General features: G+C 42.7%; 2 protein-coding genes across 7 annotated transcripts in view; one reads left to right on the forward strand and one right to left on the reverse strand.

The window, feature by feature from the left end:
* The first annotated feature begins 2,637 nt into the window (after positions 1–2,637).
* Positions 2,638–84,035, forward strand: LOC147115756 (guanine nucleotide-binding protein subunit beta-4). 6 transcript variants are annotated; one of them, XM_085990276.1, is made up of 11 exons: positions 2,638–2,722; positions 16,309–16,353; positions 57,472–57,573; positions 61,782–61,820; positions 61,914–62,020; positions 63,327–63,390; positions 63,477–63,639; positions 65,766–65,832; positions 77,890–78,091; positions 78,497–78,713; positions 82,876–84,035. In XM_085990276.1, the coding sequence occupies exons 3-11, from the start codon at positions 57,517–57,519 to the stop codon at positions 82,980–82,982; spliced, it is 1,023 nt and encodes a 340-aa protein (XP_085846402.1). In that variant the 5' UTR covers positions 2,638–2,722; positions 16,309–16,353; positions 57,472–57,516; the 3' UTR covers positions 82,983–84,035. The 6 variants fall into 6 exon arrangements, with proteins under 6 accessions (XP_085846402.1, XP_085846404.1, XP_085846403.1 ...); XM_085990275.1 differs by having other exon boundaries at positions 2,720–2,738; XM_085990274.1 differs by lacking the exon at positions 2,638–2,722 and adding an exon at positions 2,898–3,205.
* Positions 84,036–87,431: 3,396 nt separating this feature from the next.
* LOC147115757 (mitofusin-1-like) overlaps positions 87,432–144,179 on the reverse strand; it is a 62,356-nt gene continuing 5,608 nt past the window's right edge. Inside the window, exons 4-18 of the mRNA XM_085990272.1 lie at positions 143,645–143,807; positions 140,172–140,296; positions 139,097–139,205; positions 138,505–138,612; positions 138,066–138,219; positions 137,035–137,102; positions 129,513–129,634; positions 128,297–128,423; positions 124,089–124,193; positions 123,850–123,952; positions 118,200–118,429; positions 112,589–112,744; positions 111,438–111,634; positions 101,924–102,058; positions 87,432–89,549 (exon numbers count right to left, since the gene is read on the reverse strand). Of these exons, the coding sequence (XP_085846398.1) occupies positions 89,480–89,549; positions 101,924–102,058; positions 111,438–111,634; positions 112,589–112,744; positions 118,200–118,429; positions 123,850–123,952; positions 124,089–124,193; positions 128,297–128,423; positions 129,513–129,634; positions 137,035–137,102; positions 138,066–138,219; positions 138,505–138,612; positions 139,097–139,205; positions 140,172–140,296; positions 143,645–143,807 (1,972 nt within the window). The 3' untranslated portion in view covers positions 87,432–89,479. The remainder of the gene's footprint in view (positions 89,550–101,923; positions 102,059–111,437; positions 111,635–112,588; positions 112,745–118,199; positions 118,430–123,849; positions 123,953–124,088; positions 124,194–128,296; positions 128,424–129,512; positions 129,635–137,034; positions 137,103–138,065; positions 138,220–138,504; positions 138,613–139,096; positions 139,206–140,171; positions 140,297–143,644; positions 143,808–144,179) is intronic.

Consider the following 144,179-nt stretch of genomic DNA (forward strand, 5'->3'; position numbering starts at 1 on the left):
AGATGCTAGGTATTTTGCGGGGAGTGCCTCACCTCTTAACTCCCCAAAGCCTTTCCACCATTTACATGGCACAAGTAAGGAGTGTGATAGAATACTCTCCACTTGCCTGGATGAGTGCAGCTCCAACAACACTCACGAAGCTCGATACCATCCAGGACAAAGCAGCCCGCTTGATTGGCACCCCATACACCACCTTAAACATTCACTCCCTCCACTACCAGCGTACGGTGGCTGCAGTGTGTACCATCTACAAAATGCACTGCAGCAACTCGCCAAGGCTTCTTCGGCAGCACCTCCCAAGCCCGCGACCTCTACCACCTAGAAGGACAAGGGCAGCAGGTATATGGGAGCACCACCAGCTCCAAGTTCCCCTCCAAGTCACATACCATCCTGACTTGGAAGTATATCGCCATTCCTTCATTGTCGCTGGGTCAAAATCCTGGAACCCCCCTCCCTAACAGCACTGTGGGAGTACCTTCACCACACAGACTGTAGCAGTTCATGAAGGCGGCTCACCACCACCTTCTCAAGAGCAATCAGGGATGGGCAATAAATGCCATCCTTGCCAGCGATGCCCACATCCCATGAACTAATTAAAAAAATATTTCTTTACATTGAAGGTGATCAACAGCTAAAAAATGCTGTTAATAAGGGTGTTTAGGATTCACTTAAAAAATAGCTAGATACTGTGATGGGGAGAAGGGGGGGTTGGTAGTCTGGTCCAATTTGAACCTTTCTTGCGGAATCTAATTTTTACAGCATTTAGTACAACGTGCCGGATTAGTGGATGCATATGGACATATATGCACTGAAACAGGATAGAAAATATATGTTCTATAATGGAAAGCCCATATACACGAGTGAACAAATGTGCTTTATGAAGCACATATGTCCTGGCCCACATAGGAACAGAATTTCACTCCAGATATTTATATGAAGAATTGTGTACTTACTGCGCTACCCTGGCTGCAAAATGTGGTGAACCTGCATATTGGTGCATTGGAAAATAATCGTTTACTCGAGATTACTCAATACTTAATGGCGGAGTAGTTGTACAAGAACAATCAAATTGCTCAATTGAATGCAATATTCCTGTTTTCTAATCTGCTAAAAATGATTTTCCCCGTTTGATTTTTAACTCGGACAAAATTGAAAAGTAGTCTCTGGAAAAATGATGCATCGCGAAATACAGAACAGTTTGTCACAGATCACTGATATTTGATTAATTTCAGGAAAATCTTTTCAAAGCAGATTGGCAAATTGGAAACTCCAAGCAGCAATTTTTAATAATTGTCATAGGGTTGATGAATTTAGGTCAGGGCAGTAGAACTACCTATCAATAAACAGATGGAATCTCCGTTATAAGAGATTCCTAGAAATCTGAAATAAAAACGGAAAATGGTAGTAATACATAGCAGGTCAGTTAGTATTATACAAAGACTGGTTATGTTTGAGGAGGGACTCCATCAGAATTCCAAATACAATACAACCTGCAATACAAGACCGTTTTTCAATGTCCCAAGAAATTATACATAAAGCGAGAACGACAGAGCGTCGGTAGTACTGCAAGCTTGATGGAATTTGATAAAACCTGACAACAGACTTGGCTGCACATAATCCCAACTGGTATTTTACTAGTGCTGCCAAAGGATTTTATTTAATGTTAATACTTCGACATACATTGATGTTATGACAATGTAGAAATGTTAGGTCAGTATGCTGGAAATCTATAGCTAGGCTGTCAGCGTCTTTGAGATCTGCCTGAAATATTAACCTTTCTATCTTTTCAGACCCTGCCTGACTTGCTGTGTATTGCCAGCATCGTTTTATTTCAGATTTCCAACATTAGCACTTTTTTTCATCTCTACTGTTTGGATGATGTGTATGCATTACAGTCCCATACATGTAAATAACGTCAACGACGAACAGAAGGAAATCTTGCTGTAATGCTAGCGTATATTGATGCAGCACGGATGTATTTATCTGTACGGTCAGGCATACTTCAGCCGTTCAGTCGACTTCATGGAGCTTTAAAGTGGCTCCTTGCAAAGATTGGCCGTCTACCTCCTCTGAGCGGATGCACGCAGTGATGTGTGAGTCTGAACAAGTGTTTTCTTTAAACGCATGGATGTAAGTGTCGCCTGCTGCACCCAGTGACAGTATGTGTTGGGTGCCGGACGACGCTGCTTTCTTTGGGGGGTTAAACAAGTCGGAGCACTGCAGACCCCGCCGCTCCCTACGTCAATGCCTCAATTCCCATGGCAACCGCCAATCAGCGGCGAGCTCCAATGTCCAAGGGAATCCACCTGTTTAGCAGGAAAAGCAGTTTCAAACAAAAAAAAGTTAACGTGCAAAGTATCATCAAGCCTTAATCCCGCTGATTTAAGATACCGCGGGTGCTCCTTTGGTTTTAAATCTCAGCTCCCTTCCATTTTCTGCTGATAGTCAAACCCTCCGCCGTTCGCAACTGTACCACCGTCAGGCGGGGATTGCATTCATTATGAGTAGGCACAACGAAAAATACACAAATATATTGTGATAAATTTTAGGCGCTTACATTACCAGTACCTATTTTGACTTTTAACGGCTGGTTATTTTTAATGAATCTGCCTGTCCCGCCTTCAAGCTGTTATTGAAGCAGGATTGCTTTAGGGCCGGAACACTTTCTATCCGGGGGGAGCGGCTGGCCATTACGGAGTTTGGAAAGATTTGGAAGAACTAGGTGAACGGCGGTGACGGTTTGTGCAATTTATGCGGTCATTAAGGGCGCCGAGTGCGGCTTAGCTTTCCGGCTGAGGCTGTAGCTGAGTGTTGCGTGAGCGGGGCGCGCTGACATCCCCCCCTCCCCTCTCTGCTGTTGCCAAGGTCCCGGGCTCTGGGTGTGGTCGGCAGAGGCGAGCTGAGCACCGAGCTGGGAAAGCGGCGCCGCCGGCCGCGCTGAGACACTGGACTAGTATCCGACACCGAGAGAGAGAGAGAGAGTGGGCAGGCAGACACCGGCTGGCTGTACCCCACCCCACCCCACCCCGGCATAGGCACCCAGGCTCCTGCTCCGGAGGCTGCGACATTTAATCGAGCAATATTAAGCGGAAGGCCGAGGCCATGCGTGGAGACTGAGGAGGATCTCGGGGAAAGAGCGACAGGAAATCCCGGCGACAAGGGCGAGTGTGGAGGGGTGGCCCGAGTCGCGGCCGCCACTTCTCAGGTACTGCCACGGTTTTCGGCCTGTTTAATGGGCGGCTCTCGAATCTCTCTAATGGGCGTTCAGCTGTGGGAGGGAAGAATTCCGTAAAATGGTTAGAAAGCTCAACCTGTCGGTCCGGACGTTTGCAGTATATTTAAACGATAATTGTGAAATTAGCGTCATTAAATAGAGAGTCTTTTGGGAGGAAAAATCAAGTAATTTAAGCAACCCAGACAGATAGGCAGTTTGACTAGAATATCGACCATATAGTTTTAACCATTATAGATTAATGCAAAATGTGAGCAGTAGAAGTAAAACACACATCTGTATTCGGTAACCCAATTCTTTTGTAATTTTTCTACAAATAGCAAAAAAAATCAAGACTAAAAAAAAAGCTTGAATCGAATATATAGCTTTAAAATAAAATAATACAGGACCTGCCTTGTAGGCAGTTGTTAGTTATTCTATTATCTATCATAAATAAATACTAATTATCTGTAACCTGCAGTGAAATTAAGCAATATCGTGGAATAAGGTTGTATGTACCAAATTGTTGGGGTTCAGATGGTTATTCATTGCTGGAGTTAAACTAGGATTAATTTATTGCCATCTGTATCCAAAGATGTATGTCCTTGAAATGCTCCAGCATATTTTTGTTATAATACATAGACCGGAGTAGCTGATTGGACTGTGTGATTTGACCTGAAGTACTTACCGTGTCATTTTAATTGCAGTGGTACTGTCTTTAACTACGTTCTAGAGGAGTAGCAGTCACTGTGTATATATGTTGTACCACACAGTCTAAAATGTATCAAAATTAGTTTGTGGAGTTGACATTTGTTCAGCTGCAAAACAAAATTTATTGGGGTTATTATTTAATGTAGACTGAATTCTCTTGATGTATTACTGCCTCAAACATACCTAGATATTTAACATGTACATAGAAAAATAGTGGTTTATGGATTTTGACAAGTATTACTGCTGAAGTTTCAGATACAGGGCAGGCTATTGCTAACAAACTGCGTTAGGTTACAAATGGGACTTTTACTTGCTGAAGCAGAAGATAAATGTATGTTCTATAATCAGTTGCAGGGACCTGCTGTGATGCTCTGCATTGCCCCCTGAAAAAACAAATTGGTTCCTAAACTCCATCTGTATATATTTTTCTTATGAAGAATAACAGGCTTAAGAATGTAGTGCATCTCAGGCAAGATTGATATCTGCTTGGACATCTGATTCTCCTGTGGTATTGTCTTGTCTTGTAATGTAACAACAGTCTGTTATATATTCCATCGATTTTTGTTTTTTAACATTTCTTCATTTAAATAATTGGGCATGATAGTCAAAATCCACAATGAGAAATATTGTAGAAAGAATATTAAGATAATGATGTGGATGATTTGAAAATACATTTTCTACAAAAAATTGTAACATTTGTTTTTTACGTATGGGCCCAAACTTACCTTTTACAAGTCTAAGGCATCTTGTAATCATGCAGTAAAGCAAGGCTTGTATGCTGTAAAGCATTTTTATTGAATTGGTTTTAATATATTTCAAATATTTTGCAATAGGCTTTTTTACTGGCTCCATGCAAAATATTTGAAATGAAATAATTAATTTTACTTTAGTCCACCCAGTAATAGATAAATCTCTGAAATGGATGCTTTTCCAAAAGGTTCAGCTGCTAAAGCTAATATGTAATTGTGCTATTCTGATTTGGGTGGTCTCTCATTCAATCCCTTGTCTGTGTATGTGTGCGCTGATCTCCGCTCGGGCAGCAGCTGGGCTGCTACAATTGGACTCATAACCCGGGCTAGGGAGGGAACCTTAGCCAGAGTCTCTGCTCTTGATATCCTGTCACTCCTACTTGAAAGTGTGTGTGCATATACGTTGGGTGAGATCTGTGTTGGACTTGACTGTGATGCTGTTTTCTATGGTCAAATAAGCTGATGATATTGTCTAGACTTTTAAAGATTGGCCACTTGGATGAGGTTTTGGCAGGACTGCTGGTGCCTGGGAACGGGGGGAATAAATCTGAATTAGTAGGATTAAGTGGGTAATATGTCATAGTAGTTACACCAAAGATATTTTGCTTTTGTTAACTTCATTTAAAAAGAGCATAAGAATGGAAATGCAATAGGTTCATGTCCTGTAATAACAATACTTATGATTTAATTGCAAAGTGTAAACTTTTAATGTTACATATGAATAAGGTTGAGTATATTGTGAAAACCTTTCTGTTACAGCCATATAGTTTGACCAGTTTTGCTGAATCGTGGTTGAGTGGAGTTGATTGTTGACCATTCAACCTGTTATATACAATAAAATGAACACAGTGGAGACGTACTGCAACCTGTAACATTTTGCTAACACACAGACTTTTCGGATTGCATACTATAAGCAGAATTTAAAGCAAATCAAATTTAGTTACGTATTTTATTATGCTCCAGCAAGAGGCTTTTTAGAGTGGATGAACAGAAGGGGAACAAATAGAACATAACAAATGTTTTTTCTACCTTTTTACAGGCTAAGTTTTAAAAGTTGTTAGACATTCATATTTGTAACATGTTTATCATAAGATCGCATTCATTAAAAAGCGATGCAGTTAGATAAGAAAGTAGATAAATTCCTGCAATCTTGGATCAAAAATGATGCCATGTAAATTCTTATGGGTCTGTATAGCACTGCACGCTTGTAACATGTTGATAATTATTCCAGTTTAATACTGGAATAGGAAATTTTGAGATAACTGAAGTGCTTTGTACATCATAGTCTTATGCCAGGTTGCTTTTATGGTAGAACAATTTAGTTGTAACTGCATCACAGGTATGGGGTTGCAAACTTTATAATTGAAGGATAGAGGGGTTGCCTTAGTTGCAAGTAAGGCCTTTTCCAAAGTGCTTTTTGGTTAGTATTTGTAATGATTGCAATCTTGATGCATAATGGGGCGATGAACTGTTCTCAGAAGAGTTGAGTGCATGAGTTGAAATACTTGGGTGAAATTACCCCAGCCAATATTAAAGTGTTGGTTTGGCTCAGTGGATGCACTTTGCCTCTGAGTCGAAGGCCTACTCCAGGACTTGAGTACATAATCTAGGCTCTCACCGCAGTACTAAGGGTGCATTGTTGAAGATGCCTTCTTTTGGATGAGATGTTAAAACAGTTTAAGTGGATGAAATAATCCTGTGATATTTGAGGAAGAGCAGGGAGTCTCTTGATGTCTTGTCCAACATTCATCACTCAACCAACACCACAAAAATAAATTAGCTGGTCATTTATCTCATTTGCTGTTTGTGGGACCTTGCTGTATGCAATTTGACTACCACATTTGCCTGCAAAACCTGAGTGACTACACTTAATTGGCTTTGAAATGCTTTGGGGTGTCCTGAGGAAATAAAAGGTGCTATATAAATGTAAGTTTGTTTGTCCTTAATCCAAAAGTCAGATGAATGCAAAAAGGAAAATCCTATCCTGAATTCACAACTGCTTTGGTAACATTAACGGGATCATTTTCACACCTTAAATGACGGTATAGCATGCTTGGGCAGGTCGTAGTGAAGTTTGTGTTACCAACTTATCGATTGGTCAATAATTCCCCATAATTTTGTCCTCCTTCCCTTCTCTGCACCAGAAAACAATGAATGCAGGACCGTATCTAGAATGCTTAAGTATGTACTACTCAATGACCACATTTTAGTGCAGTAGCATTATAATTGGCACAGGTGCTATAGCATAGATACAATTCGGCACTTGCTCTCTCCGCTAGAACCTCTGAAGACTCTTGTGTGACTCCTCTATTCAGTCAGGAACCGCATATGGTCTTGGAGAAGGCAACCTGCTCTGCTCGCCCTCCTTGATTTGGGAAATGTGCAGCCCAGAGGGCGGGGGGAAACAAAGTAACAGCCTAAGGCAAATGAAAATGTGAAATGTACATTAATTAGATAAATAGCAATATTAGTTGCACACAAATTAACAAACTGTTAGCAATACATTTGAATAGCAAATGTACTGTTATCATTAAACCAAAACACATCCAGCATTATAAACCCATGTTGTTGTAAACATAAGGTCAAATCACTATTTTGCTAAATCGAACAGTGGTTTTATGTTGTGTTGCATCAAGTCATAAGGTATGCATCTAAAGAATATAACTCATCACAACAGAAATTTGGCATCATTCAATTCAGTGCTGCACAAACATGTTCACTACAGCTTCGATTGCTACAAGTTTGATCATGATTGCTTGTTCCAACAAGTTTTTTTATAAAGTGTCGAAAAGGTTACAGTAAAGAACACTTCTACACAGATCAGACGCAATCCTTTACAATCCAAATTTAATTTGATTTTATTTTGATTCCATTGCATTATGTGCACACTACATTGTAAGCAGTGTTTTACTGTAATTCAATTTGTTGCTTATATTATGTACCCCAGTTGTTAGTTTAAAAGAAAATACTTCAACAATTTTTATACCGTGAAGCACTAAATGTTACTGAACACCGGAAGACTTGGCTACAACTTGCATTTATATAGCGCCTTTAACATAGTAAAATGTTCCAAGGTGTTTCACAGTGCGTTATCAAGCAAAATTTAACACTGAGCCGCATAGAGATATTGGAACAGGTCAGAGGTAGGTTTTAAGGAGCGCCTTGAAGGAAGAGAGAGAGGTTTAGGGAGGGAATTCAAGAACTTGGGTGCCTATGTAGCTGAAGGCATGGCTGCCAATGGTGGTGCAACAAAAATCAGGGATGCGCAAGAGGCCATAATTGGAGGAGTGCAGAGATCTTGGAGGGTTGTAAGGCTGGCGGATGTTACAGAAAGAGGGAGGAGCGAGACTATGGAGTTATTTGAACACAAAGATGAGATTTATAAATTCGAGTCAGCAACAACAGGGATGATGGGTGAATGGGATTTGGTGCGAGTTAGGATATGGGCAGCGTACTTGTGGGTGAGCTGAAGTTTATGGAGGGTGGGTGGCCGACCAGGAGAGCATTAGAATAGTTGAGCCTGGAGGTAACAAAGGCATGGATGAAGGTTTCAGCAGCGGAGTGGGGGTGGTGGGCGGGCGGGTGGTAATACGCAGGTAGAAGTAGATGATCTTGGTGATGGAGAGGATATGGGATCGGAAGCTCTGCTCAGAATTGAAAAGGACACTGTTGGCCTCAACAGTGCCCAAGGACGGGGATGCAGTCAGTGACTACGGAATGGAGTTTGTGGCAGGGACCAAAGACAATGGCTTTGGTCTTCCCAATATTTAATTGGAGGAAATTTCTGCTCATCCAATAATGGATGTCTGACAAAAGGAAAACAAACAGTAAATATGAAATAAAATCAAAAAACACTACAAATACACAGGTCTAGCATCATCTGAAAATAAGTTTGTTTCAACTGTAGACCCTTTGACAGAAGAGTAAACCAGTGTTCAAGGACCGTTGGGATAAAATGGTGATATCTTCATGTCGAGGCAATTGTCTAAAGATCCTCCCACTTTGACCATAATTGATAAAATTTCCATTTAAATTTTCTAATCAGTTTGCTGTGCAAGAATATTAGTTTTTGTAAGTGTATTTGCAGTGAGGAATGTTTCAATATTTGAAGAGGGTGTCCCAGGCTAAAGTTTGAAATTTATTGCTCTACATTCCTGTAACCCAGTGCTGCATTATTTTTCTTCATGTACCATTGAGATTGTTTATATACAGAACTGCAGCAAAAATAAATCACTCCATGTTTGTAGTTTGCTGGATCAGTCTCTGAAATTCTGCCCAAGTGTTAATGCTTTGTGTGGATCATACAATCATTTCAGGTGAAACTGTTTCAGTTCCTCCCTGTGGTAAAATGAATGCATTCTTTTGTCATAATACCATAACACTTTGTTGCAATCAACCCTTCTTTGACATGTGCCAAATGTCAGTCCCAACTCTTCTATCATGTCTAAATTATATTCTTACATTTTACAGCTTTCTCCTGGTTTTTACTTTTTACAGGTCAGCAATGTTTTGTGTCAAGAAATCAGAGTTTTTTTTTTGGGGGGTGCCAGTATGAAAGAAAGCATCCCAATACTCTGGACAAAGGTCATAGACTTTTGCGTAATATTTGGTTGCACATGATTTAGTATTTGGCTTCTCAAAAAGATCAAGAACACAAAATGTGGAGAGCGGGTCGAAGTGTGGGAATTAAATGAAATCAGATTGGACAAAAGGTTCCAGGAAATGCTGACAATGTAGTTAGTACATGGGTGTGCATTGTGGTTATTCACATAAATGCCTAATGAACCTGAAAAATGGAACTGAGTATATTGACTAGGTGCTTTCCCCATTAAACAAAATGTAGGTTTTTTTCATATGTGAAAATTCTTTCCTGTGTGCATTTCTAACAGTGGTACTATTCTGAAGTACTTCTGGCGGGTAGGACAGATTTGTTTGTTCTTCAGCCAACTATACGAGATACACTCCACACGGTATTGGTTAATTATTTGAGCGCATCTCAGTTACTGTACTAATGGCCTACTCAATGGTAATAAATATTTTGGATGTGATCATATCAAAATTTTGTAACGTCACTTGCATTAAACGTATTATATTAGAATTTAACTTGTCTGGTATTTGTAGAATGTGTTAAGTGACAAGTGTGAAACTGTAATGCGTATGTTTAGGTTGAGTTTTGCATTTATTACAGAAGTTAACATGCAAATATATTTTGTACCTAAAATCCAGCACAAAGATTCAGAACTTGTCAAATCTTTTAATTGTAGTGTTAATATAGATTTAATGCATTCAGCATTTTACTAAATCCTAACTTGTTTCTGGTTCAACAATAGCAGTCATTTGTGTTGCAAGCAGTTTTTTTGTCAACCAATTTATTTGCAAATAACTAGATTATGTTGTACATTGTTGTGCAGTTATATGCTGAATAGCCCTTACAAGTTTTATATTCTAAATTGTCGCTCAACTAAATTTGAGCACTCACTGGAAACAGTTCAAGAATTTATCATTGTGTATATAATGAGGTGTCATGTATATTTGAACACAAGTCTGATACCTTGTAGCCAATGAATAAAGATTTTAATAAGACCCAAATGTTTTCATTACACCATGGAAGAATGGATATAGTAGGACATCAAAAAAGCAATCCAATTGGGATCTCGGATCTTGAAAATAGAGTATGGTTTAATTGAAGTTTATAATTCCAAACTGATCTTTCCTCCGTGCAATGTCAGTGAGTGCAGATCACACATACTGTCACTTAAGTGCAAGTTAGAAGGGCATTGCTGCTTTTTCAAAGTGGTAAGCCCTGTAATTGGGAAGTGAATGTAAAGTGCTTTTTTGCTTAAGGTAAGTAACTAAGCCATATAATGCACAAAATATGAACGAATACCAAAAAATGATATTACAATTATACAGCAGCTGAGAGTTGAAGAGATGTCGAATGGTCTATTAATTATGCAGTCAAACTGTCTTTTTTAGTAGTACTTCTGCCGTCGTGCCTGCAGGTGAGCCGAGCTTTAATTTGCTTGCACAGCTTTAGTATTTGGTCCATCTTATAGTAATACAGAAGTAATTATTTGAAAGGCCTTTATTTTTATAACGCTGCTTTTATGTAGTCAGACCAAATATCAGTGTAACCTTTTTAAAAAAAAAACTCATCAAGCAGGTTCCAGGTTGACCTAGGTGTTCATGGAAAGCCGATTTGAATTTTGACAAACTGAATATGTACAATAAACTTTAGTGCTAATTTTATTAGTATCTATGCAAAGCATAGTTAACATTTGAGAATTAATTAGACTAGCTTTGTCATTGTTCCAACATAAATTTTGCTGAATTTCAGTATTTCCTTAAATGTAATAAATATAAGAATTTTACAATGTCCAATTTGAAAATTATCATTCATACTTGTATGTTTTGATGCATTGCCCAGTCTAATGAAGTGTTATAATTAGGGTTGTGCAACAATTTAAAAAAAAAAAAAAAAAAAAAAAAAAAAAAAATCTGCATTAATCTCTTGATTAAAAATGGTAATCTCAGTTAATCTGTGTTTTAATCACATTTAATATAATGACTATCTGGCTCATTCAAGTTTGTTTTATTTCCGATATTACATAGAAATGAGTTTTTCTATATAATCCATTGATTGTGGAACTCAATTTGACAGTAAATACGAGTAACCATCATTCGATCCAATGAATCTTTATAAAACAAAACCCGGAATCACGCGTTCCTCTTTCCTCCCCTCCCACCATCCCTGATTGACAGCTTCCTTATTTTTTAATTACCTATTCCTACACTTCTCACCATTTGAGATTGGATGTCTAGGAAGTAGTAGCAACAAAGGCAAGCAGCAGAAAATTCATTGTCAAGTAAACTGAAATAAGAGGAAGGTTAGGTGGTGTTTGAAAACAAGGTATTGCACATCAGAGCTCTTTCTTTGCAACCCAGTTTTTATTTCCATAACTTCCACGATTAACATGTTTAAAAAGAATGAACGCATTAATCATGGAAGTTAAATGCAATTAACTGCCAGCCCTAGCTATAATATAGGTTGGGTTGTGAAAGGTTAATGTTCTTGGCCAGCACTATTTCGACCAGCAGGATGGGTTACTCGTTGTACTGTAATTGCAACTGAGATAGTGGTGGAAAAGAATACTGGCCCTGAATTTGCAGTCGGTACGTCATACCGCCGTTGAAACTGACCAACGTCGGGATTTGGCGAAGGCGCGTGTGGAAATCCCGAAGATGCAGTCTGTCATTGATGGCTCTGAAACAGGCTGCGCTGTGCTTTTCCCCCACAGAGCCAGCAATCTGTGTGATCGCCCAAGTCATTGTAACTGACAAAGTTCTGCAGCAAGTACGCTGTTAAATTCCCTACTAAAAGTTAGACCCAAAGGAATTTGGTGTAATTGGGGTTTTCACAGGGGGTTTTAACAGCGTTGTCACTGCTAAACAAATGTTAAGGGCCTGGAAAACTAATTTTAATTTTGTGCAGTGTCAAATTTGTCCATTTTAATTAAAATTTTTAAACGTTTCAAAATTTTTGAATTTAGAAGTTCGTGCATCTTTATTTTTAGGTTTGCCTTTTCCCCATGTGAGAACCCCAACCTTTCTTTTGCTTTCTCTAACTATTTTAAAAAGTTAGAATTTTAAGGGCTTACTCACTTCCTTATTTGCGGTCTGTGAGAATTCTGCATTTTGATTGGCTGCTTAGACAGCTTGTTGACATCACAGTAGTTGGAACAAGGGGTTCCCCATTAAGTTCCGTTGATTGAATTCAAGGTCAGAAAACCCGAAGTTCTTGCCACAGGGATTGAGAGATCTCTGTGTGGTGTGTATGTCGGGGCCAGCAGCTAATGCCTTCACTTCCCTGCTGACCTCAAATTCAGGGCCACTAGTTCAGGATTTTTGATATCCTAAAGTTTCATTAGTTTTTGTAGACTTCAGTCTGGTAACTGAGTCAAACAATAACTTCTGCTCTTGTATTGGATGCCGAGAAAATATTCAATATCTGATTACTTCGAATGGGTCTGTTCTGCAATAGAGGTTAATAGTTCTACTTTTGATTATTTGTTTTTGAGATATTGGAACTGTACTTGAAACAAATTGAACACAAGAATGATTAGTATGACTATTTCAGCATCCCTTATCAGTGTACAGTATTCCTAGGAGACCCTTAATCAAAATGTAGTGACAATCTGTACAGGAAACTCTCGATTTACCGGCACCTAAATAACCGGAAATCTCGGTTAACCGGCAAAATTCAGGAGTAGGTTCAGGTAAGTTTTAATTCATATTGTACTTGCCTTCCTCGATCTGTTGCTGTGCAAGGGTGTGGCTGCAGCTGTTGCTAAGCTACAGAGACGCTTGGAACTTGTGGCCATTGTTCTGCACCTGTTGCTAAGCAACAGGGTTTGTTGCTTTATACGGAGCTCTCAGCTCCTATCTTTTAACTATAGCTCTGTTATCCGGAATTTTTGATGAACCGGCACCGCGTCTGTGCCGGATAAAAAAAAAAAAAAAGTTTCCTGTATCTTGGGAAAGTGGTGTATATTTTGTGTATAATTTATGCTTGGGGTGGTGGGGGAATACTCTTGGTGGGTGCTGCTGTATGCTGATTGACATCAAGATTTTCAGACTACTGTACTTCTTCCTTATCTTAGTAAAAAATTCAGCTTAAAATGTTGACATTGTTTAGTAGAAGTGAATGATGCTTTATTTGAGTGTAGGTGATATTCTGTTTGCAGATAAATTGGGAAATTGCAATTTTTTGAAATTCTTATGAACTTTTACCACAATTTTTAGAATTTTTAAACTCATTATAGAAGTACCTTTTTTGAAAATTGTTAACAATTGAGTATTAACTCTTTATTAAAGTATTGCATTGTTAGTATTGACGTGCAGAAAGCTGAGTGTAAATTGAAATTGAAGTACAATGTGCTGTTTGTCACCAGCAGTGAGATTCGCTGCACAATCACTTTTTTTATATTCACGCAAGCAAGTATGATTCAGATTAGGTTTTGAGTGCTTTTGATTGAGGCTTGGTGGCAATAGTTGTGATGTCTTCCACAGTACCTGGGTAAAATTTAGTAGTGGGTTAATAGTGTTGTTTTGGCAAAAGGTTTGACTATGTTAGTGTTAAGTTTATTGCTGATATTTTGGGTGTAACAGCCAACTAAATAGACAAAGTAAGCTTAGCAGTGATCGCTTGTATATTATGACATTTGGCTTGGCAGCAGAGCTCACTCGTGCTGGTTCCAATTCTAATGATTCCAAGAAATTACTTGAATGTATATTCAGTGGCATAAAACATTTGGAATCCAAACTAGATAACCTAGTGTTTTGTCTGCTATTGGATTGAATGCTATGTATTCAAGCATCACTTATCCATTTTGATAGCTTTTGGCAACATGGTAGTGCCTGGGAGCAGGTCACCTGTATGTATTGAATGGTCTGCAAAGAACAAAAATCTAGATACTAAATAATTTTTGTAATGAAAAACACCCACATGCCACTTGTGGGAATACAAAATAGTTTCATATTTGGAAATAATTCTCTCATCTTGATAAACGGTGCCCAACGGAAAACAGTGCCGTCATTTTAGAAAATATTTTCTGTTCATTTACAGCAACAGAAATAACATGCTAGAGAATCAACAAATACAGGAAAAATGTAGAATACAGAAATCAAGACATTTCTCTTGGCATGCAGTATCCCCAATCTGACCCCTCAGACTCCCTGGGATTTTCTTGCAGTCCCCTAGAATCTGGGACCCACTTTGAAAACCTATGTTCGATAGAAGATTTATCCTTGCTCTTGTGGTGCCCCTACTGTGGTCCTGGCTGATATCATCTACCTTGGAACCTAACACTAAATATTCTCACTATTAACCAACAGAGCCGTCGGGGGAGCCCAGTCACACCTATTCTTAAATTTTCATAACAGGAGCTTTGCGTGTATAAATCCCACCCTCCTTTCCTTCCCCCATCCCACCCCCTAACTTCCAACGTTACCATTTGTGTGAGTGGATAGGTAATCTATCAAGCTACTGTTAATTCTCAACTATACTGTTATCAGGAGATGTGTAAAAATGGTGCAAGTTGTTTCTTTTTCTCCTCCTCATCTTTGAAGAAGTCTTACCCCTCCCAGTGGTCGTCTCTATATTTGAAATGTATTACAACATTGTGGAAGGTATTGAATTAAAGGAGTTATTAAAGCTTATTTGTACAGTTGACTTTACGCAAATACCCATGTGATCCAAGCATAGAATTTCATTTTGCCAGATCACTTTGCTACCATTATATTGAATTCTTGATCTGCATGTACCAAATTCTATTAAGTTTCACTTAATCTTTTGTATCTATTTTTAATCAGGAAGGTAGTGCTGGGAAAGGATATCTGTAAAGTTTTAGTTTATATGTACTTGACTACTTGTGTGGGTTGTCCTTTGTCACCTTCAGTGGTTTACATCAGAAATTTGAGTTTTTTTCGTTCTCTGGATGATTGATTCCAAAACATTTCCAATCTCTATTTAATGCACAGTAGTATTGATTTTAGAACAGTAACATTTTAAGAACATGGAAAAATAGGAGCAGGAGTTGGCCGCACTCCTCCGCCATTCAATAAGGTCACGGCTAAACTTCTCCATCAACTCCACTTTCCTGCCTTATCCCCATAATCCCTTGATTCCCTTAGTGCCCAAAAATATGTCGCTCTTGATCTTGAATATACTCACCGACTGAGCATTCACCTCTATGGTAGAGAAAGTCCAAAGATTCACAACCCTCTGAGTGAAGACATTTTCCCTCATCTCAGTCCTAAATGGCTGACCCTTTATCCTAAGATGATGATCCCTAGCTCTAGACTCTCCTGCCAGGGGAAACAGCCTCTCACATCTACCCTGTCAAGCCCCCTCAGAATTTTATGTTTCAATGAGATCACCTCTCGTTCTTCTAAACGCTAGAGAATATAGGCCCATTCTACTCAATCTCTCCTCATCCCAGGAATCAATCTAGTGAACTTTTGTTGCACCCCCTCCAAGGCAAGTATATCCTTCCTTAGTTAAGGAGATCAAAACTGTGCACAGTATTCCCAGGTGTGTTCTGATATTCAAGCAGCAGTTTGTAGGATTTGACCAATTGTGTGACTAAGGAGTTCTAGAACTTTAGTTTTCATCTTATAGCTTTAATGATTTGAAATGTCAGGCCTTTGATTGAAGTGTCTCCTTTCATCAGCCTCTTTTGAGAAATGATATAACTGGAAAAGTGCGGTGTGCCCATGAACACTAACTTATCCAGTATTTATTTTTAATTGGCTCTATAAGTCTAATGGAGGTAAACCATAATTCTGGTTCACAAAGATTGGCTTCACTCAGCTACATCTTTCAGCCCATTTAGTTTATCCTCAAGAAATCTATGGTTGCTTCCACTTGCATCTTGAATGATTCAAGATTTTGCTTAAGTAGAAGACAATTTATAATATTAGTCACTCTTTGTGATCAGGAGTGCCTCCTGACACCATCCAGAACTTGCCTTTTACTGGTTTGTACCTGTGTCCCCTATTCACGGTTTAACTTGAAATAATGTTCCAGATTAACCTTTTTAAAATCTCTTTTATATCTCTTTTATATCCCTTTTACAGGTACCTTTTAGGATCCCTCTTATTCACTACTTTTCAAGGCTGAAGGTAAGTTTATCTTAAGGTATGAAACATATCATTGCTGCTACCACTAAGGGGTGTGGTAGCCTAGTGGTTATAGAACTGGATTCGTGACCAAGAGGTTGTGAGGTCAAATGGTAAGCTGTGAAATTGAATTTAATAAAATGGTAAAATGATAGCTACTAATGTCCTTCTGGTCTATGTGTAACTCCAGTCCCAGGCTATGTGGTTGACTCTTAATGATCTTTGTAAAACAACTGCTGCAAAGCAAATGCTAATGTTCAGCTAATTAGATTCATCACATGAGGAAGCTGAGGGGACTGGACACAGTCTATGAGCCCTAATAACATCCCAACTATATTGCACACTAGCCAGACTATTCAATGCAGATATGACACTGGCATCTATCTGACCATGTGGAAAATGTCATGTCCACAGAAGGCAGGGTGGTAATTGGCCAATCAGCCTCGTCCTAATTATCAACAAATTGACGTAAGAAATAATCAATAGTGCCGTCAAACACCACCTACTTACCAATAATCTGCTCACTGATTCTCGGTTCTTGTTCTGCCAAAATCATTCAGCTCATGACCTAGTTACAGCCTTGATCCAGTAATGGTTAAAAGAGCTGAATGCTGGAGCAAAGGTGAGGGTGGCTGCCCTTGACACAAAGGCAACACTTGACTGATTCTGGCAATTGGGATCCCTAGCAAAATGGGCTCCCTAATCAGTAGGAAAACCTTTCAGTGGCTGAAAGTCATTCTTGATCTTTGGCTGCTTTGTCGGTGACCTTCGCTCTGTCATCAAATCAGTAGTGGGGCTGTTGGCTGACAGTTCTAATGTTTTGCTTGGTTAACAACACCTCAGATGCCAGCCTATAGCAGGATGTTGGGAACATCCAGGCTTGGGCTGACAAATGTTGCAAATCCCAGGCAGAGACCATTTCCAACAAAAAAAAAAGCCCAACCATCTTCATCTAACCCTTGGCGCCACCATTAATATCCTAGGTTGATGAGGATCAGGCGTATTAATATCATGGCTACAAGAGCAAGGCAAAGGCTGCGTGGTCTGCGAGTAGCTCACCTTCTGCCCTCTGTGCCTTTCACCCCATCTACAAGGGCTCACCTGGTTGCGTGCAGCTGCAACAACACGAAAGCTTAACTGCATCCAGGACAGAGCAGTCTACTTGATTGCTGCATCTTCCACTGTTATTGGCCTCACAATAAGAAGGGTCCGAAGGTTCATCCATAGCCCATTTATAATTGCCTGTAAGCTAAACCTTTAACAAGCAAGAACTAAAGGGAAGGTGGTGACCAGGGGTCCTTGTACCTCCCCATGTCATCATGTCTGAGCTACAGATTTACTTGCAATTAAATTGATGCTATCTGTGGGGTTGTGTGATTTGGGCCCAGCGTTCTACTATAACGGTGTAATTGTCAGCCGTGATCAAAGTAGCATCAATTCAGCAAAATCTCCAAGATGGAGAAGTCTTAGAAAAAGAGTATCACGATGGGCCGAATGGCCTCCTTCTGTGCTGTATCAATCTATGATTTCTTGAGATTCTAAAACTGGTTAGGGCTAATTTCTGAAAGTGATCTCTTGGTTGAATGCCAAGGTAATCCAGTGTAGAGCTACGACTTGATTCTAGGCTGCTTGCAACTTTGAGAACTTGTTTTTATTTCCTGTCTGGCTAACCAGTTCTGCAGTGTGTCAGTTAGTTGGAATAAAGTTTCCTGAAACGTGGAGAATGTAGTACAGGCAACTGCAGGGCTACTGTGGTGTGACTAAAGAGGAAGTATGTCTTTTGCATTATCCAGTGGCCCTAAATGTTGTTCAGAGAGATGCCAGTAACAGTATACATCTTATTGACAATTTAGTAGCATATGCACAGTTATTAAGCTCGGTGGGTAATTGAACATTTCAGTATTCTACTGAGCCATACAGGGGTCCCAGTTTTGAACAACGACTGGTATTTACATGGGACATTTTTACTGCATTAAAAGGTGCTAAGGTGTTTCACAGGAGCATTATCATACACAATTTGACACCGAGCCGCATGATTTGTGATCTTGGAATGCATCTTCAGTTGAGAAGTTTGGTGTTGGGATACATGATTTTTTTTTCTCTCTAACCTCTTCTCCCAGACAAGTCAGCAGGCTAAGCAATAACACCAAAATCGTCAGAACATTGATGCTCATAATTCTGAACTTTACTGGCCTTTTGAAGCACAAATTGCCAATCTACATATGTAGTTCCCAAACAGGCTATGTCAGAATAGGAAATGAGCAAATGTATCTGACTCATGAATTTTGCTTACCAATAGGGCAGTACATTTGGACTGCAAAGAAGCAACAAATTGAAGCCAGGATTGTGTTAGATGTGCAGTGCTCTTTGACCTGAGGTGGAGATTGCAACTCCCTGTCCATGTCTGGTGATAATGTTGCCCTCCTTTATCAGTGGACCTTGAAGAATCTTTTGTGTTGCTTCCAGAACATTCTAGTAATGGCATTAATAGTCTGGCAAGTGAGGAGCAACAGATGACCACATGGGTTTCAGATGGACTGGATTAATGGAGTTGAAACTAATCACCAACATGGACAACTGCATCTGGACAAATTGTGCCAAGTAATCCTGGCAAGATTACTTGGTACAGTTTGAAGTTCTAATGGATATAAATTGGCATTGTGTACAGTATTATGAATCTTTCTTTGTTTTAGAATATTTCACTGGCAGCTTTGTGTGTTTGGGCTAGTTGCTTTACTGGACTGATAGATTTGGGGGGTGTTTCAGGATATTTTTTCTTGTGTATGCCAAAAGAAATCAAGACATTCCATATCAGCTTGGCTATGTGTCCTAATTGTTGTTACTGAAAAATATAACTGCTTGACAAATGTTTGATAGTTGATTTTGACATATAATTGCCAATGTTGAAAATGAGACTGGAATAATACGTGCATGATACTGCTTTTGGACTAATTTTCCAGTTATTTGTACCCCTACTGCTTCGGGACAGGAAGCAGGAGAAATGTTGTGACTGATTCTCCCTCATTAGGTCACCCATGATAAGTTTATTTTGATTTGCTGTAGCTAGCACCTCACTGTACTCTTGGCACCCAAGCTGTGCAATTGCAGTGGCATCCTGATCCACACTTTTGTAGATCCTAAGCACAAACTGCTGACCTCAACCCTATTAGCCCTTGAATGGGCCCAATATAGATTAGTGACACACTGCAAAAACAAAACTGAGTGGGAATTGAATTGAGTATGCGAGAACATTGTCTTTTTTAAAGACCTATCTTTGCGGACCATGCTTTCCATGACCTTCTCTGAGTTGAAGTAATGGTAATACAATATACTTTACCACCTTGGACCGATGGATAAGAAGTGCAGTATAGAGTGGCAGTTTGCCCCAGTGTGATGAAGCTGAGAACTGACCAAAAAAACCATGCGGTGCATTCATGATCCAGGATTCAGGATTATGGTAGGTCTGGACCAAATGAAGTGTGTAATGCTGCATTGTAATCTGCAAAGAAAAATCCTCTGATTCAAAGGACTTGCTGAATATGGCGGAAATACTAAATGGGTACTTTGCATCAGTCTTCAGTCTTGAAGATGATGCTCAACTGTCAGAATTTAATGATAAAACTGCTAATATTAAAATAGATCAACATTTTGTTTTAAGTAGAATTAGAAACCTTTAAAATAGATCGGGCAGCCGATCTGGATTGAAGTCCTTGGAGATTGGACAGGTGCTGTGCGAGCCCCTTGCCCGTATCTTTCATAGCTCACTGGAGTCTGAGACTGGTCCCTTAGACTGGAGGAAGGCTAATGTAGTTCCAATCTGGCGTCCTAATAGGGAAGTTGCTTGAAGGAATCATTCAGGATGCAATATATGACTAAGACAGAGACATGCACGTCGGGGACACCCAATGTGGCTTCAGAAAAAGGAGGTCTTATCTTACTAATATGATTGTATTTTTTTGAAGCGGTCACCAAGCCAAAATAGTGGATGAGAGAAATCCGGTAGACATTGTCTACCTAGAGTCCCGATAAGGTACTGCATAAGAGGCTTCGGTACAAGATCAAAGCCTCGGGTATATGTTTGTAAATGTGACTGTATGCAGTGATGCCTTTGACCATTGCCTTATTGCTGTGTCATGTGTGAAGCTCAGCATTAAGGAAAATAAACTTCTGGTATTGAGAATGTTGCCCAGGTCTCAAGCCTGATGACTGGTGATATGATGGGCTGCTGTAAGAGTGGCTGACTTTTTTTGAAGCTTACTATAATAATAGTTTTAAATCAACTTTCAGTTCTATAACTCAGGCAAAACTTTTATGATGGTTTAGATTCCACAGTTCCCAGGGCATCCCAGTGGCGATATAAGTGTTCTATTTATACTGTTGTCACAGTTATTGCTGTTGGTGTCGAGTGCAGTAATGTGTGACAGTTATGATTACACTGAAACATGAGACTACTTGCTTTTAGTTTTCTAACTGACATTGTGGAAGGTTGTTTTGAAAAGTGAAAAGCTGATGCAAATCAGTGCAGTGACATTTTTTAAAGATTTACAGTAGTTCAATGAAGCCATTTTATGCAGATCATGTTACTGTTAAGGTCAAAATAACTGGCGTGGTAAATTGTAGGGGTTTCACTGCATTGTTTTAATTTGCTTTTGGTGCTATGTGCAAGTTCTTTATATGATGGCCACTTGCATGCAGATGCTGCATTACTTAAACTTAGAATTTGCCAGCCTTTGTATTGCACATCCAATCTGATTCAAGACCCTAAGTCCTGCAGTACAAAGAGGTTGTTGCTCACTGGTTATACCACATGCTATCAACTTCAAAGAGGTGTGGTTTACAGCTTCCTGTTTTTATAATAGAACTGCAGTGAAGGCACCTAATTTCAAAACTTTTCCAGAGTGTCATTGCAACAATCACTGTTCAAGCTCAACAAGTGAGGTTGCACCCAGTCCAGTTTCCTGTTTGTCAGAGGGAAACTAATTGGTCATAGACCATTTATGAATTCTGATGACTAATGTTCTGGCTGGTGTCCACAATTTTTTTTACGGGGAAGAAAAGGTGTTTAAAAAAAGTATAGATTTTGGAAGCGTGTGTATATTGTGCCTAGATTTAGTCCTGGATACAGCAGTTGAGGTTGGTGACTAATGTACAATAGCTCTAGTTATCAAAAATTAATTATTCTGTTGGAATTATGCCACTATCATTTATTTTCTCCTTGCAGCCTTTTTATATAGCAAATAGAGGGAGATACCTCAAATTCGAGAAAATTATAATCTTATAAAATTGTCATATTTAAAGCTGACTTGCCTTTTTAGACATGTTAAATAAAATTGAAAATATGGTTGAGGCAGATTTTTGCAGCCTTAATAATACATAATCCAGAAACTTTTTTATACAGCATTGTAGTACAGGAAACTTTGGTTTATCCGGAGGTTAACTGTCCGGAATGCTCGAGCCACTGGCAAAAATCAGGAGCCGTTTCGTTTGGTTAAAAAAAGCAACGAAAAGAAAAAAAACCTGTCAGGCTCTGCAAGGTCTCGCTGAAGCTGTTGCTAAGCTACAGAGATGCTTGCAAGGTACGGCCGACTGTTTAGAAGCTACAGGGTTTGTTGCCAGATACGGAGCTCAAAATCTCCGTATGTTTCAACATTAGCGCTAGTTTGTCCGGCAGTTTTGATGGGACGGCAACAGCTCGGTCCCGTCTGTGCCGGGTAGCAAAGTTTCCTTATAGATATGGTACTGGACTGGCAATGAGTTCAAATCCCATAATGACAAGTTGTGAAATTGAACACAATGAATCTTGTATTTTATCTCTTCCACAACATGCGATACTAAAGTGTGTACAAACAAACTTGTTATTCCTGTTGCTTAAATGCTCCATTATCTTGCTGTCTAGTCAACTACCCAAGATTAACATTTTTAATTTTTTGTTGAGAACTATGGTCAAGGTCATAGTGTAGGACACCACAAAGATTGAAGATTAACAGTGGCATGGTAAAGTGGGAGGTAATGATTTAGGTGATGTCAAGCTTGGGTTTTAATAAAACAAAAACTGAGAAATTAGTTCCACAGCTTTTGGGTCTGGTGGGGGGGGAGGCGGCAACAAGTTAGAGTAGAACATGATACTGTACTTGATTTCAACACTGTTGCCATGGCTTTCTCTATAGTTGGGGTGTAGGGTGGTATTTTTGTAACTTGGAAGGAACAAGAGAGGAATGTGACAAGGGGAGAAAAATCAGCAATCCTAGTAACTGCTGTGTGAGTTCTCCTGACCAGCTGCTGTTTGTGTGTGTGTGTGTGTGTGTGTATATATAGCATTTCATTGTAGCAGGGTTGTAACTTTGGCAGCTAGTATTTGATAGTGTCCTGATCTCTTGAAAGAAGTGGGAGGCATTGTAGCAGCTAGCATAGTCACTATGTGAGCATCTTTTGGGGAGGAAGAGAAATGGAGCTTAAAAAAAATCTAGGAAAATGTTGCTTCTAATTGTTTGCCACCATCTCTCTATTACTAGCATTATAAATCCGAAGTCTGAGTATAATAAATGGTATATATTATCGATAATTTTACATCTGACCACACTTTGAACGGAAACTACCATTGTAAACTTAACGTACTTACTGTCCTGCCACTGAGGTGGGGGGGGGGGGGGGGAGCGCCTCGGGGAAGATGCTGCAACCCCACCACAGGCAATGTGACAAGTGTACGTAGGCAGTGTACATTATGAATGTGGACATAATTTCTAATAGAAATATAAAAAATAATGTATAACTTTGAAATGGGAACTGAATTATGTCTGCATGCTCTGGTCCAATTATTCCCTGCCCTTTAACCTGCTTCACCTGAAGACTATACTTGGTCTTAAGTCCCTGTGTGCAATGCCACAGGAGATCAACTAGATATGAAAATTATAGATAACTGCGGCAGAGCAGCTTTCAAAGTCTCTTTTTCTTTCCTCTCTTCCCAGGAGCGGCTTGTTTGTTACTTCCCGAAAGCTCGAATATTGAGAATGTGAAAGGCCATAAAATGTATTGAAGTACAGGAGTTATAGTTAGTTACTAATTGCACCTCGAGCTTGTATGCAATGATGTATAACCTATTTTGCATTAGTGTGTGTATAGCTGAGAGAACATAAAGGTAAGATGCAGCAGCACTTAAAAACAATTGTGTAAAATGCGAAAAGAAATTGGGAGAAAACTAAGCAAATGTATACCATACATCATTTAATCTGGGGTGGCGTTTTGAAAAACATGTACTCTAGTGACTTTTTAAACCCCCCCCCCCCCCCCCAAAAAAAAGTATTTAATTTGGAACCTCCTATCACGGTGCTACATTAAATGCTGTATTAATAGGCTAGATTCGTTTGAAGAATTTTTAACATTAGAGAGAAATCATAAAGAAAAAACAAACTTCCATTTATATAGCACCTTTCCCATTCCAAAGTGTTTTAACAGCCAATTACAGGAAACTTTCTGATATCCGGCACTGACTGGACCGAGCTGGTGCCGTACCATCAAAAGTGCCGGACATACCAGCAGCGTTAATTTTGAAACATACGGAACTGAAAAGCTCCGTGTGAATCAACAAACCCTGTTGCTTAGCAACAGCTTCAAAACAGTCGGCTGCAGCTGCAAGCGTCTCTAGCTGAAGCTGTTGCTATAGCTACAGACCTTGCAGTGCCTGACTGGGGGGAAAAAAAGCAACGAGAACTAAAAAAAAACTTACAGAAAACGGCTCCCGATTTTTGCCGTTAGATTGAGTATTCCGGACATATAACCTCCGGATAAACCAAAGTTTCCTGTAATAGCTTTTTGAAGAGTATTCACTTGCTTTGTAGGCAGATGCTGCAGCCAATTTGTGCACAGCAAGGTCCCATAAACAATAAATTAGGTCAGTAACCAGATAATCTGTTATTGTGATGTTAGTGATATACCTATCAATTCATTCCATGAAAAGCGACGAGTTAAGATAGTAACTATAGGTTTTTATTGGCTAAATAACAGAGCCCACCCTCATGGGTGATCGGTTCCAACAAGGAAGAATACTAGCCAAGCGGTCACCTTTATACCTGGGCAAGCAGGCGGAGCCATGGGCGGAGTCAGCTGAGGTATGCCTAGGTATAACAGCGTGCGTGGCAAGAGGTAACCTTGTGTAGTGATAACAACAGTGTAAACAGTGATAACAGTGTAACAATAGTGAACGGTTGTGAACGATAACAGTGGTTTACCACATTCACCTCTTGTTTAAAATTGAGTCCGGCGGGGTGAAGTGTACTACCAGTTCGTGTATGTCAGTCTATCAGGAGGCCTCGTAAGCCTTTCTCAGCGGCGGTGGTGCAGTATCCGATGTTAATGCTGGTGTCTGCGTGGTCGACGAAGGCTCCTGGGGTTCCGGCATGCCGCCTACAGGAGCTGGATTTGGGGGAGTGGTGGGGGATAACGGTGGTATCTCAGGGGTGCCCGAGGGTGCGAGGTCTCGCAAGGAGACTGTGTCCTCCCGCCCGTCTGGGTATGCCACATAGGTATACTGGGGGTTGGCGTGCAGGAGGTCCACCCTCTCGACCAGGGGGTCCGTTTTATGGGTCCTTGCGTGCTTCCGCAGCAGGATGGGCCCCGGATAAGTCAGCCATGTTGGTAGCGAGGTTCCCGTAGTCGACTTCCTGGGGAAAACAAACATTCGCTCATGAGGGGTGGCGTTAATGGCGGTACAAAGCAGTGACCGGATGGAATGGAGCGCTGCCGGGAGGACTTCCTGCCAGCGAGAGGTTGGGAGGCCCTTAGACTTTAGGGCTAAGAGGACGGCCTTCCAAACTGTCGCGTTCTCTCTTTCCACCTGGCCGTTCCCCCGGGGGTTGTAGCTGGTGGTCCTGCTCGCAGCAATACCTCTCGCGAGCAGAAACTGGCGAAGTTCCTCGCTCATGAAGGATGAGCCCCGGTCGCTATGTATATAGTTCGGGAACCCGAACAAGGCGAAGAGGTCGTTCAGGCATTTGATGACCGTGGTACTGGTCATGTCTGGGCAGGGGATGGCAAAGGGGAAACGGGAGTACTCGTCAATAATGTTGAGGAAGTACACATTACGGTCAGAGGACGGGAGGGGCCCCTTAAAATGGATGCTCAAGCGCTCGAAGGGGCGGGTGGCCTTGATCAGGCTTGCCCTGTCCGGCCTATAGAAATGCGGTTTGCATTCGGCACAGGCTTGGCAGTTCCTGGTCATGGTCCTGACCACCTCGATGGAGTAGGGCAGGTTGCGGGCCTTAATGAAGTGGTAAAGCCTAGTGACCCCAGGGTGGCAGAGGTCGTTGTGGAGAGTCCGCAGTCTATCAACTTGCGCGTTGGCGCATGTACCTCGTGATAGAGCATCTGGTGGCTCGTTGAGTTTACCAGGCCGGTACAAGATATCGTAATCGTAGGTGGAGAGCTCAATTCTCCACCTCAAGATCTTGTCGTTCTTGATTTTGCCCCTCAGCTTGTCATTAAACATAAAAGCAACCGAACGCTGGTCGGTGAGGAGGGTAAATCGTTTGCCTGCCAGGTAATGCCTCCAGCGTCGTACCGCTTCCACAATCGCCTGGGCCTCCTTCTCGACAGAAGAGTGTCGGATCTCAGGGCCCTGGAGGGTCCTTGAGAAGAAGGCCACAGGTCTCCCCGCCTGGTTAAGGGTTGCAGCTAGGGCGAAGTCAAGTCGGATGCATCGCTCTCCACTTGGAAAGGGATGGACTCATCCACTGCGTGCATTGTGGCCTTTGCAATGTCTCCCTTTATGAGGGAGAAGGCTGCGCATGCTTCTGCTGTCAGGGGGAAGGAGGTGGACTTGAGGGGGTCTGGCTTTGTTCGCATAATTGGGCACCCATTGGGCATAGTAAGCGAAGAGCCCCAGGGTTCTCTTCAGTGCCTTTTGACAGTGGGGAAGGGGAAGCTCCATGAGGGGGCGCATTCTTTCGGGGTCGGGGCCGATGACTCCATTCTCTACTACGCAGCCGAGGATGGCAAGGCGCGAGGTGTTAAACGTACATTTCTCCTTATTGTAAGTGAGATTCAGCCGTTGGGCCATACGGAGGAATTTCTCCAGATTAACATCGTGGTCCTGCTGGTCGTGGCCGCAGATGGTGACGTTATCTAGATAAGGAAACGTGGCCTGCAGCCCGTTCTGGTCAACCATCCGGTCCATCTCCCTTTGGAAGACCGAAACCCCGTTGGTGATGCCGAAGGGAACCCTAAGGAAGTGGTAGAGGCGGCCATTCGCCTCGAAGGCGGTATACTGGCGGTCCTCAGGGCAGATAGGGAGTTGGTGATAGGCCGACTTAAGGTCGATGGTGGAGAATACCCGGTACTGTGCAATCTGATTGACCATATCAGGTATGCGGGGAAGGGGGTATGCGTCCAGCTGGGTGTACCGGTTTATGGTTTGGCTGTAGTTGATGACCAGGCGGTGTTTATTGCCGGTCTTAACGACTACGACCTGGGCACGCCAGGGGCTGGTGCTCCCCTCGATGATGCCCTCCTTCAGGAGTCGCTGCACCTCGGAGCTAATAAAAGTTCTGTCCCCGGCGCTGTACCGCCTGCTCTTGGTAGCGACGGGTTTACAGTCGCGGGTGAGGTTAGCGAACAAGGAGGGGGGCGGGACTTTGAGAGTGGAGAGGCCGCAGGTGGTACGCGGCGGGCGGTTTAAAAACTGCTGGTTGTAGACTATGAGTGGGGGGAGGGGTCCACCGTATGCTAAAGTGACACTTTGAAGGTGGCATTGGAAATCCAGCCCTAGTAGGACGGCAGCGCAGAGCTGGGGCAGGACGAGAAGTTTAAAGTTTTTATATTCCGTGCCCCTAACCGACAGGGTTACCACACAGTAGCCGCTGACGCCTGTTGAATGGGACTTCGACGCCATCGAGATCCGATGGCGCGTTGGCCGGACAGTGAGGGAGTAGTAGCGCACCGTGTCTGGGTGAATAAAACTCTCCGTGCTCCCGCTGTCGAACAGGCAGGTCGTGGCGTGGCCGTTTACTTCGATGTCCATCATGGACCTGGACAGATGATGCGGGAGAGCTTGGTCAAGCGTGACGGAGGCCAGTGTATGGCTGAGTGAGCTGCTGTAGTCGGCAGGTGAGGCGGTGGTCGGGTCTGGAGACAAGATGGCGGCCGGGTGCGGCGAACAAAATGGCGGCGCCCATGACGCGGATCCCCACGAGGTCGAAGTAGAACAAAATGGCGGAGAAGATGGCTGCCCCCACGACTCACATGAGGCACTGCTGGCGTCTGTGGCTTTCCCCCTGCAGGCGTTTGCGAAGTGGCCTTTTTTCCCGCATCCGGAGCAGGTCGCGTTCCTTGCAGGGCAGCGCGCCCTTTGATGTCTCGCCTGGCCACAGAAATAGCAGCTGGCGGGCTGATCGCGGGGCTCCGCTGCCGCAGCGGGTCCCGAGGGTGGCGGTCCCGATCGATTCCGGGACACCGACGCCGTAGTAGGTCCCAGGGGCGGCGGTGCGAGGGGTATTGCGGCCGGAGTCGGGCCCGAGTCCCAGGGTCGCGCAGCGCTGTACCCGGAGTACGCCTCGAGGTCCCGATGGGCCACTTCCAGGGAGCGAGCGAGGGCTGCAGCTGCTTTCAAGCCGAGGTCCTTTGATTCGAGCAGTCTTTGCCGTGAGTAGTCGGACCGAAGGCCTTTCACGAAGGCATCACGGATATTTCCTTCAGCATGTTGTGCAGCCGATACAGCTTTAAAGCCACAGTCCCTGCCGAGTGTTTGTAGCGCCCGTAAAAATTCATCTACAGACTCTCCTGGCTGTTGCGAGCGGGATCTTAGGAGATGTCTGGCATACATTGAATTTACTGGGCTCCGGTACTGTTCTTTTAGCAGGTTGAGGGCCTCCTCGTATGTAGCAAGGTCCCGGATGAGTGCAAATACTTTAGGGCTCACCTGGGCGGTCAGAACTCTTAGTTTGTCGGCTTCCGATGGCACGCCGGAGGCTACCAGGTAGGATTCAAAGCAGCTCAGCCAGTGATCGAAGTCGAGGGCTGAATTCGCTGCCTGTGGATTTAGATCCAGGTACGGCGGTCGGAGGGCTCGCAGCCAGGTCGGCTGCTGGGGCTGTTGTAGCTGGTCGTTTGGCTGCTCCGGTCCATACATTTCAAAATTTAGCCAATAAAATTGATATACCTATCAATTCATTCCATGAAAAGCGACGAGTTAAGATAGTAACTATAGGTTTTTATTGGCTAAATAACAGAGCCCACCCTCGTGGGTGATCGGTTCCAACAAGGAAGAATACTAGCCAAGCGGTCACCTTTATACCTGGGCAAGCAGGCGGAGCCATGGGCGGAGTCAGCTGAGGTATGCCTAGGTATAACAGCGTGCGTGGCAAGAGGTAACCTTGTGTAGTGATAACAACAGTGTAAACAGTGATAACAACAGTGTAACAATAGTGAACGGTTGTGAACGATAACAGTGGTTTACCACAGTTAGTTGAGGGCAGAATGTTGGCCAGGGCCTTGGGAGAACTCTCATAGTGCCATGGAACCTTTTTGCTTCCACGTAAACCGGCCTACAGAACTTCACATTGTTTTCTCATCTTGTTCTTTTTTGCTGCATCCCATGTAGGTTCATCCCAATTTGAGGCTCGGTGTAAAGCAAAAGCACACTTTCATAATCCAGTCAGAGCAGCAATTAGGGGATCACATTTGGTACTGGTGTCCCTGTGAAAATAATTCCTGCTCTTGATTCCTGTATACTGATTCCATTTCCATGTCTATTTTTGAGGACTTGATTGGGATTTCCTATGATGGCCCCACAGTCCCGTAGTCTACTGACATTCATGTGCCAAGTTCAGCCATGTCCAGTGGTACTAAAGGCTATGGATACACATGGAACTGTAACTCCGAATTAGTCACTTACTTCAGATGAGAAAATTGGAGGAATGGGGGGAAAAACATGCCATCCCAGATAGAGAAATTGGTACCTCTTCAGTTAAAATCTGTTGAATGTTCAGGTTCTTTGAGCAAAGGGAATAAGTCTGGTCACAGAATAAGATATTCCATGCATTGAAATAGTACATGTTTTTTTTATCAGTTTATCCATTTTTCCCATCTGAAATCTGGGTGGGTGAAAATTAAAAGTACTGCATCACTAACTGATGAGATATGAGATGGTATTTTCCAGTTGGGCATAAAGTGGGTGTTCTCAATTGGGAAGAGATCCATCCTGCTCGATCGCCACATATTTTGCATCTGTTCTGATTTTCCAATTGAGATTTTGGTGCAAGAATTGCCTGACAGTTTGTGGGTGGATGCTTGTAAATAACAATCATTATTTGTGGGTTCTGTCATTTCACGTGGTTTCCTTTTCCCACACATGTAAACTAGGTATTGAGGGTTCATAGTTGCTTGGATTGCTACATAGTAAGGCCATTGTTGAAGCTTTTTTCCCCCCCACCGTATTGCTGTTGAGGTTCAGAGAGGGCGCACCGCAGCTTCATGGGCATTAATACTTCTAAAGAGCTCTAATACCGTGTGAGATAGAGATAATTGTAAGTGCCAGACACGCTTAGTACACTGCATTAATGGAAGGTCTTGACGGTTCTTGTACCATGACTGATCGGTTAAGGTTATTGAACTTTTTCTGACTTTGTTTCCATGTGCGTAGAGTGGTGGAAGTGGCATTGACATGACCATTTCATTCCATCCCCCTGGGCAGTCCTAGTTGGGTGAGGGGAGCACCTGGTATTGCTGTGTGCCAAAGAAAGCTTCCTCCATGGTCTCATCTGAGAACTTAGCTGCTCTCTGCCCTTCTACACTCACTCACATGTTTTTCAAAGTCCACAATTTGACAATGGCACTTTAAATGGCACCCCTTCCCCCCCCCCCCCCCCCCCCAAAACCTGTGGATATTTCCCATTACTGGAGCTTACACCTAATGTAGTTAGCCTGACTCTGGAAGTTTGAAATACCCATCTTGTAGTTGGACTTATGCCTGATTGGAAAATCTTGGCTATGAATTTCTCCAATTCCATGTGGGGATTTTCTGATCCTAGGTTGTTTTAATGAACTTCAATCAACCAGCCCCATTTTGTATTACATCTAAGTAACCAAATCTTGTTTCCTTTTCTCTTCTGTTTTCTTACCCAAATATTGGTTCTTGGGAATGTCAGTTTGGATTGTTGCTCGACCGTTCCTTCAGTCATTGCTATGTCTCGGGTTTGGTTTTGAGCTCTCGTGATGCAATGGCATAATCCTATTCTTGTATCTAGCAAGTAAAACACTTGTATGCAAAGGAATATAATCCAACAAATTAATTGAATTTACCTCCCAGCATTTCTAGCAGTAAGTACTAACTAAAAATAACACATTTTGCAATTTTGTGCATATAGGAATGAGACTAAATTTGTCTTTTTGAGCAGTGTGCGCAGATCCATTTTATTTTGTAGACAGCTGTAATAAAACTGTGCAGCATGGGTGGTAAATGCCTACTTTGTTGTGCTGTGAGAATAGAGAAGCTTCACATCAGCATTTGATCTGGGGTATGGGCTTATTTGAATAATAATTACCCTTCTTACACTGCTGTGGAATTGAATTTGCATTTTGTTTCCTGTCACTAGTATCTGTCTAAACTGATGGGTCTTTTTTTTTTAGATAGGCCCATCCCATATAGATCAAATTTATAGAAAGCTGAATATTTTACAGCTTTACTGCATTTTTGACCTTTTTGAGAAATACAGATATTGCGAAAAGATCCATCAGTACTCTGTTTAATAACCTGAAATGTATAATCCCTTTTCATTATAGTGCAGAAATCCTCAAGGGTGTTAACTGAGGATTTATACAAAATTGTGCCTTTCATACATACATTTTTAAAATAATTGCATATTTATAAGGTTATTTGTTTAGAGTAAGGCTTTTAACAAGCTCTTAGCTTTAAAACTTCTGTTCTAGTTTACCTCCTGCTTCATAAAGTACAATTGTGATTAGTACTTTACATAGCCATTACAACACTGAAACAGGCCGTTTGACCCAACCAATCCGAGCTGGCGTTTATTTTCCACATGAGCAGCAGTCCTAATCTTGCGTGCTCGCTCTGGTCCATATCTCTTTATTTCCCTTTCAACAATAACAACTTGCATTTATACAGCGCCTTTAAAGTAGTAAAATGTCCCAAGACTCTTCACAGGAGTGTTATCACACAAAATCTGACATCGCGCCACAGGATTTGGGACAGGTGGCCAGAAGCTTGGTCAAAGGGGTAGGTTTTAAGGAGCAACTTAAAGGAAGAGAGAGCAGTAGAGAGGTTTAGGGAGGCAATTCCAAAGCTTGGGGTCTAGGCAACTGAAGGCATGGCCGGCAGTGGCAGAGTGATAAAAATCGGGGTTGCTCAGGAGGCCAGAATTGGAGGAGTGCAGAGATCTCGGAGGGTTGTAGGGCTGGAGGAGGTTACGGAGATACTAGCTCCTATTCTTCAATGTTCACGTGGTCGCTGTTTCAGTCACTAACTCTGGTAGTGCATTCCACAGCCTCACAACCCCCTGCGTATATAAAAAAAAAAAAAAAAAAAAAAAAAATTCCTGCTATATACCCTAAATCTCTTGCACTTGATCTTGTATCTGGTAACCGTGGAAGGCGAAGTAAGGGACAATGTGCCTAACACAAGATGCAGAGTAGTATAGAGTTGAGTATCCACCAGCTTGGTGTGTGGTGAGCGAGTCTAAATGGGTGAGGAATATTCCTCAGCTGAATGGTAGAGTGCGATGGCAGATGAGCATAAAGTAGATGCGTTTGCAACCCAGGCAGACCCGGCAAGTTTGGCGATTAGGTTATTTTGACATTTGACTTACTCAGTAGTTTTCAGTCAATGGCTTTTGTAAGTTAGTGACTGGTAGTGGGTGACATCTAAGTAAACAAGGTAAGCATCATGTTTAAGAAGTTGACCATTTAAGATGACGTGAGGCATTAGCATTGTGCAAATGAAAGATTGAAGACGGTCTGCATGGTACCTGATTGAAGATGCCATTTCAGGCATAAGTTTGTCATTAGTGAGTGTGGCATCCAGAGTGGACAAGTCACTAGATTGAGTAGCAAGGCCACTGTCATCAGCATATCAATTTCTGTGATCTGGTCGCAAGCTAGTCATTTATGTACAGATTAATGGGGATTGGTGCTAGAACTGATCCCTGAAGCAGGCCATTGATTGGGTATCTCCGTGAGCTGGTGCAGTCAGCCATGTGTACTCTGAAATGTTGGCCCCATAGCAGCAGTTCAACCAAGCAGGTGGCCCAATATGGCAGGACTCTATTTTTGTCAGCAGACCAGTATGCCAGAGAGTGTCAAAAGCTGCTGTTAGATCAAGGAAAGCAACACCAGTCTTGAGGTTTTACTGAAAGCTTCTTTCAGTGAAGGTGGTTAGGCTGAGTACTTGGTCATAAGTACTGTAGCCACTGCATAAACCAGCTTGGTCTGGGCTCAGTGAAGCATTGAACACTGAAGATATATGCTGGAGGAGACCAGTTGCACGAACATCTTGTAGCAAACATTTGAAAGACGTTGGTCGGTAGCTCGTCACTAACTGTGGGTCCTTGCCTGGCTTAAGTAGGCCAGTGATCTTTGTTGGTGCTCTACTACTGGAATTCGGCCTTTAAGGATAGTACAGGAAACTTTTGATTTACCAGCACCTAAATAACCGGAAATCTCGGTTAACCGGCAAAATTCAGGAGTAGTTTCAAGTAAGTGTTACTTCATATTGTACTTGCCTTCCTCCATCTGTTGCTGTGCAAGGGTGTGGCTGCAGCTGTTGCTAAGCTACAGAGGCGCTTGGAACTTGTGGCCATTGTTCTGAACCTGTTGCTAAGCAACAGAGTTTGTTGCTTTATACGGAGCTCTCAGCTTGCCCTATCTTTTACTATAGCGTTCGGTTATCCGGAATTTTTGATGAACCGGCACCATGTCGGTCCCGTCGGTGCCGGATAAAAAAAAAAAAGTTTCCTGTATGAGCAAAGAAAATTAACAGCCAGTTACAAGCTTGTGGACCAAGGTTCTTCAAAAATTCAGAATATATGTTGTCGTAGCTGGCTGCAGTACCAGGTTTCTTCTGCAACAGAGCGGAGTTATGAAGTGAGAGAGAAGGCTGGTGGAGGATCTTGGGTTCAGGCAATTTGATGAAGGTTGCATCATTCATTCATAATTTCTGTTAGAAGATTTGTTGCGGCCAGCACTTGCAGTAGGTAACTGGCAACGGCATTGGTTGACAGAACTGATCGGGTCTGTGCTGGTGAACGTTGAACAACACCTAGGTGACAGATGTGGCTCCAGCTTTTACGACTTCAAATAAAGTTGATCTGAGGTTGACCATTCCCAACGGGCTCAACGGGCAGCATCAAACGCTTCAAGCCGATGGTCTGCAATATCTATGTTGTGAGATTCCTCATACAATTTCAGTAGTGCAGTGCAGTCTTTGTCCAGGCATGTCATGTACAAGGGGCAAAAGCTATGTGGGATTGTGAATTTTTGCAGCTTTGTAAAGTGCTACCAAAGCATTCATAAGCTTCCTTGAATGGGATGTTGTGCTATGGGATAAAAAGTAAGACTTGCATTTATATAGAGCCTTTCAAGACCTCAGGTAGTCCCAAAGTGCTTTACAACCAATTAAGTACTTTTGAAGTGTTGTCACTGTTGTAATGTAGGAAACACAGCAGCCAATATGAGCATAGCAAGGTCCCACAAACAACAAGGTGATAATGACCAGATAATCTATTTTAATGATGTTGGTTGAGGGATAAATATTGACTAGGACACCGGGGAGCACTCCTCTGCTCTTCAAATACTGTTGTAGGATCTTTATCATCCACCTGAGAGGTTGGATAAGTGTGGAAAGTCATTGAAAACAGTGCATGATGCTGGTTGTTGGCGACTGTTGATTGTGACCCGGCAGATGTCAAGGAAGTAGTCTTGATCCCCATCTTGCTGAGCATTAGGTACCATGCTGTTTAGGATTGTGGATCAGGGCACTAGCGTTACTAGATGCCAGCTTTGTAACTGAACAGCATCTTTGTTGAATTGTCAGTAACCCCAGTCTGTCTGGTGGCTAATAATGTCACCAATGTAGATCAAGATGGGAGTAGGTTGATTCTCCAGGTTTCACTTGGTTTATAAATGTATCAGCATTCTCATCGCTCCCCTGTAAGTAATCAATTTATCTGTGAAACTAATGTAACCAGTAGGCCGAATCAGAGAATCATCAGATTCCAGTCAATCAGCCGATAACTACAATGCCACCCCATTACATGGAGAAATAAAAGCAACAGAAAAGATGCAGCGTAGATGCATTGGGATGTTACTAGGAATGAGGGGCTATGGCTATGAAGAGACTTGAAGTTGGGGATTTTCTCACTGGCATTGAGAAGGTTATAGGATGTCCTGATGATTTTCAAAATTATAAAGGGATATGATGGTCTGCGTGATGGTAATGAGCAGGTACAAATTTAAGATAATCACACGAGGGGAAATTAGAAAAAAATACTTTACACCGTAATTTAGTCCGTTGAAATAGAGGCCATAAATTATTTTAAAAGGAAATTAGACAGTTGCTTGAAAAAGAGGAATATTAAAGGGTATGGCGAGCAACCAAGGGATGTTTTTTTTTATTCGTTCATGGGATGTGGGTGTCGCTGGCAAGGCCAGCATTTGTTGCCCATCACTAATTGCCCTTGAGAAGGTGGTGGTGGTGGTGAGCTGCCTTCTTGAACCGCTGCAGTCCGTGTGGTGAAGGTACTCCCACAGTGCTGTTAGGGAGTGAGTTCCAGGATTTTGACCCAGCGACAATGAAGGAACTGCGATATACTTCCGAGTCAGGATGGTGTGTGACTTGGAGGGGAACTTGGAGGTGGTGGTGTTCCCATGCGCCTGCTGCCCTTGTCCTTCTAGATGGAAGAGGTCGCGGGTTTGGGAGGTGCTGCCGAAGAAGCTTTGGCGAGTGGCGGCAGTGCATCTTGTAGATGGTACACACTGCAGCCACGGTACACTGGTGGTGGATGGAGTGCCAATCAAGCGGGCTGCTTTGTCCTGGATGATGTTGAGCTTCTTGAGTGTTGTTGGAGCTGCACTCATCCAGGCAAGTGGAGAGTATTCCATCACACCCATTACTTGTGCCTTGTAGATGGTGGAAAGGCTTTGGGGAGTCAGGAGGTGAGACACTCGCAGCAGAATACCTAGCCTCTGACCTGCTCTTGTTGCCACAGTATTTATGTGGCTGGTCCAGTTAAGTTTCTGGTTAATGGTGACCCCCAGGATGTTGGTGGGGGATTTGATGCCGTTGAATGTCAAGGGGCAGTGGTTAGAGTCTCGCTTGTTGAAGATAGTCATTGCCTGGCACTTGTGTGGCGCGAATGTTATCTGCCATTTATCGGCTCAAGCCTGCATGTCGTCCAGGTCTTGTTGCATGCGGGCATGGACTGCTTTATTATCTGAGGAGTTGTGAATGGCACTGAACACTGTGCAGTCATCAGCGAACATCCCCATTTCTGACCTTATGTTGGAGGGAAGGTCATTGATGAAGCAGCTGAAGATGGTACCACCCCCCCCCCGATTCCCATTGACTTCAGTTTTACTAAGGCTTCTTGATGCCACACTCAATCAAATGCTGTCTTGATGTCAAGGGCAGTCACTCTTGCCTCACCTCTGGAATTCAGCTCCTTTGTCCATGTTTGGACCATGGCTGAACTGAGGTCGGGAGCCGAGTGGTCTTGGCGGAACCCAAACTGGGCGTCAGTGAGCAGGTTATTGGTGAGTAAGTGTCACTTGATAGCACTGTCGATGACACCTTCCACCACTTTGCTGATGATTGAGAGTAGACTGATGGGGAGGTAATTGGCCGGATTGGATTTGTCCTGCTTTTTGTGGACAGGACATACCTGGGCAGTTTTCCACATTGTTGGATAGATGCCAGCCTTGTCTTTTGCACTCACTTGCTGGGCTCCACCATCATTGAAGATGGGGATATTGATGGAGCTCCCCCTTCCAGTTAGTTGTTTAATGGTCCACCACCATTCACGACTGGATGTGGCAGGACTGCTGAGCTTTGATCTGATCCGTTGATTGTGGGATCTATTAGCCCACAAACCTGGAGAAAGTATTTGAGCTACATTAAAAGACTAGGAAAAAAGTAACTTTGGTTTCATTTAGCTTTCGCTTTTTAGTATGCATGTAGTCCTGTGTTGCAGCTTCCCCAGGTTGGCACCTCATTTTTAGGGACGCCTAGTGCTGCTCCTGACATGCTCTTCTACGCTCCTTATTGAACCAGGGTTAGTCCCCTGGCTTGATTGTAATGGTAGAGTGAGGGATATGCCAGGCCATTAGATTACAGATTGTGGTGGAATACAATTCTGCAGCTGCTGATGGCCCACAGCGCCTCATGGATGCCCAGTTTTGAGCTGCTAGATTTGTTCCGAATCTATCCCATTTAGCACTGTGGTGGTGTCACACAACATGATGGAGGGTGTCCTCAGTGTGAAGACGGGTCTTCGTCTCCACAAGGACTGTGCGGTGGTCACTGCTACCAATGCTGTCATGGACAGATGCATCTGCAACAGGTAGATTGGTGAGTGTTGTGTATGTACCTTTAAGGGAATAACTGGTCTTAGACTGCAGTACCGGCAGTGACCACCCCTGTATAAAAGGCCCTAGCAGGCTTCTGTAGTTTCAGTTTCAAGCTGCCTCTTGTTCAGTAAAGTACCTGTTAACTGTTCTCCCGAAGTCCGTGTATTATTGAGGTGCGGACTTTACAGTGGCGATGAATAAGTTCGAACTCACCTGCAGTGTGGCATCATCTCACGGGGATCTCGCCTGAAAGGAAGGTCCTGGAAGGTCGTAGTCTGAACAATGGGCGTCGACCAAGGGCAACCGCCCAAAGAATCCATCGGTGTTTGGAGAATTGCGGGAGAGACTGTGGTTCCAGCGAATCGTGCTGGTAGCAGGTAGCGCGCTGACTCTTCCGGACTGCGGCGGGCTCGAGCTCGATCGAGCGGCTCTACAAATCGGGCCGCGCAGCGTCGCCGGGAAAAGAAAACGAGAGAGAGGGTGGAGCGCACAGGGCGTGGTCGGTGCTCGAGAACAGGACAGCAGAGAGAAACCAAACGGGGCGGGTGGGGGGGTGGGGAGGAAGGAAAGCGAGACGCGCCGAAGCTGCGGGTCGCCGCCATTACCCTGTAGAATGCTAGGAGCAGCGTGGCAGTAAGGGGACGAAGCAAAAGCGCGGGAGGCGCCATTTTATCCCGTTGGGGAAGAAGCAAAAGCGCGGGAGGTGCCATTTTATTCCATTGGGGAAGAAGCAAAAGCGCGGGAGGTGCCATTTTAAATCGCCCAAGATGCCGAAGTGGCAGTATCACTGCTTTCGACAACGAGGTAGAAGACTGGACCACGTATGTGGAAAGAATCGAAGTGTACTGCAAGGCAAATGAGGTGGCCGATGGAAAGAGGGCGTCGGTATTATTAAATCTGATGGGTGCGAATACGTGCGGCCTATTGCAGAATTTAATTACCCCAGCTAAACCAATGGAGAAAACTTTTGAGGAGATTGTTCATATCTTACAGGAACACCTAAAGCCCTACACCACTGCTGATAGCAGAAAGATTCAAGTTCCATAAAAGAAACCAGCACAAAGATGAGAGCAATGCTGACTATCTTACGGAACTACGCAAGTTATCGAAGCACTGCCAGTTTGGAGCAGGACTGGCAGACACCTTACGGGATAAGTTTGTCTGCGGGCTCCAGAGTGAAGGAACCCAGAAACGACTACTTTCAAAAAAGGACCTGATGCTAGAACAGGCTTTCAGCGTGGCAGTATCCTACGAAGCAGCAGCACGGGAAGCTGCGGAAATACAACAGAAACCACCAGAATACAGCGCTAACGAAATGGCGTATGGAGCCGAAAAGTGCTATCGCTGCGGCAGAACAACCCATGAGCAGAAGGACTGCTGGTTTAAAGACAAAATATGCAGGCAATGCGGAAAAATGGGACATATAGCAAGAGCCTGCAGGTTGGGAAAGAAGACCAACACGACAAGAACTACTAAGGAACAGTACAGGAAAGTAAAGAAACTGACAGATAGTAGTTCCGAAGATCAGGAGAGTGATAAGGACTCCGGGAGCAGGCGACTAAGTTGTTTAAAATTACACAACGTGATCGCAAATGAAGATCACCGAACCATTTGGGTCACCCTCATGATAGCAGGGTCCCCAGTGAAGATGGAATTGGACACAGGATCAGCCCTAACTGTCATGAATCGACGAGATTATGAGCGGCTATTCTCACACATACCCTTAAAGGACACGTCCATTGTATTGAAGACATACACGGGGCAAAAGGTCTACCCCAGAGGAAAAATAAGGGTGCCAGTTGAATATAACGGAAAGGAAACACAGAAACTATACTTGTATACACTATGAGATGGAGGACCACCATTATTGGGACGTGAATGGATCCGAAGACTACAATTGGATTGGCATTCCATTCTGGCACTAACTGTGACTGACAAAAAAGATGATGACGTCGCACCTGGACGTCTGTCACAAATTCTATCTGACGCGGAAGAGTTGTTCCAACAAGGACTTGGGACTCTAAAAGGAGTAAAGGCAACCATAAAGATTGAGGATAACGCAACCCCAAAATTTTTCAAGGCCAGACCGGTGCCATACACGATGCGCCCAGCTGTGGAAGCTGAACTGGAGAGTCTGGAGCGTTCGGGGGTGCTGTCTAAGGTGGACTGGAGCGAGTGGGCCACACCCATCGTTCCTGTAATGAAGAAAGCATTGAGCAGCACGCCTGGGGAGCCAAGGAAGGTTCGCATCTGTGGGGACTTCAAGGTGATTGTGAACCCAGTCCTGCACACAGTACAGTATCCGCTTCTGCGGATAGAAGATATTTTCGCCTCGCTATCTGGAGGAAAACGTTTTACAAAGATTGACCTGGCTCAAGCGTATCTACAAATGGAGGTGGAAGAAGCATCTAGGAAATACCTCACGATAAACACTCACAAAGGCCTTTACCAGTACAATCGACTGGTATTTGGGGTAGCATCGGCCCCGGCTATGTGGCAGAGGGCAATGGAACAAGTCCTGCAAGGGACCCCGGGGACCCAGTGTTATTTGGACGACATCCTGGTTACGGGCGAAAATGACAATGAACACCTTGACAACCTGGAACAGGTGCTCACGAGATTGCAGGAATATGGGCTACGAGCCAACCGTCCCAAATGCGAGTCCTTCAGGAGACAAATCTCGTATTGTGGCCACATGATTGATGAGGAAGGGTTGCATAAGTCGCCGGACAAGATTGAGGCTGTAGTCAAGGCTCCAGCACCGGAAAATGTGTCGCAACTGAGGTCATTCCTCGGGTTGGTGAACTACTACCATAAGTTGTTGCCGAATTTATCTACAATTCTGCACCCACTCACTGAACGCCCTCCTTCAAACTGGTGTAACATGGAAATGGAGTGATGAGTGTAAGCGTGCCTTTCAGGAATGTAAATGCCAAATCACTTAAAAAGAAGTATTGGCCCACTACAATCCAACACTACCGATTCGGTTGGCATGTGATGCGTCACCTTACGGCATTGGAGTGGTGCTGTCGCACAAATTCCGTGACGGTTCAGAGAGGCCAATAGCCTTTGCATCGCGCTCGCTAACCTCAGCCGAGCGTAACTACGCCCAGATTGACAGGGAGGCCCTCAGCCTGGTGCGGGGGGTGAAGAAGTTCAATCACTATCTGCATGGGCAGAAATTCACCCTACTGACTGGTCATCAACCCCTGGTCTCAATTTTTAACCCAAAGAAGGGCGTTCCGGTGATGGCGCAACGGCTGCGAAGATGGTCACTTTTTCTAGGGGCACATCAATATGACAGAGTACAAAAGTACGAAACAACATGGAAACGCTGATGGGCTGTCGCGCCTACCGTTGCCTACGGCGGAAGAAGCATCTGCAGTGGACCCTGTGGAGATATTCCATGCGACCATAGTCGAATGTTTGCCTGTTACAAACGCAAGTATTGAGAAGGAAACCCGAAATGACCCGACATTTTCTCGGGTCTATGATTTGACGGTGAAGGGATGGCCAGCATATGGCGACTCACTGTTGCCAGCATTCTCGCCAAGGAGGGAACAGCTGTCAGTGTGCCGGGGAACCTTGATGTGTGGATCCCGAGTGGTAATTCCACCCAAGTTGAGAGTGCTCAATGAGCTTCATGAGGGTCATCTGGGAGGGGTAAAAATGAAGAGCCTAGCCAGGGCGTTTGTGTGGTGGCCGGGAATCGATAAAGAAATCGAGGATATGACCAAGAGATGCACAGGATGCCAGAAGGTCCAAAACGCTCCACCACAGGCCCTGCTACGTCCATGGGAGTGGCCCTCATCTCCATGGCAACGGGTACACATTGATTTCGCTGGTCCATTTATGGACTCAATGTTCCTAATCGCTGTGGACGCCCATTCGAAATGGCCAGAGGTCATTAAAATGTCCTCCTCCACCACGGAGAAAACTATTGCAGTCTTAAGGACCATCTTCACCAGGAATGGGTTGCCAGAATAGATCTGTTCCGACAATGGCCCACAGTTTGTGTCTGAGGATTTCCGGAGGTTCCTGAAGAATAATGGGGTGAAACATTACACATCTGCCCCATATCATCCAGCCACAAATGGATTGGCTGAGAGGTTTGTTCAGACCTTTAAAAAGGCCATAAAGGCAATGTATAATGACGACATACCACTGCAACACAAGGTGGATAACTTTCTGTTTGCTTACCGGAATGCGACACATGCAGTAACCAACCAAACTCCAGCCGTACTGTTTTTCAACCGGAGACTAAGATGTCGCTTGGATTTGCTCAAACCAAACATAAGACGAGATGTCGATGATAAGCAGTTCCAGCACATAAATGAGAAGCCAACCAGGAGCTTCAAGATAGGGCAACCAGTCTTGGCCCGCGACTACCGAACAGAAAAATGGCAGCCAGGCACGATATGCACATAGCAGGGACCACTAATGTACACCGTGGACGTTGGAGAGAGCATCGTGAGACGCCATGCTGACCAGATTCTAGAGTCACAGGAACAAGCCAAACCTGTACCACAAGCATGTGCACCTGGTAATGAGCCCGAAGTACAGATTGCGTCTACCTCAGAAGCAGGGGTATTGGAAGCTGACGAACCAACCAATGACAATGAGCCAGAATTGACTCCACCGCCAGAACAGGATACTCGAGAAAGGCGCTATCCAGTCCGAATCAGGAAGCCTCCTCAAAGACTGAACTTATAAATGACTATTTCAGTTGATGTATATATTACTGAGAAAATTGTAATTGTAATTAGTTATTATTTAGTTGTTAAATGAAAGTTATGTACTGTTTATCTAAAAGGGGAGGAATTGTTGTGTATGTACCTTTTAAGGGAATAACTGGTCTTAGACTGCAGTACCGGCAGTGACCACCCCTGTATAAAAGGCCCTAGCAGGCTTCTCTAGTTTCAGTTTCAAGCTGCCTCTTGTTCAGTAAAGTACCTGTTAACTGTTCTCCCGAAGTCCGTGTATTATTGAGGTGCGGACTTTACAGTGAGGACGAGGTCAAGTAGGTTTTTCCCTCGTGTTAGTTCTCTCTCTCCACCTGTCGCAGGCCCAGACTGGCAGCTATGTCCTTCAGGACTCGGCCAGCTCAGTCAGTAGTGGTGCTACCAAGTCATTCTTGGTGATGGACATTGAAGCCCTCCACCCAGAGTACATTCTGTGCTCTTGCTACTCTCCGTGCTTCTTCCAAGTGGTGTTCAACATGGAGCACTGATTCATCAGCTGAGGGTGGGCGGTAGGTGGTAATCAGCAGGAGGTTTCCTTGCCCATGCTTGACCTGAAGCCATGCGACTGCATGGGGTCCGGAGCCAATGTTGGGGACTCCCAGGGCCACTCCCTCCTGACTGTATACCACTGTGCCGCCACCCTTGGTGGGTCTACCTGCCGGTGGGACAGGACATACCCAGGGATGGTGATAGAGGAGTTTGGAACATTGGGATGAGACTCGTAAGCGCATGTGGAGAGAATACTCCAGTGCAGACTGGTCTTTGTGTTGTAAAATTCAGCTAGATGGCGGAGGGCGTAGAATATCAATCTGAGTTAACACAATCCCAATAGCAACAAAGTTTTCTTGGGATTACAGCAGTGTTGTCACCAAGCTTATTTAGTGTTTCGGTACCAATATGCTTTAAACATGCCAACGTGCTTCTTGTGTGCTACTCTGAATTTATTGCTGAAAATTGCTCCTGGTATTACCATTACAGTGAAGGGGAAATTAAACCTGTTCCTTTTTTTCCTAGTCTTTTAATGTAGCTCAAAATACTTTCTCCAGGTTTGGAAGAACCTTAATAACTGTGTTCTGTTTGATGTGTGATGCTTACGTGACTGAAATAATATTTCAAAAAAAGAATCATGACTAACTATGAGCCCTGAGGAACATCCACTAATCAAACAATTTTCAAGATCCTTTCAGCTGCCATTTTCACTTGTCTTCAGCCAGCTGTCTTAACACAGGCTAGGTTTACAACATAAATGTTTAAAAACATGCAATTGCCCATAAAGTTTTCCCAATTGTGTTGCAAATGATTCTGCCTTTTACCCACAATGCCTGGGGCATCCATTTCCCTCTTCTACCTCCACTGTTTTGTTTGCCTGTAGTGATATCCTCCAGCCAAAAGCTTCTCCACCCAAACCTACTGCCTGCTCAAAACACTGCTGTCTCATTGGACTGGCAGCTGCCTCTGCCCAAATCAAACCAGCCCACTGACCTCCACCTACGCAGTTTATTTAAAAAAAACACAGAAACTTTCCATCTCCTGTTTTCTTCAGAATCCTCTAGAAACCAGGAGCTCTGGCCACAAAATCCTTTTGTGTACTTCACTGCTCTCCGTCATCTCCATCTCCATAATATTCAATTCCCCATAGCTACCTTCCCACTCAAAATCATAGAATGGTTACAGCACGGAAGAGGGCCTTTCGGCCCGTGCCGACTCTCAGCTAGCCCTACACCCCTGCCCTTTCCCCGTAACCCTGTAATTTTTTTTCCTTCAGATACTTATCCAACTCCCCTTTTGAAAGATAAGATTGAGTCTGCCTCCACCACCCTTTTCAGGCAGTGCATTCCAGATCTTAACCACTCGCTGCGTAAAAAAAGTTCTTTCTTACGTCGCCTTTGGTTCTTCTGCCAATCACCTTAAATCTGTCTCTTCTGGTTCTTGACCCTTCTGCCAATGGGAATAGTTTCTCTCTTATCTACTCTGTCCAGACCCCTTCTGATTTTGAACACATATCAAATCGCCTCTCAATTTTCTCTGCTCCAAGGAGAACAACCCCAGCTTCTCTAGTCTATCAACGTAACTGAAGTCTCTCATTCCTGGAATCATTCTCGTAAATCTTTTCTGCACCTTCTCTAAGGCCTTCACATACAACACTGGCACCTATCCGACAATGTGGAAAACTGCACAGGTTTGTCCTGTCCACAAAAAGCAGGACAAGTCCAATCCGGCCAATTACCGCCCCATCAGTCTACTCTCAATCATCAGCAAAGTGATGGAAGGTGTCGTCGACAGTGCTATCAAGTGGCACTTACTCACCAATAACCTGCTCACTGATGCCAAGTTTGGGTTCCGCCAAGACCACTCAGCTCCCGACCTCATTACAGCCTTGGTCCAAACATGGACAAAGGAGCTGATTTCCAGAGGTGAGGTGAGAGTGACTGCCCTTAACATCAAGGCAGCATTTGACTGAGTATGGCATCAAGGAGCCCTAGTAAAACTGAAGTCAATGGGAATCGGGGGGGGTGGGGGTGGAAACTCTCCACTGGCTGGAGTCATTCCTAGCACATAGGAAGATGGCTGTGGTGGTTGAAGGTCAATCTTCACAGCCCCAGGACAGCGCTGCAGGAGTTCCTCAGGGCAGTGTCTGTTGTATCCGTGTGTTAATGGAGACACGGAAGGCAGGAGTTGGTTTCACAGGTGTTTACTGAACAAAGTCTGGAGGTGAACTAACAGATACAAGACAATATACAGGCTTATAAAGCCCGAGTGGCCATTACCGGCATTACAGTACACGGGGCTCTTAAAGGCACATACACCACAATTCCTCCCCTTTTAGACAACCAGTACATAACATTTTAAGTAATCATTAATTAACATGTTACAAGAACAATAATCTACACATTTGCTGCAGTTAATCAATTATAAGTCGGTCTCTCTGGAGGCTTCCTGACTCGGTCCGGATAACGCCTCGGTGGTGTAGTAGTTTCTGGTGGTGTAATAGGTTCTTTTGGCAAGGCTGATTCGGCTTGAATGCCAGTGTCGGGTTCATCTGGTTCCAGTATCACCGGATCGGAGGTAGATACTATGGGTATCTCTACTTCATTAGGCGTATAGAGTTGTGGTGTAGGTTGTCCCTTTTCAGATGCCTCTATGATCTGGTCAGCATGGCGCCTTATTATGCTTTCTCCAATGTCCACGGTATACATCAGTGGTCCTAGTCGTGTGCAAATAGTTCCAGGCTGCCATTTCTCGGTACGGTAGTCCCAGGCCAAAACTTGTTGACCTACCTGGAAGGTTCTAGTTGGCCTTTCATTCATGCCTTGAAATTGCCGGTTCTCCACGTCCCTTCTGATGTTTGGCTTGATCAAATCCAGCCGGCATCTTAGGCTTCTATTGAAGAACATCATGGCGGGAGTTTGGTTTGTAACCACATGTGTTGCATTCCTGTATGCAAACAAGAAGTTATCTACCTTATGTTGTAGATTTATGTCTTCATTACCCATGGCCTTTATGGCCTTCTTGAAGGTCTGGACAAACCTTTCAGTCAATCCATTGGTGGCAGGATGGTATGGGGCGGACGTGTAGTGCTTAACCCCATTGTTTTCTAAGAACTTCCTGAATTCTTCGGACACAAATTGCGGTCCATTATCAGAACAGATCTGTTCAGGCAGCCCATTCCTGGCAAATATGGTCCTTAATACTGTGATGGTTTTTTCCGTGGTGGTGGAGGACATCTTTATTACCTCCGGCCACTTGGAGTGTGCATCAACCGCGATTAAGAACATTGAGTCCATAAATGGACCAGCAAAGTCGATGTGTACCCTTTGCCAGGGAGATGAGGGCCACTCCCATGGATGTAGAGGGGCTTGTGGTGGGGCGTTTTGGACCTTCTGGCATCCTAGGCAGCTCTTGGTCATTTCTTCGATGTCTCCATCGATACCTGGCCACCACACAAACACTCTGGCTAGGTTCTTCATTTTCACTCCACCCAGATGCCCCTCGTGAAGCTCCTTTAGCACTTTATCCTGGAGTTTGGGTGGAATCACCACTCTGGATCCACACATCAAGGTTCCTCGGCACACTGACAGCTGTTCTCCTCTTTGCGAGAATGCTGGCAACAGTGGTTCGCCATGTGCTGGCCATCCCTTCACTGTTAAATTGTAGACTCGTGAGAGTGTCGGGTCATTTCTCGTTTCCTTTTCAATGGCAGAATTTGTTACTGGTAGACATTCCACTATGGTTGAGTGGAACATCTCCACTGGGTCTACTGTAGTTGCCTCTTCTACCGTTGGCAACGGTAGGCGTGATAAACCGTCAGCATTCCCATGCTGTTTTGATCCTTTGTATTCTATGTCGTATTGGTGTGCCCCTAGGAAAAGGGACCACCTCTGTAGCCTTTGCGCTGTCATAATGGGAACACCCTTTTTAGGGTTGAATATGGAGATGAGGGGTTGATGGTCAGTCAACAAGGTAAATTTTTGTCCGTGTAGGTAATGGTTGAATTTCTTCACTCTCCATACCAGGCTGAGTGCCTCCCTGTCGATCTGGGCATAGTTACGCTCAGCTGAGTTCAATGAGCGTGACGCGAAAGCTATCGGCCGCTCCGAGCCATCAGGGAATCTATGCGATAATACCGCTCCTACGCCGTAAGGGGGTGCATCGCACGCCAGTCTGATTGGTAATGATGGGTTGTAATGAGCCAAAACTTCCTTGGACGTGATCAAGCCTTTGCATTTATGGAAGGCACGTTTACAGTCTTCGTTCCATTTCCAAATCACTCCTGTCTGTAGAAGATCATTAAGAGGGTGTAGAATAGTTGATAAGTTCGGTAAAAATTTATGATAGTAATTTATCAATCCCAGCAACGACCTTAATTGTGAGACATTTTCAGGTGCTGGGGCTTTTATGACCGCTTCAATTTTTTCAGGTGACTTATGCAACCCTTCCTCGTTAATTATGTGGCCACAATATGATATTTGTTTCGATTGTACTGGTACAGGCCTTTGTGTGTGTTTATCGTGAGATACTTTTTAGAGGCCTCTTCAACTTCCATCTGTAGATATGCCTGTGCCAAGTCAATTTTGGTGGAACGTTTCCCTCCGGATAGTGAGGCGAAAATATCTTCTATCCTCGGAAGAGGATACTGTACCGTGTGAAGGACCGGGTTTACAGTCACCTTGAAGTCCCCACAGATGCGAATTTTTCTCTGTTCTTCAGATTTATCATTATTCAATGTTTTCTTCATGACCGGGACGATGGGTGTTGCCCACTCGCTCCAATCTATCTTGGATAATACGCCTGCCTTTTCCAAATTCTCCAGCTCTGCCTCGACTGCTGGACGAATTGCGCATGGCACCGGCCTTGCCTTAAAAAACTTGGGAATTGCCGCATCTTCCACCTTTATTGAGGCGGTGATGCCTTTCAAGGTTCCTAGTTCCTGTTGGAACACTTCCTTGGCGTTGGCCAAGATGTCTTTTAATCGTTCAGGTATGACGTCATCATCATTTTTTTCCTTACTGGTCACCGTCAGTGCCTGAATGGAGTGCCAGTCTAAACGTATCTTCCTGATCCATTCACGTCCCAACAGCGGTGGACCACCATCTTGCAGAACGTATAAATACAACTTCTGTATTTCCTTGCCGTTGTATACAACAGGCACCTTTTATTTTCCCTTTTGGGTATACTTTCTGCCCCGTATATGTTTTCAAGATAATGGATGTGTCTATATGCGGAAATAGCCGCTCGTAATCCCGTCGACTTATGACGGTTAGGGCTGATCCTGTATCTAGCTCCATTTTAACTGGGGACCCCGCTATCGTGAGGGTAACCCAAATGGTCTGGTAATCTTCTTTGGCAATTACATTATGTAATTTGAGAGCTTAGTCTCTCGTTTCCAGAGTCGCTATTGCTCTTCTGGTCTTTGGAGCTACTGTCCGTCATCATTTGTACCTTTCTGTACTTTTCCTTATTGATTTTTTTTCTGTCAGTGGATTTTTTGTTTCCAAATCGGCATATACGTGCAATGTGTCCAATCTTTCCGCATTGCCTGCATGCTTTGTCCTTGAACCAGCAGTCCCTCTGGTCATGGGTGGATCTGCCGCAGCGATAACATCTCTCGAAACCCCGTGTCATTTCATGGGTGCCGAAGTCCTGTGGCTTTTGCTGTATCTCTGCAGCTCCTCTTGCTGCTGCTTCGTATGATAAAGTCACACTGAAAGTCTTGTCCAGTGTCAAATCTTTCTCAGAAAGTAGCTTTTTTTGTGTTCCTTCACTTCGGAGACCGCAGACAAATTTGTCTCATAGAGAATCTGCCAGTCCTGTCCCGAATTGGCAGTGTAGGGTATCAACAATCTCCTTAAAATTCTTGTCCATCGGTTTGGCTGGAGTGATTAAGTTTCGTAACAGCCCGTATGTCCTTGTGCCCATTAGATTTAGAAGTACCGATGCCTTTTTATCATCATTTATTTCATTCGCTGTGCAATATTTCTCCACTCTTTCCACATATGTGGTCCAATTCTCTACATTACTATCGAAAGCAGTAATATTGCCAGTCTTAGGCATCCTGGGAAAAAAAATGGCGCCTCCCGCGCTTTCCTTTCTTCTCCGCAGAAAAAAGAAGGCGCCTCCCGCGCTTTCCCGCCGCTGCTGCTGCTGACAACGCTGTTCTCTGCGTTTTTTTTTACACAGGTATTTTTAATAGGTGGAGACTCGTTCCCGCCGGACTCTCTGGGACTTTTCCCTCCCTCTGCTTGGTCCGAATGCCGACCTGCTTTGCAGCGCCGGCCGTCTCCAGAGTGCTCCACTCTCCGTCTCTGTTTGCCTCCGCCTTCGCTGCTCGGCCCTGCTGCAGAGCCAGCCGATCGAGCCGCCGCCCAGGAAGGATTATTGCAGTACCTGCCACCAGCTCGGCTAGCTGGTGAAACCACAGCTTTTCCCTTTCCTGTTTTTTTTCTTCGACTTTCGTCTGAGGAATCGATCTCCTTGAGCTGCTGCCGAATTGCAGGTTAAGTCCGTTTCCAATTCATCGCCACTGTTGTATCCGTGTGTTAATGGAGACACGGAAGGCAGGAGTTGGTTTCACAGGTGTTTACTGAACAAAGTCTGGAGGTGAACTAACAGATACAAGACAATATACAGGCTTATATAGCCTGAGTGGCCATTACCGGCATTACAGTACACAGGGGGCTCTTAAAGGCACATACACCAGTGTCCTAGGCCCAACCATCTTCAGCTGCTTCATCAATGACCTTCCCTCCAACATAAGGTCAGAAATGCGGATGTTCGCTGATGACTGCACAGTGTTCAGTACCATTCACAGCTCCTCAGATAATGAAGCAGTCCATGCCCGCATGCAACAAGACCTGGACGACGTGCAGGCTTGAGCTGATAAGTGGCAGGTAACATTCGCACCACAAGTGCCAGGAAATGACTATCTCCAATAAGCGAGCGTCTAACCACTGTCCCTTGATATTCAACGGCATTGTCTTCGCTGAATCCCCCACCATTGACCAGAAACTTAACTGGACCAGCCACATAAATACGGTGGCAACAAGAGCAGATTGGAGTCTAGGTATTCTGCGGCGAGTGTCTCACCTCCTGACTCCCCAAAGCCTTTCCACCATCTACAAGGCACAAGTAAAGAGTGTGATGGAATACTTTCCACTTGCCTGGATGAGTGCAGCTCCAACAACACTCAAGAAGCTCGACACCATCCAGGACAAAGCAGCCCACTTGAATGGCACCCCATCTACCACCTTACACATTCACTGCCTCCACCACCGGCGTACCGTGGCTGCAGTGCGTACCATCTACAAGATGCACTGCAGCACCTCCCAAACCTGCGACCTCTTCCACCTAGAAGGACAAGGGCAGCAGGCATATGGGAACACCACCACCTCCAAGTTACACACCATCCCGATTTAGGAGTATATCGCCGATCCTTCATCGTCGCTGGGTCAAAATCCTGGAACTCCCTATCTAACAGCACTGGGAGTACCTTCGCCACACAGACTGCAGTGGTTCAAGAAGGCGGCTCATCACCACCTTCTCGAGGGCAATAAGGGATGGGCAATAAATGCTGGCCTTGCCAGTGACACCCACATCCCATAAACAAATTTTAAAAAAAAAAAAAAAAAAAAAAATCCTTCCTAAAGTGTGCTGCCCAGATTTGGACACAGTACTCCAGTTGGGGCTGAACCAGTGTTTCATACAGGTTCATCATCATTTCCACATTTTTGTACTCTCTTCCTCTATTTATGAAGCCCAGGATCCCGTAAGCCTTTTTAACTGCTTTCTCAACCTGTCCTGCCACCATCAACGATTTGTGCACATATAACCCCAGGTCTCTCTGTTCGTGCACCCCCTTTAGGATTGTACCATTAGTTTATATGTCCTCTCCATTCTTTCTACTAAAATGTATCACTTCACACTTTTCTGCGTTAAAATTCATCTGCCACGTCTGCCCATTTGTCTTCCTGAAGTCTATCACTCTCCTCCTCACTGTTCACTATACTTCCAGGTTTTGTCATCTGCATATTTTGAAATTGTGTCCTGTACTCCCACATCCAAGTCATTAATATATATCAAGAAAAGCTGTGGTCCTAGAACCGACCCCTGGGGAACGACACTGTATACCTTCCTCCACCGCTACTCTCTGTTTCCTGTCACTTAGCCAATTCTGTATCCATGCTGCCACTGTTCCTTTTATTCCAAGGGCTTCAAATTTGCTGGCGAGCCTATTGCGTGGTACTTTGTCGAACGCCTTTTGGAAATCCATGTACACTATGTCGACCGCATTATCCTTATCAACCATCTCTGTTACCTCATCAATAAACTCGATCAAGTTGGTTAAACACGATTTGCCTTTAACAGATCTGTGCTGGCTTTCCTTAATTGATCCAGCGCTATCCAAGCGACTTAATTTTGTCCCTGTTTACTGTTTCTAAAAGCTTCCCCACTACCAAGGTTAAACTGACTGGCCTGTAGTTGCTGGGTTTATCTTTACACCCTTTTTTGAACAAGGGTGTAACATTTTCAATTCTCCAGTCCTCTGGCACCACCCTCGTATCTATGGAGGATTGGAATATTATGGCCAGTACCTCCGCGATTTCCGCCCTCGATTCCATCAGCATCCTAGGATACATCCCATCCGCTCCTGGTGACTTATCTACTTTAAATACAGCCAGCCTTTCTAATACCGGAAACTTTGGTTTATCCGAAGGTTCACTGTCCGGAATGCTCGATCCACCGGCAAAAATCAGGAGTCTTTTCGTTGCTTTTTTTTCACCAGTCAGGCTGTGCAAGGTCTAGCTGAAGCTGTTGCTTAGCTACATAGACGATTGCAAGGTACGGCCGACTGTTTGTTTAGAAGCTGTTGCTAAGCAACAGGGTTTGTTGCTAGATACGGAGCTCAAAAGCTCCGTATGTTTTAACATTAGCGCTGGTTTGTCCAGCAGTTTTGATGGGACGGCAACAGCTCGGTCCCGTCGGTGCCGGATATCACAGTTTCCTGTACCTCTCATTTTTATACTATCAAGTGTCTCCACTACCACCTCCTTCACTGTTTATGGCAGCATCCTCTTCCTCGGTAAAGACAGATGCAAAGTACTCATTTAGTACCTCGGCCATACCCTCTGCCTCCATGCAGAGGTCTCCTTTTTGGTCCCTAATCAGCCCCACCCCTCCTTACTACTATTTATATGCCTATAGAAGACTTTTTGATTACCTTTTATGTTGGCAGCCGTTCTATTCTTATACCCTCTCTTTGTCCCTCTTTTTCACTTCTCTGACCTTTCTGTAAATAGCCTGATTCTCGGATGTATTTGCAACCTGACATCTGTCATACGCATTCACACCACTTGGAATCAGCCCACGAGGTCCCCAAATTACATTACCATCTCTTCCAAACTTACCAAAACACTTGGAGGTAGGAGTAGGGATAAAGGGAATGTACTCTGGTGGAATGTGACAACTGTTCCCCAGGAGTCTGTACTAGGGACTCAGCTGTCCACCATATAAGCAATGACTTGGATGAAGGAATAGAGTTGTATATCCACATTTAGATGACACTAAATTATGATGCACTGTAACTTATGTACAGTAGATGGAAGCAGGATGTTACAAAGGGACATAGACCAATTAAGTGAGTAGGCAAAACTTCGGCAGATGGTGTTCAATGTGGGGAAGTGTGAGGTCATCCACTTGGATACAACAAAGACAAACTGGAATAATATCTTAATGGCAAGAGACTAGAAACTGGAGGAGCAAAGGGATTTGGGTGAGGTGCAGGAATCACTAAAAGCTAGTTGATGGGTACAAAAAAGTAATCAAAAAGGCTAATGGAATGTTGACCTTTATCTAGAGAGTTGGAATACAACGGGGAGAGGTTATCTTCAGTTGTACAGAGCTTCGGTTGGACCTCATCTGCGTTAAGTTCTGGGCACTGCACCTCAGGAAGGATATATTGGCGTTGCATTTATGTAGCGCCTTTCAGAATGTCCCAAAGCTAATTTAGTACTTTTTGAAATCTAGTTGCTGTTGTAAAGTAGGAAACATGGCAGCCAATATGTACATAGTAAGGTCCCACAAGCAGCTGTGATAATGACCAGATAATATATTTGTTATGTTGGTTGAGGAATAAATTTTAGCCAAGACACTGGGGAGAACTCCCTTGCTCTTCTTCGAAATAGAGCCATGGGATAACAACAGAAAATGCTGGAAAAACTCTGCAGGTCAGGCAACATCCATCCATGGAGAGAAATTTGAGTTGACGTTTCGGGTCGAACCCTTCTTCAAAACTGGAAAGAAAAGAAGATAGATCGGCGGTAGGGCTGCGATCGGACAAAAGAATAAAAGAAACAAAAGAAGTAAAAGAGACAATAAAAGGTATTCGAAGCTAGACGAGATGGTAATAGGCTGAGATTAGGTGTAAAGTGTACTGGCAGGGCAAGAGATAGCTGCCAGGTGTGAGAGAAACAAAAGGAGAGGGGGGGGGGGGGGAAAAGGAGTGGAAAAATTACAAGAAAAAATGAAATAGGGGCCGAGGTTATGATCTGAAATTGTTGAGCTCGATATTGAGTCCGGAAGGCTGCAGAGTGCCTAATCGGAAGATGAGGTGCTGTTCCTCGAGTTTACGTTGAGCTTCCGTGGAACAATACAAGAGGCCAAGGACGGTGAGGTCCGAGTGGGAATGGAGCGGTGAATTAAAATGACAGGCGACCGGAAGCTCGCGGTCACCCTTAAGGACTGAACGGAGGTGTTCCGCAAAACGGTCACCCAATCTGCGTTTGGTCTCCCCAATGTAGAGGAGACCGCATCGTGAGCAGCGAATACAGTATACTAGATTGCGAGAAGTACAAGTAAATTGCTGTTTCACCTGGAAGGGGTGTTTGGGGCCCTGGACATAGGATCTTCTACATCCGCCTGAGCAGAACATCTCCTCTGCAGGACTGCACCTCAGATGGTGCACCACTCCCTCAGCACTGCACTCGAGTGTCAGCTTAGATTTTGTGCTCAAGTCTCTGGAGTGTGTCTTGAACCCACAGCCTTCTGATTCAGGGGAGAGTGCTACCACTGTGCCACGGCTGGCAGTTGGGGGATGGGGTGCAGTGCAGATTCACTAGAATGATACCGGGACTTAGAGGGTTAAATTATGAGGACAGATTGCATAAACTTGGCTTGTATTCCCTTGAGTATAGAAGAGGGAGGGGTGATCTGATCTAGGTGTTTTGAATGTTAAACGGATTTGATATGGTAGATATGGAGAAACTATTTCCTCGGATTCCAAAATGAGATATAATCTTAAAATTCAAGGGTAGTGAAAATGTGGAATTCTCTCCCCAAAAGGCTGTGGACGATGGGTGAATTGAAATTATCAAGACTGAGATCGGCAGATTTTTATTTGGTATGGGCATCAAGGAATATGGATCAAAAGTGGGTAAGTGGAGTTGAGGTACAGGTCAGTCATGATCTAATTGAACAGCAGAACAGGCTCAAGGGGCTGAATGGTCTATTCCTGTTCCTATGTTCTTCGATTCTATTTTAAAACCTACACCATTTGAAGTATACTGGTGCAGGACTCTTGTTTAGTACGATGAGTAGCACGAGTACTATAAAATATATCAAATGAATGAAGACATGCAATTGGCAATCAGCAATGATAGTTCTGTTAAGTGAATGTTAGTTGTATTATTCCTCTGCCTTGACCTATTGTATATCCAGATCACCCTCCAATGAATGCTGGTATTTCTTGTATAAAAATTGCTGGATGGGCTGCAATATTTTATTTTAGAATGTGTTGAAAACTCCTATGCCAGGTGATCTAAGTGTCCACATGTACTTGAAATAGTGTAATGCAGCCTTGTGGACTTGAATCAACATATATTTTCATTTCAAAGTCACTTGTATGGCTGCACAGGAATGTTTGTCTCCTCAAGAAAGTGTCTTGGAATGGGAAGCAAAGGTGATAATTTTTAAAAAAAAATCAATGTCTTGGTGAAAAACTTGATTTATATATTTCAGAAGTGATAAAATTTAGATGTAAATTCATACACTCAAACCTACCACAGATCATGGCCAAAGTGTGCCTTGGTGAACTATAGCCCCTCAAATACTGTTGTGTTTGACCTGCTGTCTGATTTCCTTTTTTCCACCCTCCTGTTGATTGTAATGTTCACTGTCCTCCTCCTATAGCCAATTACTTCCCCACCCCCATGCTAATAGTGCTTTCTTAACCTCAACAAGCACACTGCTCTAACTCCCTTTTGCCTTCCCCTCACCGAGTGTTTTGTGCTTTATGGCAAACTCATTGGTACCTGAAAGCATATCCTAGAATTGCCCATGGAAGAGTTTGTCTGCTGTGCCCAGAACTCCAGGGGAAAATGTAGTTGGAGCTGAATGGGGTAACTCCGCCTTTCTGAGAGCATTTTGCAATATATAAAGTCGAGTTTGATTCCTTCTCCACACAGGCAAATTCCTGTTTATGCCAGACCCGGGTATTATTGATCTCTTTCTCTTCCCTTTGTTCCAGTGTTGTCCAATAGAAATTGCTGACCAGCCATAGGTTTGGCTATAGCAACACCATTTTAGCCACATTTACTAATTTCATTGAAAAACGCCTTGCATAACACTCGCACGCCTTGCATACACTCGCACACAACAGGTAAATGTACTTCATGTATATTTACTAAACAAACATCTACCACCATTCAGTAACCAATGAATAAACTATACACAATGATCAAAATTACTTTTTTTTTAATGTATTGGTAAAATGTTAACTTAGGAACAGGAGTAGGCCATTCAGCCCCTCAAGCCTGCTCTGCCATTCAATGAGATCCTGGCTGATCTGCAACCTAACTCCATATACCTGCCTTTAGCCCACATCCCTTAATACCTTTGGTTAACAGAAAGCTATCAATCTCCGATTTAAAATTAACAATTGATCTAGCATCAATTGCCATTTGCAGAAGAGAGTTCCAAACTTCTACCACCCTTTGTGTGTAGATGTGTTTCCGAATTTCACTCTTGAAAAGGTCTGGCTCTAATTTGTAGACTATGCCCCCTACTCCTAGAATCCCCAACCAGCTGAAATAGTTTCTCTCTATCTACCCTATCTGTTCCCCATAATATTTTGAAAGCTTCGATCAGATCACCTCTTAACATTCTAAATTCTAGGGAATACAACCCTAATTTGTGTCATCTCTCCTTGTAACTTAACCTTTTGAAGTCCGGGTATCATTCTGGTAAACCTACACTGCACTCCCTCCAAAGCCAATACTGTATATCCTTCCTAAGGTGTGGTGCCCTGAACTGCTCACAGTACTCCAGGTGTGGTCTAACCAGGGCTTTGTATAGCTGCAGGATAACTTTTACCCCCTTGTATTCTAGTCCTCTAGCCTTTTTGATTATTTTCTGCACCTGTTCATGACATTTTAATGATCTATGTATCTGGACCCCCAAGTCTCTTTGGACCTTCACTGTTTTTAGCCTTTCACCATTTAGAAAGTACTCTGTTTTATCCTTTTTAGGTCCAAAGTGGATGACCTCACATTTGTCTACATTGAAATCGATTTGCCACAGTTTTGCCCATTCACTTAATCTGTCGATATCCTTTTGTATTTTTATGCTTCCATCTACACTACCTACAATTCCACCTATCTTTGTGTCATTGGCAAACTTGATATGACTTTCTATGTTAATAAATATTGAGTAGCTGAGGCCCCAACACAGATCCCTGCAGGACACCACTAGTCAGCTCCTGCCAATTTGAGTACCGATCCTTTATCCCTATTGCCTGTCTGCTGCCGCTCGGCCAAATTCCTAACCAGGTCAGTAATTTGTTCTCAATTCTGTGGGCTTCTACCTTAGTTAACAATCTTTGTCACATGCCTTATTGCAGTCCATATAAATAACACCCATAGACATTTCCCTGTCCACTACTTTAGTCACCTCTTCAAAAAACTCGATCAGGCTTGTCAGGCATGACCTACCTTTCTCAAATCCATCTCTGATCAACTGAAAATTTTTGAGGTGTTCAGTCACCCTATCCTTAATTATAGACTCTAGCAATTTCCCGACAGCAGATGTTAGGCTAACTGGTCTATAAATTCCCTGGTTTCCCCCCTCACCATTTTTAAATAGCGGAGTGATTTGCGCAATTTTCCAATCTGAAGGAACGGCTCCTGAATCGAGAGAACTTTGGATGATAATTAGGGCATCTGCAGTGTACTCACCAACTTCCTTTAAAACCCTGGGATGGAAACCATCTGGTCCTGGGGATTTGTCACTCTTTAGTGCCATTATTTTCTTCATTACTGTTATTTTACTTACATTAATTTTATTGAGTGTGTGTCCCTGATTTAGTTTCCTTGGGATTTCTGGCAATCCTCTTCCTCTACTGTAAATACTGGTGCAAAAGAATTATTAATGTACACATGTCTACGCTGTGCGAACAAGCATTGAGATCACATGCCTATTACTCAATTTTAAATTACTAATCAAAAAATGCAATTAGCCGCATCGGCATTCCAAATTAGTTATACCACATGATTTTTTTGAGTCTGTCCATGTTTAATACTAATCACTGGAGCAGACATTTCAGCTGTAATTGTGAATTGGAAGTATGTTAATGAAACTCTGTTTTTAACTGTAATAGTAAAGATCTTCTAACTGTAAATCAAAATGTTCATTGTGTGTCTTATTTGTGTTTTGGTGATTGTAAAACTTCAAGTACTGCAACATTCAACTGCCCAGTCATGAGCAATACATTTAAATATCCATGCTTAATTGCAAATTTCTTGCAGCAACTTGGAGCTTCAATTTGGCTACAGCTTATGCAACCTTAAAATACTGAACGGAGCCCTCCTCATTGTTGAATGCTGCAGATGAGGAAAAACTGAAATATTACTGAATTGCCATTTTTTTAAAAAACAGTTGTCTCCTGAATTTTTTGGGATATATTTCCTACAATAACATGCTTTTCTGAGGGCTTTGGGTTAGATATATTGTCGGTACTGTAGGGACAGCTGTCATTTTCATCTAACATCTACTTGGTGCTGTCAGTGGTGCAAGAAAGTTTAATTCCTTAGCATTTTCATTTCTGATTGGAAGATAAAATCCATTTTTTTAAAATGTGGGCGTGATTGGAAGCTGCCTTTTTACAGTGGGGCGAGGAGTGAACCTTTTGCAAGTATTAACCTGTTTGTTCTAAAAGTGACCTCCGAAAAATGATTGTATCATAATAGATCATAGCGTGCAGAATGTAACCCTTTGTGATAGTTGAATGAATTTGAATAGCACTGACTAGATATGTTTTGCTTTATAGATCCGTTTTGTGATCGTGTGGACATATTGATACCAAGCCAGGACAATGAGTGAACTGGAACAGTTGAGGCAAGAAGCAGAGCAATTGCGGAATCAAATTAGGGTAAGATGCTACATCAACTATACACTCTTAAATTAAGTTACATGCAGAAGAAGTGAACCAAAGTTAAAATGCCACTCTTGACTGAAGGAAGTGCAAAGTCTCATTATTTGTTATCTTAGTTTGCCAAGTTTGAAGTTACATGATCCTCCTGACCTAAATTGTGTGTCCTGTTTATCGTACTATAATTTAGTGTTTAAGATCCTTGAAAAACTAAGCTTTAATCATACCCAATATCCCCTTTCAAATGCATGATTTCCAATTCTTCCACTCCAGTTTCCTTGCTGCACCTTCCCTTAAGCCAGCCACTTGTGCTGAGGTGTAAGACCATAGGCAGCAACCGTGGGGTACCTGACCCTGGTGGCTGTTTCTGTGAGCCTATAGAGTGTTGGAACTGTTCATCTATTGAAATCCTCACAACTGAGCCCAATCCTGTGCTTCTATAGCATCCATCTATTTTGTCTTCTAGTAAAGGTTGCTGACGAGATGCAGGGGCCTTGGCAGGCCATACACCAGGACACCCACCCATAAGAACAGTGGGAATCTTGCTGCCATTATGGCTGAGATTAGCTAATATAATTCACTTGCATGAAAAGTGTTTTTAATTAAGATTGCCACACCTCTGCATAGTCATGTTGTTGATGTGACTGGTCCAGTTAAGTTTCTGGTTACTGGTGTCCCCTAGGATGTTGATAGTGGGGGTCTTGATTGTGCTTTTGAAGCTCGGGGCGGGGGGGGGGGGGGGGGGCAAAGAAGAGAGGAGTGGGGAGGTGGTTAGGGTGGAGATCTGGACCTTTTATTCACAGAATCACAGAAACCCCACAGTGCAGATAGAGGCCATTTCGGCCCATCGAGCCTGCACCGACACATGTCCCACCCAATCCCCATAACCCCTACACCAACACATATCCCACCCTATCCCCATAACCCCACATATTTAATCCCCCCTAACACTAAGGGTCAATTTATCATGGCCAATCAACCTAACCCGCACATCTTTGGACTGTGGGAGGAAAGCGGAGCACCCGGAGGAAACCCACGCAAACACGGGGAGAATGTGCAAACTCCACACAGACAGTCGCCCGAGGCCGGATTCGAACCCGGGTCCCTGGCGCTGTGAGGCAACAGTGCTAACCACTATGCCACCGTGCTGCCCGTGTTGGAGATGGTCATCGCTTGACACTTATGTAGTGTGATTGAAACCTGCCATTTGTCAGCCCAAACCTGGATGTTGCCTAGGTCCTGCTGGTATTGGCTGCTTCATTATCAGAGGAGCCCAATTTCTGACCTTGTGATGGGGAGACTTGCTCTAGAATAAATTACTTCTTTGTAAAGCACACCACTTGTCTAGAGTTAGCAGCTGGACAGATGGCTGTAAGCCCTATTTCACATGTCTTAAATCACATGGGAGTAGGCTGTGAGTGAGTTTCCAGCTCCCAGTGCTGGTGCCTCAACCCTGCCTTTCTTGGCCATAATGAGAATATAAAGCATCGCTGTATCACTGAAAAATAATTTTCTCATGAATTTCAACATTTTAAATGTTCAAAAAAATGTGTTTATAGTTAATTGTTAAATGTTTGACAGTTGACTTGTTTCAAGTTGTAATATATTTGTTTCTGTGTTTGGTTTTATCGCACCGGCATGGTTGTGTTTGGAGCCCCGCAAACATCTGTCCTTCACCACCTCCTGTTTCACATGTTGCCCTTCAGCAACATCATTAGAAAACACAAGAATGTCAGGTTCCACATGTACGCTGACTACATCCAGCTCTTCCTTACCATCATCTCTCATGACCCCTCCACTGCTTCTGTGTTGTCAGACTACTTGTCTGACATCCAGGCCGGGATGAGATGAAATTTTAAATATTGGGAAAAGTGAAGCCACCGTCTTCGGTCTTTGCCACAAACTCGGTTACATAGCCACCGATTCCATCCCTCTCCCAGGCCACTGTATCAGGCTCAGCCAGGCTGTTCGCAAACTCGGCGTCCTATTTCACCCTGAATTCCAACTCCATATCCGCTCTATCTTGAAGACTGCCTACTTCGTAATATCCTCTGTCTCCACCCCTGCCAATCTGCTGAAACCCTCGACCATGCTTTTGTTACCCCTAGACTCGACACTTCCATTGCACTCCTGGCTGGCCTCCCCTCTTCCAACCGCCATACACTTGAGCTAAACCAAAACTCTGCTGCCTGTATCCCAAATTGCACCAAGTCCCATTCACCCATCACCCCTGTGCTCGCTGACCTACATTGGCTCCCAGTCCATCAACGCCTCAAATTTAAAATTCTCACGTTTAAATCCCGCCATGGCCTTGCCCATCCCTATCTCTAGCCTCCTCCAGCCCTACAACCCTCAGAATTCTGCGTTGCTCCAACTCTGGCCACTTGTGCATCCTCCACTCCCTTCGTTCCACTATTGATAGCCCAGACATCTAGGTCCTAAGCTCTGGAATTACCTCCCTGTCCACCTCTTCTCCTTTTTAAGATGGTCCTTAAACCCTACATCTTTGACCAAGCCTGTCTTAATGCCTGCTTCTTTGGCTCGGTGACAGTTTTCGCCTGATTATTCCTGTGAAGCATCTGGGGACGTTTTACTATGTTAAAGGTGCTTATATAAATGCAAGTTATTATTTCTGGGGGCTCTTCCCCAAAGTATATATCCTCAAGCTGTATGTGGGTGAGTTTAAAAAAAAAAATATGCCGTTGGCCCTTTCACCGAGGCATCAATGCAGAATCTGTATGGTCAGGCAACAAACGGTTTGATTTGTATTACAACATATTTAAATGAGAATTTCAATTTAGTTTGAGCCTCCATTTTTGAATTAATGAAATTATTTTGTTACATTGCTGCTGAAAATTCTTCAGGTTTTTTCACGACTGGGTTTGTTTCAAAAATAGTTTTGTATTTTGTGAACTAATTAGTTATAGCAATCTAGCTTAGTGGAACTTTTGCGTTCTGTAAGCTATTTCGTGTCAGATTTTCTATATACAATAGAGACATCAGCTGACATTTGGAGGTGTAATGCTGTGTCTTGGTCATAATGGGAGTCCACTTTAAATCAACCCAGCTTTTAAAGTTGTTCTAGTTGGCTTAGTATATATGTGTACATTTTTATTAAGCTATTAAATGTCACCAAAAAATGAAGCATTTTATTTTGAAGTAGTTATTAAAAATTCCAGCCACAATCATTGTTTGCTAGAGATTCCTTTTTTAGCTTCACTTTCAGCCATTTTGCACTGAATGCATTCAACAACAACTTATTTATGTAGCGCCTTTAATGTAGAAAAACGTCCCAAAGCGCTTCACAGGGGTGTTCCATATCAAAATTTGACATTGGGGCAGATGACAAAGCTTAGTCAAAGAGGTAGGATTTAAGGAGCGTTTTGAAGGAGGAAAGCGGTTTAGGAAGGGAATTTCAGAGCTTCGGGCCTGGACAGCTGAAGGCACAGGCGCCAATAGTGGCGTGGTTAAAATCGGGGATGTGTCTGAGGCCAGAATTAAAGGAGTGCAGACATCTCTGAGGGTTGTAGGGCGAGAGGAATTTACAGAGATAGGGAGGGGAGAGGCCATGAAGGGATTTGAAAACGCGGATGAGAATTTTAAAATCGAGGCGTTGCTTTACTGGGAGCCAAAGTAAGTCAGCGAGCACAGGGGTGATGGGTGAACGGAACTTGGTGCGAGTTAGGACTAGGGCAGCAGAGTTTTGAATGACCTCAAGTTTACGGAGGGTAGAACGTGGGAGGCTGGATGAGGGTTTCAACAGCAAATGAGCTGAGGCAGGGGCAATGTTCTGGAGGTGGAAATAGGCGATCACTCTCGTCGTCATCCTCCCCCTCCCCCTCGGCCCTTCCCCTCCCCCCTTGGCCCTCGCCCTCTCCTCTTTCTTCTCCCCCCCCCCCCCCCCCGGGAATTCAAATTGAGAGCAGCAATAGGAGGTAGTAGTCCCAGAGTGATGTTAGAGAGACAGCAGAATACTCGCACTGGTTTTTGACCACAAACATATGCAGACTGTGCCAATTAAACATTGACCGCTAAGTGTCCAGGCCAAATGTGTGAATGTCGTAATTCAGGAAGGTTATTTTAGTAGCATGGTGCTATCGCTATTAAAAATAAACCTAATGGCATTGAGAGCAGCATCTTAAGTAGTGGTATTGGATTTATTACTTGTGTTAAGTATGAAGTAAATAGAATTTTGTTTGTCATTGCAGGATGCAAGGAAAGCATGTGGCGATTCCACCCTAGCCCAGGTAAACAGTTAATGGAAAATGGGCAAATAGCTTGTATTACCTTTGTTCTTTGCTAGTTTCATAGAAGTACAGCTAACTAAATTTTATTTCCAGATCACAGCTGGTCTGGATTCAGTCGGTCGAATCCAAATGCGGACAAGGCGTACATTGAGGGGACATTTGGCTAAAATCTATGCCATGCATTGGGGATCAGACTCCAGGTCAGTGCTTGAATGTTGACTCTCTTAACCATATGATTATATGATCGGTTAGTACAGTGACTAACAATTATAAGCTCACATTTATCGTGTTCATTGTGATCTTTGCAATGAATCCGTTGCACTGTTGACTCTGTGATCAGCAATTTTTAGTCTGCATTCAGCTAGAGGCCATTTGATTCTAATGGCATTCCTTTCACTTATTTTCAATGGCTGCTATCGAGAGCTCTTCCCTTTGTTTTGGTGCTTTTGAATTTGCACATGCCAGAGCTAATCCATTAATGTCTTGCAGTTATAATGCCTAGAGGAATTATTGCAACGGTGCACTTATTGAAATGGCTCCGTGCTTAAAATTAGTGTTTTACAGAAAGCAATGTTGAAAATGTTGCAAAAGTCCATCGTTGCAACAATGTTTTACCACTGTAAAAATTAGATTGTAGTCATCTATGATCCTTATTGGTCAGTGGTGACCAGCTGGTAGAGTACATGGCTAAAACCGGTCCTTATTAACAGACTGTGCATTAAAAGAAAAATGTTATCCTGGCATCATGAAGTCCCTAAATCTTGTGATGGGAATAAATTAATAGTTTACGGCACATTTTGATGCTACTGTTTAATCGGGATTGTTTTTAGTTGATGCAATTAATTTTTGGTTTTCAGATTTGCAGTAGTGTCATCTGACGTGGGATAAAATTAAGAATTTGGGCAGTATTGTCTATCAAGTGTTCAAGTTGAAAAGTATTTTGGCAGGAACAAGAATTTAATGTATCATAATTGTGTAGATTTATCAAGTCACAGAATTTTTTTTATAGCATAGAAGGAGACTGTTCAACCCACTCTGCTGGTTCTCTGGAAGGGTTATCACTTGTACCATTTCCCTGCCTTTTCCCCTTGCTTTTTTAATTTTACTTTTTTCAAATATGTATCCTATTTTTAAAAGCTATCATAGATTCTGATTCCATCATTTACTGTTTCTGGTACATTATTGCATGTTCCAACAATCCTCTTTTATTTAAAAATATATATATTTTTTTCAAATCACTCTCTTTGTCCTCTTGGTGATAAATTTATGCTCTTTAATTACCAAGCCGACTCGTGGAGTAGTGTTTACTCAATTTACTCATCAAAACCTCTCAATTTTGAACGCCTGTCAAATCTTTCTTTGTTCCAATTGTAAAAAAGCACCAGTTTCTCTAGTCTCTCTTCATAACTAAAGCCACACAGCCCTGCTTTTGTTTGTGAAATTTGTTTTCCACCCTATCCGTGGCCTTGACTTCCTTCAATGCATAAAATATTTTTGTCTTTGCAGACTTTTAGTCAGCGCATCTCAAGATGGAAAGTTGATCATCTGGGACAGTTATACAACAAACAAAGTAAGAATGAAATTGCTTTTAAATGTGCTAGATCTAGACTAGTATGAACTCAATAACCACTTGATATTTTCTTGTCTTTCCTATAGATGCATGCTATCCCTTTGCGATCATCATGGGTTATGACTTGTGCATATGCTCCATCTGGAAACTATGTTGCCTGTGGTGGGTTGGACAACATCTGTTCAATATACAGCTTGAAAACTAGGGAGGGCAATGTTCGAGTGAGCAGGGAACTACCAGGACACACAGGTAAGGCAATATTGGTGTAAGTGGTCAGAAATGTTAATCTCCGTGCTTCCTCAATGGCTCAACTGGTTAAAGTGGTATGTAGATGAGCCATACTAACAATGAAGGTCCAAGTTTTGATGTAGCTGAGGCAGTGATAGAGATATTATAGTTGGCCTAATTACCACCTGTGCTAGGAAGAGGAAAATTGGTCAAAGTATCCAATGATTCTTCCTGGAATGTTTGTAAGGTGAGTTAAGGATTGAATCCGATTCAGTTGTGATACTGAGGTTGAATAGCCTACCAACACTCTGGGATGTCACATAGGAATGACCAAGTATTGGGCAAGGCACTGGCAGGTGCTCCTGTGAAACTAACAGAACAGAGTCAGTGCCTTCAAGCGGGGAGGAAAAGGAAACAGGGTGCAATCTGATCAGTTAAACATCTAGCTTAAATTTGCACATCCTGTTTACTTTTTTTGTGGAATGTCAGGTAATAGTCACTAATTTAGATGTATGTCATTCATTGTCTCATCTCCCTTGTCTTTTTCTCATCAGTAGCAGTTTTCACCACTAATTTGAAGCTGTAGAGGCTATTCTGATATCAAGATGCATTTGATTAGTAGGATACTTGAATCTTACATAACTCATTGGCAACCTCACATTTTGAATATTGCTGGAGTTATGGGCACTTTACTTTTACAAGAACATTAATGCATTGGAAAGGATTCAGCAGAGAAGAGTGATGACGACTTCAGACGTCATTCTATGCAAATTGCTTAATTTAAAACTAAATTTGCTCCCACTGGAGAAAAGATTTGAGGCACATGCTCCAAGGCTTGGACAATGTAAATGTATCTGGATTTCTTGATTGAGTGCAGACTAGAAGATATGAGTAAGAAAGTGAGGTTTCTTTGACAGTTTTTTGCCAGTGCAGGAGAAATGTGGAAAAGCACTTAAGAACATGGTTGAAGTTATAAGTACAGGTTTAGGTGACATGTTCTAATTCTATTGGAACTGAGAGCATGTCATCTGTGGAATGCAACTAGTTAGAATTCAGTAATGTAGACTGTGATGTTAAAATGATACTAGTTTTTGCTTGATTTTATTTCTGGTAGTCACATTCGAGCTTTATCTTTTTGGAAACTTACGATCATTTACTACCCTCAGGAAACTAAAGTTGGAAGAGTCTATGTAAATTATACATATTGGCCCGGAATTTGCGGTCGGGATGATGGCAGACTGGCAGCATTCACCGTCATTCCACCTTTTGAAACTGACCACAACTTGGGGATTTGGCGCAGACACATAAAGAAATCCTTAAGTTGTGGTCTGTCATTGACGGCTCCAAAACAGGCTGCGCTGTGCTCTTTTTCCCCCCCCCCCCTCCAGAAAGCCAGTAATCGGTGTAATCACCCAAATCAGGGAAACTGATTATAAACTTCAGCTCTTCCACAGTAAGTACGCTGTTAAATTCTCCACGGAAAGTTAGACCCAAAGGGATTAGGTGTAACTGGGGTTTTGACAGCGTTATTACTGCTAAACAAATGTTAAGAGCCTGGAAAACTAATTTAAATTTTGTGCAGTGTGAAATTTGCCCATTTTAATTCAAACTTTTAAGAATTTTTTTTTAAAGTTTGTTCATCTTTATTTCAGGTTTGCCTTTTCCCCATGTGAGAGCCCCATTCTTTGTTTTGCTCTCTAACATTTTTAAAAAGTTAGAATTTCAAGAGCTTACCCACTTTCTTATTCGCTGTCTGAGAATTCTGTGATTTGATTGGCTGCTTAGGCAGCTTGTTGATGTCATAGCAGTTCGGACAAGGGGATCCCCATTATACTTTGTTGATATGAATTGAATGTTGGAAAACCTGAAGTTCTTGACACATGGATCGCAAAATCTTTGTGAAAAGCATACTTCAGGGCCAGCGGTGAACGCCTTCCCTTCGCTTCGCTGCTGACTGCAAATTCCAGGCAGTTATGTTGGAAGGATCAGGTTCAGTGGAATGAAGAAAGTTCTGCATGAAAATTTCTACTATCAAATTGAATGTTGTACTTGATTGCAGACATTATTTTAAAACCAGTGTAAATTATGCTGATGTTGATACTGAAAGCATACTTTTACTGTTGATATTTGGTTTGTTTTTTTTACAGGTTACTTATCATGTTGTCGTTTTCTGGATGACAACCAGATTATTACAAGTTCAGGAGATACGAGTTGGTAAGTTGGAAAGCCCATAGAATGATACCGCACAGGAGGCCGCCATTCGGTCCATCGTGCCTGTGCTGGTTCTTTGAAAGATCTATCCAATCAGTCCCACTCCTCTGCTCTTTCTTCATAGCCCTGTAACTTCTTTCCCTTCAAGTATTTATCCAGTTCCTTGAATCTGCTTCCACCGCCCTTTCAGGCAGTGCATTCTAAATCTTTAAAACTCGGTGTCATTTTTTTCCCTCCTGTCGCCTCTTTTTTTTTGCCAATCACCTTAAATCTATGTCCTCTGGTTACTGACCCTTTTACCACTGGAAACAGTTTCCCCTTATTTACTCTTTTCAAAACCATTCAAAATTTTGAACACCTCTATCAAATCTCCTGTTCTCCTCTGCTCTAAGGAGAACAACCCCAGCTTTTCCAGTCTCTACACATAACTGAAGTCCCTCATCCCTGGTAATATTCTAGTAAATCTCTTCTGCACCCTCTCCTAAGGCCTCAACATCCTTCCTAATGTGCGGTGCCCAGAATTGAACACAGTACTCCAGTTGAGGCCTAACCACTATTTTATAAAGGTTTAGCATAACTTCCTTGCTTTTGTACTCCATGCCTCTGTTTATAAAGTCAAGGATCCCGAATGCTTTTTTAACAACTTGTCCTGCCACCTTCAAAGATTTGTGTATGCACACCCCCAGATCTCTGTTCCAGCACCCCCATGAAAATTATACCATTTAGTTTATATTGTCTCTCCTCATTCTTCCTACCAAAATGTATCACTTCACACTTCTCTGCATTTCACTAAATTTCATCTGTCATGTGTCTGCCCATTTAACCAGTCTGTCTATGTCCTCCTGAAGTCTGTTACTATCCTCATTGTTCTACATTTCTGAGTTCCGTGTCATCTGCAAACATTGAAATTATGCCCTGCATACCCAAGTCCAGGTCATTAATATGTATCAAAGAGCAGTGGTCCTAATACCGAACCCTGGGGAACACCACTGCACACTTCCCTCCAGTTTGCAAAACAACCGTTCACTATACGATAGCAAAATACTGCAGATGTTGGAAATCCGAAATAACAACAGAAAATGCTGGAAAAACTCAGCAGGTCAGGCAACATCCGTGGAGAGAAATTTGAGTTGACGTTTCGGGTCGAACCCTTCTTCAAAACTGGAAAGGAAAGCTAGATCGGAGGCAGGGCTGCGATCGGATAAAAGAAACAAAAGAAGTAAAAAAGAGACAATAAAAGGTGTTAGAAGCTAGACGAGATGGTAATAGGCTGAGATTGGGTGTAAAGTGTACTGGCAGGGCAAGGGATAGCTGCAAGGTGTGAGAGCGAAACAAAAGGAAAGGGGGGGGGGATAGGAGTGGAAAAATTACAAGAAAAAATGAAATGGGGGGAAAACCACTACTCTGCTTTCTGACCCTTAGCCAGTTTTGTATCCACGTTGCCACTGTCCCTTTAATCCGTGGGTTTTCATTTTGCTAACAAGTCTATTCTGTGGTACTTTTAAATACCTTTTGAAAGTCCTTATACACATCAACCGCACTACCCTCATCCACCCGCTCCGTTAGTTCATCAAAAAACTCAATCAAGTTAGTCAAACACAAATTGTCTTTAACTAAAGTCCATGCTAGCTTTCATTTATTAGCCCACTTTTCCAAATGCCAATTTATTTTGTCCCAGCTAACCAGCCTGCAATTGCTGGGTTTATCTGTCTCTCCATTTTTGAACAGGGGTGTAACATTTGCAATCCTCCAGCCCTCTGGTGCCTCCCCCATATCATTGGAAGATTGTGGCCAGAGCCTATGCAATTTCCACTCTTGCTTACCTCTAATCTAGGATGCATCCCATCCGGACCCAATGTTGTTTCTAGTTTGAGTACTGTCAACCTTTTAAGTACCTCCTCTTTATCTATTTTAATCTTATTCAATATCGCTACTACCTCCTCCTTTACTGCTACATTGACAGCATCCTCTAGTGAAGACAGATGCAAATACACATTTAGTACCTCAGCCATGCCCTTTGCTTCCACAAGATCTTTTTTGGTCCCTAATTGGCCCACCCTTCCTTTGACTACCCTTTTGCTATATATGAAAGACTTTTGGGTTCATTTTTATGTTGGCTGTTAATCTATTCTCATAATCTCTCTTTGCACCTCTTACTCCCTTTTTTAGATCTCCTCTGTACTTTCTGTATTCAGCTTGGTTCTCTATTGTATTATGAACTGTACGTTTGTCATAAGCCTCCTTTTCTGTTTCATTTTAATCTCTTTCACCATCCAGGGAGCTCTAGCTTTGGATGCCCTTCCTTTTCCCCCTTGTGGGAATGTGTCTACTCTGCACCTGAACCATATCCTCTTTGAAGGCCTCCCATTGTTCGATTACTGTTTTGCCTACCAATTTTTGATTCCAATCTACCTGGGCCAGATCCCTTTTCAACTTGCTGAAATTAGCCCTCCTCCAGTTAATTATTTTTACACCTCATTATTCCTTGTCCTTTTCCATAACTTTTTAAAACCTGATATTATGATCGCTGTTCCCCAAATGCTCACGCCTGAAATATGCTCCATTTGCCCACTTCATTCTCCATAAGAAATAGGAGCAGGAGTAGGCCATACGGCCCCTCGAGCCTGCTCTGCCATTCAATAAGATCATGGCTGAACTTCTATGTCGACTCCACTTTCCTGCCCTATCCCCAAATCCCTTCATTCCGAGAGTGGCCAAGAATTTATCAATCTCCGTCTTAATTCTAAACTTCCAAAGTTCTCTTGATTCGGGAACCGTTCCTTTAGATTGGAAATTTGCGCATGCCACTCTGCTATTTAAGAAAGGTGAGAGGGAAACCAGGGAATTATAGAGCAGTTAGCCTAACATCTGCTATCGGGAAATTACTAGAGTCTATAATTAAGGATGGAGTGACTGAACACCTTGAAAATTTTCAGCTGATCAGAGAGAGCCAGCATGGATTTGTAAAGGGTAAACCTGATTGAATTTTTTGACGAGGTGATTAAAATAGTGGACAGGGAATTTATATGGACTTCCAGAAGGCATTTGATAAATTCCCTCATATAAGAGACTGTTAGCTAAAGTTAAAGCTCATGGAGCTAAAGTTAAAGCTCATGGAATTAAAGTCAAATTATTGACCTGGTTAGGAAATTGGCTGAGTGGCAAGAGACAGAGTAGGGGTAATGAGCAAGTACTCTAATTGGCAGGTTATGACTAGTGGTGTCCCACAATGATCTGTGTTGTGACCTCAACTGTTCATCGTATTAATGACTTTGATGGGATAGAAAACCACATATCCAAAGAGACACAGATAGGCAGCATTGTAAGCAATGTAGATGGAAGCATAAAATTACAAAGAGATATTCATAGATTAAGTGAATGGGCAAAACTGTGGCAAATGGATTTCCATGTAGGCAAATGTGAGGTCATCCACTTTGAACCTAAAAAGGAGAACAGAGTACTTTCTAAATGGTGAAAAGCTAAAAACAGTGGAGGTCCAAAGAGACTTGGGGGTCCATGTACATCGATCATTAAAATGTCATGGACAGGTACAGAAAATAATCAAAAAGGCTAATGGGATACTGACCTTTATATCTAGAGGATTAGAATACAAGGTAGTAGAAGTTATGCTATAGCTATACAAAGCCTTGGTTGACCACACCTGTGAGCAGTTTCTGGGCACCACAACTTGGGAAGGATATATTGGCCTTGGAGGGAGTGCAGCGTAGATTTAAGAAATAAGAACATAAGAAATAGGAGCAGGAATAGGCCGTTTGGCCCTTCGAGCCTGCTCTGCCATTCAGTAAGATCATGGCTGATCTTCTACCTCATCTCCACTTTCCTGCACTACCCCCATATCCCTTGATTCCCTTAATATCAAAAATCTATCGATATCTGTATTGAATACACTCAACGGTTGAGCCTCCACAGCCCTCGGGTAGAGAATTCCAAAGACTCTCCACCCTCTGAGTGAAGAAATTTCTCCTCTCAGTCCTAAAAGGCCAACCCCTTATTCTGAGACTGTGACCCCTGGTTCTAGACTCCCCAGCCAGGGGAACCATCCTCCCTGTATCTACCCTGTCAAGCCCTGTAAGAATGTTGTATGTTTCAATGAGATCACCTTTCATTCTTCTAAACTCTGGAGAATATAGGCCTGGTCTACTCAATCTCTCCTCATAGGACAATCCCCCCATCCCAGGAACCAGTCTGGTGAACCTTCGTTGTGCTCCCTCTATGGCAAGTATATCCTTCCTTCGGCAAGGAGACCAAAACTGTACACACTACTCCCAGGTGTGGTCTCACCAGGGCCCTATATAATTGCAGTAAGACGTCTTTACTCTTATACTCAAATCTTCTTGTAATAAAGGCCAACATATCATTTGCTTTCCTCATTGCTTGTTGTACCTGCATGTTAACTTTCAGTGATTCGTGTACAAGGACACCCAGGTCCCTCTGAACACCAACATTTCTCAATCTCTTTCCATTTAAAAAAATACTCTGCTTTTCTATTTTTCCTACCAAAGTGGATAACTTCACATTTCTCCACATTATATTCCATTTGCCATGTTCTTGCCTGCTCATTTAGCCCATGAAGCCTCTTTGCATCCTCCTCACAACTTACATTCCCACCCAGCTTTATATCATCAGCAAACTTGGATATATTACATTTGGTCCATGATCACACTATTGGGGGTATTCTACAGGCCTCCAAATAGTGAGAGGGAGGTAGAGGAGCAAATCTGCAGGGAAATTGCAGAGATATGCAAGAGCTGTAGAGTGGTGATATTGGGGGACTTTAATTACCCAAATATCGATTGGGATAATGCTAGGGTAAAGGGAAAGGAGGAGGAGGAATTTCTGAAATGTGTTCAGGAGAATTTCCTTGACCAGTATGTTCTTGGCCCAACTAGGAAGGAGGCATTGCTGGATCTGGTGCTGGGGAATGAGGTGGGCCAGGTCGACCAAGTGTCTGTGGGAGAACACTTGGGTACGAGTGATCATCGTATCATAAGATTTAGATTAGCAATGGAGAGGAGCAGTGAACAATCTAGAGTGGAACTTCTAAACTGGAATAGGGCTAACTTTAATGTGATGCGAAAGGATCTAGTCAGGGTAAAATGGAACCAAAGACTGACTGGAAAAACTGTCACGGAACAATGGGTGATCTTTAAGGAGGAGATGTTCCAAGTACAGGCTAGGAACATTCCAACAAGAGGGAAGGGTAAGGGAACCAAAGCAAGGGCTCCTTGGATGACGAGGGAGATGGAGAAGATGATGAAACAACAAGAGGGTGTATGATGCATGTCAGGTGAATTCTTCAAGAAGAACCAGACCAAATACAGTAAGTTGAGAGGCGAAGTGAAGATGAAAATAAGATTGGCAGAGAGAGAATATGAGAGTAGAATGGTGGTAAACATAAAAGGGAACTCAAAAATCTTCTATCGGCATGTAAACAGTAAGCGGGTAGTAAGAGGCGGGGTGGGGCCTATTAGGGACAAAGAAGGTGATATATGCTTAGAGGCGCAGGGCAAGGCTAGAATACTTGATGAGTATCTTGTATCGGTGGATGCTGACAAAATACGGGTAGAAGCAATGGAAGGGGTGAAAATTGATTTGTTGGGTATGCTTAGAGTGGATAAGTCGCCTGGTCCAGATGGCTTGCATCCCAGGTTGCTAAGGGAATTGGTGGAGGAGATGGCGGAAGGGCTTGCCATAATTTTCCAATCTTCCCTAGATGCGGGGGAGGTGCCTGAGGATTGGAAAGTGGTAAATGTGACACCATTGTTCAAGAAAGGGTGTAAGGACAATCCTAGTAACTACAGGCCGGTCAGTTTAACATCAGTGGTGGGTAAAGTTTTAGAAACAATAATCAAGGAAAAAATTAACGGGCACTTGGAGAGGTTTAAGCTAATTAAGGAGAGCCAACACGGATCTGTAAAAGGCAGATCGTGTTTGACTAATCTAATTGAATTTTTTAATGAGGTAACAGGGAGGATTGATGAAGGGAATGCAATGGATGTTGTCTACATGGATTTTAGGAAGGTGTTTGACAAAGTACCACATAGAAGGCTGGTTAACTAAATTGAGGCTCATGGAATAGGTGGGTCAGTAGCAACTTGGATAAGGAATTGGCTTAAGGACAGAAAACAGCAAGTTGTGGTAAATGGCTGTTTTTCAGACTGGAGAATGGTAGACAGTGGTGTTCCCCAAAGGTCAGTGCTGGGGCCACTGCTTTCTTTGATATATACAAATGACCTGGATATTGGAATACAGAGTAGAATTTCTAAATTTGCCGATGACACGAAACTTGGAGGTGTGGCAAACGGTGAGGATGATACCAATCGACTGCAACAGGACATAGAAAGGCTAGCAGAATGGGCAGACAAGTGGCAGATGAAATTTAATACAGAGAAGTGTGAGGTGATGAATTCTGGCAGAAGGAACAGGGAGAGGCAATATACACAATGGCACAGTTTTAAAGAGTGTGCAGGGACAGAGGAACCTGGGAGGTAATGTGCATAAGTCCCTGAAGGTGGCGGGACATATTGAGAGAGTGGTTAGCAAAGCATATGGAATCTTGGGCTTCATAAATAGAGGTACAGGAAACTCTCGTTTAAACGGCACCTGAATATCTGGAATTCTCTATTAACCAGCAAAATTCTCACTCCGAAAACAACACCTCAATAACCGGCAATGTTGCCGAGTCCGAGTCTCCCGCGGTGGCCGAGTTAGTCAGTGGGGGTAGTTCTCCAAACTGCCACTACTCGGCTTCTTGGCGCTGTTGGAAGTCAGAACACCTCAATACCCCTGTAACAGGAGTCTGACTCTCCCGCGCTGCCGGTAGTCTCTTCTGATCCGCCATTTTACAGGGGTACTGTGTGTCTCCCACGCTGCTGGTAGTCATTGCATTGCATTATCCTCAACTGGCAGTACTGTACTTAATCAAGCATCTTCCACCATCCATTTAACACAACATTCTGTAGGTGAGTACCCAGTTACTGTATAATGCACATTTCTTGATTTTTAAAATTTTTCTTTGTTAAAAATAGCCTCGGTAGATAACCCTCCCCGTCATCCGGAATTTTTGATCAACTGGCAACACGTCGGTGCCGGATACCAAAGAGTTTCTTGTATTGAGTACAGAAATAGAGACGTTATGCTGAACCTTTCTTTATAAAGTGCTGGTTAGGCCACAACTGGAGTACTGCGTCCAGTTCTGGTCACCACACTTTAGGAAGGATGTGAAGGCCCTCGAGAGGGTGCAGAGGAAATTAATCAGAATGGTTCCAGGGTTGGGGGAATCTTAGCTACAAGGACAGGTTGGAGAAGCTGGATTTATTTTCATTAGAGCAAAGGAGGTTGAGGGGTGATTTGACAGAGGTGTACAAGATTATCACGGGTTTGGATAGGCTAGACGGGGAAAGGCTGTTTCCACTAGTTGATGGTACAAGGACTAGGGGACACAGATTTAAGGTTTTGGGCAAGAGATACAGGGGGAACGCGAGGAATAACTTTTTTACGCAGCGAGCGGTGAGGACCTGGAACTCGCTGCTGACGGAAGTGGTGGAGGCGGACACACACAATGTTTTCAAGGGGAGAGTGGATAGGCACTTGAGGGAAATAAATTTGCGGGGGAATGGGACTGACTGGATTGCTCTAGAGAGCCGGCATGGACTTGTTGGGCTGAATGGCTTCCTCCTGTGCCGTTATGACGGACATCCAAATCATTGATGTAGATTGTGAATAGCCGAGGCCCAAGTACTGATCCTTGCGGTACCTCACTAGTTACAGCCTGCTAACCCGAAAATGACCCATTTATTCCTACTCTCTCTTTCTGTTAATCAATCCCGTGAGCCCTAATTTTGTTTAATAACCTCTTGTGTGGCATCTTATTGAATACCTTCTGAAAATCCAAGTACACCACATCCACTGGTTCCCCCTTATCTATTCTGCTAGTTTCAACCTCAAAAAAACTCTTGATTTGTCAAACACTATTTCCCTTTCATAAATCTGTGTTGACTCTGCCCAATCCTATTACTATTTTCTAAGTGACTTGTTACCACGTCCTTAACAATAGATTCTAGCATTTTCCCTACTGCTGATGTCAGGCTAACTGGCCTATAGCTCCCCGTTTTCTCTCTCCCTCCTTTCTTAAATAGTGGAGTTAGATTTGCTACTTTCCAATCTGCGGGAACCGTTCCAGAATCTATGGAATTTTGGAAAATGACAACCAATGCATCCACTATCTCTATAGCCACCTCTTAAAAAACCCTAGGATATAGGCCATCAGGTCCAGGGGATTTATCGGCTTTAGTCCCATTAATTTCTCCAGTACTATTTTTACTAATACTAATTTCTTTCAGTTCCTCATTCTTGCAAGAGCCTTGGTTCTCCACTATTTCCAGGAAGTTTTTTGCGTCTTCTTCCGTTTATTTGTTTAATTTCTCTGCCATTTCCTTATTCCCCATTATAATTTCTCCTGTCTCTGCCTGTAAGGGACCCACATTTACTTTCACTAATCTGTTCCTTTTTACATACCTATAGAAGCTTTTACAGTCTGTTTTTATGTCTTTCGCTAGTTTACTCTCATTCTATTTTCCCTTTATCAATTTCTTGATCCTCCTTTGCTGAATTCTAAAATCCTCCCAATCCTCAGGCTTGCTACTCTATTTGACAACATTATAAGCCTCTTTTGATCTAATACTATCTTCAACTCTTGTTAGCCATGGTTGGACCACTTCTCCTGTTGGGTTTTTGTGCCTTAAAGGAATGTATATTTGTTGTAAATTATGTATTAATTCTTTAAATGCTAGCCATTTCTTCTCTACCGTCATACCCTTTAATGTAGTTTCCCAATCTACCGTAGCCAACTCGCCCCTCATACCTACGTAGTTTGCTTTGTTTAGATTTAAGACCCTAGTTTCGGATTTAACTAAATCACTTTTAAACTCAATATAAAATTCTATCATATTATAGTCACTCTTCCCTAAAGGCCCCTTTACTACAAGGTTATTAATTAACCCTTTCTCATTGCACAATACTAGATCTAAAATAGCCTGTTCCCTAGTTGGTTCCTCAACATACTGATCTAGAAAACTATCTTGCATACATTCCATGAATTCATTACTGCAAATTTGGTTTGCCCAGTCTATGTAGATTAAAGTCCCCCATGATCACCTTTGTTTATATGTGCCTCTAATTTCCTGATTTTATACTCTGCTCTACAGTACAACTACTGTGTGGGGGCCTATAAACAACTCTCACCAATATTTTCTGCCCCTTGCTGTTTCTTGGCTCCACCCAAACTGATTCTACTTCTTGATTTTCAGAGCCAAGATCCTTTCTCTCTACTGTCTTTATCCTATCCTTTATTATCAGGGCTACCCCTCCTACTTTCCCATTTTGCCTATCCCTTCTAAACGTTAAGTATCCTGGAATATTTAGTTCCCAACCTTGACCGCTTTGCAACCACGTCTCTGTTATGGCTATTGGATCAAACCTATTAATTTCTATCTGCGCTATTCATCTATTTTGTTGCGAATGCTTCGTGGATTTGGATATAGTGCCTTTAGCTTTGACTTATTATTTTTTCCTGATGTCACCTTAGTCACTGATGCCTTATTACCTTTGATACTCTCTCTGTCTCTTCCTGACCCACTCTGCTTATTTTTACCCAAAACTCTACTCTGTTCTAGAGCCTTGACATTTCTTTCACTGCTTTTAAATTTACTCTTTCCTGAATCCTTCCCCCCCCCGCCCCTTCATTAGTTTAAAGCCTGGTCTACTGCCCTAGTTATTCAGTTCGCCAGGACACTGGTCCCAGCCCGGTTTAAGTGGAGCCCGTCCCAGCGGAACAGCTCTCTCTTTCCCCGGTACTGGTGCCAGTGCCCATGAACTGAAACCCCTTCCTCACACCACTCTTTGAGCCACGCATTTAAATCTCTAATCTGTTTGTTCCCATGCCAATTTGCGCGTGGCTCAGGTAACAATGCAGAGATTATTACCTTTGCGGTTCTGCTTTTTAATTTGGATCCTAGCTCCTCAAGCTCCCTCAGCAGAACCTCATTCCTAGTTCTACCTATGTTGTTGGTTCCTACATGGACCACAACAACTGGACCCTCCCCCTCCAAGTTCTCCTCCAGCTGCAAGATGTCTTTAACCCTGGCAGGCAGGCAACACAACCTTCGGCACTCTCGGTTGTGGCTGCAGAGAATAGTATCTATCCCGCTGACTATGCTATCCCCTACCACAACAACATTCCCTTTCACACTCTTTCCTCCCCCCACCCCCCACTTGAATGGCTTCCTGTGCCATGGTCGGCTTGCTCATCCATCCATTTACCAGAATGATACCTGGACTCCAAGGGTTAAATTACGAGGAGAGATTATACAAACTAGGGTTGTATTCCCTGGAATTTAGAAGGTTAAGGGGTGATTTGATTGAAGTTTTCAAGATATATGGGGAACAGATAGGGTAGAGAGAAACTATTTCCGCTGGTTGGGGAGTCTAGGACTAGGGGGCTGTGTCTAAAAATTAGAGTCCGACCTTTCAGGAGTGATGTTAGGAAACACTTCCACACACAAAGGGAAGTTTGGAACTTTCTTCCACAAACAGCAATTGATGCTAGGTCAATTGTTAATTTTAAATCTGAGATTGATCGAGTTTTGTTAGCCAAAGGTATTAAGGGATATGGGGCGAAGGCTGGTATATGGAGATCAGCCATGATCTCATTGAATGGTGGAACAGGCTCGAGGGGCTAAATGGCTTATTCCTGTTCCTATGTTAAATATAGTGAACGATTGAGCATCCACAGCCCTCTGGGTAGAGAATTCCAACGATTCACAACCCTCTGGGTGAAGAAATTTCAACTCCTCTCCGTTCTAAATGGCTGACCCCTTATCCTGAGACTATGACCCCCAGTTCTAGACTCTCCAGCCAGGGGAAACAACCTCTCTACCCTGTCAAGCCCGCTAACAATTTTATACGTTTCAATGAGATCACCTCTTCATTCTTCTAAACTCCGGAGAATATAGGTCCATTCTACTCAATCTCTCCTCATAGGACAGCCCCCTCATCCCAGGAATTAATCAAGGAAACTACACGAGTACATGAGAGAAAAGGGAATTGAAAGATATGCTGAAAAGCTGAGATAGGTAGATGGAATGGGAGGAGACTCGTGTGGAGTATAAACACCAGCACAGACTAGTTGAGCCGAATGGCCTGTTTCTGTGCTGTATATTCTACATAATTTTATGTAATCACTTAACCCATCTATATCCCTTTGCAGCCTCTTTGCATCCTCCTCACAGCATACTTTCCCACCTAGCTTTATCATCAGCAAACTTGGATATACAGGTCCACAACCCCTTATCCGCAATTCCGAATTTCAAAAAGCTCTGAAAACCGAAAGTTTTTCGTGGAGCGTCACTCGTGTGCACTACACGACCCGAGTGGCGCCAAACATGACCCGACGCGGCCGATGCTTGACCCATGCAGGTGTGAGGCGTCAGTTGTGTCTCAGCGCTGCTACCAGTCACACGTGCGTCTGCTGCTGTCTGATATTTTTTGTTATTTTGAGTTTAATTTCACTGTGAAAATGTCAAAAAGAGCTGCAGATACCCCTACCGTTCTGAAATCCGAAAAATTCCAAATTCCAAAACACATCTAGCCCCAAGGGTTTTGGATAAGGGATTAATAACCTGTATTACACTCGATCCCCTCATCCAAGTCATTGATATAGATTGTAAATAGCTGAAGCCCAAGCACTGACCCTTGCAGCGCTCTACTAGTTGCACCCTGCCATCCCGACAACACGAAAATGACTTTATTCCGACTCTCTGCAACTTTAGAGCTAGGGCAGCCAACATTCCACTCGCAGCCTCTTAAGACATCCAGGGGAGCAGCCTAGAATAATACTCCCTCTGATTTTCCACCCCACACTTGTTTGTCGAACACAGACTAATGGGGATTAGTTGTATGGAAAATTTGCTCTTGCGAAAAATTAATTTCTGCGTTTTGTAATGCTAGTGAAAGCATTAATGTGCATTTTTGTATTTACAGTGCTTTATGGGACATTGAAACGGGCCATCAAACCACCATGTTTACAGGACATACTGGGGACGTCATGAGTCTCACTCTCAGTCCTGACATGAGGATTTTTGTTTCTGGTGCTTGTGATGCTTCTGCCAAACTCTGGGATATTCGCGATGGAATGTGCAGACAGTCATTCACTGGACATGTGTCTGATATTAATGCAGTTTGTGTAAGTTTCTTGGTCATCTCACTAAGGTAGAAATGAGCAGAATTTCTACTGGTACTGGATACATGATGACCTTTATGCCTATTGGATAATATTTGCTGGAAATAGAAGTAATTTTTTGTACGGTTTAAGTTGTGAAGTTGGGTATAATTTAAGCTGATTTCCTTTTGATACGTTATTGATACTAGTTTTAAACCAAAACCAAATTGTGCAGACTCTGAATTACACAATTACAGTACATAGTTTCATAAACTAAGCTAATTATTTTGTAATTGACATTGTTTACATTGTCATTTTAGTATCCAGACAGTAACAGATGTGATTTGATTACCTAGTTTTGTAACTATCCTATTTAACGTAGTTACAATTTGGCGTGATACAGATATTGTATTCTGTTTCCATTCACAGTTCTTCCCTAATGGAAATGCATTTGCCACTGGGTCAGATGATGCCACATGTAGATTGTTCGACCTCCGAGCAGACCAGGAGCTGATGATGTACTCCCATGATAACATTATCTGTGGGATTACGTCAGTTGCATTTTCCAAAAGTGGGCGCCTCCTGCTTGCAGGCTATGATGACTTTAATTGCAATGTTTGGGACTCTTTAAAGGGAGATCGTGCAGGTCGGTAAAACTATGCTTGGTGTTTTTCTTTAGAACAATTTAGGATGCAAGCTTAGCCGCAAACATGATTTTTAAGTGCTAACATAAAATTGATCAACAAGCTCTCTTATGGCTTCTATGACGTGGGGGGGGGGGTGTGGGTGGTGAGAGAGAGAGAGAGACCATTTTGAATATTTTACTCCTACAGAACAGCTTTAAAAAAAAAAAATTCATTCATGGGATGTGGGCATTGCTGGCTCTTCCATAAGCAGACCGCGCATCCCTCATGATCAGGAGTTTACCTTTACTGCCCAATATCCAGGGTTATAACAATGAAAACATTTTGTTATATCAAATAAAAACAGAAAATGTTGGAAATACTCAGCAAGTCAGGCAGCATCTGTGGAGAGAAAAACAGAATTAACGTTTCAGCTCGTTAACCTTTCATCAGAACTGCAACTGTTATATGAATTGTATACTGACAACTCGCATTTGCCAACCTATGGATTTCTCTAGTCTTACGAAGAGCGCTTTAATGAACACTTTAGTGAGAAAAGGCCAATTATAAATCAATAGGCTGATTTATTTTAGACAGTAAATGAACAGAGTAACATTTACATGGAGTTGTTCATCTAACACAAGCAACTAAAGGTCTGCTTTATGTTGATGCTGCTTGTTGGTAAGAGAAGTTGAAGTGTCCCTCTACCAAACTGGAGAAGTGGCTGTGAGCATCACACCACAGTTGCAGTTGTTATTTCCGTCATTGCCAGCAATTTTTTTCCATTTATCTCCTAGTTTTTCTTGGGTTCTTTCCTACAGCCTATTTAGCTTTGCGTCTTTTTTTGAACACTTTACAGCAGAGGTGCCTAGAGTCTGTGGGCATTAACTGATGCACAAAGCCCTGATGACTGATGCTCCTGAAAGAAGCACCAACAATTTGTAACTTCACTTGGAGGGACTTTTGTTTCTAATTGTGCACTTTGTAAGCCTATCTGATTCATTCATGTGATGTGGGTGTCGATGGCAAGGCCAGCATTTATTGTCCATTGCCAGCTGTCCTTGAGAAGGTGGCAGTGAGCTGCCACCTTGTACTTCTGCAGTCCATGTGGTGAAGGTACTCTCTGTGCTATTAGGTAGGGAGTTCCAGAATTTTGACCCACCGACGATGAAGTAAGTGATATATTTCCAAGTCAAGATGGTGCGAGACTTGGAGGTGATGGTGTTCCCATGCGCCTGCTGTCCTTGTCCTTCTAGATGGTAGAGGTCGCAGGTTTGGGAGGTGCTTTCGAAGAAGCCTTGGCGAGTTGCTGCAGTGCATCTTGCCGATGGTACACACTGCAGACACTGTGCGCCGGTGGTGCAGGGAGCGAATGTTTACGTTGGTGGATGGGGTGCCAATCAAGCAGGCTGCTTTGTCCTGGATGGTGTCGAGTTTCTTTTGTGTCGTTGGAGCTACACTCATCCAGGCAAGTGAAGAGTATTCCATCACATTCTTGACTTGTGCCTTGTAGATGGTGGAAAAGCTTTGAGGAGTCAGGAGGTGAGTCACTTGCTGCAGAATACCCAGCTTCTGACCTGCTTATAGCCATGGTATTTATGTGGCTTGTCCAGATAAGTTTCTGGTCAATGGTGACCTCCAGGATGTTGATGGGGGATTTGATGATAATACCAAAAATGTCAAGAGGTGGTGGTTAGACTCTCTTGTTGGAAATGGTCATTGCCTGGCACTTGTATGGCACAAATGTTACTTGCCACTTACCACCTCAAGCCTGAATGTTGTCCAGGTCTTGCTGCATGCGGGTATGGACTGCGTCATTATCTGAGGAGTTGCGAATGGAACTGAACATTGTGCAATCATCAGCGAACATCCCCATTTCTGACCTTATGATGGAGGGAAGGTCATTGATGATGCAGCTGAAGATGGTTGAGCCTAGGACACTGCCCTGAGGAACTCTTGCAGCAATGTCCTGGAGCTGAGATAATTGGCCTCCAACAACCACAGCCACCTTCCTTTGTGCTAGCTGTGACTCCAGCCAGTGGAAAGTATTCCTGCTGATTCCCATTGACTTCAATTTTACTAAGGCTCTTTGATGCTACACTCGGTCAAATGCTGCTTGATGGCAAGGACAGTTACTCTCTCAACTGTGGTGGGAAGTGTTTTTATGTATACTCTTTTTTAATTCTGTGTTTCGTAATTCTTTTTATATGGGATTCCATGGCAAGTAGCTAAGTGCTTTATAAAGGCAAAATTTGGATACAACTGCTTGCACTTCTTGTTGTCTTCTACTGGCTTATACCTGCTGTCTAAATATCTGGCAATCACAGCGCATTGTCACTTTTTGTTCCTAGTCACACTTTGTCCCATTCACCCATCACGCGTGTGCTTGCTGACCTAAATTGGCTCCCGGTCCAGCAATGCCTTGATTTTAAAAATATCATCTTTGTTTTCAAATCCCTCCCTATCTCTGTAACCTCCTCCAGTCCTACAACCCTCTGAGATCTCTGTGTTCCTCTAATTCTGGCCTCTTGAGCATCCCTGATATTGTTCACTCCACCGTTGGTGGCTTTGCCTTCAGCTGCCATGCCTTAAGGTCTGGAATTCCCTCCCATAACACCTCTCCTCCTAAAGACCCTCCTTAAAACCTTCATCTTTGACCAAATTTTTGCTGTCTTTGTATCTCCCATGTGGCACTGTCAAATTATGTTTGATACTCTTGTAAAGCATTACTTCGTTAAAGGCGCTATATAAATGTAAGTTGTTTTATTCAGTTGTACTGTGCTTCTGATGCCAGTTCCTAGTTTTTTAAAATCTGTATTGCCATGGTTATTCCCACTGAGCAACTTGCAAAATACTGTATGTGTCTGATGTCTTCTGTCATCAGTGACTTTTCAAAATGTAGTGTCGTCTTCAAATTCAGCACAAACTTTGTCATGACTGATGTATTTGCTAAAATACTGTCCTGACTGAATATTGAATAGATTCTTCCAGATGCAATGGACCTCTGGCTTTAGATTGCCATAGAAATGTTTCTCCACTCCCAAGTCAGAGATAGAGAATATAGTGTTAAGAAGGGTAGTAAACTACCCTTTCCTTTAGACCAAGAGAACATTTCTATTCGCAAAGTATGGTAGTTTAGTTGTTGTGGTACTGGACTAGCAACCCAAAGCTCAAATTCAAATCACATCATGGCAATCTGTGAAATTGAATAAGTCTGGTCCTTTCTGGGCTGGCACCAGAAAAATGACCGTGATTATTGTTAAAACCCACCTGACTCACTGTTAGGGAAGGAAACTTCCCACCTATGCCTGGTCTAGCCTACATTTGACACTAATCCTGCACCAAGTGGTTGACTCAGTGCCACTCGGTTGTAAGAACCCATACAAAACACAGCCCAGTTGACATTGCAAAGCCTTCTCGTCTGGTGTCTACATTGGAAGAGCTGGCCCACAGATTGTCGGGCAACAACCAAACATTTGTACCCGGAGTCATGTGTTTCAGCCAATATTCCAGACTCCCCTGTGACCATTCCTGGACATGTCCTGTCCCACCAGAGGTAGGGGCACAGTGGTCTACAGTGGGTGATTCTGGACCCCATGAAGTCTCATAGCTTCAAGGCCAAGTAAACCTCCTGATTACCAGCTACTGACTGGAAAAATCAGTACTCCTCCATTGTGGATGCTACTTTGAGGAAAGCAAGGGCATAAAATGTAGTTTAGGTGAAGCACTTCTGTCCATCACCATGAGTGGATTAGTAGTATCGCTACCGCCAATAACCTTACTGTGTTCAGTTTGGATTCCTTCATTGTCACTGGATCAAAATCTTGGAATCCCCCACCTAACACCATTGTGGAAGTGCCATCACCTCAAGGACTATGTTGTTCCGGAAGGTCCAGCACCACTTTCAAGCAACTAGAAATAGCTAGCCCTTTTCAAAGTCAGCGGGGTTGTCAATGTCACTCACATCCTGAGAATTACCCAAGGTAGATCATCTGACAATTTTAGCTATGGATGGCTAACTCAAGTAAATTAGGTTTAAAAATATTTGCTTGGAGAGTCAAATGCCATTATTGGATCAGTAAAAGGAGCGATGTACTAATTATTTGTAAAGCTTGTTGCCAAACTTTCAAGTGGAAATTGTTTTGCCTCATCAAATGTGTTTTTTTCTTTCTATCTTTCCTCCAGGAGTGCTTGCTGGACATGACAATCGTGTCAGCTGTTTAGGCATCACTGATGATGGAATGGCTGTAGCAACAGGATCATGGGACAGTTTCCTGAAAATCTGGAATTGAAGAAATGTCACCTGAATACCATTCACTGAGACTGGGCTACCTAAGCTGCAGCCAACAGCTATGAAATAACATTCTTTTTACCTAGTATTTGCAGGTGACGTTTTTCTATCATTGAATACAATTGTATAACACAAGGCTTCTGTAAAGTAGGCAAATCTAATGAAGAGGAAAAAACCCTGACAACTGCTAACTTTAAAAGAGGCTAGCACATGTAACCATGGTGACTAGGAAAATCTTTCAAACTAACCATTGTTTAGTTTTAATGGCTGAATTGTTTGGAGGGTTTTTTGCTCATTCTAAATCTGCTAATCTGTATTGTTTTGAACATACAGAATGTACACATTACAGCAGCTAATCATGTAACATTTGTCTATGTAAAAAAAAAAAGCATTTTTAAAACTAAGTTTCTAGCCTATATTTATCAGAAGTCACACTTTGAACTTAGTGATGGATAAATGATTGCTGTTGAAATTTTTTTTCTTGTGAATTAACTTATTGTGAAAAATTTAACTGGTCGTGTGTGTGCACGTATGTATGCGTGTTTGTTTTTTTTGCAGCAGTTTTTAATTATATGAAACATTCCATCTGTATGCTTTGTTTTGTGTATGCATTTGCGATATGCAGTTTAACCATACACACAAATGTACAGAAGCAGGATCTATCATGTCAAACAGAATGCTGTTGCACATTTTACAAGAAAATGCATGTACATCAGCCCTATATCATTTACACTTCTCTAATGATTTGCCCCCAGCACAGGCAATGCCTATCTTGTGTTTCTCTGTAGCTGAGCCCCCCCCTCATTTTTTCCCCCCGTTCTCTGATGATGGTGACATTTATGAAGGTTTATAGGTGCCGGCAGTATCTTGCTCAGGGTTTTTCTGAGGGAGAGCACCAGTTATAGGCCATATAACTGGGGCCATCACAGTTGCGCCGAATGATCTCAACTAGCATCTATATGTGCACTTTCCAGCAGGAACCACAAGTTCATGATCAGGACAGGAATCCAGGTTTTCTGTGTTCTTTCTCCTTTCCCCCACCCCCCCCCCCCCCCCCTCCCCAAAAAAAAAATAGATCAGCCAAAACAGAAACAATGAGCAATTGAAGCTGGTGCCTTCCTGATTCATTTGACTTGGTATCATACAGTGCATTTAGCTGCTGGGCCATTGGAGTTTTGCTTGTGATTAACATTCAGGATAAGTGGGGAAAAAATTAACATTTTGTGTCAAAGTGTGCACTATTTAAACCTGAAATTTGATTTACACAATGTAAACCTAAATGGCCTTTCTCTAACATGCTCATTACTAGGTGGAAAATCATGAGTTAGATTTTGGTTTTTTTTAAATGGAAAAATAAATTACCGAAGCATGAGTAATTACAACTGTATAAAACAAGTTTGTTATACAGTATTAAATATAGTTTACATGGTGATTTATTGAAATTTAGTTTAGGTTTTGTTCTCCTAAGGCCAGTTGTTACTGGAGAAGTATTGGGGGGGATTGCACAATCCTCGTTAATTTTAGCATGACTTTAGAATGTCCTGACTAACCCTCCAGAGTTGTAGACCAGTCTTGGGTGTAACATGTGCCCTCTTACCACATAATCCAGTGTTTAGCTCAGTTTACATTGATGTGCCAATAACACAGGTATCTTCAACTAAGTTTAGCAGCAAAGTGCATTGATTGAAGTCAACAGAGTTTTAAAGCTCTGGGACCAACAAACACTACAAGCAAATTTGTGCTGAGGTAGTCAACTTTCCCCCAGGAGAGCAGCTTTGGAGGAAAAAGAGCAAGTATGGTTCAAATCTTTACTTTGAAGAACATTCATCAGTAATTTGTGCAGTTTGTTAGTCAGGCCAGTTTTATTTTTTGCAGGTGTATTTCTTTTAAAATTGTGATTGCCTTTAGACTAATTTATTTATTTTTTAAATCTTTCAATCCAATAGTGACCCTGCCAATCAGACCTGATATCAATGTTTTATATACATTACATTTACCTCTTTCTAGGTAATGTATAGAGTAAAATATATGGTCTTGAAAGGGTTGCTATGTAATCAATTTGGATAAAACATTGAGCAAAATGGTTTAAACATTTTGTACTTTGCAAAGCCTTCAATTAAAATCAATGTGCCATAATTCGTTTTAAGTATAGAACTCCAGCAGCTTGAAGTGTATATTTGTGTCCTGTAGGTTTTCAAATATGCTTTTAACCTTTAAAAAAATTCAGCTATACTTTGAAATAGTGTAACTTAATCCTAATCAGAGTATGTATATACACTCTAGTCCATACAGAACCAACATTAATTAGCCAGTCCTATGCCTTTTTGATTTTGAAGTGTAGTCTAGCAGATTGCTTGGCTTAACCTGGTCTGGGGTGTGCTGTGGTTATGCACAAGGTTTGAAGATGGAGGTTGATTTGGTTCAGAATGTGGTTAAATTTGAATCCATCTAAGTTAATATCTTAAATGCTGAAAAACTTAGGTATTGCCAATTTAGATATCCACTGTGGAAGTGGAAACATGCACTTACAACTTTGAATGCAATGCATAGACTTAAATTATTTCCTCAAATGCATTGCTTCTGGGACAGGGTAGTCTGAAGATTCAGGATAAAATGTCTATCTCAGATGTGGTCTGTTGTACTCTAAAGTAAACCAATAAAAAAATGCCTTGAGCCTTCCAGGAGTGGATATCTGTAGTGTAAAATATGCAGAACATAAATTCAGTTTTTTGTGTAATTTGCTGTCAAATTCAGTATTAAAATCATTGGTCTGAAGTGCAAAAACAGTTATTCAGCCTGTATAATACAGAGCTTTACATAGCTGGTGTTTCTTCAATTTTTTTCTCTGGTTACAGTATTACCAATTTTGTAATACTGTACTGCCTTTGGATTTTGTATCAAAATAAGAATTGTAAGTTTTATTCTGCAGCCAATAAAACCAGCGACTTGTGCCATGCGTTTTCTTCTATTGTGCTAGTGTATAAAATCTGAAATGATCTTCACTTGCTGTATCTTTGTTTATAGTCTGTTTTCACATCAACTTTTCCTTTGTATTTGTACAGTGGCTCAGTGAAACTAATGTTGCGATAAATTGATTGTAACCAATAAAAATGCTTTTAACCAAGGCTGTATAATAGCTTTTTTTGATGCTGAAATTAAGGGTTCTGTGCACTAAGAGATGGTGTTTTAGAAAGCTTGACTATGTAAATTATTATATCCTATGTAGCAACCTTTTGAGGTATTTTAGATCAATTTACAAATATCTCAACCCCAAGGTTGCCACCTTTAACTATTCTTCCTCGGGGTTGTTTGCATTTTGTGGAACACCCCATATCATGACTCAAAGTACGGTTAAGACATTTGAAGCCAAGAATGTTAGGCCACTTTCGTGATATCACTGGGTCTGAAGGTATGACTTCAAACCAGCTTAAGCTCCCTACCCCAGAAAGAAATGGTATACGGAGAAATCTGCATCCTTAGCCATTAACATGGTTTCTTAAAGTTGGGTAGCTCTCTGATTGCCTCTGCTGTTTAGAGCTACTTCCCATTGGCAATATCACTATAGCGGCCTACCAGTGAATGAGATTTAACTGGAGATTATTTTTACTTTGCTCGGACTATTTTGACTTGTAAAGTCTTCCCTTTAGCAGGATCTTCCAGAGGAATTGAAGGGCTCCAGCTGAAATGTTAAACCAAAAAATAAGCAGCAGCAAATAGGTTAATATCAGATCATATGTACAAAGTTGTATAACATACCAGTGTGTCATGGTCAATCTAGTTCACCTATATATAGCACAAGGTAATGGAATGACCATATTCGTTCATATTCTTTGTGCAATAAATTGAGTTTGTACCCACTAAAAACTTCAATGTATTATGTACCTTTTTAAAAAGATATTGCAGAAGGAAAATTCATACCAGACTATTTAAATTTACCTATGAAGTGTGCTGACCTCTATCCTCTCCATGTTTCAGGTATCTTCCAGGTCTCTAGAAAATGTCCTACCAGTTTAGGAGTAGATGCAATCCATCTTTATGAAGCTAACTTGTTAAATTTCAGTTCTGAGCAGCTTTTGATATCAGAGCCCCATTAAAATCCTTGAGCAAAAAAACTAATCTAATACTTCTACTTTTAGTTGCATAATTGAAATTCAATGATCTTCTCCACCCTACCCTCCTGTACTCTTTGCTCATCCTTCCAGAAAGACTCTGGTCTCTCTCCCATTTCTCCCCCCCCTCCCTTACAAACCACAACATCCAGTTTTTTCTTATGATTTGACGTCCCCTCCACTACCCGATGTGGAATTCATTGTGACAAGCTTCCTGGCATCAGTTCTTGATTTGCCTTTTGTGAATTTGAACATCACAACACACCACATGCTAAGAGAGTACAAGTGAAAGGTTGCACTGCCCATTTTTAATACAGGCCTCTGATGACAAACTACAGCAATGTAGCTCAAATAATTTATTACCAAATTGTACAGCTGCTCAAGAATATAAACTTGGTTGGTTGTGCACATCTGATGAATCCAGTAAAGGGGAACATGTACAAGTTATAAAATGTAATTTAACATCAAGAATCTGCTATGTACAAAACATTTGTTCATCAAAGCCTCTTTAGTAAATCTTTGCAGTTTAAAATGAATTGTGCAAGTATTTAAAGCCAAAAGATTTTAACCAGTTGTAAATTAAGTTGGAGAAATTTCTATCTAAACATTGTACACTACCATTTTATAATGAAGAGCTAAATCACTAGCAAATCAATTTGAAACTCTTAAAAGGCAAATAACCTTGGTGAGCCATTGTACAAGGACAGGATATATTGTATGCTTCAGGGTTTACAGTTTAAATCAAGAGGGTAGAATTTCCACCGTGTTATTGGCAGAAACCCAATGCCATTTACATCATTTCTCTGGTTTCCGCCAAAGTTACAATTAGGAGATCGTTGCAACTCCTATGGCTATTACTGGCACCGATATGGTCAATCAGTTTAGTAGTTTGTCAGGGAAGTTTGCTGATTAGAACAATGTGGGTCTAGATTGAGTGGCTTTCTCTTCAAAAGACTTGTTTGCAGCTGTCAAGAAACTTAGATGTGTGCTAGGTGAAACTTTAATGATAATTTAAGTATCCATACAACACAATTAAGTGACTACTTTCCTAAATTTAAATATCACATCTGGAACCCATAACTCTGCAGTTATTAGTTTTTATTTAATTTTATTCTTTGGTATGTGCAGTAAACTGATGAAACCTAGCACACATCAATTCTAAAGCAACCAGTCCAATATTGTATTATTTATTCATTCTGGTGGTGCTAATGCAAGATCATGCACTGAAAAGACCAAGAATTGAATTTTCAAAGGACAAACCTAAATTATCTAAAAGTTCACATCAAAATGTTGCTTTTGTTAATCTCTAGCAATGCTGGAACTTGGACTTGCAATCAAGGGTGGCAAAGCCCTATCTGTGAAATTTGGGTTATGATATTAGCCACAGATGGATGGTTAAATCCAATTTTTGGCTAGCTGATGACCATCTGAAGTTTCAATGGTGGAAGTATGTTCTTGATGCAAGTACCTGTAATACTTCAGGCCTGAGGTGGTATTACTGAAATAAGTAACTGCATCTGATTATAGTTTGCACACACTCTTGACAACTGTTTCCAGTGTAGTTTGATGATTACATTTTCTTTAGATCTCACATACAAATTGTGTTAGTGTATTTAAAATTAAAAGGACAAAGCATTTGCAGCACTCTTGGGAACACCTCACAATAATATTCTGGACATTAATTTAAGTTTCCTGTGCTGTCAATAGCCAATAAAACTGGATTTATTTTACTCATTGCTTTGCTTCCTCCATGACTGATTTCTGCAGTAACATTCAGTCGCAAGCTACATGATTAATTGGCTAAAGCCTCATTCACACAACCCTTGCTTTAGGCTTGTACAACAATTTATGTAGATCAACATTTTCTATAGGAATACAGTTTAATGGAAGTGCATCTTATCAAGATAACTAATTTAGCTAGAGGCAAAAAGAGCTGAGCAGTAAAATCATGATAAATTAATTACATGTAAATATGCATAAGTGGGAATTTTTATTTGCAGTCTGGGAATTTGATTTAAGGTTTCACATGGGTTAGAATGTGAATAAAGGATAACCATGTTTCGACCACCTAGTACATCCGCATTAGTAAATGTTCATACAGTTTACCAACATGTTAATCACGTGTCTAGATAACTAACATTAAACGTACATTTTATAATCTGATACTCCTAGTAAATTATGAATATTTCCTGTATCCCTTAGGTGCAGTGACAAATAATATGCATCTTTATCTATATCTGGTTAGATTTCTGAAGGCTTGATAAATGGCATCCCTGAAAACCATTACTGTATATAAAAGGGACCGGAAGTTTGTATTTTTCATAGTACTATGGCAGCATTGGTGACAATCCCCATCAGTGAGGTTATGGGACAAAAGGTTAGCAAGTTTTCACTGGCTCGGCTGCAAGTACTGCTTTGTAAATATGTCCAGTTCATTTTCCAGCCATGTTGCTTTGTTTCTGCAAGAAAAATGTATTAAAAATAAGTAAAAGTTTAAAAACTATTAAACATACCAATCAAGTTTACAATACTGTCAACTAGCAGCTTCTTAAACTAAATTTTTTTCAAATAGCCTACGTTTTTGTAGTTCTACAGTGGTAAATTAAACTATTACATTTTTGCTCTGATGGAAAATTACAGCAGATCCTCTGAACATTGGTAGATTGGCCAACATTACTTTCCAATTTACAGTGCAGTTCCATCTTGGTGCACAGCAAATAAGGATGAGAATTTAAACAGGCAAGGGAATTTTCCGATTGAAAAGTTCCAAATAAGATTCTAAAATCATATTTTGGCTAAGTATTAATCTAAAGTCTTGGTAACACCATCTGTAACTGCCATGGTCTTATTGGTACAGTTTAAGATTTGTGGTATACATGATTCATAGCAAGTGTAAGTTGGGTATGTATTTGCATGAAAATGAGGGAAATGCACAGATACTGGGTAAGTAAAGTTTGACAATTGTTTTTTCAGGTCACTTTTTAAAACAATATTTCATGCTCAATATATGTACTATGTATTTGAATGTAACAGATCAATTGCAGTTTGTATAATTTTGGGCATCTTTGATACCTATCTTTGGCATGGGAAGCCTATGGTGGCTTTGGAAAAGGGCAATAGCAATGGATGGGAAATAACACCAGTTGGGAAGGTAGTGATAAGCCTTATAGGAAAGTAGCTGTGTACAGTCAAGAGTGGAGGGGATTTCAATGCATTGAACAGATAATAACCTAGGTGGTGCAGTCCTTATTCTTTGAATACCCATTGAGCTTCACTGCTTGAGGAAAATTATATGCTTTGCACACACATGAAAATGTTGTCTTGACATTGTGGTTAGGCAGTGACCTCTTCCACACTGCCAGATCATTTTTACCTGAAACTAAACAAGAACTGACTAATCATTGACTTCTAGCACCTCATTCCCCCAAAATATGATGCCCCTGATGGATCTGAGAGGATGCACGAATAAAATCATGGTGTTGTGGAGGATACATACAATTTGAAGAATTAAGATAACCCTACAAAGTTGGAAATCTGTATCTTCATTTAAGCATCCTCCACATATAGGAACATACTAACAGTACCATTCAGGAGGGGATGAGGATAAATCCAAATAAAGTATGACTGATCTAAAATATAGCCTTGCAGTTTAATAACTCTACAAAATGAAACGAGAACTACCACCAATTTAATTTTCCCATACAAGAAATTTAAATTCATGTTTGAAGAGATTCAAAAGATGGGTTAATTAGTCATGTAAAGAACTAAATGATGGTCCTAACTGGTAACCAGAGAGGCCTAAATGAAAACTATTTGGAAATCTTATCCAATGAGATAACAATGATCCAAACACTTGGATCAAATACTAAATTAGCTAAAATATGAACATGACAAATGTTGAAGGCACTCCAGCGTGTGCAGGATATAAGAAAGGATGAACAAAGTTATCAGAATATTAAATGTTTTAAAATGCCCCTAGGAATTTTAAGCCTTGCATGGGTTGTAACTGGGACTTCTCATAATTGACGTGCTGAGGAGGCCAAAGTGCAGCACCTTCTACTTGTAGCCTTTGTCCCTTGAAATTGAACCCGAGGAACTCTGAATGGAAGCGGGAAGTGAGTATCTTTTAAGTCTACGGTTACTAATCCGACAACTGACCATACTACCTGCATAATGGGATAGTCTTGACCATGTCATTTTTCTGTTAGGAATCAGTTTAAGGCCAAGTTCTTTTATTGGGCAGAGCATCCCCATCGTTTTGGAGATTATGAAAAGTCTCTCCTGTTTGAGGGTGACCTCTTTATTGCCCCCAATGAGTAGTTTGAATATCTTCATTAACTCTACCCCATGGAATCCTAGGAATGCATCGCCTTCTCTGATCATTTCTAACATCATGAGCTTGTTTTAACTCTTTTTAGCCCTCTACTTGAGCCTCAGGCAGCTTAGGGATTGATGCGCCATCAATTACTCAAAAGACTGAGGTTGAGCGAGTAACAATCAGGCTTTTATTAACTAAAGAATGAAGGTCTTGTCTCGAGTGGTCGACCCGTCCAGAATACTAAGGGACTGGGAGGTAGTCACTTATATACCTGGAATAGTGGGAGGAGTCAGCCGAGGCATGTCCAGACCTGTACCTAGTGGAATACACATACCTCTACAGACAGGTATAACAGTGGTTTACCACATTCACCCCTTGTTTAAAAATGAGTCCGGCGGGGTGAAGTGTATTTAAAAGTTCGTGTATTGGAGTCTCTCCAGAGGTCTTGTCTGCCGCTGTGATCGACGTGGCGACAGCAGGGGTGGTGGAGCTTCCGGCGTCGCATCCCGTGTAGGCTGGGGCCCTGGAGTGTAGTCCTCGTGGGTGACGGTCCAAGGCGAGCCAGCTGCTGGGGTTGGATATCGGGTCGTGGGGGGGGGGGGGTGGTGGTAATGGGTAGTGGGTTACAGCGGTCCCCGAGGGTGCGAGGTCTCGTATGGAGACTGTGTCCTCCCGCCCGTCCGGGTACGCAATGTAAGCGTACTGGGGGTTGGCGTGGAGGAGGTCGACCCTCTCGACCAGGGGGTCCGTTTTATTGGCCCTCACGTGTCTTCTCAGTAGTACCGGCCCTGGGGACGTCAGCCATGGTGGTAACGATGTCCCCGATGTGGACTTCCTTGGGAAGACAAACATTTTCTCGTGAGGGGTGGCAGTGCAGAGCAGTAACCGAATCGAGTGGAGCGCATCGGGGAGCACCTCCTGCCAGCGGGAGGTCGGAAGGCCCCTAGACTTTAAGGCTAGTAGGGCGGCCTTCCAAACTGTCGCATTCTCTCTTTCCACCTGTCCGTTCCCCCGGGGGTTGTAACTGGTGGTCCTGCTTGTGGCTATACCCCTAGCGAGCAGGTACTGGCGGAGTTCGTCACTCAAACGATGAGCCCCGGTCGCTATGGATATAGCTGGGGAAACCGAACAGGGTGAAGAGGCTGTTCAGAGATTTAATGACCGTGGCACTGGTCATGTCCGCGCAAGGGATAGCGAACGAGAAACGGGAGTACTCGTCAATGATGTTGAGGAAGTACACATTGCGGTCGGAGGAGGGGAGAGGCCCTTTAAAATCGACGCTCAGGCGTTCGAAAGGGCGAGTGGCTTTTATCAGGTGGGCTCTGTCTGATCTATAAAAGTGTGGTTTGCACTCAGCGCAGACTTGGCAGTTCTTGGTCCTGACCTCCTCCGATGGAGTAAGGCAGGTTGCGGGCCTTGATGAAGTGGAAGAACCTGGTGACCCCCGGGTGGCAGAGGTCATTGTGGAGGGCCCTCAGCCTATCGATCTGCGCGCTGGCGCAGGTGCCACGCGATAGGGCATCTGGGGGTTCATTGAGCTTCCCAGGCCGGTACAAGATCTCGTAGTTGTAGGTGGAAAGTTCGATTCTCCACCTTAAAATCTTGTCATTTTTGATTTTGCCCCTCTGCTTGTTGTTGAACATAAAAGCAACAACGCTGGTCAGTGAGCAGGGTAAATAGTTTTCCGGCCAGGTAGTGCCTCCAATGACGCACAGCCTCCACAATAGCCTGGGCCTCCTTCTCGACCGCGGAGTGTCTGGTCTCCGGGCCCTGGAGGGTTCGTGAGAAGAATGCCACAGGTCTCCCCGCCTGATTAAGGGTGGTGGCCAGAGCGAAGTCGGACGCATCGCTTTCCACCTGGAAGGGGATGGATTCGTCCACTGCGTGCATGGTGGCTTTGGCAATGTCCTCCTTGATGCGGTGGAAGGCCGAGCGGGCCTCTGCCATCAGGGGAAAAGAGGTGGATTTGATCAGCGGACGGGCTTTGTCTGCATGGTAGGGGACCCACTGAGCATAGTAGGAAAAAAACCCTAGGCACCTCTTCAGGGCTTTTAGGCAGTGGGAGTTCCATAAGGGGACGCATCCGGTCCAGGTCGGGACCGATGACCCCGTGTTCCACAACACAGCCAAGGATGGCGAGGCGGTCTGTGCGGAATATGCACTTCTTGTTATATGTCAGGTTCAGGAGTTGGGCGGTGCGGAGGAATTTCTCGAGGTTTGCGTCATGGTCCTGCAAGTCCTGGCCGCAGATGGTCACATTGTCTAGGTAAGGGAAAGTGGCCTGCGGCGCGTTTTGATCGACCATCCGGTCCATCTCCCTTTGGAAGACGGAGACCCCGTTGGTAATGCCGAAGGGAACCCTAAGGAAGTGATAGAGGCGGCCGTTTGCCTCAAAAGCAGTATACTGGCGGTACGCTGATTTCAGGTCAATGGTCGAAAAGACGCGGTACTGCGCGATCTGGTTGACCATGTCAGCTATGCGGGAGAGTGGGTAGGCGTCCAGCAGGGTGTAGCGGTTTATTGTTTGGCTGTAGTCGATGACCAGGCGTTGTTTCTCGCCGGTCTTAACGACCACAACCTGGGCTCGCCAGGGGCTGGAGCTGCCCTCAATAATCCCCTCCTTCAGGAGTCGCTCCACTTCGGTTTTGATGAAAACCCTGTCCCCGGCACTGTATCGCCTGCTCTTTGTGGCGATGGGCTTACAGTCGGGGGTGGGACTCTGAGTGTGGAGAGGTTGCATCTGGTGCGCGGCGGGCAATTTGGAGGCTGCTGGCTGCGGACTGTGAGTGGGGGGAGGGGGCCACCGTAACGCTTTTGAGGTGGCACTGGAAATCCAACCCCAGTAGGACGGCAGCGCAGAGGTCGGGCAGGACCAGGAGTTTAAAATTATTGAATACAGTCCCGTCTACTACTAGTGTCACCACGCAGTAGCCGCCAATGTCCGCTGACTGGGACTCGGAGGCCATAGAAATCCGCTGGTGCGCAGGCAGGACTGGGAGAGAGCAACGCCGCACCGTGTCGGGGTGGATGAAGCTCTCTGTGCTCCCGGAGTCAAAAAGGCAGTTTATTGCATAGCCGTTTACCCTAACGTCCATTTTGGACAGAGCTAGCTGGTGCGGTCTCGTTTGGTCCAGCGTAACAGAGGCCAGCGTAGGGGTCGGTGTGTCGCTGCGGGTATCAGATGGGGGGGGGGGGGGGGGGGTTGGCGGTCTGCTGCGTCCCGGCTGGTGTCCAAGATGGCGGCGTCCATGATTCCCATGTGGCTGAAGTCGTCCAAGATGGCTGCTGCTGCAGTGGTTCGCACATGGCTGGGGAGGCCCAAGATGGCGGCTCGCCCGGCCCACACGCGGCGCTGCTGGCGTTCGGGGTGGCTTTGGCCTTGCAGACGCTGGCGTAGTGTCCCTTTTTCCCGCAGCCCGAGCAGGTCGCATTCTTCGCCGGGCAGCGCGCTCTGGGGTGTTTGGCCTGGCCACAGAAGTAGCATGTCTGGCTTTGGGACACTGCTGCGGTAGTTGGGCCGTTGTTGGGCTGTGGCGGCACGGTGCTATGGGGCTGTCCTACCGTGTCCCAGGTTGTCGTTCCCCGCGGCATCCACGGTGCAGAGGAGTAGGCATCCATGCCCCGGTAGGCTGCGTCCAGCGTTAGTGCGATTTCGGAGGCTTGGTTGAGGTCGCTCTGCTCCAGCAGACGCTGTCGGGTGTAGTTGGACCTGTGGCCCGCTACGAAGGCATCCCGGATCAGTTCCTCCGTGTACTTAGCGGGCGTTACCGCCTTACACCCACAGGCCCGGCCAAGCACGGACAGTGCTTGGAGGTATTCCTCAGTCGATTCCCCAGGTTGTTGCTTGCGACTCCCCAGGAGGTGCCTGGCGTACACTTCGTTCACAGGGCGCGCGTACTGGGTCTTGAGGAGCTGGAGGGCGTCTCTGTACGAGGTCGCGTCCTGGATGACTGAGTACACTCGGTGGTTCACCTTGGAGATCAGGACAGACAGTTTGTCCGCATCCGTTGTGACCGCAGTGGAGGCAGTCAGGAATGTCTCGAAGCCAGTGAGCAAACTTGGTGGAAGCGTCCGCTTCCCGACTGTCCAGGTCCAGGCATGCTGGTGTGAGGATCTTCTCCATTATAAAAATTTAGTTAATAAAATTGATGCGCCATCAATTACTCAAAAGACTGAGGTTGAGCGAGTAACAATCAGGCTTTTATTAACTAAAGAATGAAGGTCTTGTCTCGAGTGGTCGACCCGTCCAGAATACTAAGGGACTGGGAGGTAGTCACTTATATACCTGGAATAGTGGGAGGAGTCAGCCGAGGCATGTCCAGACCTGTACCTAGTGGAATACACATACCTCTACAGACAGGTATAACAGTGGTTTACCACAGGGATACATTGTGAGTCATTTATGCAGGACTGCTGGCTTGGTCCTGGGACAGTCTCTACAGCAAGATTGACACCTAAATGGATACACTGCCTGGAGATCCCATACGAGCTATGAAAGGACTGTTGATTTGGGTTTTATTGTGAAGGAGATTCTTAAGAGTTCCTGCATTTCATAGTCATTGTACATGTTCTTAAAACAATACAAGGACTTTCTGTAGTTGCCTTTCTCTCTCCCCCACCCCCACAAAAAAAATCCTTCAATCTCATTAAATCTAACAACTACTGTTGGAATTCACAAAATTGAGTGCAAGGATAGCCACAACGTGCCAAAAACCATGGCGCTCTCACTCGAGCCATCTCCTGCCCAGTGCAGCAGGCTGCATTTGGTTAGTATAAGGGGCAGTAGATGACTGTGAGCACCTGAGAACTGGGGGTTATATTCCTGTGTGGTCCATTTCCCAAGCAAAGATGGCACTTGAAGGAGAACTGCTGAATTAAGGGGAAGCTAGATAAGTACATGAGGGAGAAAGGAATAGAAGGACATGTTGATAGTGACATTCTTAAGTCCGACACTAGAGTCTTAAACTTAAAGCTAATTATGTAGGTATGGGGGAAGAGTTGGCTAAGGTAGATTAAAAGGTATGACTGTAAAGCAGTGGCAATCATTTAAAGAAATATTCCAAAATTCTCAACGAATTCCATTGAGAAATAAAAACTCCATGGGAAAAATGTGCCACCTGTGGCTAACTAAAGAAGTTGAGGATAGTATTAGATTAAAAGAGGCTTATAATGTTGCAAAGGATAGTTGTAAGCCTGAGGATTGGGAGAGCTTTAGAAACCAGCAAAGGATGGCCAAAAAATTGATGAGGGGGAAAACAGAGAGTAAATTAGTAAGAAATATAAAAACAGATTGTAAGAACTTCTACAAGTATGTAAAAAGGAAGAGAATAGCAAAAGTAAGTGTTGGCCGAGACAGAAGAAATTATATCTGGGAACAAGGAAATGACAGGCTTTAGACAAATATTTTGTATCTGTCTTCACTGCACAAAAAGTATACCAAAAATAGTGGGGAACTAAGGGGCTAATAAGAGCGAGGAACTTAAAGCCGACCAATCCCCTGGACTTGATGGCCTACATCCTAGGGTTCTAAAAGAGGTGGATGCATTGGTTGTGATCTTCCAAAATTCCTTAGATTCAGGAAAGGTCCCAGCGGATTGGAAGGTAGAAAATGTAATCCCGCTATTCAAGGAAGGAGGGAGAGAGAAAACTGGGAACTAGAGGCAAGTTAGCCTGACATCAGTCGTCGGAAAAATGCTGGAATCCATTATTAAGGAAGTGGTAACAGGGCACTTAGAAAATCATATGATTTAGGCAGAGTCAACATGGTTTTATGAAAGGTAAATCATGTTTGACAAATTTATTAAGAGTTTTTTGAGGATATAACTAGCAGGGTAGATAAAGGGGAACCAGTGGATGTAGTATATTTGGATTTCCAAAAGGCATTTGATAAGGTGCCACATAAAAGGTTGTTAAACAAGATAAGGGCACACGGAGTTGGGGGCAGGTATTAGCTTGGATAAAGGATTGGTTAACTGACAGAAAACAGAGTAGGGATAAACAGGTCATGTTCAGATTGTCAGGCTGTAATTAGTGGGGTGTCACAAGGATCGGTGCTTGGGCCTCAGCTATTTATAATCCTATATGAATGGACCAAGTGCAATGTATCCAAATTTGTTGATGAGACAAAGCTAGGTGAAAAAGTAAGATGTGAGGAGGACGCAAAGAGCCTGCAAAGGAATATAGACAGGTTAAGTGAGTGAGCAATAAGATGGCAGATGGAGTATAATGTGGGGAAATGTGAGGTTATTCACTTTGGTAGGAAGAATAGAAAAACATATTTTTTAAATGGTGAGAAACTATTAAATGTTGGTGTTCAGAGAGATTTGGGTGTCCTAGTACAAGAAACAGTTAGCATGCAGGTACAGCAAGCAATTAGGAAGGCAAATAACATGTTGGCCTTTATTGCTAGAGGGTTGGAGTACAAGAGTAAGGAAGTCTTGCTACAATTTTACAGGGCTCGAGACCACACCTGGAGTACTGCGCACAGTTTTGGTCTCCTTATTTAAGGAAGGATATACTTGCCTTAGAGGCGGTGCAACGAAGATTCACGAGATTGATCCCTGGGTTGAGAGGGTTGTCCTATGAGGAGAGATTGAGTAGATTGGGCCTACACTCTCTGGAGTTTAGAAGAATGAGAGGTGATCACATTGAAACATACAAGATTCTGAGGGGGGTCGACAGGGTAGGTGCTGAGAGATTGTTTCCCCTGGCTGGGGAGTCTAGAACTAGGGGGGGGGCATAGTCTCAGGACAAAGGGCCAGCCTTTTAAGACTGAGATGAGGAGGAATTTCTTCATTCAGAGGGTTATGAATCTTTGGAATTCTCTTCCCCAAAGAGCTGTGGATGCTCAGTCGTTGAGTATATTCAAGGCTGAGAGAGATTTTTGGACTCGAGGAATTAAGGGATATGGGGATAGGGCAGGAAAGTGGAGTTGAGGTCGAAGATCAGCCATGATCTTATTGAATGGCAGAGCAGGCTCGAGGGGCCATATGGCCTACTCCTAATTCTTATAGGGCAAGATGAAGTAAGGTGGGATGAGGCTCATGTGGAGCATAAATACTAGCATAGACCTGTTGGGCCAAATGACCGGTTTCTGTGCTGTAAATTCTATGAATCTGTGATTGGGGTACTGTACAAAAGCTCTGACAAATCTCTCTGGATCCTGTGTGCTCAGTCTATTCTGGAATTTATACTATTAGTTTATGTTGTTGGCTAACTGCATGCACTTTACAAGGATGCAGTCATGATGAACCATGTGAAAATTACTTGCGATTTATGAGAGATTGAGAGGAAGGGACTTCTGGGTTGGGTAATCCTGGAGCAAATACACTAAGATTTTAAGCAACTCTGGCATTGAATGCCTCTGAATTCGGTGTGATTGTCTAACAAACCTGCCTAGAGTAGTGTTCCTAATTGCTGTAGATTAATGGGAAAACATTTCAGGGTTTTGGTCTACTTTGCTAGATACAGATTCATGGTTCTTAAGAGTCCATAAAGACCTTATGATCATCAAATTGGACAAAGTGCTTAGCAACTCCAAGGCATATGGGTGAGAAAGGGTTTCAGATTTGCAACTTTAAGAGGCATTAAGGGAGATTCTAACACTATAAATGGGGATCGTGCCTATGCAGTTAATGGTAGATTATTTACTCCCCACAAAGGGGATTGAGATTACTGACCCAAGCTCCTTATGAAATAGTTTTTTTGGGTTATCGCTTGTTTTATCATGAGAGCTTCAGTGAGACCAACAGCTTTTTGCTCAGGAATCTCTATACAAGGGAAATCTTGTGTTTTTGGATCAATAGCTATTTCCTTGGCTGGACCGTTTATCATCTAAACCAAGGGTAAATTTAGTCAGCTTTGAAAAACTCCAGGTAGTATTTGTGGTTCCTCAGATCACCAATATGCATTCTTGGCACTGTCCAACAAAGTTCTTAGCAATGACTGGTGCTGATAAGTGTTCAGCAATTCTGACAGGTTGTAGCTGGATTTCTTAGGCTTCTGATTTTGAACGCAAGGCAAATGTGTCAAGTTCAAGTGTCATGTTTTGGTAAGATATGCAAAAGTGAACGTCAGCAATTGTGAATGCTATTGTTTTTACAACAGTCTTTGGCAGATGCTGACAACTCACGGAGACTTCGTTTTTTTCATGTAGACAGTGTGCAACATAAGGTCAGTGCAGTCTGGAGTAGTGCATGACTGCAGCCCTGCTAGGGCGCGCACACTGTGCCGCATGTAAAATTGTAATTTGTACTTCTGCCCCATTTGTTTTTACCGCCTTTATTTTGTACCACTGTGATTTAGGGAGCATATGATTGGTCTGTGGTACTACCTAACCTAAAGCTTGTTTTTATCAGCTAATAGCATTGATTTTCAGATGCTTGCCCCAACAACAATCATTTATATGCTGATATTTCCCTGGAGATTCATGGATTGCCCTTCCTAAATTCTTAGGAACCAGAAAAAGGGCAAAAACTCAGATTGGTTCATTTTAAGAACAGAATATATTGAAAATAAGAAGGCCTGTTAACCTAACCTACATTTATAGAAAGACACAGGATTTTATCCCAATTTTGGTGATGAAAGGTCTAACATGAGTAGCAAATGCAGGGAGAAAAAATAATTGCCAACGTGGTGCAGGCCTATGAAGGAGGAGGAGACGAATGTGGCACCAATTGCCACATTTTCATGTGTATGCAAACCATGTGATTTTCACCAGAAAAGAATTCAAGCTAGCCTTTATTCCGATGTGTGAAAGAATGCTTAAATGAAACTGCCATTCTAGTTTAGTTAGGATAAACCATTTGTTATCACAGAATGGTTACAGCACAGAAGGAAGCCATCAGCTCATGCTGGCTCTTTGCAAGAGCACTTCAGCTAGTCCCACTCCCCCAACCCTTTCCCTGTAGCCCTGCAATTTTTTTTCCTTCAGGTACTTATCCAATTCCCTTTTGAAATCCACAATTGAATCTGCCTCCATCACCCTTTCAGGCAGTGAATTCCAGATCCTAACCACTCGCTGCGTGAAAAGGTTTTCCTCATGTCGCCTTTGGTTCTTCTGCCAATCACCTTAAATCTGTGTCCTCTGGTTCTTAACCCTTCCGCCAATGGGAACAATTTCTCTCTAACTGTTCTGTCTAGACACCTCATGATTTTGAACACCTTTATCAAATCTCCTCTCAACCTTTTCTGCTCTAAGGAGAACAACCCCAGCTTCTCCAGTCTATCCACATAACTGAAGTCCCTCATCCTTGGAATCATTCTTGTAAATCTTTTCTGCACCCTCTCTAAGGCCTTCACATCCTTCCTAAAGTGCAGTGCCCAGAATTGGACACAATACTCCAGTTGAGGCCGAACCAGTGTTTTATAAAGGTCCATCATAATTTCCACATTTTTGTATTCTATGCTTCTATTTATGAAGCCCAGGATCCAATATGTTTTAACTGCTTTCTCAACCTGCCCTGCCACCTTCAACGATTTGTGCACATATACCCCCAGGCCTCTCTTTTCATGCACCCCCTTTAGAATTGTACCCTTTAGTTTATATTGCCTCTCCTCGTTCTTCCTACTAAAATGTATCACTTCGCACTTTTCTGCATTAAATTTCATCTGCCACGTGTCCGCCCATTCCACCAGCCTATGTCTTCTTGAAGTCTATCACTATACTTACAAGTTTTGTGTCATCTGCAAATTTTGAAATTGTGCTCTGTACACCCAAGTCTAAATCATTAATCTACATCAAGAAAAGCAGTGGTCCTAGTACTGACCCCTGGGGAACACCACTGTATACCTTCCTCCAGTCCAAAAAACAACCGTTCACCACTACAGGAAACTGTGTGTTATCCGGAGGCTAAATGTCCAGCAAACTCGAGCCACCGGCAAAAATCAGGAGCCGTTTTGTTTTTTGTTTTTTCAACAGTCAGGCTCTGCAAAGTCTCTGTAGCTTAGCAACAGCTTCAGAGAGACGCTTCCAAGGTACGGGCCGACTGTTTAGAAGCTGTTGCTAAGCAACAGTGTTTGTTGTCAGATACGGAGATGAAAAGCTCCGTATGCTTCAACATTAACGCTGGTGTGTCCGGCGGTTTTGAGGGAACGGCAACAGCTCGGTGCCGGATAGCACAAAGTTTCCTGTACTATGTTTCCTGTCACTTCACCAATTTCATATCCATGCTGCCACTATTCCTTTTATTCCATGGGCTTCAACTTTGCTGGCAAGCCTATTATGTGGCACTTTATCAAATGCCTTTTGGAAGTCCATGTACACCATATCAACCGAATTGCCCTCATCAAAAAACGTAATCTAGTTATCTGGGATTTATCTCAGGTTTTTTTTGTGGCTTTTTCTGCCTTAGTTGGGTTTTTAGCATAACTGGAATATTGTAATTACTTTGCACTAAAAGTATGGTTAAAGAATTGTGATAAAGAGATCAACTTGCTTGCATTGAAATTTGTTCAGCTGTATCAGCATTTCAGGAATAAAAAGTAGGTACTATGAGAATATCAAAAGGATATCACCTCAGCAGCTTTGATCGGTTTCGTGTGGACTCTAGAAGTTCGATCTTTTTATTGAGGCTGGAGACTGCTTCTTCTAAATTTTTCTCAGTAACATCTACCTGCTGGCACAGTCGAGCAAAGGTACTGGTCATTTCCCTAAGAGAAAGGACAAACACAATTTCATTCATCAATTTGTTAAAAAAAAAACTGTTGGTGGTTGTATATATCTTTGGATGTTGCAGTGATTGTATTATTTATTCTGTCCCAATTTAAAAATAATTTTTTAGCTACTCCCTTGGCTGGTATAATACGTTATGCCACCAAAACTTACATATATTGTTTTGCGGGTCCTCAGGCGGTCTCAAAGTTCTTCACAGCCAATTAATTATTTACTTTTTAAACTGCAGTCACCACTGTAAGGAATGCAAATGCAGCAGCCAATTTGAATACAGAAAGGTCCCACAAACAGCAATGAGATAAATGACCAGTTAATCAGTGTTTGGTGGTGTTGATTGAGGGATAAACGTTAGCCAGAATACTGGGGGAACTCCCCTCACCACCTCTGCAGGCAGATGGGACCTTGGTTTAACATCTCATCAGAAAGAGGGGTAATTTTAGGAAAATATTTGCTTATTGTTGACTGAATTTCTTCTTTCAAAAATCAACACTCCAGCCAGTTAATCTTCATTAAACTGTTTGACTCTTACTAACTGCATTCTGTGTTCTAAAAAAAGATCAGCAAGATCAGAAAGTTGACATTTCCCATTTTGAGCACACTAACAAAACCACTGAGGTTGCAATATGCACATTTCTTCTTAGTTGTCCACCATATCTCTTGACTAAGTTTGGTGAATCAACAATTCAGTCAAAATACATATAACTCTCCCTTCTTGATTTTGATAGGAACTGCTACATTACGGCTACCTTCAGTTACTTCTCTCCTGTCCTTCACTACCTTTTTTGGCCTATATTTGAGAATTCCTTTTAAAATGAGGAAGACTTGAATGTATCAGAAAACTTGATTTGTACCATGTCCAAGCCTTTCCATTGCCTCTCCTCCACCCCTACAATCCTCCAAGATCTCTGCGTTCCTCCAGTTCTGACCTCTTGTGCATCCTCGATTTTAATCGCTACACCATTGGCAGCCGTGCCTTCAGCTGCCTAGGCCAAAAGCTCTGGAATTACCTCCCTAAACCTCTCTCCTCCTTTAAGACGCTCCCCAAAACCTATCTCTTTGACTCCAACTGTCCTAATATCATATGTGGCTCGGTGTCAAATTTTGTGCAATAACACATGTGAAGCGCCTTGGGATGTTTTACGACGTTAAAAGTGCTTTTTAATTGTAAGTTGTTGTAGTAACAGCCAGTATCTTGCAAAGGACCTTAACTTCAAATAATAGGCAGTTTATTCAACAAGTACAGCTAAAGGGACAGATTCAAGGCCCTGACCTCAATTGTTCAGTGCTGGTAGAGAAACAGTAGGTAGGGTATCCCCATGGAGCTGTTGCTAATGTACATGCCTTAGCAACTAGTCAAGAGCTGCATTGATGATGGCCTAGAAGCAGGAAAACTACCTTGTCCTCTTGCAAGAGGCCTGTGGTTGAGGGAGAGATGGTAAAGAGAGTGCATGTCATTTATTGAAGATATGGGACCCATTATTATTCTAACATCTGAGAAGGGGGCCCGAGATCCTATATGTCAGGTCTGTGCACTCTTTACGTTGCCCTGGGATCGCCACGGTTTCTGCAGAGACACAAACCCAGGGCTGTGCCTGCAATAGCCAGAGGCCCAGTACTACCATGGTAATGAGACAGGAGAAGGTGTACCTTGCTCTTCCTCCTCAACTTCCTGTGTTTGTTTCCCAGGGCATCTATTTCCAGTGGTACCCCAAGGAACTAGCTGTGAGTCTTGCATCAGGACCCTCAGGTTGGAGGTGTGAGTGAGCCACGTAGCAAAGCAATAAAGGGCCAACAGTTAAATGGCATTCCTTTTCTTGCAGGACCTATCCAATTTTGGGGCCTGGAGTTGTTCTGGCTGTTAGCCTCTAACAGCAGCCAGAAGGCTGAGGCTAGCAGCCAGAGCTGAATTTGCAAGCCTCTTTTTGCCAACTCCACCCTCCTGGACAGCCACCTCTGGTGCATCCCAAGGACCCATCTTTAGCCTCCTTTTATTTCTCGCCTGGACCATGTCCCTTAATGACATTCTCCATAAGCACGGGGCCAGTTTTCACATGTACGCCAATAATACCCAGCTTTACCGCTCCACTACCACCCTTGATTCTAGCACTGTCATCGTGCTGTTAGGTTGGCTGTCTGACATTAAGCAGCTCAATATCAGCAAAGTCAAAGCCATCCCGTATATGGCCTCCCAAATCAGAAAATTTGAGCCCTGGCCTCCTGCTCCGATTTCCCTTCTTGGATGCCTGCTCAAGCTGATGGCGCGCATCTTTGATAGCTTGTTTGACTGAGCTGAAACCCTGGTCATCGCCAGACTCAATTTGCCCCAATGCTGTGTTTACCAGCATTTGAGCTGCACCCTACTTTCAGCTCCAACTTCTTCAGAATGCACCCAACCCCACACACAGTCTTGCCCACCTCTGACCTTAATCCTTACCAACCTTCACTGGTTCCCCATCACCCAGGGCATTAATTTAAAAATCTTTGTCCCCTTCTTTAAATCCCTTCAAAGCCTCAACCCTCCCTATCTTTGTAACCTCCTCAATCCCTACATGCCTGTTTTAGGGTTGCCAACTCAGGTTTGATGTATTGCTGGAGGTATCATCATACCTCCTTTTACCATCTCGTCTAGCTCTTTTGTTTCTTTCACTTCTTTTGTCCGATCGCAGCCCTGCCTTCGATCTAATTTCTTTTCTTTCCAGTTTTGAAGAAGGGTTCGACCCGAAACGTCAACTCAAATTTCTCTCCACGGATGTTGCCTGACCTGCTGAGTTTTTCCAACATTTTCTGTTATTATTTCGGATTTCCAACATCTGCAGTATTTTGCTATCGTACTAGTGTTTGGTTCACTGCCACACCTCTTCTAGGAATGCCTACCTTGAAGAAGTTCTGCTCTTCTCTTCGACGGGATCTCCGTTTGGCTCTTCAACCTTGTTCATCTTCATTACTTTCAGTTTCCCTTCTCGTGTTTGATCAGGTATCTGCCAAGACTCTGTTTCACAGCCACATCATTTTCCTCAGCAACTGTCTCCGGTTCCGACTTATTCCACGTGGATTCCAACTAAACTTCCACCCTTCGTGCTTCGGATCCACCCAGGATTACAAATATCTCCAAGATATTCATTGTTCCTCGAACTACTGCTCTCGCCGCATCCTGAGATCCACGCTCAATGCCATGTGGCGCCACATGAACACTCTCGACTTCTCTCTTCAGCAACACCGGCGCACTCTATCTCAAAGCTGTCCGGGTCCACAGTTCCATTTCATCCTTCGACTCATCCGACGCTTCAACAAAAAACTTTTTTTCTTCCTTTCCGATGTCAAGGATCGCAAGCTTCATCAACTCTTGGACACCAACGCCCCTCCGGAACCTTCTTCCCCTTCTCTTTCCTCTGACCCCCCTTCTCCCAATCACACCCCCTGCCGCGTTTTCACTATCCCCTCTGACCTTCCACTCTCTGACCCTGAACGATCAGTCCTCAGCAAAGGCCTGAGCTTCATCCCCTTACGCCCCCACCTCAATGAATTTCGAGCTCGGCACGATGTTGAGCTCTTTTTCCGCCGCCTTCGTCTCCGTGCCCACTTCTCTGGCCAGGAGTCTTCCTCCCACACAACTGACCCTTTCTCCCGCTTGCAGAATTCCCATTCTACCTGGACCCCGCCCCCTGGCCTCTTACCCTCTCTAGATCTTTTCATCGCTAACTGCCGCCGTGACATCGGCCGTCTCCATTTCTCTGCTCCCCTCACTCACTCCAACCTACCTCCCTCTGAACTTGCAGCACTCCATTCTCTTAGATCCAACCCTGACATTGTCATTAAATCCGCTGACAAGGGTGGTGCTGTTGTTGTTTGGCGTACTGACCTCTACCTAGCGGAAGCTGAACGCCAACTCTCCGACACCACCTCCTACCTCCACCTGGACCATGACCCCACTACCGAACATCAAACCACCGTTTCCAAGACTGTCACTGACCTCATCTCCTCTGGAGATCTTCCCCCCCGCTGCCACCAACCTCATAGTTCCCCAACCCCGCACAGCCCGCTTCTACCTCCTTCCAAGATCCACAAACAGGACTGCCCTGGTAGACCCATCGTTTCAGCCTGTTCTTGCCCCACGGAACTTATCTCTTCCTATCTTGACTATCTTTTCTCCCCTTGTCCAGTCTCTTCCCACCTACATCCGCGACTCTTCGGACGCCCTCCGCCACTTTAACAGTTTCCTGGCCCCAACCGCTTCCTTTTCACCATGGACATACAATCACTCTACACCTCCATCCCCCACCCGGATGGCCTGAGGGCGCTCCGCTTCTTCCTTGAACAGTGGCCCGACCAGTCCCCATCCACCACCACCCTCCTCCGCCTGGCTGAACTTGTTCTCACATTGAACAACTTCTCCTTTAACTCCACTCATTTCCTCCAAATCAAAGGTGTTGCCATGGGTACCCACATGGGTCCTAGCTATGCCTGCCTTTTCGTGGGCTATGTGGAACAATCTTTGTTCCAGTCCTACTCGGGTCCCCGCCCTCACCTCTTTTTCCGATACATTGATGACTGTATCGGTGCCGTTTCCTGCTCTCGCCCCGAACTTGACAATTTCATTCACTTTGCCTCCAATTTCCATCCTTCCCTCACCTTCACATGGTCCATCTCTGACTCTTCCCTTCCTCGACTTCTCCGTCTCCATCTCTGGGGATAGGTTATCGACCAATATTCACTACAAGCCCACTGACTCCCACAGCTACCTGGACTACACCCCGCTTCCTGTAAGGACTTTATTCCATTCTCCCAGTTTCTCAGTCGTATCTGCTCCGACGATGCCACCTTCCACACCAGTGCTTCAGACATGTCTTCCTTTTTCCGCAACCGAGGATTCCCCTCTACCGTGGTTGACACTGCCCTCGACCGGGTCAGTTCCATCTCCCGCACTTCTGCCCTCACCCCTGCCCCTCCCTCCCGGAACCACGATAGGGTTCCCCTTGTCCTCACCTTTCACCCCACCAGCCTCCACATTCAACGGATCATCCTCCGGCATTTCCGCTACCTCCAAAGTGATCCCACCACCAAACTTATCTTCCCCTCCCCTTTCAGCATTCCGTAGGGACCACTCCGTCCGAGACACCCTAGTCCACTCCTCTATCACCCCCAACAGCCCTTCACCTGGCACCTTCCCGTGCAAGTGGAGGAGATGTAACACCTGCCCCTATACCTCCCCCCTTCCCACTGTCCAGGGCCCCAAACACCCCTTCCAGGTGAAACAGCGATTTACTTGTACTTCTCGCAATCTAGTATACTGTATTCGCTGCTCACGATGCGGTCTCCTCTACATTGGGGAGACCAAACGCAGATTGGGTGACCGCTTTGCGGAACACCTCCGTTCAGTCCGTAAGGGTGACCCCGAGCTTCCGGTCGCCTGTCATTTTAATTCACCGCTCCATTCCCACTCGGACCGCACCGTCCTTGGCCTCTTGCATTGTTCCACGGAAGCTCAACGTAAACTCGAGGAACAGCACCTCATCTTCTGATTAGGCACTCTGCAGCCTTCCGGACTCAATATCGAGTTCAACAATTTTATATCATAACCTCGGCCCCCATTACACATTTTGTCTTGTAATTTTTCCACTCCTTTCTCCCCCCACCCCCCTTTCCTTTTGTTTCTCTCTCACACCTGGCAGCTATCTCTTGCCCTGCCAGTACACTTTACACCTAATCTCAGCCTATTCCCATCTCGTCTAGCTCTTTTGTTTCTTTCACTTCTTTTGTCCGATCGCAGCCCTGCCTTGGATCTAATTTCTTTTCTTTCCAGTTTTGAAGAAGGGTTCGACCCGAAACGTCAACTCAAATTTCTCTCCACGGATGTTGCCTGACCTGCTGAGTTTTTCCAGCATTTTCTGTTGTTATTTCGGATTTCCAACATCTGCAGTATTTTGCTATCGTCCCCCATCATCATATGACCTCCTGCTTTCAACCGGGCTACCCCCATGCTCCTGCCATTAATCGCCCGACAAATGTTAACCCTACGTTCCTCTCTTCACAGATGCTGTCTGACCCACGAGCACAGGCTCGCTTTCCCAGTGTGCCAGTGCCACCCAATTCTACCTCTCTGGCAACACCATCAACTCCAGGGCTACCTGTTGGGCATAATGACACAACTTCCTACAGCACATGAGAAAATCTGAGCTGCCCTTTGAGAGCAGCTGGAGAACACTGCCTACTCACACCCCTCCCTCACTGCTGAAACCCCCAGCTCATCAAACACTGATTTCTCAAAATAGAAAAATAGGAGTAGGCCCTTCGAGCCTGCTCCGCCATTCAATATGATCATGGCTGATCCTCTATCTCAATACCATATTCCCGCTCTCTCCCCATACCCCTTGATGCCTTTTGTGTCTAGAAATCTATTTATCTCCTTAAATATATTCAGTGACTTGGCCTCCACAATCTTCTGCGGTAGAGAATTCCACAGGTTCACCGCCCTCAGTGAAGAAATTTCTCCTCATCTCAGTCCTAAATATCCTATCCTGAGACTGTGACCCCAGCCAGGGGAAACATCCTCCCTGCATCCCATCTGTCTAGCCGTGTCAGAATTTTATATGTTTCAATGAGATCCCCTCTCATTCTTCTAAACTCTAGTGAATACAGGCCTAGTCGACCCAATCTCTCCTCATAAGACAGTCCTGCCATCCCAGGAATCAGTCTGGTGAACCTTTGCTGCACTCCCTCTATGGCAAGTATATCCTTTCTTAGGTAAGGAGACCAAAACTGCACACAGTACTCCAGGTGTGGTCTCACCAAGGCCCTGTACAACTGTAGTAAGATGTCTTTGCTCCTGTACTCAAATCCTCTTGCAATGAAGGCCAACATACCATTTGCCTTCCTAACTGCTTGCTGCACCTGCATACAATAGCAAAATACTGCAGATGCTGGAAATCTGAAATAACAGAAAACGCTGGAAATACTCAGCAGGCCAGGCATCCGTGGAGAGAGAAACAGAGTTAACGTTTCAGGTCTGGGACCCTTCATCAGAACTGGAAAAAGCTGGAAATGTAACATATTAAGCAGGTGCAGAGACGGGGGGGGGGGGGGGGGCGTTTAGGAGGGGAGGAAGGAATTGAAAGAACATCCTGTACTTTTGTAAGAGGCAGGAAAGATAAAATGTTGCAAATGGGAATGGTAAAATCATACAGCATGAAAAATGGGGGCAGGGATAATTAATAAGGCTGTAAAGTGCCTAATCGAAAGATGAGGTGCTGTTCCTCGAGCTTACGTTGAGCTTCATTGGAACAATGTAATAGGCCGAGGACAGAGAGATCAGAGCGGGAGTGGGGTTACAATTGCCACCCTCCAATCTGCAGGAACTGTTCCATAATCTATAGAATTTTGGAAGATGACAACCAATGCATCCACTATTTCCATGGATACCTCTTTTAGTACTCTGGGATGCACATTATCAGGCCCTGGGGATTCATCAGCTTTCAGTCCCATTAATTTCTCCAGCACTATTTTTTTACTAATACTAATTTCCTTTAATTCCTCCTCACTGGACCCTTGGTTCCCTAGCATTTCTGGGAAGTTATTTGTGTCCACTTCCGTGAAGACAGAACCAAAGTATTTGTTTAATTGCTCTGCCATTTCCTTGTTCCCTATTATAAATTCTCCCGTTTCTGACTGTAAGGGACCTACATTTGTCTTCACTAATCTTTTTCTTTTTACATACTTGTAGAAGCTTTTACAATCCGCTTTTATATTCCTTGCAAGTTTACTCTCATACTCTATTTTTCCCCTCTTAATCAATCTCTTGGTCCTTTTTTGCTGAACTCAAACAGCTCCCAATCTTCAGGCTTGCTACTTTATATGACTCCTCCTTGGATCTAATACTATCCTTAATTTATTTTGTTAGCCATGGTTGGGCCACTTTTCCTTTTGTGTTTTTGCACCAGAAAGGAATGTATAACTGTTGCAATTCATGCATTCATTCCTTAAATGTTAGCCATTGCCTATCCACCATCATGCCTTTTAATGAAGCTCCCCAATCTATCATAGCCAATTCACTCCTCATACCACCGTAGTTTCTTTTGTTTAGATTTTGGACCCTAGTTTCGGATTGGACATCTTCACTTTCCATTCCACTCCCTCATCAGTCTACCTACCCTCACAAACGTCAGCTGATGCACAGCTACTGCACAAAGTCCCACACTCCTATTTACCCCAGTCCTTGCCTGCTCCACTGGCTCAGTGCCCCAGCAAACAGGCCACAAGGTCCTCATTCTCACTTTTGAATCCCTCCATTGCTTTGTCCCGCACTACTACAGAAATTCTCTCCAATCATCTCCAACAAGGAAAAAATTGCTGGGCTATGGGGAAAAACCAGGGGAGTGGGACTAATTGGAGAACTAGATAGCTCTTTCAAATGACCTTCTTCTGTGCTGTACGTTTCAAAATCTATGATCAATTCAATTCTGTTCCTGGTACAAGGCCCTGCCAAGAGGCAGGGTGACTGGGCCCTTTTAATGATCTAGCCCAACAAATTCAGGCGTATCTCCACCTGGACAGCAGAGTACACTTCATATGCACACCACTGACCAGTGGGGGTGGGGGGGGGGGGGGGGGGGAGGAAAGAGGGGGGGGGGGGAATGAGAAGCAATATCAGAGTCTTGTAGTCATCCAAATAAAAAGGTGTCCAAAATATCAAGAAAAGAACTCTCTTCAAAGGCAAAAATTGCAGCATTGAAAAGCAAGTCCTTTTGTAGTTAAGCAAAACCTGTCAACCTGTTTAGTACACATCCATAAAGGTATTTATTTCCCCACACTTACTGCAACAAATTAAGGCTGTCCAAGATGCATCATGGAGCTACATCAAGTAACTAAATATAAAAATCTGAGAAGAACTAAGAAGAGCGCAATATCAGGAGACATATTTAAGCAGCTGTTTATGGAATTGTTCACCAGGCCAAATCTAGATGAAATGGGAGTATTTATTTGGAAAAAATTAAAGACAATGATGCCTACTCACTATTAATTTAGGTGGTATTTGAGCAAATAAAACTTGCTTCAAAAGGCCATGTGTTGAAAAAAAGAGCCCCGAGTAATTTGTTTTTCTCTTAAGTTACAACACAAATCTCAGTGTTTTATTTAAAATTTGGATTTAGAAAAGTGACCCAAAAGAACCATCGAACATACGAAAATGACAGACAGGAAAAGACCAGCTGAGGCCTCATGATCCCCAATGCTCCCACCCACCAGCAGTTAAATAATCCTCTGGGAGAGAAAAAAATCTAGGCTAATTCAGGGGGATAAAAGAACTCTGGGAAATTCCTCTCCAACCCCCAAAGCGATGCAAGATAAATGGTGAAAGGTACTTACTGATGGACTTGATGGCTACAATTTGCACTTGTAAAACTAACAACCATCTGCAATTTCTCTGTAGCGTAGTCTACAAACTGGCACTTGAAAGCTCTCTCCTTTGCCTTTGTTGTCCATGTCAAACATTCATACATGTACAATATACTGTAGAGACTTAGAGCAATAGCTATAAGTTTCCAGCCCACAGCTCTGAAAATCTATGGTGAGAATCAGGAGAAAACATTAATTTACAATCGCACTATTTATATAAAAAACTGTAAATCTCGTAAACAAATTACACCTTCACCCAGAAAACATGATCGGGAGAGATTTGGATTTTGTCTGCCTATCTAAGCTAAAAGTCTTGGGCGAGACCCATGTGCTTTTTTTTTTACAATAGCTTAATTTTTCATTATTAAATGTTTCTGCTTCTTTCAATTATTGGTAGGATGAAAATTCAATCACCAGCAGCACCTTATTTCTTGGACTCTCTTACAATATAAATGGAGACTGAATATATATTTTATATTAACTGGATAGCTGCAACCATAATATTCCTAAACTTAACGAATACCACAGCAGTGATAGAGAAAATGTTCATCATGATTGAACAATAATTGGGAAAAAATAGCATCAAACCAATCTTGGGGTTCAAACTAATTTTAGTTTCAATCCTAGTCTTGCAAGATACCCTTACAGTCCTCCTAGAGGGAAAGTCTTACAAAAGGTAAAATTTAGCTAGTGTGACTATTCCCACATCACTGTATTGCATCTCCTAGCAGACTGTTCTTGTGGCTTTGTTGGCATGTACAGGTGCTCAAGGACCCAACTGTCCCACTTTCTTGAAGGTAATATGGATGTAAAGGATTAAACCAGTAATAAAGTTAAGATATACCAAGTCCTAACTATGCAAATAGATTGGAATAATAATTCCAGTTCTGACGAAGGGTCATTGACCTGAAACGTTAACTCTGTTTCTCTCTCTACAGATGCTACCTGATCTGCTGAGTATTTCCAGCAGCCGTAGTATTTTGCTTTTGGAATAATAATTACTGGTACAAGTGATGTGGTAGAATGATACAGCACAGGAGGCCATTCGGCCCATCGTGGTAGCTTGTTCTAATCTGTGATACTAGCTTAATTTCAGCAACTATTAGGAAAAAAATACTTGCCACTCCTCCAATAATGACAACACCCACTGAAGTCCGCGATGTCAGAGAAGCTAACCCAGTAACTAGGGAAATCATCAGTTCTTCCTGTGCCATGTTTTCTTGAGCAAGTGCAGGTACGTTTATCACAGTTGGTGTTATGGGTAAAGGTCGAGAAATCTATAGTATGAGAATGCAAAAGTGTATATAAATTCAAATTGTATTTTAAATGCAAAAAATAGTAATTATAGGTCAGTCCTAGGTTAAGGAGCCATTTGGATTGACAGTGATAGCTCAACAAAGATGGAGTACTATCGGGTGTATAGTTTCCATTCAGGTAGATCGATTTTCTACAAAATATTTTAGAATGTTGCCCTAAAGTAAGGTCTGCTAATGACACAACAATGATTTGAAAATTAAACATTATATTTTAAAACATCAAATTTGTAAGAAAAAAAATCTAAAGACTGCATATAAATCTACAGCGAACTTTACTAAAACTGGATTATGACTTCTAATTGTTCTTTTACTATAGTGTTCAGATTGCAAATACAAATGCATCATCTCTAAGCTGACTCAGAGCTAAATATCTGCCTGAAAAATAAGATATACAAGAATTATATATCTCTAAAGAAAAACTTGTTGGGACTACTATAGTGAATGCATAGTTTTGCTTTTAATCTCTTTGCTATCAATACTAGCAGTTCTGTTGACTCCTTGAGGAGGTTCAGACAAAAACAATACTTGACGGCCGATTTGCTGTACTAATAACGGCGAGGCTGTCGGTGCTCGCCGTTATTACTGGGTAAAACTGACAGCAACTTCTGGCATCCACACATGCGCAGTTAAACACGGAAATCTGGAAGTTACTGTCAGAGATATCCTGCTCCTCCAGAGTGCGCTGCTGCAGTCATCGCTGATTAAATCTGCACAGAAATCACTATTAAGGCATGAACTTAAGCTAATTACCCAATATTATCGCACTAAAGACAGATGAAAACTTAAGCCTTCTTCAAACAGGAGTAACTGAGTTTTTAACGGCGTAGTAAGTCATAATTACAGCGGAACAACTTCTCTGGCCCTGAAAAATTAATTTTTTAGAAGTGTGGAGTCTCATTCCCTCAGGAAAATTAATGTTTGTGTTTTTCTATGAAAGTTTCTCCCATAATCCCATGTGTATGCCCCAATCTTTAATTTGCTTTCTGTACAATGATTTAAATGCAATTTATATTTCCTGTTTATTTTTACTTCCTGCTTTGCCGTCTGTGAGGAGGCTTCAATCTGATTGGTTGATCAGCCTCCCTGCGGTTTTCCCCGTTCACGGACGCCATAGATCCCCTGTAGAGGGCGCCAAATTCAAACGGGTGCCGGAAAAGAGGAAGCCTGCACTCTAAAGCCCGCAAAAACTTTGGAGGCAGCTGTTTGAGGTGAACAGCAAGCGCCGTTCCTTCGCCACTGACTGCAAAATCCGGGTAATTATCTTTCCGTCTCTAAAAAATAATATTTTATGTAGTGCACATCACATTTCAATGATTTAAATCTGTTACATTTAATCTGAATGCTGCACCTCAACTGAAGTAAACAGGATCTGTTCAGTTAAGCCTTATGATTTGTTAAAAGTTCTGACTGCTACCACTATGAATCAGGAACTAAGAACCAAATACCACATAACCAGTCAACTAAATCACAGTTTATTCAAACTGCTTTGGGCCAGCATTTTCCTTCCTCACTCAGGTCAGTATGTACAGATAAAAGTACCATTTATAACAAACCATTAAAAATTATACCAGTCTGTTAAAAAAAAACCTGAAAAACTTACCCATATCATTTAAGAAATGCCTGCAACAGTTTTACCCTACACAGGCCTGCTCCCCTCTCTGAGGCTTGATTTTGCATCAACCTTAGAGGTTGGGCAGTGGGGAGTTCCAGCTCTTGATGACAAATTCTGTGTATGGGAGGTGTAGCTTCAACCATGCTGCTGTGCAACTTCAATATCCAGACCTTAGTAATGCTAATATATGACATGTGTATCTAAATATCACCCAAGTGCTTAATTTTTTTTAACCTTGTGTCAGTCATGTGATATATTGCTTCAGTAAATTTGCTGTATTACACAATGGGCATTCCATTGTCGCACTCTGCCTGCAGCAGGACTGCGGTAAACATCAGAAACCACATTCCAGGCACTTGACTAATGGGGAGAAATGCCACAGAATATGTACTACATATGTATAATTAACAAAAGAAAAACAAATGTCACAAGCATATGGTACATATCCTGGAAGATATGACCACTTTGTATGTATGTCAATTACACAAAAATCTGTACAATGCAACAGACCAGTTCTTTCACAGCAAAGAAAAAGTCTGCTAGCTAAATTAAAAAAATCAAATTAATTTAAAATTTACAATCAGAGCCTCCAAAGAAGCTGAAGAATTAATCTAGCACCCATTTTAACCTTTCATCCTCTTCTGAATGAAAATGAATTTAAGTACACATCCTGGTGTCAAGATCTGTAATAGGAAGTCTAGAAGCATGGAAAAATGGACATTTTGCTGCACCCTTGAAACCATCATGGAATCTTAATCTTGTTCTCCACAAACTGATATATTGCCCTTTTAAGCCCATGTCATCTTGTGACCTCAAGTCTTTGACTCTTAAAACAGTTACATTCCTGACCCTATTTTCAGCATGTATAGTCACCGAACTCTCATCAATCTACCACATTTTATTTGACACTTGAATTGGGTCACTTAAAAAACAAAATCAATTTATTTTATGGCTAAAATACACAGAATTTAATCGATTAGAAGAAACATAGAAACAGAAGATAGGAGCAGGAGTAGGCCATTCGGCCCCTCGAGCCTGCTCCGCCATTCAATTCGATCATAGCTGATCATCCAAATTCAGTACCCTGTCCCTGCTTTCTCCCCATATCCCTTGATCCCTTTAACCTTAAGAAATATATCCAACTCTTTCTTGAATATATTTAATGAACTGGCCTCCACCGCCTTCTGTGGTAGAGAGTTCCACAGGTTCACCACTCTCTGGGTGAAGAAATTCCTCCTCATTTCTGTCCTAAATGGCCTACCCTTTTTATCCTTACTGTGTCCCCTGGTTCTGGACTCCCCGACCATCGGGAACATCCTTCCTACAGTCCTGTCAGAATTTTATAAGTTTCAATGAGATCACCTCTCATTCTTCTAAACTCCAGCGAGTACAAGCCCAATCGACCCAATCTCTCCTCATACGTCATTCCTGCCATCCCAGGTATCAGCCTGGTGAATCTTCGCTGAACTCCTTCCATGGAAAGAACATCCTTCCTCAGATAAGGCGACCAAAACTGCACACAATACTCAAGATGTGGTCTCACCAAGGCCCTGTACAACTGCAGCAAGACATCCTTGTTCCTGTACTCAAACCCTCTTGCTACGAAGGCCAACATACCATTTGCCTTCTTAACCGCCTGCTGCACCTGCATGCTTACCTTCAGCGACTAGTGCACAAGGACACCCAAGTCTCGTTGCACTTCCCCTTCTCCCAATCTATTGCCATTTAGATAATAATCTGCCTTCCTGTTTTTGCCACCAAAGTGGACAACCTCACATTTATCCCCATATATATTTAACACACATATTGCATCTGCCATGTTTCTGCCCAATCACTCAACATCCTCCTCACAGCACACACGCCCGCCAAGAGATTACAGTGCTGACATTTTTCCTGCACGGCATCCCTCGAAGAATGCAAATTTCTTTTTGTTAAGATTTTAGATTCAACAATAAAAAATAATTATTGTTTAAGCACAAAAGTTAAAAAGGTTTTTTAAAAACCCTTAGTTTCAGTCACCATCATAACCATAATTCTCCAAAATAATGGACTCGCAAACATACGGCCAGAATTTGCTGTAGCAGGGTATCTAACACTGTCTCCAGTTAGTTAGACTTGCCCTTGCACATTTAGGTTTTGAAGTTTTTTGTGTGGCAAGTTGCTGAAAGTGCGAGCCGATAACATCGCAGTTAGGGGAATAGGGCAACCAACAGTGCATTTCCTTAACCAATCAGATTGAACGATTGTGAAATAAACAGTGCAAGGACTGAGAAGGAAGTATAGATTAGAGTGGGTGAATTCAATGTCAAATCAGGTACAGAAATAGAAGGAAAAAAGATTGAATTGAGAGAAAAAAAAAAGGAAAAAGTTTTTTTTAAATTACACTTTTAAAATCTCCAACAATTAATACCTGAAGGAATGAGACTCCACACTTATAATAGTTAATTTTCAGGGCCAGGGAGGCTGATCGGCAGTAATTAAAACTTATGTCGTTAAAACAGTACTTATACTTGAAATGACAAGACTTAACTTTCGGTGGTGATTTTAATTCGTATCTACGATGCAAATACAGCAACTTCACACCTTTTTTGTATTACTGCTACAGCATCTTTTCCATGAATTTTCAATAAAACATCTACCGTATAAAAAGCCCAAAGAGCAAACATCATTGTATTAATTTCGTCTTTCAATCTATTTTTGACTAAACTCCAGGACAGATTACTGAACATGTCATTTCTCAAAGTGCAACAAAATCAAATCAATGTAGAGACTCTCAAGGAGGGAGAAGTGGAAGCCAGGACACTAAAACTGCTGACAGACCTCACATATGCAGAGATATCAAACAGGTATTCAGGAGCACAGACCTTTGGAGTAAGTAAGTCCTGGTAACAGAGATAGGTAGTTAGAGACAGTCTTGAAGGTACAAAGGAGCAGAATTTAAGTCCCAGGCTCTTGAACAATGTCAGTTTTCAATGTTTTTGTCATAAATATTTACTTTTTAGGTATACTGTATATAGTCAGCAGGCTCAGGAAACAATGGATGTCAAAAGAAACAGACAACATTTTAAAACAATGATTTGATTAGACATTTTATACTGGTCATTGGTTTGTGAATAATATCTTTTAAAAAAAAATTGATGGATTTCATTCCTCAGTTTTGTGGTGATCACTCATTCCTCATTGGTAACATTTGCCTAGTGAATTAAACTTCTTTTGACTTGTTCACATTCAATCAGATATTTGATCAGTAACTTAACAGACTGTGGTTGTTTGAGCCAATCACAACTTTGTTTCACTACTGATGCATTACACTTTCAGCTGGGACACCTTTGAGAAGTGACATGTTATTTATGTGCATTAGATGCAAGACTTTTAATTATATGGATAATGTTGCCTTGGTTTCAGTTGTTTTGTTAAATTTAGGGCTCAAGTACAAAGACCTGACAACAGGAGTACAAATCATTAATGGACAATTGTAGCACATTTCTTAGTTGCTGACAAGGTGGTAAGGGAGCAGCCATTTGCCCATCCTCTTGACTGCAGTTGGTGCACAGCCAAGGGAAATCTGAAAAACGGGGTTAAACGGAAAGAAAATAATTTGCATGAATATAGGGATGATGCACCCTCAAAACACACTTCTTCTGAATTCCAAAATGCAACATTATGCTCTTTAGGCATTTTTCAGAATTCTTTTTGAAATCACACCTAAATTCTACAAAATTGAGCTTCTGAACAGGCTATTCAGAAGATTATGCAAAAGACTACTAAACTATTAACAATATACGGGCTGCAGTTACAGTGTACCTGAAAAGTTGGGTCACCAAGTCCCAGTAGAGCCCTACGAGCATTCTTGGGTCCCAGAAAACGATTAACCAGTGAAGTCCAACCAAGTGAGAAATGGAATTCAATATTTTCTTGGAAATCTGCACATATCTTGTCACAATTCAGGTCATAACTGAGGTCAAACTTATGGTACGGTAGCAGCACATTGACCTGATTCTGAACATTTAATGGAAGCAAAGGCTTGAGATTCCCTGGAAAATACAGAGTTTGATCAAGGTACTGTGTCTAAATTAAGCACTAACTTAACAGAAAAAGTAACATTAGCTTCACAGTGTGATGTGTTAATTGCTTTACTATTGTTCATCAAAAGATCTGACAACTGTACCAGCTATCTATCCTTGGCCTCCTCCTATTTCTCATCTACATGTTGCCCCTTGGCGACATCATCTGAAAACACAGCGTCAGTTTCCACATGTATGCTGACGACACCCAGCTCTACCTCACTACCACTTCTCTCGATCCCTCCACGGTCTCTAAATTGTCAGACTGCTTGTCCGACATCCAGTTCTGGATGAGCAGAAATTTTCTCCAATTAAATATTGGGAAGACCGAAGCCATTGTTTACGGTCCTCACCACAAACTCCATTCCCTAGCCACCGACTCCATCCCTCTCCCCAACATCTGTCTGAGGCTGAACCACACTGTTCGCAACCTTGGTGTCATATTTGACCCTGCAATGAGCTTCCGACCACATATCTGCAGCATAACTAAGATCGCCTATTTCCACCTCCATAACATCGGCCGTCTCTGCCCTTGCCTCAGCTCATCCGCTGCTGAAACCCTCATCCATGCCTTTGTTACCTCTAGACTTGACTATTCCAATGCACTCCTGGCTGGCCTCCCACATTCTACCTTATGTAAACTTGAGGTGATCCAAAACTCGGCTGCCCGTGTCCTAACTCGCACCAAGTCCCGTTCACCCACCAACCCTGTACTTGATGACCTACATTGGCTCCCGGTTAAGCAACGCCTCATAGAATGGTTACAACACGGAAGGCGGTCACTCGGCCTGTCGAGCCCATGCCGGCTCTCTGCAAGAGTACCTCAGCTAGTCCCAGTCCCCCATCCTTTCCCCGTAACCCAGCAAATTTCTTTCCTTCAGATACTTATCCAACTCCCTTTTGAATGCCGTGATTGATTCTGCCTCCACCACCCTTTCAGGCAGTGCATTCTAGATCTTAACCACTCGCTGCGTAAAAAAGATTTCTCTTACATCGTCTTTGGTTCTTTTGCCAATCACCTTAAATCTGTGTCCTCTGGTTCTCGATCCTTCTGCCACTGGAAACAGTTTTCCTCCATCTACTCTGTCCAGATCCTTCACGGTTTTGAACACCTCTATCAAATCTCCTCTCAATCTTCTCTGCTCCCAGGAGAATAATCCCAGCTTCTCTAGTCTATCAACGTAACTGAAGTCCCTCATTCCTGGAATCAGTCTCGTAAATCTTCTCTGCACCCTCGCGAAGGTCTTCACATCCTTCCTAAAGTGTGGTGCCCAGCTGGGGCCGAACCAGTGATTTATACAGGTTCATCATAATTTCCACACTTTTGTACTCTATACAGTACCTCTATTCATGAAGCCCAGGATCCTGTAAGCCATTTTAACTGCTTTCTCAACCTGCCCTGCCACCTCCAACAATTTGTGCACACATACCCCCAGGTCTCTGTTCGTGCACCCCCTTCAGGATTGTACCATTTAGTTTATTGTCCTCGCCTCATTCTTTCTACCAAAATGCATCACTTCACACTTTTCTGCATTAAATTTCATCTGCCACGTGTCCATCCATTTCACCAGCCTGTCTATGTCTTCCTGAAGTCTATCACTCTCCTCCTCACTGTTCACTATACTTCCAAGTTTTCTGTCATCTGCAAATTTTGGAATTGTGCCCTGTACACCCACTTCCAAGTCATTTACATCAAGAAAAGCAGTGGACCTAGAACCGACACCTGAGGAACACCACTGTATACCTTCCTCCAGTCTGAAAAACAAACGTTCACCGCTACTCTGTTTTTCAAAAATCTCATCCTTGTTTTCAAATCCCTCCATGGCCTCGCCCCTCCCTATCTCTGTAATCTCCTTCAGCCTCACAACCCCCCCCGAGATATCAACGCTCCTCTAATTCTGCCCTCTTGAGCATCCCCAATTATAATTGCTCAACCATAGGTGGCCGTGCCTTCTGTTGCCTAGGCCTTTGGCTCTGGAATTCCCTGCCTAAACCTCTCTGCCTCGCTACCTCTCTTTCCTCCTTTAAGATGCTGGTTAAAACCTACCTCTTTGACCAAGCTTTTGGTCACCTGCCCTATTTTCTCCTTATGTGGCTCGGTGTCAAATTTTGTGTCTTTTAATACTCCTGTGAAGCGCCTTGGGATGTTTTACTACGTTAAAGGAACTATATAAATACAAGTTGTTGTTATTTGCATTGGACCATTAAAAACCTATTTTGAGGTTTGATGCTAGTGTTTCCCAGAGAGTAAAAAAATGTGCTTCCTTTGGTAGTTCTGAACAAAAGAGATCTTCAAGAAAACTCCAGTCCATCCAGCTTGCTCGGTTATTTTGATCATGTTTCAGGACATCAATGTGTGTGTTTTACGTCTCCTCAGATTCCTGTAAACTGCCAATTCAAGTCCAAGTCACTTGAATGTTTGAGCTTACATAGCACCTACTGCTTTTAAGTAGCAACATATGGTTTGTGTGAAGATATGCCTTACATTTAGATAGTGCATTCTCTGGTTCTTCTATCCAGATTTTACATTAACTGCCTTACTCCATACATTCTATTTACCTCCCTTCATTATATATTTTTAAATGGACCTTTCTCGCCTTTCTTTCCTCACTCCTTCCAAGGCATGAACCAAAATTTAAGGTGCCATTAAAATACAATTTCAAAATAGCCTAGAAAGTTCAATATATTTTCACAGCAATTATCATACAACCATATGATAAAGCACAAAGTTTATTTTCTGGTTCTGTATATCCCTATGCAAGAGTTATAGATACTACCAAAAGAGGAGACCGAGCAAATAACAAGAAGCAACTTGAGCCTAGTTTGCACCATCACACCAGAATAGCTTCAGACTTGAAAGGGTATATCTGACTTGCATCCAATTAGCTCAAATATTTTTAAAGAATTATTCTCAGGATGTGGCCGTCTCTGGTAAGGTCGGTGTTTATTAGCTAACCCTAGCTGCCCTTCTAATGGTGGTAGTGGAACACCTTCTTGACCGCTGCAGTCTGTGAAGATGCTCCCACAATGCTGTTAGTTGGGGGGGGGGGGGTTTTCCAGGATTTGGACCCAGCGGTGAAGAAGGAACGGCGATATGTGTCCAGCTTAGGATGGTGCATAACTTGGAGGGGAACTTGAAGATGATGCTATTTCCATACACCTGCTGCCTTTGTCCTTCTAGGTGTGAAGGTCATGCGTTTTGGAGGTGCTGCCAAAGAGGTTTTCGCACGTTGCTGCAGTGCATCCTGTAGATAGTACCCACTCCAGCCATGGTATGCCGGTGGATGTTTAGGCTAGATGATGAAGTGCCGGTCAAGCGGAATGCTTTGTCTTGGATGGTGTTGAGCTTCTTGAGTGTTGTTGCAACGGCACCTGTCCAAGCAAGTGGAGAGTATTCCATCACACTCCTGACTTGTGCCTTGTAGGTGAAGGAAAGGCTTGGGAGAGTTCGGAGGTAAGCCAGTCTCATTACTACAGATCACATTACTATCTATGTAATCATCAAAGGCTAAATCTGATGTTACTAAATAATATACATAATTGTAATCAAGAATCTCTGTAACCTTAGGAAAGACAGCAAATAAGCACATTATTCAATGTTCATCTGTTCTAAAATATATTCACCCTTTTCCTCTCCCTACTTTTTTTTTGTGTCACAAAATCTATGCAACAACTATTAGAAACTTTGAAATTCAAGCTTTTCAAAAACAAATTACCAGTCATAGGAACCTTTTTTCCTAAAGGTACCTATAGTATTAGTGACTGAAAATACCAGTGCAATAATTACAGCATAATACAGTACAAATATCTAAATTTAATGCGGTGGAAAATGACTATGCCAACACAATGGTCCAGTATCAGAACATTTTACAAACATCAGGTTTATTGTGCATAGGTCCATTTGGAGTTGCAAGGATCCAATAGTGGATAGCCCAGATTTTGTGTTAAGAATAACAGTGAGACTATCAGCGCTCACCATTATTAAGCAGTAAATCAGACAGCAACTTCCAGCACATGCGCAGTTAAACATGGAAATCAGGAAGTTGCTGTCTTAGTTGCCCTGCTCCTCCACAAGCTTCGCTACACCGGTACCTCACCGAGGGACATAAGGACACCAGAATTAGGAGCAGGGGTAGGCCCGCCATTCGATAAGATCATGGCTGATCTTCGACCTCAACTCCACTTTCCTGCCCGATCCCCATATCCCTTGATCCCCTAGAATCCAAAATTCTCTCTATCTCAGCCTTGAATATACTCAATGACTCAGCATCCACAGCCCTTTGGGGTAGAGAATTCCAAAGATTCACTTTGGCATTCAAACATATGAAGGGCGTAAAGTTGCCATACTTACCCACTAGACATGCCAGAAAAAGTTAGGGCTTGTCCTTTCAAGTGTAAGTTAATTTTTAACTGTGTTTTAAGTCTTAATTACTGCCAAACAATCTCACTGGCACTGCAAATTTACTTCTACAAATGTGGAGTCTCATTCCTTCAGATTTTAATTATTGTTGGAGATTGTAAAAAATTAAAAAACATTTTTAACATTTTCTTTCTCTCTTATCTCTCACTCTTAATCCCATCTTTCTTTCCCCTCCCCCTATTTCTCTTTCTGTAAATGATTTGACATTGAATTAAATATTCTAATTTACACTTCCTGGTTGAAAATCTGTGCGCCTCAGTAAGGATTGGTTGAGGAGACACACCGTTCACCTCACCTTTGCTTGTCCTGTTCATACAGGTCCCAGATCCCATGTAGAGGGCGTTGCGCTGCTTTGACTGTCTGATAATCGCAAATTTCAGTGTAGAAGTCCACAGAAATTCTGTGGGCAAGTGTAAAAGTAATGAACGGCGAGCGCTGTTCGTTTGCGCTGACCGCAAAATCTGGGCCGTTGTCTGTTACTTAAGAGCCTAACTGAGCTTCACTAAAAGTAGTGGCAAAAGATCATTACTACAACATTTGATTTACACAGCAGGTCTTAATGACTTTGTGCTGAGACATATCATTTGGTGCAAAGAAGAGTAGATCAAAGAACTTTTTGATGCATCTGCCCTGGGTTTTGTTAAATCGAGATTCCCCAACTCCAGAATGTTTAGAATTGCAACATGGGGCCTGATAACATGTACAGGTTTCCATCTCTGGTAATGGGACCCTGAAATACAAGTATGCATTGCTTACAAATGATTATCCCATGCCTTACAATCGTTTTTTTTTGTTAATTCTTAAATTTTGGTTGGGATTGGACTCCTCCATCCCTAAAATGTTGGGTCATGTGCTTGAAGAGGGGAGGTACTTGCTAATCAACCGGATAGGCCTCATACGGACATCAGACCTGCGAAAGTTCCTACTTTTGAATTCAAAGCTTAACTCAGTCATCTTTTGACATACTAACCTATCATTTGAAGCTGTGCTGTCTGCAATGAGGCATGGACTGCACCGGAACAGCGATCAGCCAAGTTCCTCCCTAGTCCTTCTTCAATGTGCTTGTGCAGATCCTGTAAAGAGATGTAATAATTTTGTGTATATATATATATAATAAAGTTAGTGATATTAAAAAAAACTATACAAGTATTATTGTACAGTTTTTTTTTCCTCTGTCAAAATGCTAAATAAAGGGATTTTTTTCCTCACGTTTTTATAAAACTTTAAAACTGGAGGAGAAGAATGGAAGTCTCCATGAAATTCATCAACCAATATAGAAAGGCGGCAGATTTCATCATTCATTGCAGCAGAAACCTGAAATACCAATTTCATGGTAAAAAATTAAACATTTGCAACAAAATCTCAGTTATATTTGGCAGTATTCCAAGTGATAATTAAAATTTGAATCCTTATTAGCAGTGCTTCATACATACTTCAATAAAATTCCAACTATAGAATAATGCTGCAGAGACAATTTGCCCAATTCACTCCAAATGTACAATGCAGAACGTATTTGAACAGAGATTTAACAAAAATTATCCAATGTCTGTGAAGAGAGAGATTAAGTTATCCTCTATACACCAAGGGCAAATTAGGATATTGAAGTTTTGGGTTACTGACACCAATAGTTTCATCTTAGTGGTTGGTCAAACATTTAAGAATGGAAATTAATCTGGGAGTTAAAGCATGGTAGCCATAATAATGGCAAAGAAATGTTTCATAGTTTCATAGTATGGCTCTGAGTGGAGCAGCCTATCAAATGGATGCTCTGGGGCCCAGAATGCCCTATATGGCAATCTATCAAAGAAAGCAAGTTCAAGATTCAAATAAAAGGAAGAATAAATTCATCATGTTAAAAATTAAAATGGCTAGAAAGACTTGCATTTACATAGCACCTAACCAATGTCTCAAAGCACTTCATATAGTAAATCTATTTTTTGGTACTCCCGGTTGAGAGAAGAACCTTGGCCAGGAAACTGGTCATAGAGGCATGGTATTTTAATGCTCACCTGAACTACTGTAACAGACAGAGCCTCAGCTTAATGACTCATCTGAAAGCAGCAGACCCAAGAAAGCATCATTCAGTCATGCACTAGAATGTCAAACCTCATTTATGTGATCAAGTCCCTGGACTGAGGCTTGAATCCAAACCTTCTGACTTGAGCAAGAAATCTAGCAACAGAACCAAGAACTAAAAGTTGCCACGGCAACCCAAATCTACTCAGAGAATAACTTCATCTTCCTTTCATCTACAACTCCATTTTGTTACCAGAATTACAAGAAACTTTCTAACCCAGGATAACCAATGTTATGACAATCAATTCCTGCAGCAGAATCTTGGTAACCTTTTGTTTTGAAAAGGACTTTTCATCTGCCAAAAATGAACCAGGTTGTCCCTCAATAAAGGGATTCTCTCACACACATTCTCTGCTGAAGGCATCCGCTGTGGCATTCTACTCCTCCTCGAGGTACTCGGCAGAATGGACAAGGTTCTATTGACATCAGTACCATGTCTGCATGGTGTCAATACACAGGAATCAGGAATTAATCCCTCATTAGTTTATGTATTTCACCACAATGGTGACGTCTTCCCACTCTATTTGTTGTAAATGCAAGGCATTGAACCATAAAAGAGCACTAACAACATTGTCACAAGCTTGAATATTTACATAGCTGGATACTTGTCTGGATAAATAGATCTCAGGTTCATGTGCCATAAATTTTGGTACCTTACCCTGAGGCAAAAGTATTAGTTAGCAGGAACAAACAAAGAAACATAACATAGAAGATAGGAGTAGTCCATTCGGCCCCTTGAGCCTGTTCCGCCATTTAATGAGATCATGGCTGATCATCCAAATTCAGTACCCTGTCCCTGCTTTCTCCCCATATCCCTTGATCCCTTTAGCCTTAAGAAATATATCCAACTCTTTCTTGAATATATTTAATGAATTGGCCTCAACTGCCTTCTGTGTTAGAGAATTCCACAGGTTCACCACTCTCTGGGTGAAGAAATTCCTCCTCATCTCTGTCCTAAATGGCTTACCCCTTATCCTTAGACTGTGACCCCTGGTTCTGGACTCCCTGGCCATCGGGAACATCCTTCCTGCATCTAGTCTGTCTAGTCCTGTTAGAATTTTATAAGTTTCAATGAGATCCCCTCTCATTCTTCTAAACTCTAGCGAATATAAGCCTAATCGACCCAATCTCTCTTCATACGTCATTCCTGCCATCCCAGGTATCAGTCTGGTGAATCTTCGCTGCACTCCCTCCATGGCAAGAATATCCTTCCTCAGATAAGGCGACCAAAACTGCACACAATACTCAAGGCGTGGTCTCACCAAGGCCCTGTACAACTGCAGCAAGACATCCTTGCTCCTGTACTCGAACCCTCTCGCTATGAAGGCCAACATACCATTTGCTTTCTTAACCGCCTGCTGAACCTGCATGCTTACCTTCAGCGACTGGTGCACAAGGACACCCAGGTCTCATTGCACTTCCCTTTTTCCCAATCTATTACCGTTCAGATAATAATCTGTCTTCCTGTTTTTGCCACCAAGGTGGATAACCTCTCATTTATCCACATTATACTGCATCTGCCATGCATCTGCCCAATCACCCAACCTGTCCAAATCATACTGGAGTTTCTCTGCATCCTCCTCACAGCACACACGCCCACCCAGCTTTGTGTCGGCTGCAAACTTGGAGATATTACATCTAGTTCCCTCGTCTAGATCATTAATATATATTGTGAATAGCTGGGGTCCTAGCACCGATCCCTGCGGTACCCCACTAGTTATTGCCTGCCACTCAGAAAAAGACCCGTTTATTCCAACTCTTTGCTTCCTGTCTGCCAACCAGTTGTCTATCCAAGACAGTACCTTACCCCCAATCCCATGTGCTTTAACTTTGCGTGCTAATCTCTTACGCAGGACCTTATCGAAAGCCTTCTGAAAGTCCAAATACCACATCCACTGGTTTGCCCTTATCTATCCTACCAGTTACATCCTCAAAAAATTCCAGTAGATTAGTCAAGCATGATATACATTTTGTAAATCCATGTTGACTTTGTCCGATCCTGTCACTGTTTTCCAAGTGCTCTGCTATTACATCTTTTATAATGGACTCTAGCATTTTCCCCACTACCGATGTCAGGCTTACCGGTCTATAATTCCCCGTTTTCTCTCTACCACCTTTTTTTTTTTTTAAATAGTGGGGTTACATTAGCTACCCTTCAATCCATGGGAACTGTTCCAGTCAATAGAATTTTGGAAGATACCAGCAATGCATCTACTATTTCTAGGGTCACTTCCTTAAGTACCCTAAGATGTAGATTATCAGGCCCTGGGGATTTATCGGGCTTCAATCCCGTCAACTTCTCTAACACCATTTCCCTACAAATACTGATTTCATTCAATTCCTCCCTCTCATTAGACCCTATGTTCCCCAACATCTCTGGGAGGTTATTTGTGTCCTCCTTTGTGAAGACAGAACTAAAGTATGTATTTAATTGGTCTGCCATTTCTTTGTTCCCCATTATAAATTCCCGTGATTCTGACTGCAAGGGACCTACACTTGACTTCACCAATCTTTTTCTCTTCACATATCTATGGAAGCTTTTACAGTCAGTTTTTATGTTCCCTGAAAGCTTACTCTCATATTCTATTTTCCCCCTCTTAATTAATCCCTTTGTCCTCCTTTGCTGAATCCTAAACTGCTCCCAATCCTCAGGTTTCCTGCTTTTTCTGGCCAATTTATATGTCCTCTCCTTGGATCTTATGCTATCCCTAATTTCCCTTGTTAGCCTCGGTTGAGTCACCTTTTTTGTTTTTTTGTTTTATTTTTATGCCAAACAGGGATGAACAAATTCTGTAGTTCATCCATGCGATATTTAAATGTTTGCCATTGCCTAACCACCGTCAACTCTAAGTAACACAAGTCTTGGTTCACAATTCTGTAGAACTGGAAAGTTCATTCTCTCTGCTTCTTTTGGGAAGGCGATGAATTGCGCAGCCCTCGAGTTTATAAGAAATGTAACTCGACTAGCACAACTACCATGAATGGCCCTGATTCCTTTCTGAAATCAGGAACTGAAAATAACTATTAAGTCCACAACCAGGCATTCTACTAACAGAACATTATCAGTTGAAGGCAGCGTGAATGCAACCTATAGACAATGAGAGAAAAAATATCTGAGGGTAGAAATGCCAGGAGGGAAAGTCGTCCTACACAGGATGAAATTCTTTTAAAGAACATTAACATCCCCCATTTGATTGCCTGACTTATCACTGCTACAAATGAGAAATAAAACATTACAGATTTTATATTTTGTTTACTCTCAGTGATGGCTAACAGTAAACTGGAGGCTAACTGTTAAAGGCAAGCAACTTTTATTTGGAGAGGGGGCTACAAACTCTCACCTTAGCTTCTACTTCTTCAGTCACCAGTTTTATATTTCTCTTGCAGTCCTCTGTTAGCAAGGTCAGTTGATTTCGCATAAACTCCAGTCGATCCAGGTGGTCTTCTCGTTCCTCCAAGGAAAGCACTCTGAGAGCAGAAAGGGCAGGTTTTAATTCTATGTTTATATTTTGTGCATACATGTACTTAACTCAATTTATACAATTTCTTTCACATATTACTGAAAACTGCCCACATTGGAAAATGCTAGATTAAGTAGGGTTTTCCTCATTCTTCGTGATACCCATTCTCCAGATACAAACAGTATTTTCTGCATCATGGCCAAAATCAACTAGGGGCACTGTCCCTTTAATTTTACATCTTGATACTTCCCTAGTCAACTGTACATATGGTCTCACGCCGAAAGGCTAGAATGTTGCGTTACTCCCTTGAGAAAAAGCTTTCATCGTGCAGACAATGTCAACAACTAAATACCACCTCTTCCAAGATGTCTTGTTCTATATTGTGGAAAGGAATGTGTGATGCAGTTGGGTTGGCTACTTAATCTACAATACAACAACAACTTGCATTTATAACAACAACTTGCATAATCTGTATAGCGCCTTTAACGTAGTAAAACGTCCCAAGGCGCTTCACAGGAGCATTATCAAACAAAATTTGACACTGAGCCACATAAGCAGCAGTCAGAAGGGTTCAAAGGTGTTGTCCAGTGTCACTGCTGCAGACCGCGGAGTCCTGCAGCAGCATTCCAGTTTGCTCACCTAATTCTGGGCATACTCTTATTCCAAGGAGTATTCCTGTGTTAGAGGAATATCTAGGCCATGGTAACAACCGGAACCCAGAGAATTAGGCCGGTCCAGGTTAACTGGGCAGAGTGCATTTTCACTGCATACTATCTGAATTTTTCTTGGGTGAGGGAGGTAGGTGGAGGGGCACTGAAGGTTTTTTTAAAAAATATATTGTAGAGTTGAATTTTGCCCCCACCAATTAACTCAACAAATAGGAGGGTTTCATTCTTACAACAGAATCCCAAGTATGATTCAAGTCTAGTAACATTTAAGTAGTTACATTAAAGTTTGTTAAAAGAATCAAATCACACCTTAGCCATCATCGCAACATCTCTACTTGAAGCCATAGGTAACTACAAAGCTTACACAGGTTCAACTTCCCCAAACTGTTGCCTTGTATGTGAATCGAGCCACTGAGGATTTCTCTTACCTTTTTTCTGCTGCAACCACATTGATGGAGTCCATGATTTTTTTCACAGTGTCTATGATCTGTTTAGCTCTGATAGTGTGTTGTTCAAATTTTGTTTTCACTGCTGACTGCGAGATGCACTCCTGCGAGGCCCAAGCAGGAACACATTACTGTGAACTCCATATTGGTTACATTGGGCAAATATAAAGATATGCTCAGACACAGACTTGCTGCTGGTTCTAAAGAAATATGCAGAAACTTCAACAGAACACAAGCATAAAATAAAATACACATTGACAAGAATACAAAAACAGCAGCAAGGCAGTGTCTTGGACTAAATATTTCTATTCACAGTAATGTGTTAATTTGAGAAGAAAATTATACACATGCATAAAATAATGTAAAACATATTTTAGTTTTCACTGCATATATGGACATAAACGATGTAAGGCTTAACTACTGCCAGTGATTGAATTGTGTTTTCACATGTAAAGATCTGTTTAGCACAAACACAGATTGGGGTACTAATTATGATAGCCTTGAGTAACAGAATACCTGAAACTCTGGTGATATTTGTCACAACCCCTGGGAGTACATTAAGAAAATCTATACTGTTAAAAAAAACTTGCGCACACTTCCTATCTGCCTACTGTTGTCACGTTCTTGTCACACTTCTACGCATTATAATTTTGTATTTCCAAATTTAATGCAGCATTTGCCGATGTAAAGATGACATGTAATTACAGAATCTGACCACTGGGTGGCTTTGCGCCCATTCTGAGAACATCTTCATAGTCTGTCTCAGCAAAATTTCAGAACCTTTGACCACCATCTCATTTTCTCAAGTGCGTTATGAAGGCAAGTTTAAACATTGTTTTGCACTATAATTTTCTTTTTAGTCTTTCTCCTTTTTGTCTATTCCCCTATCTTATCCCCTTTAAACTACCTGCTGAATCTGTATTCTTCCCTCCCCCTCCTCCCAATGTACCTCAAACTGGCGGCAGTTGCTCTTCAAAAATTCTTACAATTGACGCAACAGAAAATACTAAGTCAAAAACTGCTTCACATAGATGGTGTCTAATGGGCTGAACTAGTCACAATTATCAGAACCCATTTGTATTCTCAAGGGGGCTCTGATGAAGGGTATACACCGAAAATATGAACTTGTCTTTTCTCTTAACAGATGCTGACTGATCAGAGGCTGTGTTGCCAGCATTTTGTTTTTATTTCAGATATTCAGCATTTGCAGTTGTTTTCCCGTTATTTGTATCCTCCAGTTCACATTACAACAGCTCCACACTCCAAACTATTTAATAGTCAGATTATCCTGCTAAGGTCAACTTATATAGTTTTGCTAATGAGTACAATTAATTTTGGTACGCTACTTTGGATGAGGCATGGACATTTTCAAATTATATAATCCAACTTTACATTTATTATATCAATGCCAACTTTACTTTGGGACTGGTCTGTGCATCAAAAATATGCAAATTTCACAAGTGATTTCCTTTCAATTAATAAAAAAATTAGTCATGGGATACTAGCATACAAACACTTAATGCATTTATTTGAACTTTCCATACTATTCTATATTAAATGGGTTATCTCTTCTGCTAAAATAGCAAAGAAAAGAATTGCAGGTGAATGCATTAAATATTTCTAAAAGAAAAAGAAAGTCTTGCATTTATATAGTGCCTTTCACGACCTCAGGACGTCCCAAAGTGCTTTACAGCCAATGAAGTACTTTTGAAGTCACTGTTGTAATGTAGGAAATGTGGCAGCCAATTTGCGCACAGCAAGCTCCCACAAACAGTCATTTTTTTTTAAAGTAATGTTGATTGAGGGATAAATATTGGCCAGGACTCCGAGGATAACTCCCCTGCTCTTCTTCGAAATAACGTCATGGAATCTTTTACATCCACCTGAGCACGCAGACAGGGCCTCGGTTTAATGTCTCATCCGAAAGATGCACCTCAGACTGTGCAGCACTCCCTCAGTATGGCACGGTGTCAGCCTAGATTTGTGTGCTCAAGTCTCAGGAGTGGGACTTGAACCCACAACCTTCTGACTCAGAGGCACGTGAGCTACCCACTGAGCCATGGCTGACACAGACTAGTATCCCAAGCATAATTTAAGATCTACACTTTAAAAAAAAAGGTCTATCAGAACTGAACCAAAGCAACAACATAGAAACATAGAAGATAGGAGCAGGAGTAGGCCATTCGGCCTCTCCAGCCTGCTCCGCCATTCAATGCGATCATGGCTGATCATCCAAGTTCAGTACCCGGTCCCTGCTTTCTCCCCATACCCCTTGATCCCTTTAGCCTTAAGAAATATATCCAACTCCTTCTTGAATATATTTAATGAATTGGCCTCTACTACCTTCTGTGGTAGAGAATTCCACAGGTTCACCACTCTCTGGGTATAGAAATTCCTCCTCATTTCTGTCCTAAAAGGCCTACCCCTTATCCTTAGACTGTGACCCCTGGTTCTCGATTCCCCGACCATCAGGAACATCTTCCCTGCATCTAGTCTGTCCAGTCCTGCCAGAATTTTATAAGTTTCAATGAGATCTCCTCTCATTCTTCTAAACTCCAGTGAGTACAAGCCCAATCGACCCAATCTCTCTTCATACGTCATTCCTGCCATCCCAGGTATCAGCCTGGTGAATCTTCGCTGAACTCCTTCCATGGCAAGAATATCCTTCCTCAGATAAGACGACCAAAACTGCACACAATACTCAAGGTGTGGTCTCACCAAGGCCCTGTACAACTGCAGCAAGACATCCTTGTTCTTGTACTCAAACCCTCTCGCTATGAAGGCCAACATACCATTTGCCTTCTTAACCGCCTGCTGCACCTGCATGCTTACCTTCAGCGACTGGTGCACAAGGACACCCAGGTCTCGTTGCACTTCCCCTTCTCCCAATCTATTGCCATTCAGATAATAATCTGCCTTCCTGTTTTTGACACCAAAGTGGATAACCTCACATTTATCCAACAGCAACATGACTTTCTGCCTATCCTGGTATAAGCAGCCCAGAATATAATATGCACTACAGCATATCCAAAATTTGCTTTCCTAGTTATGCTCATAAATAGCCTGCTCTATCAATATCCTTAGTGTAAAGGAGGGATGGGGGGGGGGGGGCGGGAAACAGTGTATACTTGTCCATTGCAACTTTTGAATAAAGACAATAAAACAAAAGTTTAAACACAAGGGAGAAAACAAGAATGCGGTAACAGAAAGGAAAGTATTAGTAAAGTAAAAAAGTATCTGTAAGAGCACCTCACCGAAGCAGGTCTAGACTTCAGCAATGAACACAAAAGGTTGATTAATAAAACACACACATTATTAAGGAACGTTAGGGTAGTGCTGTAGGAGAGAAGAAGCTTCTCAAAGAGAAACTGAGACATGGTTAGGTAAGAAGCTAATCAACAATTTAACATTGTAGAGAGTTAAAAAATCAAAACGATGAAAGTTGAACATAATATATTCCATTTTAAGCTCTACATTGGCCAGATTTAACAGATTTCAAGGAAGAATTTTATAAACACAATCCTGAACACAGCTGTTCCAAACATTACAAACAGAAGATGAACTTAGTGCACAATGGAATTGTTAAGCTCCCATACTTTTGTGAGTTACATTGTGACTTGTGTCAATTTTTTTTTTAATTCTAAGATGGTATGAGAAAAGCTACTTTGTACAGCTTTTATTTCTGGAAGTTGAAATTTAAATCTACATTGTACAGTACCATAGCTTTGCCTTTCATATATGAAACATCAGAATCTATTGTTGAATATTTAAATAGGTTTATAATATTATTGCAAACATGTATGCACAATATTAATTGTGAATGCCTTGTGTTTTTGAGGTAAATTCCTTTTCCTGGGCAAATCAGGGGTAAATGGTGCATTGCAAGTAACTAATCCTGCATGGCGGTTTACTCCTGATATTTGGAATTTGCAGACATTGTATTTATGTACCTGCTGCCTAACAGAGCAATTTCACAAGTTCAACAGCTGAGGAGAATTTAAATGGCCCAGCAGCCATTTAAACTGCAGCATTCTCACCTGAAATAGAAGAGAGGTGCTTGCATTTGAAAATTTCTGTAAAATAAGGTTTCTCACCTGCATACCACTAGATTTAATTATATTATGCTGAAACTACTGTTGCAAGAAGCGAGGGAGTGATAGCTGCCCTCTGACACTTAAGAGCATCCGCCATAGCAATGATTGGTGCAGTGAGCCTGGCAGAAAATAACTGACAGGGTCATTGCTGTCTGCACCACCCAGAGGATCTGGATCCAAATACACAAATGGAAAACTTGAAGACAGCTGCCTAACTAAAGCAGTTAGGCTTCCAATTCCAAGTATGCATTCGGTAAAGTGCGCTCTCATAACCTGTTGCTCATTTCCTGCTGCTCATCCAAAGTGCTCATCAATCTTACAACTTTTTGAATTCTAACCATGCATGGTCAAACTGCAGCAAAGCACAAATACAAGCTTCAATTAAGATCTGAAACTGTTGTCACTCTGAACACTTGAAGGTGCTTCACACTGCAAATCTTTCCAATACAATCCAACTGCATAATTCAGATTCATTTACTGGCATACAGGATAGGTTGCAGGTTGGGTATATGTTAATCACTGCACGCACTTAAACTTACAATACCTCAAGACTACTTCATTGCTTGCAGGACAAGATGGCATATAATAAATGGAACCAGGCCTAAATTGGAGAAGGGTGCTCAAAATGCAAACCAACAGATTGAGAAAGCCACCCTAGATATAACTGGCTAAGAGAACAATGAGGGAGCAGGGGAGGGTGAAACCAGAACCATGACCCACCCCCACCCATAAAGCTCAGGGTTCATATCTTCCTCTCCTTGTCACGTTTGTTCCCCCTCAATCAGTCGCTGGCATACATTCAACCACAAATATCACATACAGAAATATAGCAATGCAAGAACTGTGAGGTGGTGTCTTTTGGAGCCAGCACTGTAACTTCTGTTTTTGTAGACCTGGAACAGCAGTCTGCCAGTGGCCTGAACAAGCGAGCACTGCATTACTTTCAGCAACAGTCATAAGCACCACAGTTTACACACAGACCAAAGGATGTAAATAGTGAACTTAAGTAGGCAGTACCATGTTAAGTCACAACACATGGGTGAGAAGGAGCAAATAGGGTGGCAGAGGAGCATGTGTCTCCTATTTTGCTGTTCCTGGTCCCACAAAAATAAAAATTTCCTGGGCTGTTTTGTGAACAGCCTCCAACGGTCCCTTTAAGAAATGTTGGTTAAGGAGCTCAACACCTGATGCGAATGGGTTGTACCGTAAATAGCAATTGGTGTCCTACAACCAGCATATGACTCTGCTTTGCACATTTAACAAGCCCTCCAATAACTGGAGCCATCTCTGACACACAGGCTGTGATAGCTATGGTTGTTGGAGGTCAGTAGGAACAGGAGTAGGCCAGTCAGCCCCTCGATCCGTTTTCACCATTCAATTAGATCATGGCTGATCTGTACCTCAATCCCATTTACCAGCTGTTGCTCCATATCCTTTGATACCCTTACCCAATATAAATCTATCGCTCTTAATTTTGAATGTTTCAATTGGCCCAGCAGCCACAGCCTTTTTTTTGCGGGGGGGGGGGAAGAAAGAGTTCTATATTTCTACTACCTTGTGTGAAGAAGTGCTTCCTGATTTCCCTCCCGAATGGCCTGGCTCTATTTTGAAGAATATGCTCCCTTGTTTTGGTTTCCTGGTTTCCCCCGCCAGGGAAAATCATTTCTCTTTCTTTATATACCATATCAAATCCGTTTATCATTTTAAACACCTTGATAAGATAATCACTGCAGGAGTTCTTCAGCAAAGTGCCCTTGGTCCAACCATCTTCAGCTGCTTCATCAATGAGCTTCCCTCCATCATAAGGTCAGGAGTGGGGCTGTTCACTGAGAAATTCGACTGTGTTCAGCTCCATCCACAGTTCCACCAATAATGAAGCAATTCTTGCCAGCCTATAGCAGAACCTGGAAAACATCCAGGCTTGGGCTAACAATTGTGTCACATACGTATCAGGCAATGATCATCTCCAACAAAAAAAGGCACAACCACTTTCCCTGACCTTCAACGGCACCACCATCATTAGTTGACAAAAATGAGAAAGAAACAAGCCAAGTAGCCACAGGTCAGCGAGTTGATTAGTAATGAGACAACTGCTAAAATCCATAATCAGGGGCATAATAAATGAGCACTTGGAAAGTATAAACTGATTATGAAGAGTCAGTATAGCTTTATGAAAGGTAAGTCATATTGATGGTCACTGATTCAGTAGAGAGGGTAATCAATGGATGCGTCATATACAGATTTTCAGAAAGTATTTGATAAGGTTCCACACAAGAGATTACTACCTAAAATTCAGGTGTGTGGATAGAAAACCGGTTGAGAGGTAGGAAGCAGAGCATTGGCATGAGTGACATTCTTGAACTGGAAGACAAATACTGTCCCTCCAGGGACCACAGCTGGAGTGTCAGCTTTGCATGCTTTCTTTAAAATAAATCCAAGTTTGCAGATGATACTAAGTCAAGAGGTACAGTGAATTGTGAAGATAGTAGAAAATTGCAAAAGTACATAAATAAAAAGTGAGTGGGCAGAACAATACAGATGCGGTTTAACAAAACAAAGTGCAAGGTAATACATTTTGGACACAAGAATAGCATATGGGAATACAGTCTAAATGGGAAAGCACAACGAGGCTAGATGAACAAAGGGATTGGTTAAAATCTAGCTCACAGGTGCGAAAAGTAACCAAAAGGCTAATGGAATGCTTCATTTCATCACAAGGGGTAGGAGGTAGATTTGTGTCTTTAGTGCCTGGGCGTCAAGTATCACCTTGGATGAGCGCAGAAAGGAAAAACCTGCCGGGGTGGGCAGCACACAGGTAACAGAACTCTCCTCATTTTCTTTCTACTGAAGTTATTGGAAAGAAAATCCAGTGAGTTCTGTAAAAGCCAAATGGTCTATTCATGTTCCCATGCAAACTTGCAATTGTAATATGTAAGAACACACACTGCTGGCAGCAAAAGCATTACAGAAGTCTACAGCCCTGTGTTCAGAGAGCAAGAGCCACAAGTACAGGAACCTTTCAATTGCTGTTACCTTTATTGAAACTCAAACTATATTTAGAATGTCACAATCAGTTTTTGTCATTTTCATTAATACCTATTGAAAAGTCTAAAATTTGATTAATCTCAACTTAGTAAAATCTCAATTTACAGTTTTCATTTTACTAAAGGTCTGAACTGTTATTAAATCAATAAATATGTATTTATAGTACAAGAGGTTTCAATATAAACATGCAGAAAATCTTCTGCATTCATACCTTCAAATGATAATTCTATACTAATCTATGGAGATTTTTTTTTGTTGTACTACAAATTCCTCTACTTTACTTTAGGAACAGACCAGAAAGTGCTGCAACATGAAAAGTATTAACCGTATGAGGCAATAATAAAAGATGGCTGTCTGCCATGTACCTCAAATTGTCGCTCAAAATTCTGAAATTCAAAAAGCCTAGCCTGGAATCCATCTGCTAGTGCACCACCTGTAAATCAAAATGCAAAAACAACATGAAGTAGTTTTTAAATACTTCATCATAAATGTATAAGAAAGGATCAAAAAAATATAATTATCCAAGGAGCTGATTTGTATTATAATCAGGCAGTTAAAATAAGAATGATCTAGAAACACTGACTGGTCAGGCAAGGGCACTTCCTGAAAAGAGATCGAGAATTCCAGATATGCTATCAATTAATGCAATCCTAATATACTACAACACCATGCATTTATTTAGCATCTTTAGCATAGAAAAACATTCCAAGTCACTTCAGAATCAGGAAAGGCATACTTTGTGATTATAGATATCTATACAAATAGATGTTAGTAGGTTTGTTAACCATAAAGCAGAGGTTTATACATTTTTCTGTACAGGCTACCCCATGACACATACCAAGGAGCCTACTGCAAATACTGGCACTTTCCTGTAGACACCTATCCTAACTTCCAAAAGGCAACTCAAAGGAAGCACCATTACTGCAGAAAACATTTTTAGTAGTACATAGTAATAGAAATATGTCAGTAAGCCAACCAATATATAAAAATACAAAAAAATCTGATGAGACAACTATAGAAGTCTGATAACCTCTGGGATGCCATCGTGTAAAACTTGGGTCCTGGGCAATGTTCCTTCTAAGGTGCGCGCGCAGCTATGCAGGCTGGTGACCGGCTTTTACATTGTAAATGCCGCTCATGCGCAGAAATTTAAAGGGACCATGCAATAAAAGCAGGCCACGCAGAACAAAGCACAGCTTACAGGGAACATTGGTCCTGGAGCCCCAGTTTGAAATCCTATGTCATATAAGTTAAAAAAATAAAAAAAAATCCCAGAATCTTGCCTTTAAGACAAAGAGAGAGGAATGGCAGATAGAGCAGCAAAATAATATCCAAGTTTTATTTACATGCAAGACTTCTCCAATACTTTTGCCATCAAGAATACCACAACACTTACCACCTTCTGGCATTCCTTGTGCTTTGTGAATTCTGGCATTTACAGCCTCCTTGGCAGAAACAAAAAATATCCGATTTTTAGCCTGTGCATAATCCATTACTCCAAGTTCCTCCACAAGGAAGCTAACACAGCGGTCAGTATGTTGCTGACGTACCTGAATTGTAAAGGTGATATGGATTTATACTCGGGCAAAAATCAACAGAACAGGTACAACTATTATTTTCAATTTTATCACATATATGTGTGAGATCACAGCAGTAAATATACAAAATGATAATGTAATATGCTTACACAATTTGACATTTAAGAAACTGTATTTTATATTAGAACATTCAATAAAGGAAGGACTATGTAAGCCAGTGATGTGTCATATTCAGACTCAATCATTTTTCAGCTCTATAATAATTCATTATAATTACAGAGTACAACAGTAACTTACTTCATCCATGTATTCTGGCTCAGAAGCAGAAGCATCCCAACGATTATTCAAGATAAAAATATTAGGCTTGGAAAGTCGCTCATTAACTTTATGAAAAAACTGTTTCTCCTGAAAGTGACATAACTTAATATTTAGAAATATTCTGAATACAAAATTTCCATTAAGATTTCAGAATCTCATTTTGAAAACAAGATCAAATAACAGATTCAATGTTAAGCTGTGTAATGTTCTGCGACTGAATTAGCTGGCATTCAGTTATATCTACAAATGTTTGAATACAGGCATTATTTTAAACTAGCGTCTGTCAGCAGGAGGCAGCATGAAGTTGGTAAAAGGGTACCAAAACAGATTGGTACATAAATTCCATGCTTCTTGTAGTACAGGATCCAATTTAACCTGGAGTTTTATTTATATAACAGCTGCTCTATATTACAATTTTCAACAATTGCTAAATTATTTTTAGTCACAGTTACATGAAAGTCCTCTGTAAGTGGCACTTGGGAAGGAAACAGAGGTGGAAATAATTAGCAAGGAACAACTTTTATAGGAAATTACCTTTAAACTGCATCAAGTGCAAAAAACACACACTTACAGTTTGCATAAGTGTTGATTCTGAATTTGCCACCAATACAAAGACATCAGCATCCAGACAGAACTTGTCAATCCAGCTATCCAGCTCTGTGGTGACATCAGTACCAGGGCTATAGAAAGAAACACCAGTTAGACTTGACATAAAGGCCTAGAAATTGAGTTTTGGCGCAGCCAGGGCTTTAGCGCCGGAAGTTAGTGCCGGAGCTAAGTCGCGCTGGTCGGGCCCAAAATTCACCAATTCTGCGCCCAAACGGCTGCCGGCGCTGCTGAGAGCTGTTTGCGCCTGAAAACTGGCGCTACGCGCTGAATATCGGCGCTATTCCGGCGCTGCGGCGCCCGCTGCGGCAGGTTCGGGAAGTGCAGGCCTCCTCCTTCCCTTAAGGAGGAGCTGCCTGCACCCGGCCGCAGCCCGCGAAAATCTTTTTAAAAATGAGCCTGGCACCTCGGACAAGTGCCGGGCTTGCTTCTGTTCCGGGGGGGGGGGGGGGGGGGGGGGGGAAGTCCGGGGAGGGAGCTGCGGCCAGGCGGCCGGCGGGAAAGCGGCCGGCCGCCGCGGTGCCTTTAATGCGCCGGCGCAAAGTCATGTAAGACTCTGTTGCCAGAGTCTTAGTTGCGGCTGCCACGGGCGAGGCGGCCGCAACTGAATTTCGGCGCTGGGGCCCGTCAGCATGGCAACCGGGACGCTGCGCACACCGATGACGTCATCGGTGCCGGCGCAGCGCTACCGGTCTACCGTGGCGGAAGGGCCCCAGGCAATTTCGGCGCCGGCGCCAATTGCAGCGCTAGGCCCTCTAGCGCCGCAAAATCGGCGCTAAGGGCACTGAATTTCTAGGCCAAAAAGTATCTAATATCAACATCTTGAAATTCCAACAAAATACTTTGTAATTTTTACAAATAAACACTCCGGACACAATAAAGTACAGTAGAAGCCAAACACTGCTTGAATGTTTCAAATAATGAGAAATGTGTTTTTGCTTCTATCCAGTTGCAACAGAAAAACATTGCGCCAAAGTCAATATGGCTATTTGATCATTTATAATTACGTCAATTTCAAATTATTTTGAGCTACATCAGACCTGTCCACTAACACCAAGTCATCTCGAAGAAGAGCACATTTCGATTTTGGCCAAAAGACACGGACTAGACACCCAGCATCCAAGTATTCATTCTGATGCAGAGCATGTGCCAGCTGATTCACAGTCTAAAAAGTACAAAAATATATATTACTGCACATTGTACTATAGCATTACCAATAAATGCAATGGTCTGGAAGAAAAATAATTCTGTTTAAAATACAACAATCAGACAGAAATTAAGAGGAAAAACACTTCAACATCCAGATTGTTTCATATTAATTTTTCCATGAACTGTAAACCACTTCTCCAAGAAGATGTGAACACTTAAGACATTCTCCTTTGTAATTAATACTAGCTAACATATTCACATCCCACTGAAATTCATAAAGGGTTTTAAAGGGGAAGGAAAATCTAGACAATATAGACACATGCACACATATAACACTCTGGGATGCTACCTGTAATTTAAGGCTTCCCAAAGTTCCATGCCAACTTTCTCCCCAAGGTGTCCTCCTTTACCCTATGCACCAAATTACTCTTGATCCTTGGTGATTTCAATCTTCATCTCAACTTTCCTTCAACTTCACTGCCCTCTTGTTCCCACTCAATCTTGCTTCTCATATAAACTCCCCTACCCATATTCAGGGCCACCTCGTCTCGAAGCTTCTCTGCACCCATGGTCGGAATCTCCTACAAGGCTTTCTCTGACCAATTCTTCATTTCCCTCAACACCCAGGTCCCATACCCTCCTCCAATATGATTGCGCTCGCCATATGCTCATGGGAAGCTTCTCACCCAGGTCCCTTACATCATCACTTTTAAGTTTCCAATTCCCTTACTTCTGGCATGTCACTCATGACACCTCTGCCACTGCCCCTTCACCTTTGTGTTCAATGCCCTTTATACCAGCAAAATAAGCACACTCCCATCCCTGCCGGTTCTCACAGGTACAACCTCCATTTTTGTTCCTTCAAGTCAGACTGGCGCAAACTTTAACGTAACTGGTGCGCAACTAGCCCAGCCACTTATTGCCAGATCTCGCTTCACCAATCAAGCATTAACATGTTTCACTTTCCTCAGCCAAAACCATCTAGGATCATCATTAAGTGCCAGGACAACCACAGGATCCTTTTTTCCATGACCACCTTAAACCCCTCTTCCATCCCCTCCATCTTCAACTACTGCCCCATCTCCAATCTCCTGTTCCCCTCAGAGGTCCCGACACATTGTCACTTCCCAGCTTCGTGCTCATCTCTCCTGAAACACTCCAGTCTGGCTTTGTTTTTCTCAAAGCCAAAACAGCTCTAAACCAAGTCACCAACAACATATTTAGTGATTGTAACAGCAATACATCATTCATCCTCAACTTCTCCACACTGTTAAGCACTGTGCCATCATCCTCCAATACCCCTCTTCCTTCATATAGCTCTGTGAGACTATCCTCGCATGGTCTATTCTTACCTATCTAAATGTAGCCAGTGCATCTCCAGCAATGGCCTTTCCTCCCTCCCACACACCATCACCTTGAGTCCCCCAAGGATCTATCCTTGGCCTCTTCCTCATCTACATGCTGCCCCTCTGGGACATGATTCAGGACCAACTTTCACATCTGTGCTGACAACACCAACCTCTAACTCTCCACCATCTTTGCTCAACCCAATAACTGCCATTGTGCTGTCAGACGGCTTTAACATGCAGTCTTGAATAAGTCTTACTCCAGCTCAAAACTGGGACAGCCAAAGGCATAGTCTTTGGCTCACACCATAAACTCCACTCCCTTACCACTAATTCAATCCTCCACCCTGGTCACTGTCTCAAGCTGTTTGCAATCTTAGTACTGTACCCTGTTCAACCCTGAATTGAGCTTTAAACACCATATCCTTTCCATTGCCAAGACTGCTTACTTCCAACTTCACAGTACTGCCCACCTCCACCTCTATCTTAGCCTTTCTGCCATTGAAGCCCTTGTAAATGTCTTGGTCCCCATCATACTCAACTATTCTAATGTTCTCTTGCTGGCCTTCCATCCTTAACAAATGCCAACTTGTCCAAAACTCTGATACCCGTACCCTGTCCCACACAAAGTTCACTCATCCATCATCCTTGCCATCATTGACCTATATCGTCAGCCTGTTTCCCAATGTATTCAGCTTAAAATCCTTATCTTTAAGTTCCTCCATGCTTCTTTCAGCTCTATATTCCCTACCAAACAACCTGTTCTTCTGACTAGTCTTTTGTACATACCACCTGCCTTTGCTCTACGATTGGTGGTATGGCCTTCAGCCCCCGGGTCCAACTCTCTCGAATTCCCTAACTAAACCTCTTCACCTTTAAAAACCTTCTCAAAATCCATTTCTTTAACCAAGGTTTCAGTCACCCTTCCTAATTTCTCCCTTCCTGGCTGGGCATCCATTTCCTTTACACCTATCTGTGAAGTACCGTGGAAATTTTTAAGCATGATTAAAAGTGCTATAAAAATACAAGTTGTTGTAGTTGTTGATCTCCTATGCCTTTATTATCTAACAAAAAATGTCCTCTCTTGCTGCAATTGTCTCACATGATTCTCCAACTATAATTCTGTGTTCCTCTTTGTTTTGCACATTTCACTCTCTGTATGGCTCTTACACAATTTAATCATCTCCATTTGTCTGATTATTTTTGTTGTGACTCTTTGTACTAGTCTCCTTTGTTGCATCTTCACACTCTTCTGCATGTTTGTCAATGTCTCGGTATGATGCTCTCATTTCTGTACTCAATTTCTATCTCACTTTTAAAGCCCAGGGTTTGCAATAGGACAGTCACCAATATGCACTGGGTTAGAGGTGAGCATAGGTTTCAGGCAGGGCAGGCCCTGCAGGAACATAAATAGGCAAGAGTGAAAATGGCAGGCTGGAGACTCAGGCTGGGAGAGAGTGGGATTGGGCTGAAGCAAGAGGCAGGAGGAAAGTAGGAGTTCGGGAATAATCACTGTGGCTGAGCACTCTTGGGCTGGGGGGGGGGGGAAGAGGTGGCTGCTGGGAGCATTTTGGGGAGCCAACCAGTGTGCTGTGAAAGAGTTTGGCTGGTAATCGAGGTGGGTGTTATACTGTACAGCTGACATATCAGGTCAAGATAGCAGCCACACTGGGTGGAAGAATGGGATTGGGAGAGAGAAGAAAAACAGTGCTGAGGGCAATATAGGAGGAGTGTTTTTATCCCTCTGAAAATGCTGTGATGTGTTTTGGGGTGCAATTCCACAGGTATTGGCAGACCCCAATGCCTCGCCGAGATAACCATACTCCAACTGCAAACATAGGTAGAGATGTCAAATTGCAAAATAAGGAAATAAGAGGTAACTGCTATATAAATAGGCATATCTAAAAAAAAATGCATTATTTGAAAATTCAATTTTAACAATATTTGACTTAATTCTTACCGATCTCAACACCCACACATTCCCAGTACCATGTATTTCTACACAAACAGGTCCTTACTTTCACATTCTTCTTTTCCTCAGAGTCCTCAGTCATCAAATAGGCTTTGTCCCCATCTGTTCCTTCAACACTGAGGAAGCAGTTGGTTGTGTGTCCAATGCCACTGGGCAGTACTTTGTCCCATAGCATAGCATTAATCACAGTACTCTTCCCATTACTTGTTCTGTGACAAATTCAAAGCAGAATAACTTCAAAAAACGGTTTCTTTCACAATCAGTACCTCAATGGTCAACAACTTATTCATTTCAGAGTAGCAGTATTAGAATGGTTAAAGACAGGAACAGGAATGAATGACTCTAGAATTTAAAACTATTTTCAAAAAGTAGGGTCAGTAGCTCCAGACTACAAGAAAATAAAAAGTTATTGCTACAGGTTCTGGCACAGATATAGTATCTTGCCTGGCAGTACCTAGGGTTCAAGATCATCAAAGCAATAATTTAGGCTGTCCATTTTCCACTTGCATTTTTAGGCACTTCAATGGGGAAATTAAACATTGTTGCTTTCATTTCTTCAATGCTAGTGTTCATGTGCCAAG

Source organism: Somniosus microcephalus, chromosome 6 (assembly GCF_052327205.1).
Source record: "Somniosus microcephalus isolate GS21.2 chromosome 6, FLI_Smic_1.0, whole genome shotgun sequence".
Taxonomy (NCBI): Eukaryota; Metazoa; Chordata; class Chondrichthyes; order Squaliformes; family Somniosidae; genus Somniosus; species Somniosus microcephalus.

Coding starts and splice junctions, on each gene's coding strand:
- LOC147115756 (XM_085990276.1), top strand. CDS start 57,517: ATGAGTGAACTGGAACAGTTGAGGCAAGAAGCAGAGCAATTGCGGAAT. Junction 61,821..61,913: donor GCGATTCCACCCTAGCCCAG/GTAAACAGTTAA, acceptor TTTTATTTCCAG/ATCACAGCTGGTCTGGATTC. Junction 78,714..82,875: donor TTTAAAGGGAGATCGTGCAG/GTCGGTAAAACT, acceptor TCTTTCCTCCAG/GAGTGCTTGCTGGACATGAC.